At 35.5% G+C, this 140,267-nt stretch overlaps 17 protein-coding genes, 4 long non-coding RNA genes, 1 other non-coding gene and 4 pseudogenes across 32 annotated transcripts in view; 11 read left to right on the forward strand and 15 right to left on the reverse strand.

Annotated features, from left to right (window-relative positions):
- The window catches only part of LOC104719097 (DNA (cytosine-5)-methyltransferase 4-like), a 5,970-nt gene extending 415 nt beyond the window's left edge, over positions 1–5,555 (reverse strand). Inside the window, exons 1-11 of the mRNA XM_087468378.1 lie at positions 5,436–5,555; positions 3,926–5,292; positions 2,405–3,839; positions 2,127–2,291; positions 1,830–2,028; positions 1,622–1,733; positions 1,377–1,518; positions 1,080–1,277; positions 689–967; positions 437–601; positions 130–348 (exon numbers count right to left, since the gene is read on the reverse strand). Of these exons, the coding sequence (XP_087324504.1) occupies positions 130–348; positions 437–601; positions 689–967; positions 1,080–1,277; positions 1,377–1,518; positions 1,622–1,733; positions 1,830–2,028; positions 2,127–2,291; positions 2,405–3,839; positions 3,926–5,283 (4,272 nt within the window). The 5' untranslated portion in view covers positions 5,284–5,292; positions 5,436–5,555. The remainder of the gene's footprint in view (positions 1–129; positions 349–436; positions 602–688; positions 968–1,079; positions 1,278–1,376; positions 1,519–1,621; positions 1,734–1,829; positions 2,029–2,126; positions 2,292–2,404; positions 3,840–3,925; positions 5,293–5,435) is intronic.
- A 5,259-nt stretch (positions 5,556–10,814) lies between these two features.
- LOC104720429 (PLASMODESMATA CALLOSE-BINDING PROTEIN 1-like) lies at positions 10,815–12,643 on the forward strand. 2 transcript variants are annotated; one of them, XM_087470302.1, is made up of 3 exons: positions 10,815–11,164; positions 11,376–11,409; positions 11,780–12,225. In XM_087470302.1, the coding sequence occupies exons 1-3, from the start codon at positions 10,867–10,869 to the stop codon at positions 11,802–11,804; spliced, it is 357 nt and encodes a 118-aa protein (XP_087326428.1). In that variant the 5' UTR covers positions 10,815–10,866; the 3' UTR covers positions 11,805–12,225. The 2 variants fall into 2 exon arrangements, with proteins under 2 accessions (XP_087326428.1, XP_010436634.2); XM_010438332.3 differs by lacking the exon at positions 11,780–12,225 and adding an exon at positions 12,234–12,643 and having other exon boundaries at positions 10,817–11,164.
- A 3,070-nt stretch (positions 12,644–15,713) lies between these two features.
- LOC104719099 (protein PAM71-homolog, chloroplastic) lies at positions 15,714–18,402 on the forward strand. Its single transcript, XM_010436942.2, has 9 exons — positions 15,714–16,094; positions 16,250–16,406; positions 16,883–17,066; positions 17,171–17,218; positions 17,323–17,419; positions 17,521–17,750; positions 17,844–17,894; positions 17,980–18,084; positions 18,169–18,402. Exons 1-9 carry the CDS (start codon positions 15,956–15,958, stop codon positions 18,232–18,234), a joined length of 1,077 nt encoding a protein of 358 aa, XP_010435244.1. The 5' UTR covers positions 15,714–15,955; the 3' UTR covers positions 18,235–18,402.
- On the reverse strand, positions 18,350–19,167 carry LOC104719098 (dirigent protein 18). The gene has a single exon (XM_010436941.3). The coding sequence runs from the start codon at positions 19,165–19,167 to the stop codon at positions 18,433–18,435; it is 735 nt and encodes a 244-aa protein (XP_010435243.1). The 3' UTR covers positions 18,350–18,432.
- Positions 19,168–21,790: 2,623 nt separating this feature from the next.
- LOC104719100 (berberine bridge enzyme-like 8) lies at positions 21,791–23,967 on the reverse strand. The gene is made up of 2 exons (XM_010436943.3): positions 23,293–23,967; positions 21,791–22,977 (listed from the first exon to the last, which is right to left on the reverse strand). Exons 1-2 carry the CDS (start codon positions 23,915–23,917, stop codon positions 22,019–22,021), a joined length of 1,584 nt encoding a protein of 527 aa, XP_010435245.1. The 5' UTR covers positions 23,918–23,967; the 3' UTR covers positions 21,791–22,018.
- A 3,715-nt stretch (positions 23,968–27,682) lies between these two features.
- On the reverse strand, positions 27,683–28,975 carry LOC147936161 (uncharacterized). Its single transcript, XR_015568071.1, has 2 exons — positions 28,587–28,975; positions 27,683–27,979 (listed from the first exon to the last, which is right to left on the reverse strand). It is a non-coding gene; the product is annotated as an uncharacterized LOC147936161 (long non-coding RNA).
- Positions 28,976–28,979: 4 nt separating this feature from the next.
- Positions 28,980–38,259, forward strand: LOC104720430 (uncharacterized). The gene is made up of 5 exons (XM_087468613.1): positions 28,980–28,988; positions 29,083–29,286; positions 29,360–29,478; positions 29,733–29,812; positions 37,859–38,259. The coding sequence occupies exons 1-4, from the start codon at positions 28,980–28,982 to the stop codon at positions 29,740–29,742; spliced, it is 342 nt and encodes a 113-aa protein (XP_087324739.1). The 3' UTR covers positions 29,743–29,812; positions 37,859–38,259.
- A 140-nt stretch (positions 38,260–38,399) lies between these two features.
- Positions 38,400–39,787, reverse strand: LOC104719101 (putative transcription factor At1g44810 pseudogene; annotated as a pseudogene). The gene has a single exon (XR_015568019.1). The product of XR_015568019.1 is annotated as a putative transcription factor At1g44810 pseudogene (transcript).
- Positions 39,788–39,998: 211 nt separating this feature from the next.
- LOC104719102 (uncharacterized) lies at positions 39,999–41,855 on the forward strand. Its single transcript, XM_010436945.3, has 4 exons — positions 39,999–40,228; positions 40,346–41,142; positions 41,269–41,469; positions 41,544–41,855. Exons 2-4 carry the CDS (start codon positions 41,095–41,097, stop codon positions 41,622–41,624), a joined length of 330 nt encoding a protein of 109 aa, XP_010435247.2. The 5' UTR covers positions 39,999–40,228; positions 40,346–41,094; the 3' UTR covers positions 41,625–41,855.
- A 1,177-nt stretch (positions 41,856–43,032) lies between these two features.
- LOC104719103 (uncharacterized) lies at positions 43,033–50,041 on the forward strand. Of its 5 annotated transcripts, none has more exons than XM_010436947.3 (18): positions 43,033–44,183; positions 44,284–44,342; positions 44,433–44,514; positions 44,615–44,682; positions 45,077–45,146; positions 45,261–45,342; positions 45,726–45,790; positions 46,055–47,143; positions 47,272–47,334; positions 47,411–47,457; positions 47,588–47,633; positions 47,709–47,788; positions 48,064–48,177; positions 48,273–48,354; positions 48,436–48,549; positions 48,893–48,973; positions 49,427–49,552; positions 49,710–50,041. In XM_010436947.3, exons 1-18 carry the CDS (start codon positions 43,896–43,898, stop codon positions 49,788–49,790), a joined length of 2,637 nt encoding a protein of 878 aa, XP_010435249.1. In that variant the 5' UTR covers positions 43,033–43,895; the 3' UTR covers positions 49,791–50,041. The 5 variants fall into 5 exon arrangements, with proteins under 5 accessions (XP_010435249.1, XP_087324349.1, XP_087324347.1 ...); XM_087468223.1 differs by having other exon boundaries at positions 43,466–44,183; positions 45,268–45,342; XM_087468222.1 differs by having other exon boundaries at positions 43,790–44,183; positions 44,615–44,656.
- A 335-nt stretch (positions 50,042–50,376) lies between these two features.
- LOC104719104 (uncharacterized) lies at positions 50,377–51,414 on the reverse strand. Its single transcript, XM_087468225.1, has 2 exons — positions 50,891–51,414; positions 50,377–50,819 (listed from the first exon to the last, which is right to left on the reverse strand). The coding sequence occupies exons 1-2, from the start codon at positions 51,252–51,254 to the stop codon at positions 50,548–50,550; spliced, it is 636 nt and encodes a 211-aa protein (XP_087324351.1). The 5' UTR covers positions 51,255–51,414; the 3' UTR covers positions 50,377–50,547.
- Positions 50,583–51,558, forward strand: LOC109127042 (uncharacterized). The gene is made up of 2 exons (XR_015568020.1): positions 50,583–50,660; positions 51,354–51,558. It is a non-coding gene; the product is annotated as an uncharacterized LOC109127042 (long non-coding RNA).
- Positions 51,559–52,452: 894 nt separating this feature from the next.
- On the reverse strand, positions 52,453–54,620 carry LOC104719105 (uncharacterized). The gene is made up of 2 exons (XM_010436950.3): positions 53,587–54,620; positions 52,453–52,759 (listed from the first exon to the last, which is right to left on the reverse strand). The coding sequence occupies exons 1-2, from the start codon at positions 54,385–54,387 to the stop codon at positions 52,634–52,636; spliced, it is 927 nt and encodes a 308-aa protein (XP_010435252.2). The 5' UTR covers positions 54,388–54,620; the 3' UTR covers positions 52,453–52,633.
- Positions 54,621–58,928: 4,308 nt separating this feature from the next.
- On the reverse strand, positions 58,929–60,270 carry LOC147936162 (uncharacterized). The gene is made up of 2 exons (XM_087468614.1): positions 59,994–60,270; positions 58,929–59,743 (listed from the first exon to the last, which is right to left on the reverse strand). Exons 1-2 carry the CDS (start codon positions 60,268–60,270, stop codon positions 58,929–58,931), a joined length of 1,092 nt encoding a protein of 363 aa, XP_087324740.1.
- Positions 60,271–60,335: 65 nt separating this feature from the next.
- Positions 60,336–61,133, reverse strand: LOC147936163 (uncharacterized). The gene has a single exon (XM_087468615.1). The coding sequence runs from the start codon at positions 61,131–61,133 to the stop codon at positions 60,336–60,338; it is 798 nt and encodes a 265-aa protein (XP_087324741.1).
- Positions 61,134–73,655: 12,522 nt separating this feature from the next.
- Positions 73,656–74,095, reverse strand: LOC109126924 (small acidic protein 1). Its single transcript, XM_019230869.2, has one exon. The coding sequence runs from the start codon at positions 74,018–74,020 to the stop codon at positions 73,832–73,834; it is 189 nt and encodes a 62-aa protein (XP_019086414.1). The 5' UTR covers positions 74,021–74,095; the 3' UTR covers positions 73,656–73,831.
- A 3,494-nt stretch (positions 74,096–77,589) lies between these two features.
- LOC147936164 (uncharacterized) lies at positions 77,590–79,148 on the reverse strand (annotated as a pseudogene). The gene is made up of 2 exons (XR_015568022.1): positions 78,512–79,148; positions 77,590–78,425 (listed from the first exon to the last, which is right to left on the reverse strand). The product of XR_015568022.1 is annotated as an uncharacterized LOC147936164 (transcript).
- On the reverse strand, positions 79,071–80,868 carry LOC147936165 (uncharacterized; annotated as a pseudogene).
- A 1,647-nt stretch (positions 80,869–82,515) lies between these two features.
- On the reverse strand, positions 82,516–90,144 carry LOC104719106 (uncharacterized). 3 transcript variants are annotated; one of them, XR_015568024.1, is made up of 3 exons: positions 89,466–90,011; positions 89,166–89,274; positions 82,516–82,970 (listed from the first exon to the last, which is right to left on the reverse strand). It is a non-coding gene; the product is annotated as an uncharacterized LOC104719106 (long non-coding RNA). The 3 variants fall into 3 exon arrangements; XR_756512.3 differs by lacking the exon at positions 82,516–82,970 and adding an exon at positions 87,033–88,379 and having other exon boundaries at positions 89,466–90,144; XR_015568023.1 differs by lacking the exon at positions 82,516–82,970 and having other exon boundaries at positions 88,959–89,274; positions 89,466–90,144.
- A 1,696-nt stretch (positions 90,145–91,840) lies between these two features.
- Positions 91,841–93,808, reverse strand: LOC104719107 (ammonium transporter 1 member 1 pseudogene; annotated as a pseudogene). The gene has a single exon (XR_015568021.1). The product of XR_015568021.1 is annotated as an ammonium transporter 1 member 1 pseudogene (transcript).
- Positions 93,809–95,032: 1,224 nt separating this feature from the next.
- Positions 95,033–95,864, forward strand: LOC147936166 (uncharacterized). Its single transcript, XR_015569330.1, has 2 exons — positions 95,033–95,153; positions 95,398–95,864. It is a non-coding gene; the product is annotated as an uncharacterized LOC147936166 (long non-coding RNA).
- Positions 95,865–109,153: 13,289 nt separating this feature from the next.
- Positions 109,154–109,260, forward strand: LOC147936167 (small nucleolar RNA R71). Its single transcript, XR_015569746.1, has one exon. It is a non-coding gene; the product is annotated as a small nucleolar RNA R71 (small nucleolar RNA).
- Positions 109,261–121,603: 12,343 nt separating this feature from the next.
- Positions 121,604–123,542, forward strand: LOC147936168 (uncharacterized). The gene is made up of 3 exons (XM_087470523.1): positions 121,604–121,803; positions 122,534–122,697; positions 122,806–123,542. The coding sequence occupies exons 1-3, from the start codon at positions 121,650–121,652 to the stop codon at positions 123,322–123,324; spliced, it is 837 nt and encodes a 278-aa protein (XP_087326649.1). The 5' UTR covers positions 121,604–121,649; the 3' UTR covers positions 123,325–123,542.
- A 1,613-nt stretch (positions 123,543–125,155) lies between these two features.
- LOC109126857 (uncharacterized) lies at positions 125,156–126,404 on the forward strand. The gene is made up of 4 exons (XM_019230743.2): positions 125,156–125,303; positions 125,732–125,856; positions 125,946–126,103; positions 126,164–126,404. The coding sequence occupies exons 1-4, from the start codon at positions 125,156–125,158 to the stop codon at positions 126,327–126,329; spliced, it is 597 nt and encodes a 198-aa protein (XP_019086288.1). The 3' UTR covers positions 126,330–126,404.
- A 4,194-nt stretch (positions 126,405–130,598) lies between these two features.
- On the reverse strand, positions 130,599–132,087 carry LOC104719108 (uncharacterized). The gene is made up of 3 exons (XM_010436953.2): positions 131,840–132,087; positions 131,403–131,532; positions 130,599–131,324 (listed from the first exon to the last, which is right to left on the reverse strand). Exons 1-3 carry the CDS (start codon positions 131,988–131,990, stop codon positions 130,799–130,801), a joined length of 807 nt encoding a protein of 268 aa, XP_010435255.1. The 5' UTR covers positions 131,991–132,087; the 3' UTR covers positions 130,599–130,798.
- Positions 132,088–136,128: 4,041 nt separating this feature from the next.
- Positions 136,129–139,126, forward strand: LOC104719110 (uncharacterized). Its single transcript, XM_010436954.3, has 2 exons — positions 136,129–138,544; positions 138,755–139,126. The coding sequence occupies exons 1-2, from the start codon at positions 136,306–136,308 to the stop codon at positions 138,880–138,882; spliced, it is 2,367 nt and encodes a 788-aa protein (XP_010435256.2). The 5' UTR covers positions 136,129–136,305; the 3' UTR covers positions 138,883–139,126.
- Positions 139,127–140,267: the final 1,141 nt, after the last annotated feature.

Raw genomic sequence — 140,267 nt, forward strand, 5'->3', positions numbered from 1 at the left:
TATAAAACCACACATTCGCTTAAAAGTTATATCCATACACTAACATTACTTAGTTCCCATAACCAAAAATATCTACATTATTACTAATGCTAGAAGACCAAGTAGAAAGAATATAAGAGTTTTTATTACCTGAGATCGAGCGCATTCACGGACAGTGATGATTCTGTCCTGGTCAGGATGGAAGCACATTCCCACAAAACCCATGGGCTGAGGATCGGTGATGGAAGTGGGTAAGTTGCCTTCCCAGGTCAATCTACCATAGAGTCCCTTAAAACCGTTGTGTTCATCAGCTTTGTTTGATATACCATAAGGAATCAATTTTTTCACGACCCCATTTGATAACCTCACCTGTAATATTATATAAAAGATGCATTTATAGTGATTTCAGATTTAATAAGAATTTGTGTAGCCGGATGTATAAGAGAGTACGACTTACGTTTTCGTCGGGCAGATCACGCCAATCAGCACCTGGCCTCTTAGGGATTTTCTTACATCGAATGAGGTTTAGCTTGTTCATCCCTTTACATATATGATCAGTAAGATCAACCATGTTTCCTCTCATCTTCTTTTGGAACCATGAGACTGAATCAACACCATTATACTACAAGGCACAAAAACCATAACTTCATGTTATTATATTAAAGGTATTTAAGATACTTTCTTGTGGCGTGGTGATATTAAATCATACCGTTCTATAGATCTCGGATTCTCCGTTTTCTACTTTGGGAAGATCTCCAATCGCGTCCCTCACCGTGATTGAGCGGAAAGGTGCGCCAGATTTAGTAGTCTCCGTAGCAGCATAATATAAACCTCGAGACAATGGGATCTTAAAACCGGGATTATTAAAGACATGCATTGGCTCAGGCCATTCTGGAAGAACTTCGTTAGGTCCAGCTGCCCAAATGAAAGCTCTTTTACGAGGTTGGGATATTCCATATGCACCAGCCTCCAAGATCCCAAATCTTACCTACATGTTTCAACAGACTTGTAATATTAAAACCAAAACAGAAATCACGTACATGTGGAACACAAAGACCAAAGCACAAAAATAATTGCACTAGGAGATAAATATTAATTACCTGGTAACCCATTTCAAGAAGAGAAGCCAGGGTAAGCTTAAATATAGTTCCTTTGTTGAATGTCACAAAGGTCTTCACATTTTCAAGAAGAAAATATTTTGGCCGGAAATAATCAACGTATGACAAGAATGCTAAGATCATTTCACGCTGGACTTTACTCCATGTACTGCCGCTGAACCTGTTCATACGAGAAAATCCCTGCCAAATTTTCCAGATTAAGAAGCTTTTCACTTATTATATATTATCAGAAAAAAATATATATATTGAAAAGCTACACCAACAGTTTAAAAGATATACTTGGCATGGAGGGCCTCCATTGATGAAATCGACTTGACCAGGAACCGGAAGAGTACTCTTCTGGTTTTCAATAAGTTTTTTAATCTCCATTCCCTCCTCAGAGATGCAATCATCTAGATCTCCACATTTTTCCATTATAGCCCTGTAGTTAATAATCTCAAACGACTTATCCTCTCAACACAAGAAAAACCCTATATGGAAGTGTATATAAAGTGTATTTTCTTTTTTAGTTCGCTACTATATACCGAAGTATGACATTGCAGTTTTCAACAAAAACCAATGCATTGGGATGATTTTCCTTAAAAGCTTTCCCAGCTGGCTCTTCATACTCGATCGCCCACTTTGTCTCAGATACACCTTGTGTACATAAACCATGCATATAAATATACAAGTTGAGTTGTTCAAGCATTTTGAATGAAAAAAATGTATGTAAGGAGAATATAAATTACATACCAGCCTTTTCTAGTCCATGAGACATGCCACCACATCCTGCAAAAATATCTAGTGTAGCTAGACGCATCTTTTTAGGTACCACATCAGGCTTCACAAACATCTCAGAGTCAGTTTCACTCTCCACTCCCTTTTGTTTCTTTTCTCGTTGGAGATTTTTGTCTTTAATAGTAGAGAAATTCAGCTTCATATTGGAAGGCAACTATTACATGACGATTAAAAGAAACAACACTTCAGCTTTATTGTCGGAACCAACAATAATCATGATCTTTAAAAACTATGTATAGAATTAATATTTACCTGCTTGAGACTACCAGTAGAGGAGTCATAGAAAAGTTCACAGAAGAAAATATGGTCTGATATATACAGTTCATGGCATAGGGGCATATCATATATCTTCCTTACTTCACATTTTCCATTTATAGCCTCACGGGGGAGAACATATATGTCTTGGCTATAATAAAGCTAAAAAAATTGCCAAAAAAAAAAATATTATAAGATAAACTTGTAAACATTACCAAATATGTTACGTAAGAAATAGTTTTATATTTGGTTAATACGTAAGAAATAATTGTTACCTCTTGGATGTCTGATTTATATGCATTCTCTACAGAAATGTCCTCAGGCCTATAAAACCTCCTCAGTTTAACTTGAAAGGAAGGCGTACTACCTTTTTGGGACTCGTTTAAGACAAGAATCTCGAGTAATTGGCCGACTATAAAAGCCTTTAACCCAATATTTCGTCCACACTTGAAATTTTTCCTTCTTTCCCCCTTCATCGATCCATCTTTCGTTATGTATTCGGGGATAACATAAACAAAATCGTCTAGAGAGTACTCGATCCCATTGGAGAGAAATCCTGACTTTGAAACATCGAGTTTGGTTTTGGACCTTTCCTCTTCATCCTCCTTTATCTTACATGAACTGCAGAAACCAAGACCCATATCATTTCTTGGAAGACTAAAGAATCCTCCTCTCTCAGGTGAGTACAAGCTTTTACAGTAGTATTCAGTTGGCAAATCTTTAGCTTTTCTTTCTTCTTCTCTTGCCTGGTCAAGCTTATCCGCAGCCATGTCCTCTTTCCTATACTGATGCCCCCATGGTCTTGATCGAATCTCGAAACAGATTGTTCTTTTTATATCCTTGAGCTGAACAGTAAGGCATTCATTAGTCAAGAACAATTCCCTCTCGTTAGCAGCTGACTCTAAAACAGTCTCGGATCCTCTTTGTAAAAGTTTCCCATGGAGAAATTTGCAGTGATCTTTCCTCTCGAACATGTACTCCACTAAACAGATCGCTGAATTTTCATCTTGATCATCAACTTCCAAGATGACAGCACCACCAATTGCCACCTGTACACCTCCAACAAAGGCTTGTCCATAGAGAGGCTCACCAGCACAAGTTTCTCCAAGGATCTCACCTTCCCATCTTATCTCCATTTCCCCAACAATACCTCTAATTTTCTTAGGAGGATTATACATTCGAACCTCAACAGCTTCTGGTACAGAGTCATCGTCTATAACCTCTGGAGAATAAATGGAGTAAAACTCGCCCCAAATTCTACTGATAAGCCGAGTTGTTGTCACTGGCATGGCTTTCATCTTGGATGCCACATGTGCCATCTTTGCCCTTGGTTTCAGATTCTCTCTTTTTCGCAAAATTTTCTTCTTCTTGACGTGCCATCTTGTGTGGTGGCTATCCTGCATTTTCCTTGTAAGAACAAGAACAAACGAACACCTTTGGATATCGTTTTTAGAATATTGTGTTAAAAACTGCAACAGAATTTGTCCATGGACAACCACATATCTCTCAACATCCAAGAGATCAGAAGAAATATAAGCTTTATTGTTCTCCTCTAACCCACAAAGTCGTTTTAAGACATCTGCATATGAAAGCTTAGAAGGTCTTGTTTGATTCCTGACCAAACTCAAAATGCATAGTCCAACCCTTGCTTTTTTCAGAACAGGTTCAAAGCAAGGAGCATACTGATTTGACGGTTTCCCAAGTTTATAACTGCATATATTCAAATGATACATCAGCAAGTAATTATAAGTAACATGGAAAGCGAAAACATGTAATGAACTATATAGTAATCTTACCAGGCCGTATCTGTTCGTAATGACATGGAGACCATATGTGCCCCAAACTCAATATGCCATTCCTTTACATGGCTAAGGAGAATTTGCAACCGATTAGGATCATGTGACTGCGTAGAGCTCTCTGAATCATTGGAACCAAACCCTATTATATTATCTTCTTCATCCACCACACCCGACCCAAACATGGTGCCGTTAATATCAGCACAAGGCTGCATGGGAAGAAGCTCTAGTGGTATAAATTGTGAATTAGAGTTATAAAGAGCCCAATTGTGAAGTATTTTGCAAGGTAGGTCACGTGTGTCAACCTTATAGCCAAGGTCGTCACGTTGAACCTCATCTACTTCTTCTTTGGTGCTCTTTTCCTCATTGATCTTAATGTAAAAACTATTTGAAACAGAATTTGACCTGGGCTTACGTCTCCGCCGCTGCATTAATTTCCTATACTTTTCATCTTGTAGTAGTTTAGCATACTTAACGTCAACGTCGTCCTCGCCGTCAGCACTATCCACCAGTTGATCAGATGCCATGCCCTTTGTCTCATCAATCCTCATAGCAACATCAGACAAACCCTTTTGATGTATACTACTTTCACATCTCAGAGAAACAAGAACATGATTCTCGGCAAAGCTTGTTTCATGTTTTTGGGCTGTCTCATCCAAACCAACGAGTTGGTTATATATGAATTCTCCTTGGTATCTAACAAAATCTTGGATGGCTGCACTGTTAGAAAAGATCTCGCGTCCGTTCATTGACCTAACAACCGCCGCAAGTAGCTCATCAAGGCTTGTATCCGGATTCTTGGAAAAGTTCTTAAACACAGCCACACAAGCAAAAGCTTTCTCAAAGAAATAATCATACATCTTCTTGTAGTTGGTAGCAGGTTTAAGGCAATCGTAGTCTGCTAAATCGGTTGAAATCCATATCACCGGGGAACCATCTTCATAACCAGATATAGTCCAGTTCTCTACTCGGCCAAAAGATCGACACTTCACACCCCTCTCTTTATCGTTGTCCTCGTCTAAAGGTAAGATAACACCTTCAATATAAATGTCATCAAGCTCCAACATCTCCACAGGCTGAGGAACTCCATTTGAATCATGTAAAATGAATTCAGTTAACCTCCGGTTTGGACGAGGTTGATCACCATTGCTCTCTAAAGAAGTAGTTAACTTTATCGCCATGATCTCTTTCTCCACAATCTGATGTTTCTTTGCTTTAACAGTTGCAGATTTCTGAGAGATACCGATCCATTTCTCCTTGAAATCTGTACATGCTGCTGCTTGCTTTGACCTCTTTGTCGTAGAGACATCATTCCATTCAACAATTCTCTTCTTTTGTTTCCCAGCTTTTTTCTCCATTTCCAAAATCTAAGATTGAAACAAGATTAACCACATAAGTCATATCGTTAGCATGCAATTTAAATAAAAATTTTGCATGAATCTATGTGTTATCAAAATCCCTCTAAATGAATGATGACAACAACAAAAAACAAAAAAGTTTGCTACATCACCTTGATTTTAAACGATAACAACTTTCGAAAATGTTCAGTTGAAATCCTTCGAATCTAGCTTGATATGGACAAGAAATTTAGAAGAATGACACATGAAAATTTATTTTAAGTGAGAGTAGTAAAACAAGATGGAGGAGCCAATAATTATATGGTGATAAGTGTTTTTTTAAAAAAATAGGACAAAAAAAGTCCTGAGATTTCTTTACATTTAGGGATGACAAAAATAAAAATCTTGTGATACATTGATGAGCTGTGATTTAGATTTTTCTTTTTTATATTAATTGAAATTGAGCTTTTGGGGAATACCCATAAAATCCTATATTTCAATTAATTAATTAAAAAATCTACATTTAGAGAATATCAAATATAAATTCAATGTTTCAACTAACTACATTTCTTCACATTTTAATTTTTCTGTTGTTAGTGTTCTGTTTTTATTGGTCAAATGATACATATAATCTGTGTATTAAATCAATATATTATGTGTATTTTTAACAATAAATTTTGTTTTGTTTACTTCAAGATATTTGACTGGCATATATTTTAAAAACCAGACAAGTCAGATATTATGTTTTAAAAATTAGCCATTTGGTTTATACATTTGACTATAAAATAGAAATAGGAAAAGAAAGATTTTGTTTGAACATTGGAAGAAAATATTTGACTGATTATATAGAAGATTTATTACCCTTTTTAAAAATGAGATACACCCACCATAAACATACATTGGATAATTTTGTAACGAAAAAAAAAACTATTTTATTCACTTAAAATATTTTTTTACCCTAAAAAATAAAATTTTCTCTATTTTTTTTTAAAAAAATCGATATTTTAGGGCTGGCATGAATGGTGTTATACATAGTACAATGAGATTTCAAAAATCTTATGAGTTTGTACTTTAGCTTTTGGGCAATTTCCCACACAAGTCTCATAATTTTATTAATTAATGGAAAATCGCACTATATGGCACTTAAGATTTGAAAATTAGTTATCTCTTTTCATCACTACTAAATGAGTACCCGCGCACTGTGCGGGTTATCTTTTGGCGATATGAACAGTTATATTTTCACTGTCATTAACATATCGTGCATTGAGTAGTAAAAAATGAAAGCATAAACCATGGTTATCAATATCATATCATATGACTGAAAATTTGGAGGAGGCACCACACATGATTGAATTTTCTTATTCTCTGGCACGGTAGCAGTAAGAAAAAAAACTATAATAAATTTGGCCAATTTCCAAGTCTCATAATTTATTCTACCTCTTAAGAATCAAACACAAAATGACAAGTTTCTTCTTATTCTATAGTAAGATTACATTTAACAACACACATACCGGTCCTAGATACATAAAACAGAAATTTAGAAACAACGCCAATTAAAGACAAAATCCTTAAGGTTCGCCATAGTGAGAATGAACTTGCAATCTTGAGTACAATTGAGCAGATAGAGTCATAGAAAAAAAGTTTGCAGAGAAGGAACAACACAACAATGTAAACTTAAGAGAGAATTTTCATTTTTCATGTTTGTTATCGAATGAGAATGTATATAATCACTTACAACCTATAATTAGAAGAACTAATTAAACATATTTCTCTATATATTCACGACTCCTGCCATATAAGAATTTTTTAGCCAAGTCTCATTGGTGATTTCTTGAAAAGAGTTCTCTCTGAATATGCTTGTCCGCTTGATCGTCAAGTTCTCCTTTCTCTCTAGTTGACCTTCATCTTCCACATCTTCGTTCACTACAAAAAAAAATAGCAGGATGTGAGAGAGATTATAAAGGAGCAGATACTAAAGCAAGGAAAGACGAAAAGGGTCAAAGTGTGAGTTACTATGAAAATCAAGCAAAAAAGACAAAAGAGGATCAGTCAATCAACATAAAGAAGGATGGACCTGTGCCACTCTCTCCATTGCTGATGTGGCAGAAGGATGGAGAGAGTTGGCCAACTTTCATAATATAGATTTGGTTCCTATTGTATTAAACATTATGAAAAATATAATATACCCCTATCTATAAAACTAATGGCATGCAAAAGAAAGTTACTGCATATGTTATAAGTAGTACTTGTCAGAATGCACTCTCCTTGTTAATTTTGTTTGTATCAAGATAGTAATATACTTGGGAATTACCACTAGATGACCACAAACGACTCGAAAATTAAGTCAATAAAAAGGAAACTATTTGATGAGTACTGTATATATATGTGAAAAAGACTCAAATGAGGTGGAAGAAAAGAAGTAGCAACAGCGAGAAGAGGTGAGTAGATGATAGGAGAAGACAATTACAAAGGTGCTTATGATGATGATATTCCCAACAGTGGTGATGATTGGGAGGAATTGAGGTGACACTGATAGTGCTGATTTTATAGGCGGTGGTCAAAATTGAGATGGTGTCATGAAAGAATTTATGACGGTTAAAAGGTTTCATAGTGATTACATTAAAATTTGTTTCTATTGATGGATCGAACAGATCGAGCGGCAAAGTTTCGAATGACAGCGGAAATGTGCAATGAAAAATTTTCCATGGGTTTGGATGAGGTTAATCAATCGATCATGAGAGGGAAATGGGTATTATCAAATTTTTCTACGTTTGATTCCAATATGTATGGGTAACAATTTAATTAGCAATGTATACAAATATGTTAACATGTCTTAAACGTAACAATTATATTATCATGATAAATGAATATGCTAATATATATATATATATATATATATATATATATATTAACGGTAAAGGCTATTTCTAATGGGAGGGAGGGGATTACAACTTAACACTTTATTTGACATTGGTGCTCTACATGGTTTGTGACGTCGAGGTGCTAAGTATTAGGGTTGCAGTGAGGAGCTCATAGAGAAGGAAAAGAGGATTGAAATTGTCGGACCTAGGATAATGAACTCATTGATAGATGAAATTAAGCTGTTGGGAGACTTTTTAGAGATGAAACGGAAGTGTTATGTAGTAATTCTTGATGTTCCAATTAGAAGAGTTGGTACACACATAGGGTGTCAAACATGTCATGCTACAATCTTTTTGGAAGGAGAAGCCACATGGTTGGCTTTGAAAACCCTTTATGTTGCCGTACAATATGCCTCTATATATCTTCAAACTGCTTACAGGATCATCAGTATTTACTACTAAGTTGGAGCCTAGGATTGCTTAAATGCAAAAGTTTTGTATCTCTAAGCAGAAACATAAATTACGTACTGAGCTAAAGAAGTAGGTACGTAGATAGTTGATAAAGAAGTTTTCTAGTCGAGCAGCTCGCCATTGGCCATTGGGAATATACCAATGTTATTCATAAAAGAGGAATTTTAGCATCAAGCTATATATGTATTAAAATATTGCGGGCTAAACAAAGTGACCATCAGAACAAACACTCATTATTATAAATTCATGCATGACCAGTGATTATCAAATATATATATGGTGGCGTTGAGGTACCGCAAGATTACCATATATAGTGGAAAAAGACATGCAGAAGACAAACTCCCGAACACGTTATAGGCACTTTGATTTTGTGGACATGCTTTGGATCTAATGAAAGCCTCAACTCTATTCATGAAGTTCAAATGATGTCTTTGAAGAGTATTTATTAAATACTGTTTAGATAATCTTGTGAAGTACTCTTAGATGATAACTTAACCTATTCTCGAAGCCAAGAAATATCATGAAGAGAAAGTGCATTTTTTGGCAAATCTATATCGGTTTCTGGTCTCTTGCAGGATCGAAGAAAATAGTAGAACAATGATCACTGATTTCTTGCTCTATCTAGCAAGTTATTACCATAAAATATAAAATATAAATTTGTAACAGGATTTACAAATTTGGCTAAAACCACTTAACACAATTAATAGCAAAAAAATGATAGTTCGTTTAACTATGTACGTAGACAAGTGTGAAAAAGGTTACAAGATACTGAAGAAGCGGTTAACACAGACTGTTGTATATATAATAACAATAAGCTGAGTTTTCTAATCTTTCCAAAATTCATGATAACCATGGATAGGATCCTCTGGCACTATAAACAACTAGCCAAAATTAAATTTTTTTAAAATATATGTATTTTAAATTAAAATTTAAAATTACAGAATATACCTAAATGCAATGTTTTTAAACCCAGATCGGACCGGCCAATCGGACCGGTCCAACCGCGACCCGGTAAATATTCCTGTCCGGGTTACCTCTAAAAACCGGATAACTAAAAACCCGCAAAAACCCTGAAAAATCCGCTAAAAACCCGTGAATCGGTGGTTGAACCGGCGGGTCAGACCAACGGGTCAGTATCAAATTAAAATATTTTATTGTTATCACACTTCAAACTCACACCAAATTAAATTTAAATGTTGTTATTTATAGAAAATCACTTAGTTATTTTATCTAATCATTTAAAACTTTAATTTTAATTTTTTAGTATTTCATTATGTATGTTTTGTTCATATATTTATAGAAAAGTAGATATTATATTTATAAAATGTAAACAACCCAATAAACTAATTGACCCGTGGTTCAACCGGTCCGACCGGTTGATCCAGTGACCCGAAAGATTTCCGGTTCACCTTCCGGTCCGGTTTTAAAAACATTGCCTAAATGTTATTATTAGCAATGTTTTTAAACCTAGACCGGACCGGCCGGTCGGACCGGTCCAACCGCGACCCGGTGAACATTCCGGTCCGGGTTACCTCTAAAAACCGGATAACTAAAAACCCGCAAAAACCCGGAAAACCCCGCTAAAAACCCGTGAACCAATGGTTGAACCGGCGGGTCGGACCAACGGTCAGTATCAAATTAAAATATTTTATTTTTATCGCACTTCAAACTCAAACCAAATTAAATTTAAATGTTGTTATTTATAGAAAAAATCACTTAGTTATTTTATCTAATCATTTAAAACTTTAATTTTAATTGTTTAGTATTTCATTATGTATGTTTTGTTCATATATTTTATAGAAAAGTAGATATTATATTTATAAAATGTAAACAAACTAATAAACTAATTGATCCGTGGTTCAACCTGTCCGACCGATTGACCCAATGACCGAAAGATTTCCGGTTCACCTTCCGGTCCGGTTTTAAAAACATTGATTATTACATTTGTTATCAACGGATATGAATTTGGAAACTCTGCGTTCAATTCCACATATGGCATGCATTTATTCTAATTTTTCAATTGATAGGTTATTTCGATTACAATTATCCTAATAACTTTTATTTAAGCTTTATTTTAAAAAATCAACACGGGCTCAATATCAACATAAGAAAAAAAAAAAAAAAAAAAAAGACAGAAACACAAAAAGAATGTAAATTAAAAAGAAAAGAGAAAAAAAAAGAAAGCAAAAGCAAAAGAGAGTGAGTGGTAAGGCTCCACACTCAAACTCTTCACTCTCACTCCTTTCTTTTCATTCTCTCTTACCACTTCCCAATGGCTCTCTATCTCCAAACTCTCTCCTTCCTCCTCCTCCTTCTCTTACGTTCATCCGCTGCCATGTGGTGCGTTGCTCGGTTCGATGTTACAAGCCAGGCGCTTCAGGCGGCTTTAGACTATGCATGCGCTGCTGGAGCTGACTGCGCTCCAATCCAACCCAATGGTCTCTGTTTCCTCCCAAACACCGTTCAGGCTCACGCATCTTACGCTTTCAACAGCTACTTTCAGCGTGCAGCCATGGCTCCTGGCTCATGCAACTTCGCTGGCACATCCACAATCGCCAAAACCGATCCTAGTATGTATTTCACAAAGAATTAGCTTAGTAAAAGTGACATTATAGTTTATGGTATTTCACGTTCGACAGTTTTTTTTTTTTTTTTGAATTTTTGCATTATTCATGTTGCATACATTTTCAGGTTTGGTTTAGTAACAATAAAAAATTTGTGTATATGATTTTCTTTTGTGGGTTTTAACTCGCTCTGACTTGGTTTACTATTGTGGTGTAGGTTATGGATCATGCGTGTATCCAAATTCTGTGCGGTACGTAATTTTAATGCGATGTGTTTATTTTGCATATTACATACTCGTAAGCAATAATAGTTTTAAATTTTTTCCTCTAATACACATGATTTTCAACCGATTTGGATATATTTCACTAAAATTTTCGCTGATAATTTTATCGTCTTCTGTTTTTTTTTTAAAAGGTAACTCCACCTCACGATTTTTTCATTCATTTGACTGAGATCGTGATGCTATTCATGCGTCGTACGTACTAATTTGCATGACTTTTTTATGCATATCCCATTCCATGTTTCTTGACCGTTGAACTTTATGAGTAGATCAATTAACGGTAGAGATCCCTGTTTGCTTTATCTTTAGTTATATATTCTGTTTATGTTCGTTTGGTCAGAATGGTACAAGTTTCTAATAACTAAGGGAAGAGAAAAAAAAAAGGGGAAAAGAAAAAGAAAAAAAGCGTGTTGCAGTGTTTCTACTTTAGAGATTTCGTGAAGAACAAGTTTATACAAGTTGAAGTTGTTGCATTTACTTATTTTTAAAAGATTCTCAATTCTCAGGAAAATAAATAGTATGTTTTTAATCCTTTTTCCCAAAACATTACTTTATAGATTTATTCCAAATGTTGTATATCGTTTTTGTTAAAAAAAAAAACAAAAGAGTTTTCTATCGTAAGTAAAAGATTATTACCTTCGTTATTATAATTAAGCTATAAACACTATCAGTACTCATATCATCATTTTATAATTTGGACAGTGAATAGTAATGCATTAGTTTATTAATTAACTGAACAAGACAATTGTATTCTAAACTATTTCGGTGAAACTTTTTTGGTTTGGTCATGGCAGTAACGCTGGAGGGTCAGCTTCGACTACCCCGATGGGAGGAACACCTAAAACAACCACCGGAAATAGTCCAATGACGACACTGAGGCCACCGTCTGGCACCACGACATCACCGTTTGGAATAGGTGGCGGTGGACTTAATCCAGAGGGAACCACTACGACTAACACCGATGAATCTGGAGCTTATGTAATAATAAACAAGAGTATTTTCTCTATAGCTTTATTGGTTGCCTTACTTTTGTGGTTTATATAGGTGTTAGATTCTTGTTATAGATTACATTGTACGGCTACAACATTTTTGTTAAATGGGTTAATTAATCGGGAAGGTTTTGTTAGTGAATTGTGTCATCAGAGTCTCCATCTCTGTAATACTAGATATAAAAGAAATAGTAAAAAAGAAAGCAGATTGCAAATTTTTGGTTTTCTTTGTTTGTGACACATATTATAGCACTTTTGGGTTTCATTTGCAAGACAAAAAAAATTGTCATTTTGAGGAGAAATGAGTTATGCCACTTTTTAAATAACTCAAATTGGTGATGAGGGATTTGCTAAAATATATTTAGCATGAATTATAGTTATTAGCCAATATAATTCACCAAAACATATATATATATAATCATGTGTTTCTACGGCTTGTTATGCCCTTTTTGTGGCCTGATGTAGTTCTTCACCGTCTCTCAGAGCATCTCCAATAGTTTGCTCTATTTTTTTCTCTATAATAGAGAAAAATATAACAATCTATTTTAGAGGTAAATTTGTTCAAATCCACCTCTATTCACACCTCTAAAATAGAGATTACTATATTTTCCTCTATTTATAGAGGAAAAAAATAGAGTTTCTCTATTTATAAAGGAAAAAATAGCAATCTCTATTTTAGAGGTGAGAATAGAAATAGATTGGAGTAAAAAATATAATTTCTCTATTATAGAGTAAAAAATAGATATAAGGCAATTGTTTACCACTTTTACCACTTTACCACCTTTATGTGGGTAAAAGTGGTTGGTTACGTCTCCTTGTTTGAAAGAAGCCGTTTTGGGATAATATATATTAAAGCTTGTCAAAATTGTTCTTAAATATAGGGAACCTAGTTGATACTCTATATTACATGGGGACTGCTGTTTCAAAAGTATGGAAACCTTTATGTTACGAGGTTTGTTCTTTCTTAAATTTTGGTTACATTACCAATAAATAAATATTTAATTTTTCAATAAAATTCATACTTTCACCTACAGTATATGATGTAAATTTCTCATAAAAGTAGATAATGATTTTCACTTTTCATATAAATTTAATTTTCATCAATCAGGACAATATTGTACTTATCGACAAATTTTAGTTTACGAACGAAAATATCAGTGTCCAACTTGGAAAAATAAAATAGCAGCCTTATATTTTATTTTCATGAGTAGAAGTAATTAAAAAGTGTATATTGATCTAAAAAAAAGTTTATCTAAAAAAAGTTGATCTCTAAGCATAATTTACATTATTGATATTTAATTTAATAAAACCACAATGGTTTTTATAAAAAATGTATAGCTTTTTGTAATCAACAAATATGTTTTTGGATCTCATCTTTTTTTGCATTCTAATATCAAATTCTGAATTCAAAGTTTCACCACTAAACTATGGCTAGTCTCTACCAATCGGAACAATAATATAATATGACTATACACTAAATTAGAGAGAAAATTCATAATAAACACTTAATACCTTTACAAGATAACAATATGCATATTATCTTTAAAATTTTAATTTTTGTGGCTGCATCTAAAATGTATGTCTTAGGAGTTTCCATCATTCCATGAAATTATATTTATGAAGTAGTCAAATGTCACACAAAGCTTTAAAAAACAATTATGACTATTCAGGTAGGTAATATATGCTCTAATTAATATTATAAGTAAAATTTATAGAGCAACCGTCATTACTAAACATAAAAAGTATGTACACAAATTTTATCATGATCATCCATATAAGAAAAATTAATTACTTAAGACAGAATAGTACATTGGTTCATATATAAATTTCAACTTATTTAACGAATATCTTTATTTAATTTTTTATTATTATCGTTAAATTTTATCAAAGGTTGATCATCTCTGGTTTAGCTAGTTCTTTATTGACATGAATAATATTTTTCTAAAGTGATTTTTTATTTTATGATTTTTATCTATTTTAATGATTAGGAAGGTGATTATGTATACATCCTAATTCTAGTTTAGACTCCAAATACTCTCATACGTTGTTCTAAAATGGTATCAGAGCTCAAACAAAACAATATCAAAACTAATAATATCAGCATTTTCAATTATCTTCATGAGAAAATGTCATTATTATTAGCAACAAATGATTAATTATATACTCCTTGAAAAAATTAAAAGAAAAAAGGATTTATAAAAGAATGTTCAAAGTCGTCAATTTTTACAACTTTATCTTTTATCTCTGAAAAGTTAAATTAATCATATGAAATCAAAAGTAATACGCGATATAATCTGTCTTTTTTACCATCAAGTTTGTAGCATATTAATAGATAATATATCAAATTGAATCGCTTATGACAAGTAGTCTGAATCTATATTTAGAATTTTAAAAATATAATGTATGTGACTATAAAAACATTTAGAAAATACGTTTAAGACTTATATTATGTATAATTTTTTATATACAAACTTATATAGTTTGCAATATTTACACATATCTAAAGATTATATTAATGGTAACTTTTAAGATTGTGAAATTAACTTGTATTGATTTGATATAAAAAAAATAAGTTGAAAAAAAAAATTCAAAGGTATTTTTGCACAAAATCCTTATATTTAAGTTCTTTAGAATCTGTAGACGATAAACGTATCGCAATTCAATTTCTATAAATAAAACGGTAAAGAATAAGGGGGAGGTATTGGTTTAGGAGTTAGAAAGAATTTTAATGACTTTATGTTCTTGCTGATTGTTAGAATCATAGAAAATTGAAAGTTAAAAATGAAGGATTCTAAGAGATTGTTTAGGAAGTTTTTTAAAATCTTGATGATTTGTTTTTTCTAATCTTGTAAAATCTTTCTATTTGATGAAAGAGTTTTCATGACTTTTGTTATGAAGGAAATGATATAAAATCCTAAACCAATAACATAAAATTTGAATTCATTAACAATCCAAGATTATTTTGTTTTACTTGAATAACATAAAACTTTTAATGACTTTATAAAACTCTTAATCCAATAACACTAGATTTATCAAGATTTTAGATAACTTTTTACAAATCCACAACCAATAACACTAAATTTTTAAAGAGTTTTTAAAAGTCTTGATTGAATAACAACATATTTTACCTAACTTTTAAAGTCATTAAAATTCTTTCTAAATCCTAAACCAATACCTCCCCTAAGTAAGCAATTCAACTAACTATTCAAGTACATACTGTTTTTATCGAGAAGATTTCTCACTTTCTCAACTTCTATAAATAAAAACGGTGTCGTATAACTATCCGCTAACAACACACGTGGCACATCTAGAGTCAACCCCCAACCGCACAGACAAAGAACTCAAATTCCAATCCTATCTGACTATCTCCATCACCAAAAACCATTCTTCTCTGCTTCGCTTTTCCGAGTTAAAATTCGGACAAAAGTCTCAATCTTTCATTCTGGGTTTCTTGTTTTTCAACAAATTTAGCTTAAGAAATGATTCACTAAACTCCTCTGCTTCCTTGGATTCAGAGTAAAAAGATCATGAAGGTCACAAGCTTGAGCAAGAATGCTAACTCCGCAGCAGCTATAGCTGTATCTTCAATAAGCAAACTCCCATTCCTCTCTGTGTCTGAATCTTTGCCTTGTCCGAAGCTTTCAACTACACCCACGTTTCTTCCTTGTAAGTTACTCCTCTGATGAATTTGAAAGCCCATGCCAAGTTTCGATTTTTTTATTCCATAGATTCACTAGAGAAACTTATGATTCTTTGTATTCATATGTAGAGATTAGCTTAGTTAAAAGATTCCTTATTACTTGTACTAACTAGTGTTGTAGTGAGATGTAGACGGAGACCAAAGTTGGATTTACTCTGGGAAAAATTTAGAGTTGGTGCATCAAATGCTGGTGTTGGATCCGGGAGCTATAATGGTGGTGAGGAGGATGGATCTCAAAGTAGTTCTCTTGATCAATCTCCTGCCAGTTCATCAGAAAGGTAACTAGCTCATATTTTTTTCAGTTATGAGTATAGATGAAATTGTGTTCCAAGTGTGAAAAGTATCGAGATGGATCCGTATTGGTGTGGTCTTGGATATATAAGTTTGTCAACATTTTTTGGTATTGTGCGTTTAGAACTTTAGTTTATCATCTCTTTTAACTCTTGTTTGCTGCATCAGCAAGAAACGTTTAAGGGACATAAGAGACTAGGAGCTGAATATAGATCAAGTGCTTATATGTATCTTTTAGGATTTTCTTGGAGTGAAAGCATACTAGGTTGGGAATATTGTGGTATTGGTGTTTATATGTGTCTGTAAGAAAGCAACCTCAGTCTTAGTAGAAGAATTGCCTCTAGTCTCTGTGAATTGTGTGATACTAAGTTTAATTGTGTAATAGGGTTAATTGCAGTTTATGTGGTTCTACTTCTGTATTGGATTGCATATGTGATCTTTGTACCTTCATTGTATCGTGCAGCTTAAAACCTCAGGGGCCATTCCCTTACTCTTTGTCAATAGCACTTGTACTACTAAGTTGCGGTTTGGTATTTTCTCTTATCACTTTTGTGAAAGGAGGACCATCCTCAGTTCTTGCAGCAGTAGCAAAGTCAGGCTTCACAGCAGCCTTCTCACTGATATTTGTTTCCGAGATTGGAGACAAGGTAATCTATCTCTCTGTGTGTCTGCTATTTTGAGTCACTTTGCCTTTAGATTACTTTTATTTAAAATGAATGTTAACTCAAATATGTCGTTTTTGGTTGGCCAGACATTTTTTATTGCGGCTTTGTTGGCCATGCAGTATGAGAAAACACTGGTACGTTTTCTACTGATATATATCTCTCTCACTCTCTTTGATCCTTTTGTTCTAATTTATTCGGTGTGAATGCTGATGTTATTGACCTTGAATTTCTTGACAAGGTGCTTTTAGGTTCAATGGGAGCTTTATCTTTGATGACTGTCTTATCGGTTGTTATTGGGAAGATATTTAAATCCGTGCCCGCTCAGTTTCAGACAAGTAAGTTACCTAAGGCTTCTTAATCTTGTTGTCACTTTACTCATACAAACAAACCATTTGTGTGATAAATATATGATGAGATGCTTCTGTCCTTTCAACAGCACTACCTATAGGAGAATATGCTGCAATTGCGCTTCTCATGTTCTTTGGATTGAAATCTATTAAGGATGCATGGGATCTTCCACCAGCGGAAGTCAAGAATGGTGAGGAAACCGGTATTGAACTTGGTGAATATTCTGAAGCTGAGGAACTCGTTAAAGAGAAGGCGTCCAAGAAGCTCACAAACCCACTTGAGATCCTGTGGAAATCATTTAGCCTCGTGTTCTTCGCTGTAAGAAAGAAGAACTCGTTTGCATTTTGTCAAGAACCTTTAATTGAAGCATCTACATTATGATAATAATTGGTGATTGCTTGATCTAATCAGGAATGGGGAGATCGGTCAATGCTTGCAACTGTTGCGCTCGGTGCTGCACAGGTTTGATTTGTACACATCCCACAAACACCACGTTTAGTTCACTAAACCCTAAACCTATCTTCTCTGTTTTAATTATGTGTTACAGTCTCCATGGGGAGTTGCGAGCGGAGCTATTGCTGGACACTTAGTGGCAACATTGCTTGCAATCATAGGTGGCGCGTTCCTTGCCAACTACATCTCTGAGAAACTGGTACGAGCAATTTCTTACACAAGTCTACTCACAGAAACCAAATTACTCACAAACTGATGAAATATTGGTGGCCTTTTGATGCAGGTGGGCTATGTGGGTGGAGCTCTCTTCTTAGTCTTTGCTGCAGCCACATTCTTTGGAGTGTTCTGAGCTGTGTTTGTTCTGGCGATTCACAAGCCTTGCAATATTGATATTCTTACATCTTTTGTCGGAATCAAAGCTGGAGAGCAATGGACCAGACCCTTGTAACAATAGTTGTTTGGAATAAGCACAAGAAGGAAACATTCTTAATTTACGAATGGCATCAAACATTTCACATACATTCATTCACAAGTTTTAAAACAATTCTCAGTATTTAAGATGGACAATGATCCTCAACAGCATCTCTGCTCCATCAACAAAGTGTTGCCCTGCAGGAATCAACGGCCTAACCTCTGCGAACCCGCAAGCGTTCTTAAACCTTCCAGTTCCTCCAGTCACAGACAGATGTGACATGGTGCTTCCAATCCTATAAATTCCATAGAAGTTGAGATTATCATTGTACTCTCCACCTTCAAGCATAACTGTGAAAGCCATCATCTGTGTGCTTCCATCGGCTGAGCTGGCAACATAAACCCCTTGAGCCTTACCAAGTGGCTGTGACTCCAAGTCAGGACCAGATGTGATTATGTCGTCAATCACCGTGATCGTTCCGAACCCAAGACTCAAACCATCAGGACCCAACTGTGTCTGAATCCCGTTCAGATTCTGACCAGAAAACGCTGTTCCAGACAAACCGGTACCTAACGGAATACCGTTAATACCGTTAACCGTGGGCAAAGCGCCGTTCGCATTAGGTATGGCTACACTGTTTTCTGGCGGAACGAAACCGATAGGCTTAGCAAACGGTACTTGACCGTTGTAGATGTTTCCAAGCAAACCAGTAATGGGTCTTGCTGTAGGACTGCTTCCGCCAAGTATATCGTGCATGTACAATTCGAAAATCGGGTCTTCTGGCGCAGGATTGAGTGCAGTTGTTGCAGTAAAGAGAGCAACTATGAGAAAGATTGATGTTGAAAGTGAGAATGGAGATTGTTTGGTCATTTTGGAGGATATTTGTTTTGAATGATTCTTGGTTTTGTTTTTCAGGAAATATTTGAATGATTTGAGATTTGATCAATTGGTCTATAAATACGGAGGAAAGTGATTAGTGAAGTTGTTGCTTTTTCTAGGATTGTGAAGTTGTTCAAATGGGGAGGTTATTATGGCCGTGTGTTCATTTTTTTTATAGGACTTAATCCGATTTGCGTGGTTTAGGTTGTGAGTTGTGACATAAATGGTTGACTTCCTATGGCCAAGAAAAGTCATCTCTCTTGTTTCTTTAGAGTACATTACTAATTTAAAACCAAGAATGCAAGCTTTTATATTTCTGCAACATTTTCAGCTATCTTCCATTATTGTGATTGTTAGAGAGTAAGATCAAAAAGATTTCATAGAATGTGATTTGCAGCAATTTTATCATTGTAGAAATATTTATTGTATGTGTGTATCGATTGCCTGAAACTAATCATAGTACGAGTATGGTAAATAATTTTGAAATAGAAGAAGATGCGAATTGATGAAATGATAAAATGATACATTTAAACTTTAAATCAACATAAACATATATAATGGTGTTCTTAAATTATTTTTGTATATTTTAATAATTTAAACGGGGTTCTTAAATTATTTTTATATACTCAATGTATTTGGAAATTTTAATATTTAGACCATTACTATATCAAACTAAAATTATTTTTTAACTTTCTTCACTGTTTTACATAGAATGCATCATTTAAGCCAAAAGTTTTGAACATTCTCAATTTTGAAAAAGTGTCATAGGTAGTAATCATAAGAAGAAATGTGGTTTCGCTCTGTTCCATGTGTCATTGTTACGGTGACAAGCGTACGCAGCAGCAAAGAGATTTTTTAGTCCTACATATTTAAAGACAATAACTTTATCAATGACGAATGAGCACAAATTAAAACAAGATCGGTCATGAAGCATTTTCAGCAGTAAATGCAATTTAAAGAACATGTTGAAAAAATGAGTTACAAATTACAAAATTTAATACATTGAAATGCATATCACACATTGTAATCTTCAATAAGAATTATTTCTTTCATATTGGTCCGATTCCTGGACCGGTCCAATTACTAAGTTCTTCTTCGTCTACTTCACGGTCTTCCGTTGGCTGATTCACTAGTATCAGTTGGGACTTGGGACTATCACCAGCTCCACGTAGAGCAGCTACTAAATCTAGTAGATATATATAACCTACAAAATGTTAAAAATAATTTCATATAATATTATATTGAAAAACAAGACATCTTTTAATCTAAAATCTATATTCAATGTATATATTTTAAACGTTCAATACAAATACTCAATCTTATTGCTGTAAAAATAAGTGTATAACATTGCATACTATATTACAAATAATAACCACACTTTATATTTTAACATCTAAGCAATTTTTATTAATATGAATCAGAGTATACATGATCATGAATGAAATTACAAATACAACCAATGATTTGTGTAACGAAAATATTATAAAGCAAATTACGCATTGCGAAATACTTTATCATCTTTGTCATTTTCGTCAATCTGGTGTGATTTTCTTGCTTGATAATCATCTTCTTTTGTGTGATTGAAATACCGGTAACGCATTCGAAAATCATAGACAGCGATCCATCTTTTACATCGCAATACCTTCGGATTGATCGAAACTCTCATACAAAAAGAGATGTCAATGGTCTTGGTTGTAATTAAAACCCATTGTTGAGGATATGGTATAAGCCATCTTCTGATTTTCCTCCATAATAATTGCTTATTATCACTTCATCTTCATCTCCGAATTGCCTCTTTCTCCATGATAGTTTCCATGGACTGTTTCTTCGATTCAGGTTTGCTTGTCTCCTTGATCTGCATAACGCGGTTGCAATATGTCTTGAATTTGTCGATTCTTTTACTAACATGTAGTTAAACATGTTATGTTTCTTCTTCATTGGCCATCTTACATGAGTGTGATATGTATGCGCGTTGTGGGCATTATTTGTTTGAAACTCCACACACCTTGACTCCACACCACATATAGAAGAAACTCATTGCTCCAAAGACGTTGTTGAAGATCTTCACGACAAATACTTCTGCTGTGATTCCGGGATCCCATGTGCGTCGAGGGTCGCAGATATGCATGATAACACCATCGACAATTCTTGCCGCTTCGGGATTACCCGGAAAAACACCGTGAATGAAGTACATCATCATCACACGGACAATTACGCCTCTATGGAGAGGAAAGAGAACCTTGACAGTGAGAAACGAAGTAGCGGCCATTGTTATGGATATCAGGAATTGAGGCATACTCAACCACAGATTTTTGAACAAAGACATCATCATAACCAGATCGCCATGTTCTACACTGCCAGACAAACCCATCACCAAACACTCATCTCTTATGCTACTATTCAAAACCATCTCGGCTGCGAAGAGGGAGCACACAAGAGCAGTTGGTGATAATCTTTCAAGCAATCAGAACTCCGACTGAGATTTATTAAGAATACTTTAAACTACAGATGAAAAAACTGGAAAAGAAAGTATGGCCGACACCGGCCGAAGAAAACTAAGGGAAGTTGTTTTTGTTCAGAATCGCCTTCTTCGTCGTCGCTTGGGGAGAGTCAGTTACGGACAGATAACCACACTTTATATTTAACAACAAAATAGTACATAAATTTGAATACCCGTTTCTACATTATAACATATTTTTCCATATAAAAAAACTTAACAATACTTGAGAAAAAAATCCTCGTTATGTAACAGGAATATCATCTAGTACGAGTTCTAAATTGTAATATCAAACTTTATCTAATAGACTTACAACATATATATATTATGGTAACAAATTATATATTATGGTAACACAGGAATACTCTGTTCATTCCTAAAGAAATTACCACTATCAACTCGAGTCTTAATCTTCACCAACCTCTCAAAATTACCTCCGAAATAATTCGTACCGTAACGTTTACCTTCAACATAGCTCATTATTTTCCCACTGTGTGAATTAATCCCCAAATCAAGATCACGATAATTAGGAAACGTCTGTCTCGGATTCTTGGATACAAACAGTGTCATGAATTGGTACAACTCCCTCGTCAAATCCATGTACCGGTTGGTTAGTCTACCTTCATTCCAATCCGAACCGTACTGAATTTTCCAGAGGTTCCCGGCTCTATGTGGAAACGGAGTCGCCGTCGAAGGAATCTTGTCCATCACGCCACCGTATGGAGTGAAAGTCATAGTTGGGATTTCGAGCTCGATCATTTTTCTCCAAATTGATTCTAAACCGGTTCTTGAAATCGGTTCACGTACGTAATCTGATTTCCTCTTGAGGTAGGTCACGGTTTGGTCCCTCTGGAGTAGAAGTTTCTCAGAAGAACCCACTTGCATATCTGCCCAAAATAGCACCGATTGGATCCAGCTTGTTTCGGTACAGTCAGACCGGATTAGACCTAATTCTGGGAATCTCCGGTTTAATATCGACAGGAGCGTTGTTGTGTCTCCAAGAAACATAGCTTTGAACGTTGCCCTGATGGTCTTTCGTGTGGAAACGGGGCCGTTTACGAATACGACTTCGATGATTGTTCTTAGAAAAAGCTCGTCCGGTAGCTCCGGTGCAACATGCTGCCACCGGTGAACGATCTCGGTTGCGTTTTGCTCTAACGTCCGGGAAATACTAAAAACGGTGACATTTTCAGGGACTTCGACTAGGCTTATCTTGTAGGCTAAAACTACGCCATAGCTACCTCCTCCTCCGTTTATTGCCCAGAAGTGATCTTCTCCCATTAATTTTCTATCCAAAAAATTTCCTGAAATTTTCAAAACATACAGCGGAATGATAAATAAATTACTATATATCTAAATATTCAGGTATATAAAAGTAATAACAATATAGCTATATCTAGAGTAATCTGATATATCAAAAACTCATTACATGAAGCATATAAGTTGTTTAATTTCAAATGTTTTGTATGAATATATTTGTATACTGACTTTAAATTTTCGATCTGATATCAAGTAATTAATGAAATTATTTGCCGGAAAAAACTAAACTAAAATGATACTAATTATAAATTTTATGAGCATATAAAATAATGAAACTAGATTATTATAATTGATTATACCATTGACATCGACCATTCTTGCATCGATGGTATTATCAACTGTGAGACCGTGTTTTCTCATCATATTACTATAACCTCCACCGCTAATATGGCCACCGACACCAACCGTGGGACAAATCCCAGCGGGATAAGCTAGAGTGTTGCTCTTCTCCCATATATGGTAATAAACCTCTCCGAGGACGGCACCGGTTTGGACCCACGCGGTTTTACTCGCCACGTCGACGTCAACTGAACGGAGATTGAACATGTCGAGGACGAAGAACGGTTCGCCAGAGTACGTAACGTACGACAAGCCGTCATAGTCGTGACCGCCGCTTCTGATTTTCATCTGAAGGCTGTGGCGTTGACCGCAAGTAACCGCGGCTTGGACGTGAGATTCATGTGTTGCGGCGATTATGAGGAATGGTTTTGGAGTGTCGGAGGTGTTGAAGCGGAGGTTACGTATGTTGGCTTCTAATACGGAGGAGTAGGAGCGATTTCCGGCGAAGAACACGGCGGGAGAGATGGGATGTGTAGGGTCGGAGTTTGAGGTTAGGCATTGTGTGAAAGTCTCAGATGATTTTGATTCCCGTACGCAGACGACGAAAAATGAAAAAAGAACCAATAAAATACTTGGATATTTCATTTTTAGGGATTGAACGTTGAAGTAAAGAAATTAAATATTTGTGTTTATGAATGTCGTCGAGGATTTTATGTTATATATATACTTACAGGAATTTTTTTTCTTCTAATATAGTTAAAATGTTATTATCCTACTATATTAATCGAGAAATACAAATATGAAACTAACTTTAAAGTATGTAAAAAATTACATTCACTTGTCATTAGAAAAGTTTAATTAATTAATTAATTTTTATTAATTATTAATAAACAAAAAAAATTGTAGAAAAACAAATTAAATTAGATCTATAAAATTAAATAAAATTTATTCGAATCTAAACTAATTGGTACTTGAAAAAAATATATTATTAAAAATATAATTTAATAAAATCTACAACTACAAATTTTATCAACATTTTTTACCAGAACAAGTTAAATTTTTTTTATCAAAAATCTAATCAAAAAATCTATATTAATTCCGTTTAATAGCTTATATTTTAAAAATTAATAAATAATATAATAATAAAATAAATTATTACAATTTTTTATGAAACACCTAAAAACATATTTAATATGTTACGTACTCTTGCAAAAGATATGGTAGAAGTGAAAGTGGATCGAAACACGTAAACTTAAAATCATGATTTGTTAAATTGAGACTGATCGTAGGACTCTTTCATTAAAATCATGAGAGCTGTGTTAGAACAATGAGAGATTTATAGCATCGAGACTATTTGTTTTAATATATTTTGAAAACTATGTATACGGCAAATAGAAAAACTTTTTTTTTTTCTTCTTTGCATGAAATCAATCATACGATAGGATGACATAATTTTGAAATCGAAGACGGATAATTAATGAGAGAATAAGAAGATATGTTTGAACCCTAAACCAAATTTGATGATTTAATAAAAGGATAAGATATATTATGAAACAAAAAATCTTCTTTAAAATATCCTATATTATAAAACGGAACGAGGATAATCTTTTTTCATCTAAAACAAAGTTTTAACTGTATCAAGACATTATATTATGTAATTTTTAATATATGTCCTAAAAATATACAAATATACATATTAAAATAGATTTTATTTTGTAAAAAAAGATAGAATAAAGCTTTTAAATATTTCTGTAACATAGCTGTTAAGCGGCCTCCATGGCTAGCTCATCAATACGTATTGCGATCACACTATTTCAAGTTAATATAATATCTTTTTTCAACGAAAAAACAAAAATCTCTAACATTCCATCACTGCAGCAATTTTATCATTGTAAATAAGATTTATTGCATGTGTATCAGTGTATCGTTGCATGAAATCAGTCATACGACACTAAGAAAATGGCAAATAATTTTGAATTAGAAAAATGCGCCAATTAATAAAAGGATAAAACGATACATTTGAACCCTAAAGCAAAGTGATATTAAAAGTATTTTAAATTAATGTAATTTTATATTTCTTAATTTTAATATTTTAAAATTGTGTGCTTACATATTTTTACATGCACTTACTGTATGTAAATAATTTAATATTTAAAACATATTATATCAAATACTAATAATATTTTAAAACTTTCATCACATACATTATCACCACCTATATCACGCCTAACAATTTAATAAAAGAGTATTATAAAAATAAAATAATTTAAGAAAATGATTAAAATTCAATTTAATATATTTGTTCTCAAAGACAAAAAGGAAAAAAAATCCCCAGTGAAATAAAAACTTAAAATTTTGAAAATAAAATAAAATAATAATTTGATTAATTAATAAATGAGAAATACCCTAAAATACCATCAAATTAGTTTTCCATCCTAATATACCACACATTCCTTATTTTTCTATTAATACCATTAGTTACTAATTAGAAAGACAATTCTATCCTTGTAGCATAAACACATTGAAGGAAGCTTTTAGGTTTATCGATCATTTCATCTGCGTCGTTGGAGAACGACATTGTTTTCGGCGAGATCTGGCAGCTCCGTCTAGCTACGACGTTGTCCCCGTCTTCCTCCAGCATCGTCATCTCCGTCTTCCTTTGACAGTGTCATTCTCTACCATCGTCTTCATCTATCTTCCTCTGACATCATGATTGCTTTGTTAATTGAATCGATTCAATCTCAATTCTAATCGTATCTCAACAGAAATGTTATTTGCTTTTTATAATTTTTTTTTATTCTCTCTCTTGAAGCTAGTGAATCATTGGGTTTGAAATTGGGAGATTATGAAACCATAACTCCTCAATCAGAGAGGAATTAGGCGTTTTTTCATGATTCGATGGGTATTGGATTCACAAAGGTTGGTGTATTCATATCAATTTAGGTGAATCAAATTGTTTGATCCGATTTGAGATTACCTATTTAATCGTATTTGTCTTGATTTTTATGTGTCTATGTGGAGCTACAGAGACAAATTTACTCATAAGAAACATTATAAGCATCTCTTTTGCCAAAAAATGGAAGCTTGTTCTTGTTGGACTTGTATTTTATGTTCTACCTCATCCTCCAATTTATGACTTTTAATGTTGTTTTAAGTTCATTCTAGCTCTGAAATTTCATGATTTGTGCTTTATATTTAGCAGCTTGACATGGATGTTGTAATTTACAGAATTGTAGGTGGATCTGGTGGAGAAGTGCACATGATGGGAAGAAGCTAAGCATTACATCCAATGATGAGAAGAATGATTGATGTTGATGGTACCTTTAAGAATCTAAGCATTACGAGATTTCTTGCATAAGTCTCTTGCCATAAGAGCAAAATTCAAGGGAACGTTGTTGGTAGATACAACAGACGAAGATGATCACTTATATACTCGATAATCATAAGTTCTCAGGTTCAAAAAACAAAGTTAGGAAGACTTTCCTAAATATCAAGAACGTCTTCCTAAACATTATGTAATCCTTCATAATTTGAAGTTTTTAATCTCATAATCTATATTTTGCCTTAATGTATCATATTGCTCCATTTTAATCAGTGGTAATGATTTGATTTTATGTTCTTCTAAACATTATAATGTCCTTCCTAAATTTGTGCTCAAAGTTGTTTGTGATATTGTGGAAGCTGATATAACTCAGCTGGTTATTCAGTTTCAAGATAAACTTGGTACTTTTGGTGCACATGGAATTGTTTAAGCTTTATAAAGTCATCCTGAATTTCAAGATAACTCATGATGTTAACCAAGGTCATCCTGAATTTCATGATAATTGCTTAAGTTTTATATTAAAGTTGTCAACCAATACCAATAATAGGCTTTGACTTAGTGGTTACTTTCACACTCATAATTGAAATGATGTCATGAGTCTTTTCGGTGCGTGTAATCCTACTCATTTTTTAGGATGACCATCCTGAATTTCATAAAACATTTCCTAAATACTGTTAAGTCTTTCCCGAATTCAGGATACTAACCGAATAATAGACTTTGTCTTACTGGTCACTCTCACACTCATAAATGAATTGATGTCACGGGTTCGAGTCTTCTGGGTGCGTGTAATCCTACACCAATTTTTTTAAATCCTTCATAAATACTATTCAATCTCTCCCGAACTCAGAATACATTTTTATATATATATTTAGACCAATATTCAAATTATATGCTTTGGCTTACTCGTTATTCTCAAACTCTTAAATGAAATGATGGCACGGGTTTGAGTCTTTTAGGTGTGTGTAATCCTACCCCTTTTGTTTTTTTTAAAGATGACCATCCTGAATTTCACAACACCCTTCCTAAATATTATTAAGTCTTTCCCGAATCTGTAGAAAACTACCAAATTATTTCACAAAACACACCTCTTTCCAAGTATTTTCAACATTTAAATCTTAATGTGAAAACATATACCATATGATATTCCAATAACTCATTGTAACTGATTAAATCTACCATCTTAAAACAAAGAATCAACCTCTAACAGGTCCTACAAAGAAATTCTTCATCCTCTCATACTCTGCAACCAAGAGGATGTTTTGCGCTACTTTGATCCACTCTTAATTTGGAAATTGGTTTATCTTCATATATGATCTAGGTTCCTCTCCTATATTGAAATGAAGCTCAGGGGGTCTTAAATATGTAGGGAAAGAATCACCCATAACCTATAATAAAAAAAAAAAACATAGATCATGTCAAGAAATTCATCCTAAATTATATAGACCCTTTCCTGAATTTTCAAATTTAGTAGAAATCCATAGCAAACAATCAAATTTACAAAAACATTGAACTTTTCAACAAACAAGAAGCAACAAAACGAAGCTTAATGTATTAAAAAACACTAAACTGAAACATTGAACCAAGTCAGCAAACAAAGCTTAATGTATAAAAAGACACTAAACTTAAAACTCAAAGAAAACTCAAAATAATGGAGCTGAATCAAAACTCGAAACAATGAGCAATGAGATCTTATGGAGCTGAATCAACCTAATCATGCATCTAATGGAGCTTAATCAAATGGAGATGTATCAATCTAATCGTTCATCTAATCTAAATTTATGAACAATATACTGTACAATATAGTGAAATCAATGAATCAATTAAATATACTCAAATTGAAATTGAAACAATGAATCAATCAATAATTGATTTCTAAGAAAATCAAATGGGGATCAACGAGGTGGATGAATGGAGAATTGGAACGGATGGTGGCTACCAAACCGTCAAACAAAACATCAACATGCACCGAGAACAAATGGATACGAAGCTTACTTATAAATTAACATCGATGACCACTGCCAAAGCTTTGTGTGGGGAAGATTGATCAAGGAAGAAGAAGAACCACAAATACAGACTGCAACGACAAGATACAACGGCAACAACGACAGCGAGGTGTATCAGATCTGTTGGTGAAGAGAAAGGATGGTGGTGGCCAGGGCGATGCGAGTTGAAGCAAGGAGAACACGAAACGGCGAGACAAAGCAAGACAACATTACCCCGGCCAGGCGATGAGATTCCGGCGAGATAGACCGGCGAGGCGACGAGAATCCGGTAACCACCGTATCAGATTCTTCATGTGAGGGGAGGCAAGGAGAAGCGAAATATTGAGGGTTTTGAAAAATATGAGGGATGTTTTTGTCAAATAGTTAATGGGAAATGTTAGAAATGGAAATTGTTGGGTATCTTGTTGCAATCTAGAGAGAGTAATTAAGATAAGATAAGAGTAAAAAATATGGTTGTCCACAGACGTTGTGACATCTGTAACTAGGGTTTAGACAACATTTCTTCTCTATACACATATATAAACGAAACGTATCTATGGAGACATATCATAACGCCGTTGGAGGAGCGTCAAGCAGCCGCCCAAAGAGAGCAACGACTTCTCTCCATTGATGAAGATGAAGCAGAATCTGGAGGCAGGAATGGTGAAGGAGATGTGTGGCACGACAAGCTCACGAATCCGATCTTTCAGGTACATTATTCTTCATACTTTACTACTTCTCTTTACGATGGTTTGGTTGATTCGAAATTATTGTGGTATGAAGGACATCAAAGGGGTTGGAGGAGCGTCACGCAGCCGCCCAAACAACAGACATCGGCTTCTCTGCGAAGGCATGAAGGAGATGGTGGTGGGACGACATGCTCACGAAACCTTATCTTTCAGGTATATTATTCTCTCTTCTTTACCCCTTTTCTTCACGATGGGATGATTGATTAAAAATTCTCAAAACTGTTGTAATATGTGGTTGGTTTTGTGGGGTAAACGATGAAGATATATCATTTACTAGCATGTGTACGAGAGGAAGGTACTCAATATGGTTAGACTAACGATCGATGAAATTTGTATACAATCGTTGATTTTATACTTCTTATATATATGTATTTTTCTTAATATAAGTGTTGTTCATTTCTTTGTAGACATATGTGATCAAAGTAAACAGAAACTGAGATTAGTCGGCCAAACGTGTCAGAAGTGATGCGTTGTGTCAACGGTACTGGTACGTCTTCCTTTTTTGTTTTTTTTTTTTTTTTTTCTTGTTGATATTAAACTTTTAGGATAACTTTGATGAGATACAAATTCATGTCTTTCAAATGTTAGTTTTATTACTAACATGATTCATAAAATCTCAATTTTATAACGATTTCTCTACGCATCTCTAATGGAAGACAAGTGAGAGGACCCAAAAAAATCAGTTCCTAAAATTTTATGAGCTTTCATGAAGGTTTAGATAGTGTTGTATATATACTTCCTTTTAATTACTTTTAGAACCCCTGAGTTATTAAGAAGACACTATGACCTTCATTAGTAATTGTTGACAGATGTTTTAAGATTTTTTTAATACTAATGTGCAAAAGTGTTTATAAAGTGTTTATAAGAAGACACTATGAACATTTTCATTTAGTGTTTCTAAATGGGTGTAACTGTGTAAGTGTGCAAAAGTGTTTCTAAATGTCTACTTAGACCATTTCAAATGTATTCTTCTATTTCTATCTCTATTTTTAGAAGAACCCTATAATAAAAATGATTTTATTCCTTGTATTTCTCTATAATAGAGAACTTAATTTTTTATTCTATATATAGAGGAATTCTATTTTTTTTCTCTATATAAAGGAATTCTATTTTTTCCCTCTATGTATAGAATAAAAAATTGCAATTTATATTTTAGAGAAATACATTAAAGTAAAATCACCTCTATTATAGAGTTGCTCTAAAAGTAGAGATAAAAATAGGTGAATACATTGAAAATACTCTTAGAGACACTTTTGCACACTTAAATAGTATTAATTTATTATGACAAAAGCCTTAAGGCAGTCGTCAACCGTAATCAATGGAAATGGTCTAACAAAGTATGATTAGGCTTCATTTTTCCTTTCCGATAATCAATTGCTTAATCCAACATTTAAGAAGAAAAAAAGAACTAACATTCCATCCAATATTGCATTAAAATTAAGTATAGAACTAACATTCCATCCAATATTGCATTAAAATTAAGTATAGAACTTAAACAGAAGAAGATTGAATGTTTGATTTATTCAAGCAAGCTGTTTGTTTTGCAATAAGATACGCACTGGATGAACCCATCAACATCAACTTAATTGATCCTACAAGGCATGTTATGATGTCGATGGTTGTTTCATTGCGTGCTGTATGGGAAAACGAGCAACTTGCTTTTATAAAATAATCATATAATTTTCTTTCAAATTCTACATTTTAATACAATCTTAGAGATGGGTATTTAGTTTCCGTTTCTTTTTTCTTCATGATATTGGAGGAATCAATTGATAATCATAATGGAAGACAAAATAGTACACATATTGCATTGTTCGTAAGTTCCTGGTGAAGGTACCAAAACGTAGGCTTCTGAAGTAATCAGCTTAAGGTATTAGCAGTTGATTTTGTAAAAACAAATTAGATCTATGTTTCCTTTACATGCATCTCCAGTGGGTTTTTCTGTTTTGTTGTATATGACTTTTTCCTGAAACATATATTAGGTAAATTACTAACTTATGTGAAGGTTATGTAGCTTATGTTACTATATAAACTGGAGATTATAAATGTGCATTAATGGAGGCTTAGTTTTTCAATACAATGGTAATAAATTAATACAAGAGTAACATTGTTGTTGTCCATAGACGTTGTGAAAATTAGGGCTTAGACCATTTCTTCACTATACACATATATAACGCCATTGGAGGAGTGTCAAGCAGCCGCCCAAGGGCGAGAATCAGGGCCCATCCGTAGATAAATGATGCCTAAAGCATAGACAAAAACTGTTGCCCACTGATTTTTTTTTTCTATATACATAAGATTATCTAGGTATAATATGAAATATATTAAACATATTATAAGAATTTTAAGTGTTTGAAACAAAAAAAGAATACTAAAAAAAATCCAAAACCTCTGACAATGTGAGGCCCATTAAGGAAGGTGGGCTCATGGGCTGGGATTGGACATGGGTCCACTAAGAGTTGGCGGTCGGGGCGTAATAAGTGGTATTAGAGCCGAATTTAGACGAGCGTGAAGTCGAGTGGGCTCACACCGTCGGGGGTGACGGTCTTGGTGCGCAACGAGGACGTTACGATCTGTTAGTGGGGGTGAATTATGACACCTCGGTTTTAGGTACTTGTAGAAAGATTTAAAAGAATTGATTTGGCCACCTATATCACCAAAGTGCACTTATCTTTTCGGTCAAGGGTCATGAGAGAATTCCAGAATTAAGGTGGGAGTGAGATGGGCGTTTCATAGTTAAATATGTTATTCATTGTTAGTGGGGAGTTTCTTTGACTGGGTTTGACGAGTGATTGCTCCCGAAAGGGTTAGGTTTTATGGTTAGTAGTGAATCAAGTTACTATGACAAATGTGGAACGTCATCGTCGTCAACTAGAAGACACGAGTGTATGTTAGTTATGTAAAAGTGGGGAGGAGATGATCCCTCATGTATTGCGTGATTGTCCATCTTTTACAGGTATTTGGAATCGCATTGTGCCGACTAGGAGGTGAAACAACCCGACCCGTTTTCTTTTTTTTTTAAATAAATATAATATATAATTAAGCACTCCATAATATTTAATTAAACCATCAAACCACAACCATCATTAAACCAATAACAACCAATATGCACAGCGGAAACATACCAACAACAGCAACATTCCTAACCATTCTAACCAACGACCTAGCATGCTACTAAACCAGATTCCAACATTAATAAACATAACCAATACCAACACACAACGAGACCCTAGATTATCCTCCTCCTCATCGCCTTGATTCCACGAACAAACCTTGCCATCACCTGCACCACAAACACAAATTGAGATGCATGAGTATTGTCATAACACTCAGTGAGGTCATCCTCCCATCTACTGGGCTATACACACAAGCAACTGAGATTCTATTGTTAAGCTAAACAAATAAACAAATAAACACACCTTAAAACCCTTAAGAAGCCGCTTCTCCACTTATATGCTCAGTTTAGATAACTAAACCAAACCAACCAAACCAAAATCGCGAATTAAAAATAAACCCGACGAACCCAGAAATAGTGGTGTCGATCGACACACCCCTGGTGTCGGTCGACACCCACTCCGAAAATACAATAACCGGTTCGTGGATGTTACAATTCTCCCCCACTAACAAGGATTTGTCCTCGAATCTCGCAGCACCGTCCATACATCAAGGACCTCCATGCCACCGTCAACACGGCCCGCATGTCCCCTGACCGGACTAAACATCGTCAGCCAAGGTTTCTCGTGCGACTGTCGCAACAGCCCGCACACCTCCAATTGAACCCCGAGGTCTCCCTCTAGCTAATATACTCACATCCAAGACGTTATTTGCCCACAACTTAGTGCTTCCCCTGTCCGTGGTCGCAACCAACGAATCATGCCGGCTCACAATCAGGCCAACCGCCCTAAGCTACGGCATCCAGGAAGTCACTCACACACACTCCCCCCGCTCTTGGGTCGCAACCCTCGAGACATACCGGCTCACTACCAGGCCACCGCCTACAGCTACGGTATCCAGGGAGTCGCTCACACCCACTCCCCTCGCTCTTGGGTTGCAACCCTCGAGACATACCGGCTCACTACCGAGCCAAGGCTCATAGCTACGGTATCCAGGGAGTCTCAAAAATCCCGCTCTTGGGTTGTCACCCTAAAGCGCGCTCTCAGATCGTCATCTGAAGCAACATACCACTCCCACTCTCTCGCCACGAAGTCCATTGAGCTATCGGTATCACATGAGTTGGGCCTCACGGCCTTGAGAAAACAAGTCTGATGCCATCGAGTATCTCCCGACTAGATCTACCTCAACACTTTCCACATAAATTTCCCTTTTTAGAAACTTACTAACTCTGGAAACCTCCTTTTTGTGGAAACTTCCTATTTTTGGAAAATTCCCGAAAATAGAAACCCGAGCTATTTCTCTTTTTCCCAGGACAACAACAGTCAAACATAAAGAAAAATACTCATCTTATTAATCTAAAAAAATGTCATAATTGTTACAACCTCAACGAAAATACATAAGAAAAATAAGATACTACAATCCAAGCCATCAACCTGCATCCCGAGCACCACCTCATTTTAGTACTTAATCGCACAACCAACCACCCCTAAGTGACCAAGTATCAAGAGAGATGGGCTGGAATACTTCGTACCCGCTCCAGCCACAGACTACCGCATGGACCTCAAGTCGTCCTCTAGCCCAGCTGCAACCTCAACTAGCTTCACTCTCGTAGCATAACTCATCACTCTGCACCGAGTCCTCAGATCATCCCGCAAAGCCAACAAGAACCTCCGCACCTGAGCCGATTCTGGCTCCAAAGCCCGGCCTGCATACCCCACAAATCGACTGAACTCTGCATCTAGCTCCCGCACTGTACGGTCCCCCTGAGTCAACCCCAAGATTCGTGCCTCCATGCGATCAAGAGCCTCCTGCGGAAATTACTTGGAGTTAAACTCCCTCACAAAATACACCCAAGTCATATCCTGCTGCACCCTCCGTGCTATCACCGACCTCCACCACACACGTGCATCACCTGATGAGTACTGCACTCCCAAATCCACCCTAAACTGGTCGGGACACCAAAGCGACCGAAAAAGATCCTCCATCCGGTCCCTCCACTCATCCGCTACACTCGGGTCTGTACCTCCCGAGCAAGACTCCGCTCCCACTCGCTGCAGCTGCACCATCATCTGCACGCGTCCATTACCTCGGCCCTCGACTGCACACCTGCCTACAAACCCGCCACAGGCTGCACCACTGGGACTTGCCCACCTACCATTGGCGGCACCCCTGGAACCTGCCCACCAACCACTGGCGGCACTGCCGGAACCTGCCCACCAACCACTGGCGGCACTGCTACTGGAAGCCGCGGCAAAACCTGAGTTAGCAGGCCCATCAGGACATTCTCCCTGCCTGGAGCACCCTCCGCTGCAACTCCCACACCCGGGGCAACACTGTGACCGACACCAGGCCTATCCGCCCTGCCGATACCCAAACCAGCTTGGTCTCCAGACACACTAGGATGAACCTGTGACTCTGCTACCTCCTCATTGGCCATGCTCTGGGTCACACTTACACTGGCCTCGGGAACCTGACCTCGTCTCCGACCTCGACCACGTCCACGACCACGACCACGCCTGCGACCAACAGCATCCTCACCTCTAACCATCTGTATCACCAAGAACATAATGCTAAACAACAAATAACTCTAATAACACAAGAACACAACTCACCGTGGGATCACAAAGCAGGCTCGAAGAGGATGATACTAGGACTCCATACCACAAACAAATAGACTTGCTACTCCTAATCAATTCCATCACACAAAATCAAGCAGCAACCAACATAGAGATCAATTCAACCAATTAAATCCCTAGCCGCTCTACCTCTCCACTTAACCATCCTAGAACGTATACGCTTTGATACCAAAATGAAACAACTCGACCCGTTTTTTTTTAAAATAAATATAATATATAATTAAGCACCCCATAATACTTAATTAAACCACTAAACCACAACCATTATTAAACCAATAACAACCAATATGCACAACGGAAACATACCAACAACAGGAACATTCCTAACCATTCTAACCAACGACCTAGCATGCTACTAAACCAGATTCCAAAATTAATAAACATAACCAAGACCAACACAAAACGAGACTCTAGATCATCCTCCTCTTCATCGCCTTGATTCCACGAACAAACCTTGCCTTCACCTGCACCACAAACACAAATTGAGATGCATGAGTATTGTCATAAACACTCAGTGAGGCCATCCTCCCATCTACTGGGCTATACACACAAGCAACTGAGATTCCATTGTTAAGCTAAACAAATAAACATAATCAACACAACAAACAAGGCAAAACTCATCATCGGTTAATATCGGTGTCGATCGACGCTAGCACAACATGGTGTCGACCGACACCACACTGGTGTTGATCGACACTGCTTTTGCAGACGCGAACTGCACGAACCCGAACATCGATCCTCCGTTTCAAAACATCTCGAGACCGTCCCAAACTCACCCAAATGCCTCAGGAACCTATGGGAAACACGAAAACAACAAACCCAAGCAAGCAAACACCACAAATAGACAAAGAACAACCAAACAAAAGAGATCTCAGGCTTAGATCAGCCATGGTCAAGCACTCACCTCTTTTGCAGGAAGATTTGATTGAGAAACGCTGGAAACAACACCTTAGGAAGCTTCTCCTTCGTTCCCAAAAACAGCTCTCCCTTCTACAGCTATAGATCTCACCAAAAACCACCAAGAACAAGTCAAAATCTCAAACACCACAAGTTCTATCCTTTCTCTTTTTTTTTTTCATTTGCAAACGGCGACAAAACACACCCTAAAACCCTTAATTCGCCGCTTCTCCACCTATATACTCGGTTTAGATAACTAAACCAAACCAACCAAACCAAAATTGCGAATTAAAAACAAACCCGATGAACCCAGAAATAGTGGTGTCGATCGACACACCCCTAGTGTTGATCGACACCCACTCCGAAAATACAATAAACGGTTCGCGGATGTTATAGGAGGAAAAAAGCTTTCTTCACCAACTTGATTCTTGAGTGGCTTTACGGTAACTTGGCTGGGAAGGATGAAGTGGCGGGGATTGAGTGGTCAACTATGTTTGCTATGGGAATTTGGTGGGCATGGAAGTAATGATGCGGGTATGTGTTGGAGCGGTTGGAAAGTGTAGGGACCGATTAAATTTTGTGAAGGATTCAGCTGCGGAAGTGAGTCAGGCTCACAAGCTGGCCAAAACTATGAGGGTATCCGTTGGTAGGGTTGACATAATGATATCTTGGAAGCCGTCAGGGGTGTGTTGGATGAGGCTGAATACCTATGGTGCATCAAGGGGGAACTCGGAGCTAGCTACAGCTGAAGGAGTCTTACGGGAGACAACTAACAGTTGGTGCGGTGGTTTTGTGGTAAACATCGGGGTTTGTTCCGCACCGTTGATGGAGTTATGGGGGTGTATTAAGGGTTGTACATTGCATGGGGAAAGAAGATTGCTCGGATGGAGTTGGAGGTAGATTCGGAGTTGGTAGTGGGGTTTTTAACGATAGGGATTGATGATGCTCACCTCTTGTCGTTTCTGGTATGTTTGTGCCATGACTTTTTATCTAGGCACTGGATAGTTCGTATCTCGCATGTGTATAGGGAGGTTAACCTTCTTGCGGATGATTTAGCTAGTTATGCTTTTATGTTACCTTTAAGTTTTTCCTTTTTAGAATCTTGTCCATTGTAGAGGATGATGACCGAGAAACTGCATTTCTAAGGCATATCCGTTGTTAAGTACGTTTTTCTTTTTCTTTTAATAAATTGTCGGGAGACCCCTTTACCAAATGAAAAAAGAAAGAAGTTAAAGATAATTACTCTTCTGCTTAAAACATGTTTTATGATTTGTCTTCTAAGATGAAAGGTAAGCTTAAACTGCTACTATTTTTTCTTCTTTAATTTGTTATCACATGATTTTTATGTCTAACAGTAGATATGGTGTAACAATATATGGAATAATAACGATTTTTTTTTTTGTAAATTGTATAAATCATTGGGATATTCTTTTTAAGAGAATTTTTTGAGATATTTTTAATCGTATTTATATAGCCCACAGATTGACCAATTAATTTATAACTTTTTTTGTAACCAAACTATATTTAATCTATAACCTATTTACCTATAAATATTATATAGTCTACAAAAAAAATATTGTGTACTTCCGTAATATTATATATGGATGCTTCTTTTTATCTTCTGCTAAATTAATTATCATATTAGATGTACAAGCCCATATTTTGCTTATCTTTATTAGCATATAGTTTTCATCATTATAACTTGTAAAACCTAATTTTTTTTTTTTTTTGGTAAAAGTAAAACCTAAATTTGATATTTAAATAATTTTGTTAGCAATAAATTATATAAAACTAATAAGTATGCCCTTTAAGATTTCTTCCAAATTGGATGTCATAGGCCAATGCTTCTTCTGTTTTTTTTTTTCTCACTGTGGCACGGGCAACAGAGCACTACGGAACTTTAGCTCAGTATCATACTATCACTAGAACGAGAGAACTTGAGTCAACAAAGATTATACACAACACAGCTAGACTGCAACGTCCCTGATGAGCGTGCCAAAACGTAGGCTTCTGAAGTAATGAGTTTACAAAAGAAGGCATTGGTAAGTTGATTTTGTAATTTTTTAACATCTCTGTTTCTTTTTACTTCTCTAGTGCTTTTGTTTCTGTTTAAATGTACTTGTATAAAATATATATATATATATATATATATATATATATATTTTCCCTAAAAAAACAGTAGGTAAATAACGTCTTTGAACGTTATGTGACTTATATGATTATATATAAACTGGAAGATTGTAAATGAGAATTAGTAAAATGTCAAAAAAAAAAGAGAATTAGTGGATACGAAGTTTTTGGATCCGGTGGTCATAAAATGTTCCTGCTAATATAATTGTTTAATTTAGGTTAGAGAGATTGAGATTTGGTTGTTATGAGTCTTTAGATTGAGTTTTTGTAGAAGCATATAGCAGTGAAAACTAGAAAAAGGCAAAAGCAAAGCATACATATATAGTCTTCGCTCATTACAAACGAGTTAAAATGCAAAGCTTACATATATAGTCTTTGCTCGTCGACCAAAAGACTAATTAGATAACTAATTTGTCTTCTTCTTCTTCTTCTTCTTCTTAATTTAATCATCACATAAGAATCCAAAAGACTTAAAAAAACAGAAACGTAGATAGATAACAAAAAGAGGCATTGCATCATCATCTCCATTAAAACCTGCGATTAAAACCGCTAAAACCTATACACATCCAACTTGCTTCTTCTTTATATGCCTCGAGTCATCACATAGGCCACCTCCTTCAAAGTGTCACTCTTCAACCTCAACAACTCATATTCCTTGGCCTCCACCAACTTCAACTTCTCTTCAATCCTTTTCTTAGTCTCCAACGACACCTTACTCCACTTCTCTTTCACAGAAAACTCATCCACACCAAGACCCGCAATGGTCCGAACCAGAAAAGACTTCTCAAACAAACTCAAAGACTCAGAATCTCCTCCAAGAATCACCTCTTCTCCAACATTGTCACCACCAAATTTCTTCAATTTCCCATCAGAACCCCAAATATACTTAGCTAACTCCAAACACTTCTTATCATGAGACGATTCTAAACCACTTTTCTTCTTCTGTTTAGCAAAATACTTCTTTTTCAAAGATCTAATCTTATCACCGAATTGGATTTTGCTAACATCAAAGCTAATGTTGTTCTTGGCCATATCAAAGAAACCATTCATATCATCATAAGGACTTGTACCTTTCTCAGCTTTGAAATCAATCATCCCTTGTAACAGGGAGGTCTCATCATCTTCACTCCATAGTCTCTGGAAAAGCTTTTTCTCATCGTCTCCTGAAACTTTCTTGGCTTTTTTGACATGCATGTCCTTCGAGGTCGTCTCTGCTTCACTCCCTCGCTTCTTCCCTGGTTTCGCCGCAGTAGATTCGTTTTTCTTGGGCTTGGTGGTGACGACGACGGCGATGGTCTTCTCAGGTGATGGTTCAGATTCGGACTCAGAATCCTCAGACTCGGTACTTGAAGCATTGGCTGGGGGAGTTTTAAGGGTTTTAGGGGTGGCGAGATCTTTGGGATCGTCTTCTTCTTCAGAGGAGGAGGAGGAGGACGAGGAATTAGAGGTCTGTTCTACATCTTCTTCGCCAGATAAGGTCTCGACTTCTTCGTCGCCGCTTGAAGAAGAAGCGGTTGGTGGATCTTCCAAAGGGTTGAGAACCTTCTTCGCCATCGGAGAGTGTGCTGAAGCGTTTACTGATGAGAGAGGCTAAAGAGCTTTAGGGTTTTCTTTTTTTTGTTTTGTGGGCGGACAAGTCGATAAAAGAAATGGTTAAATATAGAAAATATAAAACCAAGTTCTTTATTTTCTTTTGGACCTACAAGGGCCGGCTCTAGCCCATAAACCCACTAAACAGAACAGAACTAGAAGTTGAACTCTTCCATGTGATGTGAGAACGCTGACAAGTGGACAACGTACGGGACTTTGCCGAAACATTTGTCGAAAAGGTTCGTGTATTTCGAACAAAGCGAGTTTAGTAATATAAAGACCAAAGTGGAATTGTTAAAAAAAAATGAGGTTTAAAACTAAGTAACCTAGAGCAAACACTAGCCTTTTATGTCCTCGAACCAAAGCTGGTGAATATCTTGAAACCGGCCGGAGTCGATTCTGGAATGAACCAGGCCAAAAACCATGCTTGCAACCCCTGTATATAATAAAGTATTTGGGGAGCCATATACTTGAGAAAAAAACCTCAACGCCGGGTTGGCTCATAAATGTGGAATCAAATTATCAAAATATTAAAGGTTTGGTCAATACCTCTTACAAAGTATCTATTTTAAATTTATTTTTTAGTAGGTTCATAAAAAAAGTTCTCAGCTTGTTGTACATTCTCATGTAAATAGGACGGGTCTTGTTTGCAGTTTAAGGTTTAACAAAAAGCATATCAAGCTAATCCGATTTTGGATTGTCTTGATGATAAACTCATAAACCTAGTAAGTTGATGGACCGCGCAATGAGCATTGTGGTACATGCGGTCATCCAGCTCTTTCCTCTGGTGATTTGGAAAGGTATGTAAATGAAAATGTATCACATCCAATACTTTAGGACTGGTATAGTCGAATCGATTCGGTCATCATCTATTAAATAAATAAGTTTTGGCCAATATGTAATGCCATAAACAAATTCTATGCTTAAACTGTAAACAAAGTAATTAAACTTTTAATTTATATGCAAAAAAAATGAGCTTCTTACTTTCTTAGTATAAGTGTAGTGATGAACCATCAAGTTCAATGGGATAACTAGAAATCCTTGGGGTTGTTTTTTTCATTTTTCATTTTATCCAATTTTGATTTCTATTTTGGGGATAGAAGAAGTTTCATTTTGTAGTATTTTTCTTTGTCTAAAAGAAAAAGTAAAAGAAGAGAAAGAGTCGAAAGGGATATATTACAAAACACAAATGGCCACCCACAATTTTCTCAACATCGACACAAATCAATCCACAATATTAAAATGTCTTATTCACTAATCACTCAAAATTCAAGAAATCCAACACCAAATAAACACTATAAATACACTTCCGTATCAAACCAATTCAATCAATCAAAGCTGAAAGAACTTAATCACTCTCACAAACTTCAAATCCTCATCATCCCTTTTTGAATCATTAATCATGTCTCAACAACAATTCAACGCTGGACAGACCAGAGGCCAAGCTCAAGTCCGTTTCCTGAACTCAATCTTTCCATGCACTATAGTTATCATATTCAAACGTATTATCCAACAATATGTTACCAAATGTTTAAGTATGTTAAATGTTTATATATGGTTTTGATGGATATTTTAGGAGAAAGCTGAGCAATGGACCGAGTCTGCGAAGCAAACCGCGCAGTCCGCACGTGACAAGACTGCTGATTTGACAAATCAAGCAGGTGACAAGGCTGCAGATTTGACACAATCAGCTCGTGACAAGTCAGCTGATGGATCTTATTCCGCTAAACAGTCCGCCCAACATAACCAGGAACAAGCTGCTGGTTTATTTGGACAGGTATATTTCTATATAATTGTTGAATCTAAAATATAAAATTTGCTAAAACTGAACCCTTGAATGTATATATGTAGACCGGTGAATCAGTGAAGAACATGGCTCAAGGTGCTCTTGACGGTGTGAAGAACAGCCTTGGCATGAACGAGAAGAAATGAGACTATGAATAATACTCATGCTTCTCAACGATTTAATAAAATAATATTTATGAATAATTTCTTGTTTTTGGAAATTTTGGGTTTTTCTCCAAATTAATGTTTGTAATAAGATTATTTATTTTGAAAGATTTTGTGATCATGTGTGATCTGAAATCTGAGATGTAATAAGATGTTGTAACATCATAGCCTTCAATTTTCTATTTTATAAAGGAATGAACCAAATTAGCAACACTCTTATTATATTAACCACATTAATATAATCTTAAGTGCGAGTCCGAGCCATGAACAATTACTTATTTATTTACAAATCAATGAATTAGTAAGCAATTCTGAATCTTGCTGGTATGATTACTTATAATACTAATGAATTAGTAAATAATTGGTGAACCTAGAGAATGCTTCAAATTCAACGAACCTATATGATAGTGATCTTACTGAAAATTAATTATATGAATGGTCAACAAAAGTTAAAAAAAAAAAGAAAAAAAAAAAAAAGAGAGAGTTTAACAGCCGTTGAAGTAGTGATGATATCATGTAGATGTAGTACATAAAGTTTGTGTTTCAATGCAGTACACAAATGCACCAATCTTTTAGTACATACCTAGTTTGGATTATTTTATTAAAAGCATACTAACAATTTTTTTTTCTTTTACTTTTGTATTACAATGCCACGAAAACTGAAGACAAATTTTGAATCAACTACAGTTTTTTTTTTTTTTTTTTTTTTTGACAATACTATAGAATTTAAAAATACTCAAAAAGAATCTGGAACCTCAAAGTATACGACGTAGTACGATTCATTAATCGTACACAGTAGTACAAAGGAAGGCATTGTACTGCTTTCAATCCAAATACACGACAGTGTCTTTCTTATAAATGATGTTTTGTGTTTTTTCTCGGTGGTGATAGAAAAGAGCAAGATTGATAGTTTTCTTTTCCCTTGGTTTGAATGAACATCATTGAGTGCAGCATTGATATAATTTACTTCTATTGTTCCATTTCTTGAATGGATTATGGAAACCTATATCAACGTTGCGTTCAATTATGTTTTTTCTAATTTCAGGAGCACTTACAAAAAGAAAAAAATCAAATAAAACTTTCTGAAAGTTGTTACGACTCCAAACTTAAATTTCTAATATTTTTCGACTCTTACAACAGACTTTCACCATACAAAATAATAAAGAAAAACACCCAAAAAAAAAAAGTTTGAATGTACAAAGGTTAGTCTCATTAACGGAATTGTGATCATTTTTGTTAAAAATAGTGACGTCGTTTTACTAAAAAAAGAAAAGAGGAAATGTCACTATTTTAAACGGAAATCGAACATTTCTATTGACGAAACTAACGTTGAGCATTTGGACTTTTAATTGAGTATGTTATATTCTAAGTTATTTTGTATGTTGAAGGTGTATTGTAGAAATCGAAAACATCACAGCCTTAGATTGATGAGATTTATAACTAACTACCCTTAAGATTTTTTTTTTATTTTTATTTTTATTTTTAATTTTCTTTCTAAAGATTTGCATTAGAGAAACAGAAAAATGCAATCGTGTGTGCTCGTTTGCTCCTAAACGAAGTCTTAGCTGAGGATTATGCCGCTATATGCAATAAAAGTCACTCAAGGTCCATAGTTTACACATGCATGGGAATGCATTTACATTAAACTTAAAATTTGATTCTTTTAGAATTCGTGTATCTGGATGTTCTATGCATGGATAGTATCTGCGTATGCTTATAGATAACCGTTTTGATTTCTTTAATGTGTGTGCTATATATACCAAACAGAGTAGGCCCAACCCCGGGATCTTTATATATGAAACTTTTGTAGTAGACTAGTAGTCAATGTTACATTTTGTAAATTTTCTTTAGTTAGTAATGTCTTTATTTTGGAGGTGGTGATCAATTATCGTCGGAGAAGTTGTCTGATCTCTCTTTTTTTGCCGAGGTTTGAGGGTTGGCATCATATAGGGTTTGCTCTTGGCAACGACCATGAGGATTCGAGCTCTTTGGAACTGAAGCAATCACGCAAATGTCCTAACTTTACAATTTGAAATCAGTATTTATTTTTCGAACCACTATTGGTTATTATCGGCATCGCCTTATTATTATATTTATTTTTTCTCAATTACATTCTTAATTATTAAATTTCACTAATCTAATCAATTGTAAAAAGAAACCGTTAATGGGAATCAATATCGTACAACAAGACAAATCCGCTCCAAAGAAATCTCCAGAAAGAAAGCAAATCCTCAAGCAACTTCTTTCGTAGCGATGATGACTTCTCTCCAATTACACTGTTCCGTTCACTTCCTCCTTCCTAAACACCGTCTTCGCTACTCTCCTCCTACCTTCACTCCCCGCACCTGCCACTTACCCGGAAAATTCAGTTTCCGTGAAAGTTTCAGAGTTAGAGATAAAGTCAATTCGTTCCGTTGCTTCGCTCAATCGGAGACGAAGAAGGAAGTGAGTTTAGCTGAGAAAGAGGAACGGCCTTCGTTCGATATCAATCTCGCCGTTATCCTCGCTGGTTTTGCCTTCGAAGCCTACGCTTCACCTCCGGTAAAACTTCAATTCCCGGCGAAACTTTGCTCATCCTACTCTGAGGATGATTTAATCTGATTATGATTTTTTTTGTTTTTTTTTGGTTTGATTCTCTTAGGAAAAAATAGGGAAACGAGAGGTTAATGCGGCTGGTTGTAATACTCTTTACCTTTCTGAGTATGTGAAGCTCTCTTTTGGTTATGAGATTTTGTTTCTTTTAAGAGTTTTTTAGATATTGTAAGAGCTGGAATTATACTTGTTTCACAGGTCATTTGTAAGGGAGGTGTATGATGGACAATTGTTTATAAAACTTAAAAGAGGATTTGATTTTCCTGCCTTGGATCCATGGGTGTGTGTTTTTACTTTTTTTGAAGCAATGATCTTACTACCATGTTTTAATGTACTTGTTATCTTTACCAAAGTTGTTCTTATTGGTTTTTTGCTTTCAGGGAACGAGTGATCCTTATGTGGTTATGGACTTGGATGGTCAGGTTGCTAAAAGCAAAACCAAATGGGGGCAAGCCTCTTTTCGCTTTACTGAATTTTTGTTGGGAGGATCGCACTTTTTTTAGCTAGATTTATGAACTTACTTAACTAGATACATTACACAATCTGGCCTTATCAATGATCATAGTGGAAGTGTTCAGATGCAGTCTTATTCAGTCCGAGTTTCTAGTTAGATAGGTTATACAAATTTAGCTTGCTTCTTAAACTCATCATCTCATGATTCCTTCAAAACTTAAATTTTACTTTTAAACTTGTACCAGTGTCATAGCCCTCAGCTTAGCTTAGATTTTTTTGTCTAAAAGTTGGGAGCCTTTGAAATTATATGTTTTATTGGCTTTTAAATATCAGATCCTCAGTTACTGGTATAAATTGATTTGGTGATTAACAGTGTACTTTATTGGCAGGACTAAAGAGCCAAAATGGAACCAAGACTTTGTTTTCAATATTAAGCTGCCTCCTGCAAAAAAGATACAGGTAAAATAGTGTTTAACGTATTGTGTTCTGGTCAACTCTGAAAGTAACTGTACAAATACCTTATATTATATAGAACATTGCTTGACTTCCTAAATATTTTTTAATGAGCTTCAGATTGCAGCTTGGGATGCAAACCTTGTTACCCCGCATAAACGGATGGGGAATTCTGAAATCAACCTGGAAGACATTTGTGATGGTGAGAATTAGTTCACCCATTAAATTTTGACATTTACTCAATTTATCAGTTTGAGTTAAACATAGGAAAAAAAGTCTGTGTTGTTGTTGGAGTTTTCTAAATCAGCAAGTTCTTCGTGACCCTGTTGGATTATGACACGATGTAGTACTTTAGACTTGATCAAACTGAAAACTTATACACTAACACAAAAGAAGGTTTTCCTATAAATGCTTCTTGTTTCCTAGGCAATGAGAATCTGGAAATATGTTCTGACTAGAGCAATCAACTGTGGAAATGTGGATTAGTTAACGCAAGTTGTGATACATCTGATGAGTCTACTGAATGCCTAACTTACGGATTTTGTTTTTAATTTCTTATTTCTTATTTGGTTTTTTGCTTCCAAGGGAACTTGCACGAGGTCCTAGTAGAACTAGATGGAATTGGTGGTGGTGGGAAAGTTCAACTGGAGGTCAGTTTATGCTGTCAAAGCTTTTTTTCTCCGAGAATGTTTGCTTATTTGTGTAGCTGATAAGTTTATCCTCTATTATTATCTTGCTGACAGAAGAGTCAACTTAAGTTCCAAAAGTACAATATACTCCTTTTACATCATCCAAATAAGCTCAAGTTATCATGCAGCCTGATGCTCCATTAATTCACATGCTTGTATATGCTAAACCCAAAAAATTAGTCTCTCTGATGGTTTGGTCTTTTCTTAACCGATTTTAAATTTCAGATTAAGTACAAGGGATTTGAGGAAATTGAAGAAGAAAAGAAGTGGTGGCGGTTCCCGTTTGTTTCAGAGATCCTTCAAAGAAACGAAATTAAGTCAGTTCTGAAAAACTTTGTTGACTCTGAAGCAGTCGAATCAGTTTTGAAGAATCTTGTTGACTCTGAAGCTGTGCCAGCACGTCAGTTTGTAGAGTATGCTTTTGGACAATTAAAGTCACTCAGTGATGCCCCACCTAAGAATATTGAATTTCCAAACAGTACTACGGAGGACTCTAAAGGTGAAGAAAACTCTAATGATCATTATCCCTCGGTAGATATGCTTTCTGATGGGGCTAGTTCAGAGGTTTCATCTGATCAACACCGTAGTACTGATCTGAGTAATTCAGGAAAGCTTAGCAAAGACAAAGATAGTAATGGTGATGGCCATAAGAATGAACTGGACGGTGACAGTGAAAATGGCAGCTTTCAGTCAGAAGGTAATTTCTGGGACAACATCCCTGACATAGTTGGTCAAAATATCGTCCAGAAAATTGGTCTTCCTTCACCTGAGAAATTGAAGTGGAACGGAATGGAAATACTGGATAAATTTGGTCTTCAATCACAGAAAACTGCAGAAGCAGGTTACATCGAATCAGGGCTTGCCACTGCTAATATTCGAGAAGGTGATGATGAAAAGGAAGATGGTCAGCTTGCTAGTAACGCGTCCAAGGCTTCTCTTGCAGACATGAAGAATGCGACACAAGAATTGCTTAAGCAGGCCGATAATGTCTTTGGTGCATTAATGGTTTTAAAAGCAGTAGTGCCTCAATTAAGTAAGGACAATCTTGGTAAAGAGAAGGTCATTGAAAAAGATGGTGCTACTAGTGTAACAGACGATGTCTCTGGTTCCTCCAAGACTGAAAAACTCTCTGGTCTAGTGAATGTTGTCGGAGCGGATGAAAAGAACGCTGAGGAAATGAAAACACTTTTTTCTAGCGCAGAAAGTGCCATGGAGGCATGGGCAATGCTTGCAACTGCCATGGGGCATCCAAGCTTTATCAAATCTGAGTTTGAAAAGCTATGTTTTCTAGAAAACGACATCACTGACACGCAGGTGAAAACTCTTTTGTCTTCGACGTACTGATTCTAGTTGTTTGGAAACAAGTGATTTCAAGGATGAAGTGTATCCTTTCCTGAAAATACAAGTTCATGTTAATAGACATACTAATTTGCAAGCTGCAGGTGGCAATTTGGCGTGATGCAAGGAGGAAAAGAGTAGTTATCGCTTTTAGAGGAACTGAACAGGTAGGCTTTTATCTTTATCTTCTTAATATCTGAGTTTTCTCTTTCAGTTCTTACAGTCAATATTTCATGTTGTCAGACAAAGTGGAAAGATTTGCAGACTGATCTGATGCTAGCTCCTGCTGGGTTAGTATTGCCTATTTATTCAGCTTCTCTACATTGATTCAGAAACTACTTAAAGTCTACATTTTTGAAGTTTTGCTTAGTTATAAACTTATAATTCATCTCTCCTGGACATCTTTTGAATATGTTGCAGTTTGAACCCTGAAAGAATTGGTGGAGACTTCAAGCAAGAAGTACAAGTATGTTTTAAACTCATGGCATTGATCAAGTATAGTTTATTGAGTTATTTTCTAATGCTGCTTTGGATTTTTTAGGTTCATAGTGGATTTCTGAGTGCATACGATTCAGTACAGATAAGGATAATATCGCTGCTCAAAATGGCAATTGGCTACATGTAGGTGCTTCTTATGTTTCACTTTACTTTCCTGTTTTTGGAGAGTTTTTTCTTACTTACCTGTTATTCCAATGGTTGCATCCTCTTTTTGCTGTGAAAAAAAAATATTTGTCATTGTTGAAAATGCCACAGTCTGTCTTCTTGGAATATTGGTTCTTGATAAAGTTTAATTAATTTTCTCAGGACAATAAATATTGTGTTTCGCTTTTACGTTAACAAGGTCTGCTAAAATTTGGACATAATTTCTAATGCATATGCTCTCTCCCCTTTGGCAGAGACGATGTTGCTGAGCATGAAGATAAATGGCATGTTTATGTGACTGGACATAGCTTGGGTGGTGCATTAGCTACACTCTTGGCTCTTGAACTTGCGTCAAGCCAGTTAGCTAAGTAAGTGGTTCGGGAACTCCTGTACTCCTACGTATCACCATGAAAGACATCAGGTTGATGGGCATTTATCAACTTTATTTGTGTATGCATGCTAGACGTGGAGCAATCACTATTACCATGTACAATTTTGGATCTCCAAGAGTAGGCAACAAAAAATTTGCTGAAATTTATAACCAGGTTATGCTTCTTCTAACTTGAGATGGCACAGCTTCATAATATCTTCTTGATAAATATGTTTTCCATTCTGCACTTTCACAGAAAGTAAAAGACAGCTGGAGAGTTGTAAACCATAGAGACATAATTCCCACAGTCCCTCGCTTAATGGGCTATTGTCATGTTGCTCATCCTATTTTTCTCACTGCTGGAGACGTGGTATGCTTACCCTTTGATCGAACATTTTTAATCTATGCCGAGCATTACTTTCAATTTGTCGTGGAGGTGATTGAAATGATCTATGCTCCTCGTCGTGTTTCCTTGCCTGTTGTCGCTGGAAACATTTTTCAGCTTATGGGCTTCGATTTAGCAACTGTCATTTATTTGATTCTGTCTGGCTTATTATCTTGTGTAACCTGAAAAAACAATATTATTATGTAATAGTGTTTCTAGGAATGGATGTGACAGCTTTTTATGTGTTACTCTGCATTACGAGCTCTTTCAGTTATGCGTTATGCTTTTTCGGTGTTAGTTGATTAGACTGGGTGATATAATGTTGCAGGAGAATACTGAGTTCCAAAAAGATGGGTATCATGCTGAGGTTATTGGAGAAGCGACACCTGATATTCTTGTTAGTAGATTTGTAAGTCCTCAAGCACCTAACTTTCTCTGGTTTCTTCACCTATTTCTTTTGATCATCATTTAAGTTTTAATTTTCCTGCTTCTATTTCACATATATTCTGCATATGTTTGTTATTAGGTTATTTTCCATAGCTAATACTTTAATTTATACCAAGGATTAAAAAAAGCTATCTACTTCCTAGGACCTTAGTTATAGGTTCATATAATAGCTATTCTATTTGATGGCTTCATATACATGTGCGGCACAGACATTTATTCATAGTCGAACTCAAATTTTTTTACCAGTTGTATGGTCTGTTTCATTCTATAAATCTCTTTTAGAAGTTAGAATTTTCTACCTATGGGTATTATTCAGAAAACGTAGATAGGCTTGCTAGAATTCTAGTGAGTAATATTACTTAACAAGAAAATAAGTGACATCCTTACATGAGGTTATATGGATGTTATCTTTCAGATGAAAGGTGAGAAGGAACTTGTTGAGAAGATACTTCAAACTGAAATCAAAATATTCAACGCACTTCGTGATGGGAGTGCCCTTATGCAGCACATGGAAGATTTCTATTACATCACACTGTTAGAGGTATGTTATTAGTGCCCATTTAAGCAATTGGTGAGAAGTGATAAGTAAGTACTCAGAAAATACATACCGACTTAAAATTATGGAATATTAATCTCTCACAGGGTAGTAACACTGAAATTAGCTTATTGGAATCAATTTTTGTTGGCAATCTTTTCAGAGTGTGAAATTATATTACAAGAAAGTTGAAGATCTGGACGTTGTTGAAAATGCTACTACTCAATCAGTGAGAGAGGGCTAGACCATGAGAGCATGTAATGGCTCACTCCAGCTCTATAGGATTCACACTGTATACCATTTACACCAGACAAGAATCAACTGGGTCGCATTATTATATTCTCACTGGACCACGAAGGAAAGGAATATTGTGTACCAAAATGTAATTATATTGTAGTGACCTGTGGTTCAGTCCTGTAAAGTTAAACATAGACGAAAGGGGACAAGAAAGCTTGGTAGTTATCAAAATATTTGAAAGTGTTAAGATGTCAAAAATATCCTTTGATTTTTACTCTTTTCTCAGGGTCCAGAACTGCTCCTTGAACTAAATTATAGTAGCATCTGGAATTTGAATATGATACTTTTCAGTGCATGCTCAGGGAAACAATGCAGGGAATGTTATTTGTGGCTTATAGGGCTACCTCGGCTCTCGACTGGCTTAGTTTCAGCACGATCTGCATTTGTGAGCTTTTCTAAACAGCAGTTGCTGGAGAAGTAAGTTATCTCAATCCTTAAGCTTTCTCGATTGTTTTGGAACTTTACAAGTTTTATTCAATTCTTAGTTGCATGTACTAAGTTTATACATCATCTAGAGTAACCTAGAACTGAGATTGGGAAAAACCAATTCATCAATCATTTAATTTTATGGATGAGGTGAAGTATATACAACTTCCTAAAGTGTCATGAGACACAAAAAAGTAATGGCTTACTATATCTTGAAGCTTCTTGAGTCTACTTAGACAGCAATCCCTATGGGAAAGTAATTTGATATGTCAAAGCTGTTATTTACACCCAATGAATTTTGTTTTGAATACAGGCAGGTTTCTGGTAGCAGATGACGGTGCCTTCTTGTTCTTCCCGCTGCTACCACCGAGGATACGCAGACTCTGTCTCAGTAAGTCAACCTCTCTTTCCTTCCCAATTCGTTGTTTCTCCATCAAAGCTATTCTCCCCTTGAGTGTCTCAATGGTTTCTCCCCTGACTTTAACTTCCTTCCTGAGTTCTTGAACTGTCTTTGCAACTTCTTCTTGAGGTTTCTGTCTCAGCGCCTCTCCTACGAAAAGAAACAAAAACTCATTTACTTTTCTCAAAAACCAAAACCAAAGTTGTTGTGAAAAGTTTTACCATATGTTGTCTGGATGAGATCATCAAGCTCATTCTTGATAGCGAAATAGAGCTGTTTCCACCTCTCCACAGCCTCTTCCCTCACGGCTCTCTCTACACACATCTGTTCCACGACCCATTCCCACTCGTGTTGTTTCGCTTTTGCTTCTTCTTTCTCTTCCATCTTCTGCCTCAGCCTCTTCACTTCCTCTCTCAGTCTCTTCCTCTCTTTCCTCCACTCTTTCTCTGCCGTCTTCAGAGCCACAATCACTCTCTCTTTCTCATCAAGCTCTTTTCTTGTTGGTCTCCATATCTGTTCATTCGATTTCACCTTGATCCGTCTCCTAGAACTGTGTCTCTCCTGCTTGCTTGTAGCACCACCCATGTATTCTGAAATCTAAAATATTTCAAGGCTCTTCCTCTCTCTATCTCTGTGGAATTTTTGTTGTTTTCTAATGTCTTTTGTATGTAAATTTATCTGCAGAGAGGACTCATTTTTTCATTCAATGAAGCGAAATGATTATTTAGTTGGTGAAGAAAGCTCCACATTGCGGCATTGCAGACAGGTTATTTATATAATAGTGGCCAAAAGCGTCTTCACTTATCCTACAGTAAAAATTGCGAATGTCTTATAGCAAAAACTAATACTAACACTTAGACTTCATGGTAATCATTCTTCTTTGTCCTGAGTTGATTCTTTTTTTCATGTGGAAACTGAGATAAAAAGACAAAACAAGTTATGGGCAGTCCTCAGGACACAGTACTGAATAGGAAACAAGAGAAAAAAGGAATTGAAGTGGTGTTACAAAAGCATTGTTTCTTCTTCAATCTCCAATTAATGGTGTGGGCTTTGATTGTTTGTCACATGCCATCATAAACATGGACCCACACCTATTTACTTCATTTTTTTGTTCTTTCCAATATTTATTACCCTCTACACTTAGTTTCTAGGGTTAGGTTTTCTTTTAATTTCTGGTTTAATTACTCCATTTCTGGTTTAGTTTCTCTCAATATTTGATCTACGGATACAAGTTTTTTAGTGGATGAGTAGGTGAATAAGTTCTGTAAGACAATGGCTAGGTATATATTGATGCTAGAATTTTGTTTGCTTTCTTTCCTTTTGTTATCCGTTAGAATTCATGAGTAGGGTTTAGCTTTGGATCCTTACAGTATTTGTGATTAAGTATGATATAAATGAGTATACATTATCTCTGGAGGTAAAATGGTCAACGAATAATAGAGTGATAGAAGACAAAGAAACAAGAAGAAGAGACGTACGTCTAATCAGTAATCACAATTGACACCGTAGACTTTCGATAGCTATAATAAAGTGAAGAAGGATAGACTCCTATATCTATAGGTTCATTGCCCTCTTCACGTGAACTTCCCTGTTAATTTGGGTTTATTGTCTCAATCCTTTTCATAACTTAAGTGTCGTACTTTCTCAATGAATCATCAAATTTCCGATATTGGCTTTTGTCTTTGTCCAATCTCGTTACAACACTGCCAACTAAGATCAACCCACATGGCTAATCAAGGTCGGATTCTGACCGCAACCTTCCAAACCTGCATTATGATATGTATTTCACCAAGCAAGCAACAATATATACACACACACATAGTGCAAACTTACACGCATACTCTGTATGTTTTGGTAACATTTTGAGACTGTCGACTCGTATTTTAATACAATCATATGATACATGCACCCAACCACATTAATCATGCATCTCACTTATATTATGCCCTCGATTCACTTATCTTTCACCTTAAACTCATCATGGACCACTGGTTCATACCAACCGAAGATGGGAGTGCTGGCCGGATTATTGGCACACGTTTCACTACTGAGATTGCTTCGTTCCACCGAGCAGCATGATTCGCCACCTTCTGAAGAAGTAATTCATTCAAAAGACAGATAAAACAAGAATCAGATGGTGTAAATGTGTTCTGAAATACTCACAAACTTTTGAAAGATGACTAGAAGTCAAGCAAAAAAATGAATTTTAGTAGGAAATTATATATATGATCCGCCAAGTTATTTGCAACCGTAAGTAGGACTCAGACCGGTTAAACTAAAGTGTCAGGTTCCAATACTACTTTTGTCCTTCTGGATAATATTTAATACCAAACAAGAAAATGTTACAAAGATGAATCAGAAAGCAGATAACCAAAGTCAAAGTCAGAACTAGTCTAAAGACCTATCAACCTATCAACCTATCATTTGCCCATAACAAAAGAACATGTCAAACTAAAATGCAAATATATATGATGTTCAATCATTAAAGCAGATAAAACCACATAGAAGAAGCACAACGAGATGGAAATCACTAACGCCTATCTCTCACCAACTACAGTTTTGCTTCTCCATACCTCGAGCATACATGAAGAACTGAACTGGTGCTATTTCAAAGAACCAAACATGGGTCGCTAGCTGCATCTAAACAACTTAGCAAAGAGAAAACTCGCAATAACCAACACAAAACTAGTCCCAGGACAAACAGTTTAACTTAACCAACAACCACACAAAACAGAGATTCTGATCTTCTAAATTTCTACTTCAAATCAACAATGACACTACCAAACATGGAACTAAACAGTTAAAGTTGAACTATGAAATCTCATCTCACTCCAAAAGATCGAACAATGACCACAGGGGATCAAGAATTGTCATACTCAAAAGAACACTGAACAATCAAGTGGACTGAACTAGTTACCTTATCATCCAACAGAACCTTAAGCTGCAGGGTACGGCTCTTCTTCTTCATATTGTACAACCTACGCCCTAACATAACAAAACCCACAAATGCTGCGGCCATGGAGAAAGACCAGATAGGATTAACTTTAAAAACACAATACTTCAACACTTCTATTGGAATTTTCCACCACACAAACCCCTTCTCTTCTCCTCCTCCACCACCACCACCAAATTTAACAGATGGATCATCAATAGAAACAGAGTTCCCTTCTCCTTCCACCGGATCATTTCCACTAACTAGATCACCTGACAGTAAAGATTCATCCTTTCCCACACCAGAGCTCATCAAATCCATGTCTTGAACTATACTTTGACTATATTCAACAATACCCACTTCGCTTCTCTCTAAACCCATCTCATCATCAACTAACCGCTGATCCTCGAGCCGATCACTACTCGAGTCAGACCATAACTCACTAAAATGCTTCGGACCATAAGGAGCATCGTAGGATGGTTCAATCCAGCCAGGACTACCCGATTGAACAGACCCTTCTTCATCTTCCCCTTCCACACAACGAGACACACCACTCTTGTTCTCAAGAGAGAAGTAATCAAACCTAATCATACCTTGAGTGGAGACTCCAATCTCCTCCAAGGACTTCGAATTATCATCCTCAGTGGTAGATCTCAAGCTCGGTATTACCTCCCAGTCTTGAATCTCTCCTTCCATGTCAAAGTTAGGGTTTTTTTTTTTTTTTGGGGATCCAATTGAAGAAACCAAAAAGGCGAACAGAACAGATACGTTTCTGTACAGAAACATTTTGGTCGTGGTGATGACGTGGCGTGATGTAATTGGTTAGAGGATGAAGTCAAATGAGTTTTTCGTTGACGTGTGGGTTTATGATATCTATTTGGATTGAGAGTGTATGTTGTTACCGTGGGGTGCGAAGTGGAGGATCTCTAACCGTTTTTTTTTGGCTTATGAGATATGCTCAACTTGAAGATGGAGGGAGAGGAAGCAAACACGTCAAACTGTTGCATATTGTGAACTGTGAAGAGACATCTTGATTGATTTTTTTACATAGTCAACCAAATCCAAAAAGATGATTAGATGAATATTTTCTTACCATTTCACTTTTTTAATTGTCTCTTTTAAATTAATTAATCAAGTGATGGATTCATTTTTTAAAAATAGCCTAAAAGTACATTTCACAAATTTTCTCATGAGTTTAGATTTTTTATTTTATATTTAGGATATAATTTTGAGAGGTAAAATTTAATAATTTTTAAAGTTTTGGTTTAAATTTGAAGTACGATGAGATGAACGAAGAGTATTTATAATGTTTTTGTTTTAAGTTAGAGAATTTTGTGAGAGTTATAGTAAAACAAAATATTGGGGAGAAAGTTTAATATATCATCTAAATCTCAGAATTTCTGAATTATTAAGAAGATTTTTGAATGTATTCATGAAATATGTTAGTGATTTAAAGAAATATGATATTGTTAGCATTTAATTTAAAATATATAATTATGTGTGTGTGACGTTTTTTGACAACCCTATATAGATATCAAATATTTGTTTAAGATATTGTTATTAATATTAGCACTAAATCTTTATCTTTATTTGGTAACAAATCACGACGAGAATTGATTATATCTCTTTGTTTGCAGAGAAATCATACCAGACAAAGATAAAGGTATCCATAATCAAATTTCTTTTGGAGGAGATATAGGAAGATCCAAATCAAGAATTATGGGTTATTTACTTATTTTACACATAAATTTTGACCCGATCTAAAAATAGCTTAGATGATAATTTGATATGTAATTAACTTTAATGAGTTTTTATTTTTGCTTATAAAATGTATTTCAAAAAATATTAATATAAACCCTACAAAAAATTACAATGTTAATATAGATATTAGTAAAATATTTTCTCAATTTTCTATTCTTTTACTCTATCATAAGTCTTTATTTTATTTTATTTTTGATTAAAAGCAATTTTAAAATTTAAGTGTACTATTTTTTAGGGATTTAGGAGAAGATGAATTCTATTTTTTTTTTTTTGGTAAGGGACAGGGAGACAAAGTCTCCCCAAATTTATCCAAACTAAAAAGAAACTACATAAAAGTTTGTCGAAGAAATGTACGACCCATATCATCCTCTCGTAAAATTGAAGCTAACTCAATAGGAACAACATCAAAAAATGAAGGCTTAAAGGAAGGAGAAAACCATGGTTAACCAAACTGTCAGCGAGACGATTTGCTTCACGGTAAACGTGTGAAACGCGGACTGACCAGTCCTTAGCAAAGAAGCCATGGCACATACGTACCAGGGAGACAGAGGATGAGAATCACCAATCCCTATGTTCAAGAAACCCACCACCAGCTCTGAATCCACCTCAAGCTCAAGATGACTCACACCTTTGTCCCAAGCAGTACACAAACTGTAATACACACCCCAAAGCTCTGCAAGCAGGGCCGAACAACGCCCAATAGTCAAGGCCAAACCCCCACACCATCGGCCATCAGAATCTTGCAACACCCCTCATGCAGTAGCCAACCTTGGATTGCCATGAGAAGCACCATCCATGTTCATCTTCATCCAACCCACATCCGGTATCTTCCAACTAATCCTTCTATCTACCCGCGGTGTCCTAGTTATTGACACCTCCTTCGCAGCATTCGCCATTGTAACTTCTACAACTAAGTCTTTAAGAAAACAAAGTCGATCCCGACATTTCCCATTCACACCAAACACATTCCCACATCTCCATTTCCAACCCCATCAAACTGAGACAGTGAACAACGTGGACCATGTTACACCATCTGAACCTGCAGAATCATCTGACAAATTTCCAAAAATCCATTCCAGCAGAGAAGCTCCAAAGAACCTATGATACTTGTGTGCTGGCACCAACCGCTCCCAAATACAAGCCATCGCTGGACAGTCACGTAACTCATGTAGAATAGTCTCAAAATCACCTTTACAAACTTGGCAAACTGCAGAATCACACAAATGTCTTATTGCACGCTCCACATTTGTCATGATTGCTTGGTGACTAACCAACCAAAAAAATACTTTAATTCTTTTTGGCACTTTCACACGCCATAAATTTTATAGAACGTTGCCATATTCCACTTTGGAGACCCATCTCTAGTAACCAGTAGATACGCGGAACTGATTGAGAACTACTCGTCCAACGACTCTCGCCATGAAATCCTGTCAGTCGCCCCTGTAATAATATGCACAACAAAGGTTTTCAACTCCAATCATTTCTCCAGGGGAAGATAGGAAGATATCCTATTAAAGTCCCATCCTAAATTGTCCCTCCACAAATCACTGACACTCCACTACAAAGCTTCAGGAGGCAGATCCCCCATTACCGATTCCACCAAAGGTGAATTTGATAGCCACCTATCACACCAAAATTTAATGAGGCTCCCATCACCAAGGACCCAACTCTGACCTTTTAAAATCACATCTCGAAAGCCAACTCCAATACTCCACCATGTTGAAGACCAATGATATTTCACGGTGAGCCAATTATAGCCCTCGGCTTTGTCAACTTTGTACTTACTTCTGAGCAAACGAGCTCACAAACTCTCTTTGTCTCGAAGCAGTCTCCAATCAACTTTGGCAACTAGTGCCTTATTCATATCTTTTGCAGCTCGAATACCAAGAACACCTTCTATTTGGGCAAACACACCCTATCCCAAGATATCAAATTTTGTTTTCTGGATCCTGTTGTACTGCCCCATAAGAATGTTAGAGACACTTTGTCTATGCAAGCTAAAGTAGCTTGAGGAAGCATGATTGTGCTCATGGAATGGACAGGAATAGAGGACAACACCACCCTCGTAAGTGTCAAGCGACCAGCCAGACTAAGAGTGTGACTTTTCCAACCCGACAACCGTGATGACATTCGTTCCAGAATTTCTCGGAACGTTTCCTTATTCATTCGCTTCTGTAACACCGGCATCCCCAAATACTTACCAAGGTCCGTTGTAGATTTAATTCCACTCTCATCACTAATACGCTTTCCCAAGTTACGAGACACGTTCTTAGAAAACAAATATCTTAGATTTCTCTTAGCTGACCTTTTGTCTAGAGAACACACAAAATCGTTCCAATACTCTCCGGAGGACCCTAATTTCAGCAACCGAGGCCTCCACAAATAAGATCAAGTCATCAGCAAAGCAAATATGTGAAAGTTGAGCCCCCCACGAGAGATACTAATTGGCTTCCATTCTTTATCTGCCACTGCTCTATCAATCAAATGGCACAACCTCTCCATGCATAGAACAAACAAAAAGGGAGACAAAGGATCACTTTGTCTAAGCCCTCTGATCCTGGGTATTGATATCATCAGAGATCGCAGTGCTGGTACTCTGTGGCTGTCTCAAGAAAGCTATTTAAGCAAGATTCTCAAGAGGCTTGAAAGCTTCCGTTCTCTCACCATTCCACAGCAAATTCATCGAGGGACCCGAGACACACTTCATGATCCTGCTAACCCAATCCTCAAACAGTCCTACCACCCTCAATGTATCCTCCAAAAAATCTCATATGATCCTATCATAGGCTTTTTCGAGATCCAGCTTTAGAATCATCCACCCTTTACGACCCTTTTTTCTCTTCATCGAATGCACAACTTCCTGAACAACAACAATGTTATCAATACTCACTCTCTCGGGTATAAAATTGTCCTGCGCAGGTCCAACCAGCTTAGTCATAACCCGTTTCAGACGCTCTACCATACATTTGGTAATTATCTTGAACAACACGTTACACAAACTGATTGGTCGGAACTGTGTGATATTCTCCGGCTTAGACACTTTAGCATCATTAGTCTCCGGCGGTAAATACACTGTAGCAAAGAATTCCAGGGAAAACTTCACCACAGACTCCCAAACTACATCCCAATTATGCTTATAGAACACAGGTTGGTAACCATCCGGTCCAGGAGCCTTGAAGCTCCCCATACCACGAAGTGCTTGCTCAGTCTCGGAGGCAACAAAAGGTTTTTTTAAAGCAGTATTATCTGCAACCGAGAGTGACGCAAAGCCCACATTTGGTAGCTTCTCCACCACCGCATCCACATCTTGCAAGGAGTATAAACGATGATAATAGGCAACTGCCAATCTTTCCAACTCCGGAGCATTAATAATCCAGCTACCTTCATCATTCTTTAACATGTCAATACGGTTTCTCCGCCTCCGAACAACCGTAGATGTATGAAAAAAAAAAAGTATTTCGGTCGCTACAGGTAATCCATTTCTCCCTGGACTTTTGGAACCAGAGCATCTCCTCCAGTTCCAACACCACGTCAATGTCTCTCAATAAGACCTCTTCCCTGACCAATTACTCATCTGTTGGGACTAACTCAAGTAAGGTTTTAACATGATCCAACTCCTGGATTAAAGACTTTTTGCGTTTCTGAACTTCACCGAACACCTCTCTGTTCCACTTACACAAAGTTGACTGAAGTTGCTTCAAAGCCTCCGGTGTACTCAGGTCCCTCCTCCAGGATGTCAACAAAAGATCTTTAAAACCATCATGCTTCATCCATGCCGCCTCAAACCTGAAAGGTCTACGGCGAGGATCCATAACTATCTCGGGGGACAGTTGCACATATAGGAGAGCATGATCAGAGGACATAAACAGAAGATGGGTCACATTGGCATCTTGCCATTTAAGTCGAGCCTGGGGGCAGCATAGAACCATATCAAGACGCTTCGCAATCGTTGTACTAACAGAACGCCCTCTTCTCCAAGTAAATTGCTTACCCCGGAAGCCCATATCAATCAGAGATGACTCATTTATCCAATCCCCAAACGATATTGAGTCCAAAGATAAGCCTCCGCTACCTCCAGATCGTTCGTCAAGCCGAACAATCGTGTTAAAGTCCCCTCCCACAACCAAAGGACCAACCACATCGCGGATCACCTCACTTAGCCTATTCCACAAACCACTCCGTCTAGTAACCGTAGGAGCCGCGTATACCACAATAAGGTTTAAAACCTCACCATCCTTAATCAAACATGGATATATGAACTGATCAGATGATTCCACAACTTCTTTCTCACCAATCCCATCTCTCCACAATGACCACAACCCGCCGCTTTGACCAGCAGCGTCAACACGGAACGAAGATTCGAACCCAGACCTCGACAAATCTGCATCGCGCGATCCCCTCCAGCGTGTGTCTCAAAGACTGCAAGAATAATTTTCTTCCATTTCTTCAACATTTATCGGATTGACCTCCGAAAATTGGGTTTGTTTGCCCCCAAAAATTCCATAGAATTAAATTCATTATAAGACTGCGAAAGAGTATCGGAACCACCGAGGAACACCATTATTGGCCTCCCTCCGCCAGACATACCATCTCCCCATTCTGCTCCGGTAGCTCCCTCTAGATCTCCAGACGCGGTGCCATCGGTAACACACGAGAATCAGGCGACACTTCTCCACCGCCATCCGTCGCTAATGACAACACTTCCCCGTCAGCCACTGGACTCCCGTTAGTAATCGTGGAAGAGTTTTCCGACCAACCCCAGCCATCTGATTCTACTCTGAGTCTCTTACCCGACGAGGACATTACCAAATCCCCTCTAACTGGACCAAAAACAAGCCCCCGTATGGGCCTAGGAACTTTGACTGTTTTGGGCCTAGATACACAATTCTCCTGGACCTTTTGGCCCATATTCTTTTGCTCACGGAGCCCCTCCTTCGAACCCCTTCGAGATAAAGCTGTTTCTTTATTAACTACTATTTCCTTATAACTACCGCGTCCTTATCGTGTGCACTACGCATCCTGATAGGAGCATCATATTGCGGATCCCGATTTTCCTTATTAGGCGTTTCTTCTTGTGAATCACGGGATGTCAAATCTTGCTCTAACCTTCCAAAACTGTTAGCTAGCAGAATATTCCCGGAGCCCCGACTACGTTGACCCGACCCACCAGCTGCAAACACCATCAGATTCTTTTGTGACAGCGGTCTCGTATTCTTGGATGTTACCAAAGTAAAATCCTCCTCGACCTGAGGTACTGGAGGTAGATTCCTCTCCACTGGTCTCACATTAGGATTAGTAATCGCCCTTTTCTCATGATGTAACCTTGGACAAGAATGAACTAAATGGCCATAAAATCCACAATTCGAACATATGTTCGTTAAACCCTCATAGGAGACGAAGTAACGTTCTCCATTAATCATCACTGTACCCTTAAGCGGTTTCCGCAGATTGACTTCCACACAAACCCAAGCAAACCTAGCCCTCTCAAAGTTTAACGTCGTTAAGTTTATTCTAATCGGTATCCCAAGACCCTCGGCGATACTCATCAGAATCGATTTGTGGTAGAAATTATTCGGAAGGTTAGCCAATCTCACCCACACCGGCGTCGTGACAATCTCATCACGTAGCGGATCAAACTCTAAACACCACCTCTGCACCAGAAGATAACTATCAAAAACCTTCCATGGACCACCAGTTAAGGCCGCCATATACTCCGGCTCCGCTGCAAATCGAACCACAAAGAACTGACGAGGAAGATCCATAACTGTCATCTCCCCCACCGGTTTCCACAGTTCCTTCAACCTCCGACTCAAAACTGAGACAGAAATATTCCGACCTAGCACCTTAACAATCAGACACTGCCTCCATAAACCATTCATAGCCGCCAACACTTCTTCCCCGATCGTTAAAGGTTAACGACACTCGTTCCTTAACAAATGCATCGTCCATCACCGCATCCGGCGTCAATGTCCCCCCACCAGTAGTACCCTTCACTTTGTTCACCCATGACATAGGCTGATCAGGCGGATCTCCCGGAGGCCGATCTCTCTCACCAGCGTCTGCCATGGTAGCATCCTTCGCAGCCGTCGTATTAACCCTAGACTCGCCTTCTCCCGTCAATACCGTACAATAGTTCACGTGGCACAAGAAGGAAGATGATGAAAGCGCGTGAGATCAGCCCACACTATTAAAAGAAAACACTCAAACAGTAAGATGAATTCTATTATTATAATGTAGGTTAATTTAACCTTGTATGATTTTATAAGAAAGTGATAGTATGCCACAATATAATTCTTCCCTACGTCCTTGTTATCTTCAAGGTAATTTGTTTTACTATTTAGAAAGATTTGTTAGTTGATAATCAAACCGCTTAAATGTTGTGTCTGATAATTCAAATTAATATTTTACTTGAGAAAACTATTTAAAAGAATTCTTTTTGATTTTTTCCCAATAAAATTTTAGTAAATAAGATATATGTTGATATTTTATACTAGTATACGTATTACAACATATAAAATATGTGTAAAGTTTGCTTTTTCTTGAATGGAGAAAGTTGACATCTTTGTGTTAATCTTAATCTTTGTTTTTGTTACAGAACATTATGTCACGGAAAAAGCATTTCATCTACATAAATTACTATTTATTATGAAACTACTATATAATAGTGCATGAGACAAGAGAAACAAAGTAGAATAAAAGATAAGAGATGAATGTGAATAATGGAGTTTATTATTTGTGTTCTTTTTACTTTCCTAACGTACACCACTATTATTCACTAACACTTCTTCCTATTTATAGTGAAGTAAACAAAACATGAGTTACCTATTCATTAGTTTTGGTAATGACAAATGTTACACTTAAAGGATTATGTAATACTACATGGACAAGTGTAACGCCATGTGTTTGTAATGGAATAATTACACATGTGTTTCACAATCTATTTTAACATTTCTAAAGTACAAATTTGTGCCATTTTTTTTTTTTTTTTTATTGGGGTTGGGTTTTTTTAAAAATTAAAACTGATTGTAAAATATATGTGATTTTCTTTTTTGCAAATCTCATTCTCTTTATCACACAAATATTCTATTGGACTTGCTAACTTATTTACCTCCTTAAATTATAGCAACAAATTAAAGATACATTCATATTAGGCAAGATTTAATTAAGATATAAAACTCGAAAATGTAATATGTCCCCATTAACTACCTTTTATGGGATAAATCTTAATAACAAATTAATTGATAATAAATGCTAACAATTCTCACAATAAATTCGAATTAAACTCTAAATTTTCTGTGACTAATTTACATACCGTGGAAAAAATTAACATAATTTGAGTTAAATACAATGGCATATTCCTTATCTTCATGTATTATTCTGTCCTATTAATTCGTAATTGTATGATTAGCAAAGATATTTTCCTTGCTCACCAATCTCTTTTGCGATTTGATATCACAACTACTATTATCATCACCATTAAACTCTATAAATACTAAGGTTATATTTTAACGAAAATGCACAATCTCAAACGAGCATTTAGCTTAGAAACAAACCAACCCTTAATATTCCAATGGCTGCTTTATATTTGTTTATTGGTTGTTGATTTGTATTTTACATAAGTCCACGTCTTAATTGTTTTTGTAGATAAGTCATTGTTTCAGATTTTTAGCAACTATACTAAATAATTTTTTCTTTTCTTTCTAGATGGCCAAATCGTTAACATTGGGGAGTGGACTTGCTTAAAGAGAACAACAATCCAACTAATAAATCGATATTTATTTAAGAGTTGAAAAGTGAGTTTTCTAGAGTACTTTTATTTTTATATAGCATGCCTTAATTTCTGGTTTAAATTAAATTATATGACAATTAAGCAGTTGCCTTTTGCTGAGACACTTTCCTTTTGTCCCAAACTGACATGTCAAAGAGACAAAGATGATGTCTTGACAACTTCGGAGTCTAAAATTTAAGAGAGGCGAAACAAACAACACAGTTAAATGTTGAAAAGTAATCACCAAACTTCATTTGGCAAAATACAATCCCACAGCGTTGGCAAAATGTATTAATAAACCAAACTGAAGTCACCTTCATTCGATCACCTTGTTTTAAGGGAAGTGAAAGTCAAAACTCAAAACAAACCCCTCTTAAATAAACTGGACCACAAGGGTGATAAAACTATTCCAAGTCATATATAGGAGCAGTCGAAGAAAATATAGGTAGTTCCACAGACAAAATATTCTTTCATGTCATGTAAGTATGCTGTACCTAAGATTAGATAGATACATATTAGCTTCCATGAAAGACAAAAGGAACTTACCAACAAACTAAGAATGTAATGAAGGAATCACAACAAACTATTAAGGAGTTGCAGCCGGGTCTAGTTCTAGACAACCTTCGCCTCTGTTTGTTGGTAAGTTCTAATTGCTAAGTATTCGTTCTTGAGATTACATGTTCTTGGCCTTTAATCGCATAAGAAAGTCTCAGATAATGAAAAGAGGAAGATGATGTTATATAGCATGCCTTGCTGTTGTTCAAAAAAAAAAGAGGATGATAATGAGAAGAATCAAGGTTGATGATGGAGAATTATATTTTATTTTCCAGTTCAAGATAACAAAATTGGGTTTTTCCCTGTTTTTTACGATGTAAGTTAAAAAAAAATCAAATCAATAATGCAAATATAAAGCACATTAATGCCAAATATGACTCTCTTTTTTTGTTACTTCCTAACATTTTCTTTGGTACAATAAAGAAGGACGTACACAGAAATGAAAATAAAAATAAGCAGTATAAGAGATTTTCTTTATTTAGCATTACTACCAGTCTACCACATTGAACAGACTAACTAAAATAGTACGATTTTGTCTTCTGAAAAATTTATGAACATAACTTTGATGTTCAATTTATGTCACAAACAAAGCTATGCTATTTTTAATATGGGATAGTAAATTAATAGGGCTAATATGTATTTTATCAAAACTAATAGTGACAATTCCTTTTAAAGTTTATTCTTATTTTTTTTTGTGTTCGTAAACAAGTAAAACAAAAATCACTAAAAAATCATTAATATGGGGTACAAAATTCTAAATAAATAAATAAATATATATATATATATATATGTTAGATTCATTAAATTCTGTTATTTATTATAGTTCAATATATCTAAATATTTATAAAAACAATAAAACTATGTAGCAACACAACTTAAATTCTGAATTTTAGAAAATGAATGAAGATACACGTTAAATTATAAAGTCAGCACTATAACAAATAAGTTAGATATATATAGCACTATAAATTGTGGACCTCATCTCCTATAGTAATAACTATATATGTATAGTTAGTTTTATCAAACTGAGATTGTGCAAATATATTTAGTATGTCTTAGCAAACTAAACAAAAAAACTAAACTTTTGCAACAAACTAAATTTGATAATGTAAAAAAAAAACAAATGGCCCGTGGTGTACCACGGGGTAAATCCTAGTACTATTTCGATTTTTTTTTATAATTGAAAAATAAAATTTAAGTAAGCAAAACACTGTTTACCAACAAGGATTTCTAGCTATAATCAACATAATTGCTATTTATTGTTGATTGAACCATAACTTTTTCTATAAAAATGTTTAGTACTATTAAATACATAATTTTAACGACTATTTTTTCGATTTTATAATTTTTCATTTGTGATCAACTCAAAATTTTAGACTTGTTCGTAAACTAAAATGTTTACCCTTACAAAACATTAATGAAATGTAATCATACAGATAGTTAGCGAACGTATAATAATTATATATAAATATCAATAAAAAATTGCCATTATTTTCGTTGCATCTAAATATTTGTGATAAGAATTATTATAATGTAATGTCTATAATAAAGTGGATAAATATGTCTTGTATGGCAAGCGATATTAATTTGAATATTTTGGTAAGTACTATGTGCTTTGAATTTTCTTTATCACAATTATTCATGCAAAAAATAATTAGTTTTACATTTACTCCCCACATCCATGAATATAAATAATTTTTGAAGAACACAATACATTAGTAAATATACAATTTTTGTACAATCTTATTTCATGATCAGTCAAGTAAGAATAAAATAATTTTGGATTTGCCATTCTATAATTTTGTCATTTTGTCACCCAAATCATTTGGATTTTTACTTTGCTTAATGGCTTTCCAAATATGCCAGTTTTAACCATTTAAAAAACTATACATTTCTACCTCGTTGCTCTTTGCTTGAAGAACTGGTTCTTGATGATCAGCGTTGGAAAACACGGTGTGGTTCTGTGTCTTCTTCATCTCTAAAGAGACTATACATCCGATTCTTTAATATCTCCATCATCTCTCTTGATGTTCCCAATCTTATCTACTTGGAACTTTCGTGTATATTTGGGAGCAAGTATACTTAAAAATCATTTAGATTTTTAATTTACTAATGTATATTTACTAATGTATTGTTTATTTTAGGATATTTTAAAATGGTAAAATAGAGGTTCGGGATCATTCTCCTCAGTGTTAGGTTGATGGATCTTCGAAGGCTTGTGATCTTTTTGTGGGTTTGGACTGGTGGTTTTGCAACAGTGGGGATACTACGCTGCTACTAGGAGCACGGAGTCAGCGACAAAGTCCTTCCCCCTACACTCGGAGTTTCAGGCTTTGATTTGGGCGATGGAATCCCTTCTGGCAGCAGGTGTTGATTGTCATATTTTCGAGACAGATTGTGCAAATTAGTGGCGATGATGCAATATCCCGATGAATGGCCTGCTTTCTCTAACATGTTGGACGAGTTCAGCTTATTTTGATCATCCTTTCCGTCTTTCATGCTTTCACGGATCCCGCGGTCATCAAATGTACGGACAGACTGCCTTGTTCGTTCTTCGAGATCTTTATCTTCTGAAATTTATTTTGTAAATTCTTTCCTTCCGGTTTGGGCAACCAACCTTGGGGTTATCTTCTAGATTAATGTTTGGTTGACAAAAAAATAAAAACTGGCAAAAAATTTAAACTAATATGGTAAAATTAACAAGTAGAAGAAAAAAAGACAAAAGAATATTGTCTACCACATTTACGAAGCATGGTGTGTTTTTATTGTCGTAGAAAGTTTGGTCAGAGAGTTTGAAATATTTATTGTTTAGCAAAAGTAATTAGAGGTTTAGTTAGTTATATTGGAGGTTTAGTGTATTTGTTTAGGCTTTAGCTTTAGAATATCGGTTAACCGTTTGGTTAATTATAGTGAATCAAATCGAACTGAATCACTAACCAAATGTAATTATAACTTTTGCTGATTGGTTATTTCTTAATAACGGAGACCGATTATTGGTTACTTGCTGATTTGGCAAATTTTTGGTTCGGAAAATTGGTTTGGTTTTTTCTCACAAGACTAACCGTTTGGTTTAATAGTACGTAGGGATAATTTGGGAGTTATCGGCGATCGTACACTTATCAACTTTGTAGACAGTGTAAGGGTGTTTTTCACAGTAACGGTCTAATCATGGCCTCAAAATTTAATGAGTGCTTTAAAACGAATGTTTTAGCTTTAATCGTTCTTGAATATGCCATACATCCATGTATTATATCTTTGTTTTTCTTGTTTTAAAAAATTAGGGAAACTAACTTTTTTAGCTTGAGTTTTAATTTTTTGGTTGTTCCCCCTTCAAAGTTGTAAGTTCGTTGGTGGGTTTTTTTTTGCGTGACTGTTGTAATAACTGACTAATAGTATTTTGCTTTACGTAAATTTGCTTCAAAATAGAGTAGGAATGTAGTTATGTTTTCTTTGTTTCTTGTTTGTTTTACATCAGAAGATATAATTCCGGACATAATACGCTTTTTTAACTTGGTATTGAGTTCTTGTTTGTGTTTTCAGCTTTGCCGGTTGTTTATTGAATAATTATACTATCTTTATTACTTTTGTTGTTGGTTTTTTAAAAAAGGTAGTTAGTGAATTGTATATTATGTAATATATATATATATATATATTACTAATTTTATTTGGGATTAATTTTTAAATTTAAGTAATTTGGTTTAAATTTATCCCTAAACTGTTATGCTTGACTCTTGAGGATTGACATTATCTTTCGTCCAATTAATATATGTTGGTTTTAGTTATTGGGGTTTATAATAGTTTTCGACTATATATTAATGAGTTTTAAGTCATATTGTACAAACTGATTTCGAGTATGATGTAAAATAAGATATATTGCTTGCTTGCAGGGGAAGTTTATATAAACACCCATTTATTTTCGAAAGAGCTATAAGGACTTGATGGAAGAAGTATTAATTTTATTGGTGTAAGTTATTTTGCATTCATATGATGCGTTGATTGTTCTGTGGTAGGTTCTTTGTAATTATTATATATTATAAAACGATTTAAGGACATCGTGAAATTAAGCTAATGAAAATAGGAGATGCTTCTGCCATGGTTGAAAATCAAATGAACTCAAAAGTTGTGGCAAATATAAAAACATTCAGGAGAATCTTCGGATGGGGAGCGGTTGTTGAAATTCTGTCCTGATCCTGCTATTGAAATGATTGACCCATATGCAGCTAAATTGTTTTTGATATAGATATCTGATCTGGATAGTTGGTCGTTTGGGGATGTACAGAATGAATCCTGTATAGTAGTGGATAAGTATGTTTTCCTAAAAGGGGAAAAATGTCTCATTTAAAACATTCAAAAACACACATAAATAAAATTTTAAAAGAGACCCTTTAGCTTACCTTAGCATGGTCAGGTGTTATATGAATCCTAGGTTGTATATAGATTGTTCCACGGTCATGAACTTGCTTCCCATTGCACAAAAGATCATATTGTTATACGGCTAATCTTAGTAACAAAAAATATACATAAAAATGTGACTATAGAAAGATCAAAGAATGCAGGACGTTTGAACTGTCGGTTAAACCAACAGTTGCTGCATCTGCTAGTACAAGTTTCCAATATGAGATAGAAAAACAATTAAACCACCTTGACTTGCAACGATTTTCCAGCAAAAAAAAAGATTAAAATAAAATATGATCCTAAATATAATCGAACAATTCTAAAGCTAGCAATCTACGATACTATACAGAAATTATTGACGTCCTAGCCAAACAAAGATAGTCGTTCTTATCTTACTAAAAGAAACTAATGACAAAAATGAAACAAACAGGTCCACACCTCCATTACAGCATGACAATCCGTTACAACGTCAAAGACTTGTAGATCAATTGGTGGCAACTTGTCATGTGGGAAGGTTGTTAAAAGGTGGAGACCAGGGTTCGAAGAACGTCTCTCGCACTAATAACCTACTGGTGGATTGAAATATCTATAGTGATAAGTTAGGATCGATGCCCTGCAGGGCCAGCTTGGGTCCATTGGAACGGCTAGCAGTGAGGCTAGTGGGGTCCGCGGACGGTCCGTTGGGGCAGCTAGCAGTGAGGTTAGTGGGGTCCGCGGGACGGGTTGTTACACAAATAAAATTATAAAAAGCATGAAATCAGAGGAGATGACATTACGGACAATAGCAAGAGATTGGTTTATATAACAGAAGGACTTACGACAATTTAAGGAAGAAGTAGTGGACTGTCCATTAAATCAGAGAAGATGGAAGAACATAATTAGCAGTTACGAACGAAACCGTAGCAATTGTGATGGAAGACATGGAAGGATAAGTGAAAGTATAGAGGATTGGAAGACTTGAATTCACATCAAATGGTGAAACGGCATGGATTGTGAGTTAAGGAGAAGAGCAACCGGTGGAGATGGAGCGTTGCGCGGAGGAGAGGCATTAATAGGTTTAATCCATAGGATAGAAAAAATAAAAAATTGTGGGCCTGAATTATCTGTGCAAAACTTTGGGCTAAGTACAATCTGAAAAACCCAAATTATTAAAGAAGACATGCTGACGTGGCTGCACAAGAACAGAGGAAAAGGTAACTTTATATATATAGATATATATTTACTTGCTAATATACATAACAAGACACATACATTTATATATTTATATACTATAGTATATACACACATATATATATATATATATAATAATAATCTTATATACTTGTGTTATTATTTATAACATGTTATTAGCACGATGTCTTTACCGCTAGAGCTTTTACGAGTTGTAGGCGTTACCTCATTTACAATCAAATCTATAGCCAAATCATATCCGGATAGATCGTTAGATATATGGTAGGTTCTGCCTCCTTCACGATCAAATAAAAGCTATATCTTTTCCGGATAGATAGATCGTTATATATGGTAGGTTTTGCCTCTTTTATGATCATACATAAAGCTATATAATTTTTGGATGGATCGTTTTATATGGTAGGCTTTGCCTCCTTCCAGATCTAACAAAAAGACTATGTATTTTCTAGAAAGATCGTTAAAAATGGCAGGCTATGCCTCCTATATCATCAAATATAAAGGCTACGTCATTTCTGGATTGATCATTATACATATATAGGTTATGCCTAATATATGATCAAATAAAAGGCTCGCTTTGCCTCATTCTAATGAAAATGAGGCCTCCTAAATCCTTACATCGGAAGCTATGATTTCTATTTTATTTTCTAAATTTTTCCATCTATTTATTTTATTCGTTAAAGAATAAATATATTTTTATATGAGATTTAAAGACCAAAAATATATATTTTTATGAGAATATATTATTCACATGTCAATATATATTAGACAGTACAAAAATAATTGGAAAGTCTAGATGAGTTAGTCTCTCGACTTCCAAAGACATCAGATTCAGAATTATCGATGTTTATAATTCTTTGAAGTCTCAAAGAAACTTATGGAGTTTCAAAGACATTTTGTCTTAATAAAATTTTTATGTTGAGACCATAAATAAATATGGTATCGCAAGATCGACCATAACGGAGATACGCATGTATATGATTATATCAAAGACTTTGGTCGTCGCATATTCAAGTCATGCCAAAATAACTACACTTCATATGTCATATCGAGAATCCATAATGGCTCAGATGATGCTCAAACGTCAACCAATAGTTACCTGCCTAAGACTGGAGCGTCGTAACATGTTGGCGAAGAACTTTGAACTGAGGGTTCAATCAGCATCAACTAGTTAATGCTTGTTGAGACCCATTAGCTAGAAGCAAGCGAAGTAGTCACCAAAGCCAACAACATTGTTGTATATATCGCCCAAATTCAAAGGAAGCTACACCAAGATCGACAAAAGGAGACATATTCCTCTCTTACACTCAATAATTCAAGAAGAATAAAGAAGTTGATAGCCAGTCCATTAACTCAAGTAACAATGTAGCAGAGTTACTTACAAAGGGAGAGAATATGATGATTCGCGTGGCTGCACTATTTTTTCCTTATCATGGTTTTTTTTCCACTGGGTTTTTCCATGACAAGGTTTTTAACGAGGCAGCAAATAGCACGCAAAAGATCGACCTTGACGGAGAATGTCAATGGTGAAGGGAGAGGTTGCATTACTATTCGTTGGAAACTATAAAACTTGTTTACAAAGGTGTTTCCTACTTCAAAATTCAGAAAATATATTTATAGTATTGGAATGCGTTATCAACAAGACCGTTGAAATCATTTTGATGAGGAATTTACGTCATTGTATTCTTTTTTTCTTATTCATGGTTTTTATTCCAAAGGATTTTCTATGGCATGATTTTTAATGAGGCAATGCTTAACACATCACTAATGATGGATACTCAAAGGAGAGTGTTATGAAAGCAGTGTGATTATCCATCACTACATCTATCTTCCATTCAATGATACTTGTTCCTTACATGGAATATTGCAATACATGTTTTTGTGATGAAACACTTAATCCCGACTTGTCAACAACAATCATATACGTCTCATTAACAAATGTATGAGTCTATCATGTTTTATTGTTTTGCTCTCTCCCTCCACTCTCGTTCTCTTTTTCTCTTCTCTATACATATATATATATATATATATTTACTTGCTAATATACATAACAATACACATAATATATATTTATATACTATAGTATATACACATATATATATATATAATAGTCTTATATACTTGTGTTATTATTTATAACAGTATATAGTTTGTTTGTTAGTTTTTGGTCCAAATATGGTTAGTTGGTAAATATCGTATATCATATGAACGTAACATAAAGCAAAAGAAATTTTTTTCCCAATCCTTGAAAAAAAAAATAGTAATTATCTCCTTAATATCAAATATATTAGATGAAAACAGTATTAGTCAACTAAAATTTCTCTATTAAATCTCTACCATAAATTTTGTTTGTTCGCACAAAAATAAAGTAAAATCCAAATATAAGAAAAAATAAAAATAAGACTCATGGAATGGAGAAATATATGTGACCATATTTGTGCTAGATTTGGAAAAACTGCCCAGGGAATTGAAAAGGAAAACCCCTCTAAATACTAATAACCTCTTACGTGTGTTCTGGTTTTGAAGATATTGGACCATGGAATGAAGAATCAAGCAAGCTACTAGGGATCGGTGGGTGGTTTCCAAGTTGAAGGTTAAAGGACAACTCATTACTAGAATTTCTTAAACCACCGCAATGAAATTTGTATTATGTGTCCCTTAGATTATGTGTTTAAAATTGTGGTCAAAAGCACATGCTTGGTGTCCTTTATTTATAGCAAGATTAGGTCCATGAATTTTGCATGAACGACATTATAATATTTACTTAAGATCCAATTTGAAAACAATGTCTTATATAAAATCCAACACAAATTATTTAAATATAATAACATTGGATTTTATCCAATATTTAGTTTTCATTACACGAACAGCAAAAGAGAAAATAAATTATTCAATAACATGTAAAGTTTAAGGAACATTTAAAGAGGATTGAACTTATAAAAGCAAATCTACTCGGCAAGAATGTTGCTGAACTTATAAAAGCAAATCTACTCACAAGAATATTGCTGATCTGAATCTTAAGCTTAAGATATTACCAAGAATTAGATTCTTGGACTTGTAGTGATGATATCAAGCTGACAGAGGCTTTCTGACAAATGTTAACTCTTTCCAAAATTGAGGCTACAATTTTTAGTCAATCATCCTATAACTGGAAAGACTACTCATGAAAGTAGTCCCTGACAAAGGGAAACAAAGTTGGTAAGCCTACTCATGAAAGTACGTCTAGGAATGCATTTGTTGATCACCAAAGTAATTATGGGGGTGCATTATCGAGTGGGGCATTTGTTTGTCTCTACTCTCTAGATTAGTCCTTAGGTGAGTTTATATAAGTTAAACGCAATACATTTGGATTCCCAAGAAGTAATTGAGGAGAGCCACTGTAAATAATTTTTGTTTATAACTATTTTTGTAGTAATTTTTGTTTGGATTCTTGTAAGAAAATCTTGTTTATAATATGATGCACTAGCTAAGAAGATATACAAAATTGAGTTGTTCCGATATCTATCTACATCTTACTAACACATGTACTGCCAAAAAAAAAAAAACATATATGCCAACAAACATACATAAGACCACAAGGTTAGCAAGAAAGACTGCTAAAGAATGAAATTTGTGTCATCTACACTGCTCAAGAATGCTAACGACTGCTAGAATCTCTTGAAGCTTGGCTACGTAACAGACATAAATGACTACAAAATTTAGTAAGAGAGACTTGGCACTTGCATCTGCATGATTGGCTACGATAGCTCAAAAATCAATCACACGATTCCTATCAACACAAAAAACCGTAACCGGTATGTACAAATACAATAACAACACGATGCCCCCCAACAGAGCCAAAAGACAAGATCTTTACTTGGCCAGAGGAATTATATACTCCCATCTTGCATTGCCACATCAACAAAATGCAACACATGATTCAGTGACAGGCAGCAGGATAGTGAAACTACAAAATCACTAGTGGAGTTTCTTTTCCAAATCTCAAATTCGGATATGGGCAGTAAGATGTACAAATGACACCTCTCAGGCATCTGACGAAGGAGAATCTAATCATCAACCCCCGTTTCCAACATTTGCGCCTCTAGTACCACTAGCTGTTGTAGTAACAGCTTACTTGAGGATATTCATCAATCAATCATCTAAGAACTACTCTGGACTCAGAAGGCTCTCTAGACCCGGCTAACTAGTAAAAATCACATGATCAAACACAACGCAACACATGTCTCAGAAACCCGAAAATAGGTGAAATCATAAGCAATCACCATCTTAAAGCCAATAATCAACAAAATCACATCCACTGGAAAAAAAATTCACCAAAAACATCTTCTTCAACTCCAGAACAAGGCCACACACACAAAAAAAAAAAAAAAAAAAAAAAACAGCTTCTAAATTTGTGCAAAAATAAAATAAAAATAACAATCAGAAAAAGCACAATATAACATCCAAACCACACTCCTAAATCATGAGCTTAGGTTATTCAAATTACTACATCGGTTCAAGCAGAAATTACATAAAGATTACGGAAAAAAACACTGAAATCGTAGAGAAGAAATAAACCGGATTATTTCAGTTGATATCGGTGTCATCGAAATCATCGTCGAATTTGTTGAAGAAATCGGCGTCGGTGAGCTTGCTCTCTGAGATAAGTCCTCCTTCGTTGAGGATCTCCATAGCTTCGAGGTCATCAACGTCCATGGCCATCGAGGAGCCTGCATCATCCATCTCCGACAACATATCCAGCTGCATCGGCCTCATTTCTCTTCGTCTTCTTCTTCTTCTTCGGGAAAGATCTAAAAAGCTTACAGTGTGACTCTGTTGAAGTTGTTTTTCTACTTGTCGAGGTTTTATTCTTTAGGCCCAATTTATTTGGCCCATTTACTTCAAGGCCTGTGTTTGTCTGGGCTCTGGAGGTGGGCGATGATGGAACATGTTAACAATTTTAATCGTTTATTTAGTGGCACTGAATTTGGTAACTTAGCTGACTTGTTTGTTGAGTAGAAGAAAGTGGCTGAATATGTATGTGTATAAGTTTTTTCGTAAAAGTAAAAAAAATCTGTACTAATATTTTTTGAAGTATATTTGACAATCTACCCTTTTAATTGTACTTAATTACAGAAGGTTCTTGTAAAATAAATATTTTCAAATTTTATTCTATTTATATGAATCTCTCTACCCAATTCAAACAGAAATATATGATTCTTTTTTTTTTTTGATTTTATATTTAAATTATTATATAATACATTTACTTAAATAAAATTTGTGATTTTTTTTTTGCATATGATGTGATTCAATTTTTTTTTTAAATAGGCATATATTGCTCAATCAATAAATAAAAATGTATATACAATATTCCATATCGCTTGAAAAAAATCGGACAATGGTTAAAAGGCATACTATATAATAAACCAAAATGATTTCAAATAAGAGTGAGCAGAGAGCTTGATTTATCAGACATTCAAATTTATAAATTTTTATTTGGTTTATTCCGGTTACTTTTTTAATTAGTTTAAACTTTTAGAAAATTAAAATATCATTAACTTAGTGTTACACGGGTAAAACATCATTTTATCATTTTGTCAATACTCTCAAATTTAGAGTAATAAATATATCAAATTAAATTAATATTATATAAAAATCAAATTGTTTGCGGCATACCGCGGATTAATTCATAAATTAACAATCAAAGTAAAATTATATAATCTTAAACATTAAACAAAACAAACAAAATTAACAATAAAATCAAATTAAAATTTAAAATTTTTATTTATAAATAACATGTCTTGCAGTACACCGCGGTTAAACTCTAGTTTAAAGTCATTCTTTTAACTACCAAAATCTCAGTAAGTTAGGTTAAAGTTAAATTCAGGATTGAATGATTGTGTCTCGTACAACTAATTCTTGCTAGTATAAAACATCTAATTTCAGATTTTATCTTGTATCCGACATGTTTCAGCACATATTGAAATAATTAAATTAATTAAACTATCTAAATAAAGACCGATGGATGTGTGATTGTATCTTTATATCTTGTTAATCACGAGATAAATCTATATGTTTAAGTTTTAAGACAAGGGAATGAGTTAATTTGTATATGGTAGTGTTAGCAGTGGTGGATCTAGAAATAATTTTTACCATGGTTATTAGACAATTAAAATATTAAATAATAAGTTTTCTAAAACTATAAATCTATAATCTTTACATTATGAAAAAAAACAATGGTAATATATATGCTACAGCCATAGGAGGAGTTTTTTAATTACTTTAGGTCAAACTGAAAATCAGTTTCCACCTTTTAGCCACCAGCTAAATTTTGGACAAACATATCTTTAAACCAAATTATATGCAGTTGGATTTGTTATATATATGTAGTTAGTGTAACCAATTTTTAGTCGGTTTAGTTAGCTACAGATATGTATAACTAAAAGGTGCAATATCACATTCTCTCACCATATACTCATAATTACAAATATACCCACCGTTGACCATAGTTATAGAGGTGTCAAACCAACCGTTGAACATAGTTATAGAAGTGTAAAAAATATAAGCTATGCATGTTGCAGTTTAGTGTACGTACATAACGTTTTTTTGTTTAATGTATGTTGTAGTTTGGTGTACGTACATAACGTTCTTGAGATTAGTGTACGTACATAACGTTCGTGAGATTAGTGTACATACAAAACGTTCTTTTGCTTAGTGTACGTCCATAAATCCGTTTTAATGAAGGACATTATTGTAATTTTGTAGTCATCTTCAACATATCTTCTTCTGCAACTCTAACTAATATTGTCGTTGTTGTTCACCGGAAATTTTCTCATGTTCTTCTTCTCATCAGAGTTCTACACACCCATATACATTAGAAATTTCCTCATCTTCTTCTCACCGGAGTTCTATACACCAAAACTCACCAAAAGTTTCCTCCACTTCTACTTCTCGCTGGAATTATACACACCCAAACTCATTGAATCTTCTAACACATCCAAACACACCGGAATTGTACACTTCCAACTCGCCGGAATTTTACACACCCAAACTCGTCGAATTAAGTAGCCTAAATATTAATCTTACCCAAGTTGCCTAATTTTTACTTGGGGAGATGGTGAACTTCATGTTCTTCTCTCTCTCTTTCTAGTTTTCTTAAGGATTAATTACATCCAATATTTAATTATTTTGTTGTATATAAACTAAACAATTGAAATTGTTTTTGCTAACTAAACTAAAAACTGGTTATCTGCTTATAAGGGCATTTTTGTCAGTTTTTGGTTAGTGACTATTTCATGAAAAGTCCATATGACTTTGTCATTTGGTGAAAGAAAATGTTTTTTTGGAGTGATATGTGAAAATTTTTCAAAAAACAAATGGGTGCAGTTTGGATCTTTAGCTTTTGTTAATGGGGTCAAACGAGTGAGTTCAACCACAAAAATCTAACAAATGTATACTAAAATAGACTAAATTAACGTTTCTTTTCTATTGGGGTCATTTTACGGGAAAAAGCCTAAAAATTCGCCATCTTTTTTTTTTGCAATCTAATACCTAAAAATACTTTGGTTATTTAATTTTGGTCTAAAAGTGTTCATTTATTTAAACTTTGGTTGAAACTTACCCGAAACTGAACTGTCGCTTATGGCGTTGACAGAAATGCTAACTATAGTTAACTCTTTAACCCCACGTAGTTAATTAGAGTAATCGAATGATACTGTTGTCCTTCTCACATTTCCCCCAAATCGATTTGGGATAAGTATTTTTGCATTCTAGAACCCTAAATCTAATTTTACTCTCTTGTTCTTTTCTTCTAAATCGAAAGGATGCTTAGCCAAAGTTCGGAGTCTGATGCAAATTCAAGACGGAGCTGGGGTCCTCTTTATAATTTTGGTAGAGCGAGAACTATTGTAAAGTCATGGACAAATGAGAATTCGGGTAGAAGATTCTTCAGATGTATTGTTCATGGTTTTTTCAATTGGGCAAATGAAGATAAGCCAAATGGTTGGCAGAATGTGAGCTTACTGGAGGTGAGAGATGAGATCAAGGTACTAAAAGAATCTTTAAGGATCATGAATGAAAAAATTGTGAGTGGTTCCATCTCTACCTCCACTGACCTAGTAAAGAAGCACGAGGAAGAGAAGAAGAACCAAGAGGAGGAGAAGAAGAAGCTTGAAAATGAAGTTATAAGAGCTAATGAGAGTGAAAAATTGCTTGGAGAGGTTTATCGTGATGTCTTGGAGAGGTTTCATTGTTGGCATTGCAATGATTCTTGTAATGGGAATGAAGTAGATTTGAAGTTGGTTAGTTAGTTGTTGTTCATGTTTGTATGTTTGTGAAATGTACTCTTGTTCTAATTATCCAAAATTCATTCATCCGAAAGAGCTAACTAGTTTGAAATAACAAGGATCCCATCCAAAAAAAAATTTGGATCCTACCAAAACAAAGCCATCATCCTACATAGCCATCATGCTACATAGAAATCATCCTACAAAGTCATTAAGCACACAAAAGACACTACTCCTACTTGTTTTCTGGTTGTTAAACATCAAAGACCTTGTCAATCCAAGAAGACATAAAAAACACTGGCGGTTTAGGAGCTTCATCAGATCATCTACCACGACCCTTGCCACGGTCATGAACCACTTAAATTAGTTGTTGGAGCACTTGAATGTTGCGGATTGTGGGACTGACTTTGGGCAACATGTGGTGGTGTGGATTGGCTTTAAGCAGCCTTCCACCTCTTTGGTGCATTTTGGATACTCCATGGATCATCATTATCTTATAACAACTCCGGTTAGTTATTGCTATGATCTAACTGAGATCATATTAGAAACATAAAATCAGATTTCTTACCAAACACTTCCTTGGTCGTCCTCTTTTGTGTCGAGGGGCTGAGTGTACAGTTTGGTTTTTGCAGGTTCCCTTGTTGTGGGTATTTTGCTTACAATTGCTACAAGTCACAGTTTTTCCTTCTCTTGTAAGTTTGGTTGGATTAGTGGATTATTCACCTGCCTCTTTTATCCTATCAAACTTCTTTGGGCGTCGTCTCTTTTTCCTCTTATCAGGTACTTCAATCGATTATTTGCCTCTTCTTCTCCACAGTCTTCCCCCATTAACCGGTTATATGTTCTCCTTGTAAGTGGTTTGTCAAACACTGGTTCGTAATTAACCTTCCACATCACTACACAAAATAACATCTTATAAATCGATAATCTATAAAAGAGTTAATGATCACATAATAGCAAAATTAAGTTGAGTAATACTTACTCTTCTAGATCACGGTTGTGTTCCGTTATGACATATATTGCATGTGGACAAGGTATGCCTGTGAGCTTCCACTGGTTGCAAGCACACTCTCTATGAAGGAGATTGACAGAGTAGCTACCACTACCGTCTAAGATCTCAAAACTGTTCTCAACACTCTTTAGTACTGAACAAAACTTGGAAGACTTGCGATTGGCTTCAAGTATAACCATTATTTTTGGGGGTACTTAGTCTTACATTTACCTATCTTTGCACACAGCTTCAAGATACTCTTCATGTTTATTCTCCTAACTTCCTCAAGCATATTATTCATTGGTAACTTCCTAGCTTCTTTATTTGTTTGGTTGAAACTCTCACATAGGTTGTTGTAAACATCCTCGCATCTGGAATGATAATTGAAGAAGGCTCTGCGCCATGTACGTGGTTTTGTTTTGAGCAAGTCCACATATGTAGGTGGTTCATATGATTTCAAAGCATCCATGATGTACATGTAATCCCCTTCAATTGCACTCTATGGAATAGCCCAGAAGTAAATTTCATGATAGTAATCACCATAGACCTTCTTCTAATTGACATAAATGTGTCGAGCACAGTGCCTATGTTCTGCATTTGGTAGTAAATCTACAATAACATCAATTAATCCCTTATGCTTATCTCACTCAATAGTCAAACGATCACCTATACGGCTATACCTAAATCCAAATCCTTCTTCAAATTTTCAACAAACCAAGACCATGACTCATTTTCCTCTACTCTCACTATTGCCCAAGCAATAGGATAAATCCTGTTATCTGCATCCCTACCAACAGCTGCTAGAATCTTACTTTTCAATTCTCGTTTAGAAACGCCCCATCAAGTCCAATAATAGGACGACAACAAATTTTCCATGTTCTTCTTAACTTCTCAAAACATACATAGAATTTGTTAAACTATTGCTTACCATTAGCTTGAGAAATGGTAACAATATCTGTATGAGTCTCCATACTAGACCTCTGAAACTCACTCTCATAATCATAAATCTTTGCAAACTGTTCCTATTTGTGTTTCGATTACCAAATCAAACGCTACTCTTCTTGCTTTTTGTCATATCCACTTAGACACATATATTGTGTACCTCATCATAATCTCATTCTTAATGTCAACTCATCTCAGATTTGGCATTCTGCTTGCTTCATTTCTGAATAATTTTTCAATCACTCCTTGTTTCAACATCATAGCTTTCCCACTGACAGCATGGTTTTGAGCATCAACATATGTTTTCACTACCCATTTCTCCAGCCACTTCTCCACAGAGCAATATATTTTCCATTTCCATTTATCATGCCTACATATAGCTGCTAGCTGTGTTTGACCCCATTTACAATGCTTCACATCATAGTTCATCTTCAGTACATATCTCAAGAGCTGGTCCTTGAACTCTTCTCCATTATGAAACATTTGCTTCATCCACAAGTAAGGTGGCTTATCCTTGGAGTAGTTAGCTCTTGATATAGCTCTTTCTTGGCAATCAAAAGCATCCAATTCTTCGTCTATGTCCATAACAGGCTCAGGACGCTCAACATCTTCGCATTGCCTATCAAATTCTTTATTTTCTTCATCTTCACGTGCAACAGCTTCTTCAGCCTGATGTGTAACTTCTTCCTTAGCTTGGTGAGTATCCTAACCAACAACTTCTTCTTCAGTTTAGTGAGGTCCCTCACCACCAACTTCAAGATCTCTATTAATTTCCTCGAAAAAGCTTTAAACCGATCATCTCCCTTGTTGGCTACTTCTTCTAGTGGATCATCTCCCCCAACTTCTACTCATTTTTCCTCAGCATCTTCTATTGGATCATCTCCCTCCTCTTCTACTGCATCATCTCCCTCTTCGACAACAAACTCCTTAACAGGCTGAGATAGAGGAAACAATGCAGGTTCAAACACACCTTGCTGAATGTAGATATCAACTTCACCACCAATCATAGCTTCACTACACAATTTCCTAATCTCACTATCCTTGTCTTCTTCCATAACTTTTGCCAAAGCTATGTCCTCATGTGAAAGCTTGTATCATACTTGTTCGACTACACCATATACTCCTTTCTTTGTGGAGAAATCATCGAATATTGACCATATCATCAAATATAGATCCATCAACATATCTTTCGACTTTGTTCCTCTAATGTATGCAAACGTCTCATCCTTGAACGACACTTCTCCTTCGAGTGTATATTGAGCTTCAATACTAGAAAGCGTTTCACATTGATAAAGTAAGTGATTAGCCATGTAATGGAGTAAAAAAGCTTATTGATTTCCCCAACCCAGAAATATATATCCATCCCCAACCAGAAATATATATCCATCCCCAACCCAGAAAAATCATGAACCCTAAAAGATGAAATTGAATCAACAAAAAATTAAGTGAGTAGGCATGTAATTAAGTTAAAAATCTTATCGATTTCCATAGAAATTTGAATTTCATCCCCAATCCTAAAAGCAGAAATTGAATCGACAGTTACATACCTCCTCCGCGAGAAAACAAAGCCAACAACGACAGCACAACTAATACCCGATCCGAAAGTAATCAAACACCCCAAATCATTGATACTCTCAATTTAGAAGAAGAGAAGAAGAGAGTAAAATAAGATTTAGGGTTCTAGAATGCAAAAACCCGATCCCAAACCGATTTGGGGGAAATGTGAGAAGGGTAACAATGTCATTTGATTACTCTAATTAACCACATGGGGTTAAAAGTTAACTATAGTTAGTGTTTCTTTCAACACCATAAGCAGCAGTTATGTCTTGGGTAAGATTCAACCAACGTTTAGATAAACAAACACCTTTTAGAACAAAATTAAATAATCGAAGTATTTTTAATCCAATTTTAAAAGTTCAGGTATTAAACGGCAAAAAAAAATGGCAAATTTTTAGGTTTTCCCATCATTTTACTTTTTTTTTGTTAGCTTTACATCAGTGTATGCTTGCATTTCAAAAGAGTGAAAGACGGGTTGGTCAACATGACGTTCAGAAGCTCTTAGTCGATTTACCCGTATACCAAACCGATAAAACCCAAAGTCAAGCAAGCAATGAACTATGATTAAGTTGAATTCTTCATGTGCCTTTTTGGAGAATCTTCGAATCCACAAAGCCATTTGCTCCTCCACTGCTCTTTAGCAAAAAAAGTGTGGAAGAAGACTCCATTATGGCCACAAAAATGATCCAAATATCCTTGCATGTTTGTAATCCTCACGCCATCTGCTATGCTTACCACTAATTGGGACGTAGAGATCGTTCCCAGTTTCAGTAGATTATTTGAATACTATAGAGATATCTCAAAACAATAAAATCTTCAACTAATATAGGGAACCCGATACTCATGCAAAACAAGGTCTTATTTATAGGGGGTTATTGTCAATTTAGGCTTTTCTTTGCTAAAATATTTGAAATAAGGAAATTTTGACCATGCTTATGGATTTAGGCATTTTTATCATTGTGAATTGTCGAATTTAACCCTTCAAAATGAGTCTATGTAGTTTTTTCTCTTTCCTCTCCCAAACAAAACACAAAACATCTCCACCACCACCATTTCAGATGTCGGATGAAACCAATGAATTGAATTATTTGTGTTATAAACAAAGAAAACTAATTTCCCAAGGGTTCCAATTATAAACACTAATCTTATCAAAACTTACAACTTGTTTTCAAATCTAAACTAAATTTAAAACTATATGTTTAATATTAAAAAAAAATTAAAAAATCACAGCAAGAATCCAAGCGAGGCAACTAAAGCGTTTAACGGCGATGATGTGACCATCAGGCTGCACTCACCGTCGTTGTCACTAGGAAAACAGTCATGATCAGTCATCATCAGATCTCATTTACAGTGTCGTTTTGTTCGTCTCGTCTCCTCATCGCCACTAGATCTCATCATCTTTGTGAGAACTGAAGCTGAGTTCTCCTTCCGAAGTGTTTTTCGAGTGGAGGAGCCTAACACCGTTGTAGTTCCAAACTGAATCTAGAGACAAAGTATTGTAAAACGAAAATGTGTATTATTGCTCTCAAGAAAGTTTTTCCATCCCCTTTACAATCTCCCCACTCCTCTACTTATATCGTTCTATTACAATTAAATGCGGAATCAATTCACTCTGTAAATCTCGCGTTTCATTTAAGCCAATTAATGTTGGAAATCTTTGACCGCTCCCCTAACTTCGAAGTGATGTGAGAGACTGTTTTGTTCCGCTTCTCTTCGCTTGCTGGGCTTGGCGGACTGCTTCTGGTTTTGGCCTAGGCCCATTCCACCGGTCTGTCTTGGGCCTCGACCCATAACCCGAAGTGGTTAATCGTGGTACCAACAATCTTCACCACCCTCGTTCACCGGATTTCATCATCATCGACAAATCTCATCATCATCACCACCATCTGGTTTATTGGATCTCCGAGGAAGAAGATCAAAGCATATTCGTCGTCGTTGGATGTTGAAGTGTCTTCAATGGAAGGTGAAAAAGCAAACAGTCATAAAAAAAAAAAAAAAAATTAAAATAATTGTAATTGCCTTGCAGCCTTAGAGGGTTAGTGATGTAATTTAACAAAGACAAGAAATACCTATATCTAGAAACACAAATAGAAATATCTAAATAGACAATACCAATAGAAAAAAATACTTATCTTGTAAATAACTCTTATTTATAGTTTATATACTAAACTCAATTTATATGAATTAAGTGACGTTTTGGACAAAGAAAAAAAAACATACTCCCTCTGTTTTTTATTACTTGTCGTTTAAGGTTATTTCACACAAATTAAAAAAACTATTAAATTTTTTATTTTATTTTTTAATATTTTTTTTTTATTTTTTTTTAATATATTTTCTAAACTTTTTAATTACTAGTCCATTGAAACAATTGGATAAAAGTGAAATTTTTACCAAACATTTGCATTAGAAATCTAAAACGATAACTATTATAAAACAGAAATTTAACTCTAGAACGATAAGTAACGATAAGTAATGAAAAACGGAAAGAGTAATAAATAAGAGGAGCACACAATATCTAATTAATCTTGATTAAGAAATGTGTATATAATGCTTACAAAGAAAAGAATCATGTTTTCACAGTGTCTCCCTAAGTATGTAGTCTTCTCATAATTAATTTTATAAATTATTAAGTTCATGGGTAGGTAAGGTTGCTTCAAAGTAAATGACTGTCTTGGTTATTTTTTGGAATCATTAATGTGTGTGGGATCTCATCCTGTTGTATATCATATGAGGACATTTATTATTTACCGAAGTGTATATAGTCTCCCACTTTTTTCAGTTGAACTCTGTACATGAAGCAAAACAAAACAAAAAAAAAACAAAAAACAAAAAACAAAAAAAAAAATCAATGAACAAGTTTTTTGTTAGTGTGAATGTCATAGTTGAATTGTTTTCACATTAATCATTGGAACATAACATTGCAAGCTTTTTCTAAGCAAGATACATTGAATTTATATTGATTCGAAAAAAAGAATAAGTCAAATCGACAAAGAAAAATCGATTTCGTGAAAGTCTTACGGTTTTGTTTCTAGTTGTACGGTAACGTATAGCATTAGCCACTAATATTGACTATGTATTTTTATTTTATTTTATTATATAATCATTGTTTTGCCTAATTTTTTTTCCTGCTCCAAATCTGAAACAACAATATAGGAATCATGAAGATATTATAACAGTTGGAGTGAGTCTCTCTGAATATTATGTTTTTGGTGTTATGTTCTTTAGACTAAGAGAATTTGATCATGAGGAACATTGTTGCATCTAGATGCGTTAGGTATTGTTGTTGCTAAATGAAGAGATACAAAGGTCCAAAGACTTGCACTTTAGGGCATGCCCATTGGTGATACTCATATTAGTGTCTTAAACTTTTAATAAGATTAAAAAAAATATTAATCTAAGTTTAGATTCTTAATCCAATGTTTTTATTTTATCTCCTCCCATTAGTCATCTTTAAACATGGGTGTCTTAAAAACTTTTTATTAAAATTGTGTTTTAAATGTTGGTATTTTATTATATAAACATTAGTTCTCAAAGTTAGTAACTCACCAGATCCTGACACGTGTTAATTTTAACGATTAGAGATTAAAGTCAAAAAGTCACCAGATCGTAACACGTGTCAATTTTAACGATTAAATATCAAATGTAGTAATTCATCAGATCGTGACACGTGTCAATTTTAACAATCAGAAATCTTTCATGCAAAGCATAAGATAATTATAATTTTATTATGTTTTTTAAAAACAACTAAGATAAATATACTTTGTGTTATCCATATCAAAGTTCACTGTTACAAAGATTCTCAACCACTACATGGTAAAATAAATATACTATATGTCATCCATATTTGGTCGTATAATTATAGTATATTGTCTTTGTTTGCACAAAAAAAAACATGTCTCTATGATTAGTTAATTTCGGACACTGAGTACTCCAACAAGATTTGTGAAGGCACATGCAAAGAAAACGAAGCATGAAGAACCGATTGGCAGTTTTAGAAAAAAAACTTAAATTGAAGTCTAAACTAATCTTTTTGTTATATTAAAAATTTTATATATTATGTTTTTAAATTAGCCATTAACATGATCATGACACATGTCAAGTACACTGATGAGATGTTGACACGTGTCAAAAAATTATTATTTTTCGAAATAGCTAATTAAAAAAATAACGTTAAATCTAAATAAAATAAAATAACATTAATAAGACAGCTAATTAAGAAAATATCATTATATCTGTCTAACATAACATGTTTATATTGAAAGCTTTGATCTTTGATTTTTTTCTTTGATATAATTTTGCCTATCTATTGCGTGGATCTTTGATTAGTGGGGGTTTTTCAATGGAAGCTATCAGATGCAATAAAATGAAATCGAAGTATATAATGACCGCTAATTCAATCGAGGATGGAGACACTGATGGAGGTTCCAAAAGTGATTCTACAGTTAGTAGCATTATAAGTTTGGAAGATAAGTCGGTGGTTGATGTTTCTGGTCAAAATTTAGAGTTGTCTTTTCTGAATTATGTTGATGGTTCCGGTGAAACAAGAGCTGTTTGATCGAGTAATTGAGAAGCGGTTTCAAATTTGGGAAGTTGGAACGGTATACCATTTTAAAATTGGTTTCAAACCAGATTTAAAATGTTTTGTACAATTCGATACTTCTGAAGAGTAAATAGGTCGTTGATCATTAACACGATTATGACATATGTCATTCTTTGGATTGTATAAAAAGTTTCTATTTTGTATATCTAAACTATCTAAGACTTATATATACCATCCTGATTAGAATTTTCAAATTATATTATATTATATTATATTAACTTTCTTTCAATTTCTCAATTTTATTGGGTTAGTCATATAATCATTGTAATCGAGTAAATAATTTTCACCAGTTGTTCATCCAAAATATCTTTAGAGTTAAAAAAACTTCATTGTTAAAGAAATTATGTCACAAAACAATTTAAGTAATTATAAGAACTATAAGTATGCCAAAATGAAAGTAAATCAACATAAAATTTGTTTAATTTGTTTAGAAAACATTTTATAGGTGGTGATAAAGAGCATACTTTAACAATAAAACAATTTTGGGTGTAAGAACATATTTTTAATGGTAAAACATAGGGTAAAATTATATGTGGTTACTTATTAGATGTTGTTTTGATGAATTTGTTGCATGTAAAATATTTTGTGAATAAGTTGTGAAACGTTTTTGAAATTTGACAATACTAATATTTGTAATGATGAGTATTTGACAAAAGTTTTAGTGGGATATAATTTAGCTTTAGATTACTGTAATAATTGTTATAATAAATAAAATATATATAAATATAAATAAATATACGAAGGTAAATACAAATACTCTATAACTTAAATTATTTATATATTTAATTTAGTAAATAAAATTTCTTTATATATTTTCAAAAAGTTGTTTAAGGTTTAGGATTTATTTTGTTAAATAGTTTTTAAACCCGCACAATATACGGGCTCTTATCTAGTAAATAATAAATATATATACAGTAGTTCTGTTGTATTATTAAAGGCGGAAACAATTAGATGAAGCTAATCTCTTAGCATGATGTTTTCTCTCTTTATCCATCAGCATGATATGCATGCACGTCTTACTATCCCATGTAATGTTCCTCTGATTTTAACCTTCCTCAAATCATTCTTTTGCATATCATAATAGAGAATGTAATAAGGGAAAGACATCGGTTGGGGAGCTAAGATTGGTATAAATAAAATAGAGCTGGTTTTTCACCATACTCTATAAACTCCACAGACTCGCCACATTCAGATACCTCATGACTCATGAGGGATGCGACCTTATGATAACGGTTGCTAAAATATCGGGAACGTATAAGAGAAGACATAGCTTTGAGACGCACTTGAACCTCATCAGTGATTTAGCAGGCAATTAATCTAGTAATGTTATAAATGTTGATATATAATGTATTACATTAGTTATAGTTATAGTATAAGACATTTAATTAAAAAACAAATATATTACATTATTAAAACTTTAAAACATATATTACATTATTAAAACTTAAAAAAAATATATATTACATTATTAAAACTTTAAAACAAATATATTACATTATTAAAACTTTAAAACATATATAAAAGCATTATCAATAACTTAATTAACATCGGTTTAATCTTGAGTTGTGTCAAAATTTTGCCAAATATGTTCAACCAAATCAGCTTTCAACTATCGACGTATCACTGTATCACGAACTTGATTCCAATTGTTCATCACATTGTTCAAATCAGTAATCCTTTCGGTAGAATATGCTAAATCGACATGTGAAGTCCCGCTTCTTTCTCCTCGATAGAATTCTGCTACATTGTACAGACTGTAGCCATCTCGTTCATCTTCTACAATCATATTGTGCAATATGATACATGCTCTCATTATCTTTACTATTTTTGCCTTATCCAAAAAAGTGTGGGATTTTTAACAATTGCAAATCGAGCTTGCAAGACCCCGAAAGCACGTTCAATATCTTTTCGGCAAGCTTCTTGACATTGAGCAAATAATGATGCTTTCGGGTCTTGTGGAAGTGAAATTGATTGGATGAATGTTGCCCATCTCGGATATATACCATCAGTGAGGTAGTAAGTCTGTTTGTAATGTCGACCATTGACAAAGTAATCTACTCTCGGAGCTCGACCTTCTATTATGTCATCAAAAACTGGTGAACGGTCAAGAACATTGATATCATTTAAAGTACCTGGAGGTCCACAAAATGCATGCCAAATCCAGAGATCTTGGGAAGCCATAGCCTCTAAAACGATTGTAGGTTTTCAAGATCCACAAGAATACTGTCTTTTCCAAGCTGTTGGGCAATTCTTCCATTCCCAATGCATAATCAATGCTTCCTATCATCCCGGAAAATCCGCGTGTCTCTCCTTGATTGAGTAATCGTTGGAGATCCTCTGACGTAGGTTTTCTGAGGTACGTATCCTGAAACAAATATATAATTCCCTCCACAAAATTTTCCAAGCATAGCATTGCGGTACTACCTGCGAGGCGGAGGTATTTATCCACCGCATCAGCTGCACAGCCATATGCCAAAATACGAATGGATGTTGTACACTTTTATAATGCAGACAGACCCAACCTTCCCGTAGCATATCTTCTTTGTTGGAAATATGGTACTTCATTGGATAGTGCATCAACAATACGTATGAACAATGACTTGTTCATTCGAAAACGACGACGGAAACTAGCGTGAGAGTAACTAGAATTTTCGATGAAATAATCATTCCAAAAAAGAGTGTGCCCTTCCTCGCGTCCTTTTTCAATATAAGCTCTTGGCGGCCTTGAGCTAGTTGCCTCTTGATCATTGCCATAATCATCTAGGCAATTTTGAAATAGAATATCAAAATGTTCATCAAAAACTTCATGAAACTCATCATCTAAATCTGGAGATGACATCTCCGTAGAAATATTTAATTGGTATGAGAAGATATTTGATGAAAAAGAAATAGTATAGCTATTTAAGATAGAATTGTGGGGAGAGTTTATATGAAAATTAAAGGACAAATAAGAGTGAATATGAGAGTTTATACAAAAAAGAGCTGCCGATTCTCTTCACTATATATAGAGGACCGATTCAACAACAAGTGGGGGAGAAGAAAACAAATTAGCAAAACAGAAGAAAAGTACATTCACCAACAAGTGGGAGAGAAGGAAACAAATTAGCCAAGCAACAAGCTATCAATGTCAAGAACCAAACAAGACTTAAAACAAGACTTACAACATAACCAAAACAAGAGGCAAATCAAGACTGTGTTTGACAATAACCAAAACAAGACTTAGAATGTAACCTAAACAAGAGGCAATAAAAGACTTACAACATAACCAAATCAAGACTTACAACGTAACCGCAATATTATCAGGCCAACAACTACAAGCAAAACGTGAACAAAACACAATTTAAGACTTTATGTTCTTGTTTATAGTTTTGACTATTTAATTCCCAAATTCTGTTCTACCAAGCAATATGTTTCAATCCAGAACTGAATAAACAGCTATAATGTTTAAGAATCGTAAGAAGAGAATCAAAGCTGAAGCTGAAGTAGACACCTCAATCTAAACTAGACACAAAGCTAAAGTATATACAAGTCTGAGGAATAACAAACCTTGGACTACAATACCCATGACAATGGCTTCAGTCCCAGTGCGTTGAAACTTGAGATCCTAGCCTCCTATTCTCCCACTGCAAGTGATTTTACATATCTCGCTGACCATCTAAAAACAAAACCGATAAACACCTTAGAAAACGCAAAAATTCTATTGAAACAAACAGATTCACTCAAAACCATTCAAACATCTCAGGAAACCATTCAAACATGCATCCTCTTGAAACAAACATATTCACTCAAAACCCAGATTTATGCGGACTTGTAGGAAGCAAAAATTATTCAGAAATTAAATCTTACCTAACATAGAAGAAGTAAGCGGAATCGGAGAAGAAGAAGACGGAGAGATCCAATTTTATCTGCAATCCGATGAGAACTGCGATTGGGTTATATCTACTCGATTATGAAAAATCGATTCAAGCTTTCGTCGTTCCGTTTGCTTCCAAAGAGAGACAGATAACCGATCGAAGAAAAGAGGAAAAAAAAAACAAAAACAAAACAAACACAACTAAACGTTTGACACGTAGTGGGTCTCCAAGTATCTTAAATGTTCTGCGCAGAAACATGTATCTCTGAAACTAAACGATTAAAACATTTTTTTTTTATTGTTAAAAAATTGAAAGACATCCAACCAATATCACTGATGGGAATGCTCTTACAGCCTCAAAAACTTGGAAAAATCTCTTCTCTCTAGCTAACTGGTATGAAACACCTAAATTAACCCTAACTGTATCGTGTCTGTACGGAGTTGCCATTTATGATACGGACAACGAGATCACGGTCTCCAAGTAAATTGTGATCTCTTTATACGAATCTTTATCTTTTTTTATTGATATAGTACGTAATAAGTGAATCATGTGGTGTGGCAGCAAGGTACGTATCTCCAAAAGTTGTTTGTTCGGTTACCTAAATAATGTTGAAATGAAAAAAAAAAAAAAAAAAAAAAAACATTGCATGAGTAGTGAGTAGTGACAATAATAAGATTCCTGATCGGTTGTTCAAAAGTTTATAAAACGCCAAGTTCTATTGCAACTTGCCAGGATAAAAAAAAAAGTCCAATAGAATGTGATGTAAGACATAGAATTATTTCTTGAAATGATTAATAATTTGTGGTGGACATGTAAGGGGAAAGAGGGGAAAGAGGGGAAAGAGGGTCGTTGAGGCTCACACATACATCAGCCTTTGTCATCTTCGATTATTCTTCGAATATAATAGTTATAAATTCTGAAATAAAAATAATCTTATCACAAATTGCCAGCTAAGAGGAAGTTGATTTTATTTATTTTTGGGCAAAATAAGTAGTTTTTTATTATTTTGTTTTCTTTTTATTCAATACGAATCGAGCCAACTATTACTAAAAAGTAAGATTCAAAATTTAGAAACCAAATTAACCAAATGGAAATCAAAAATAAAATTTTATTGAAAAATATCCAATTTCAAAACAGTCAAAGAAACTTTTCAAATGTTGAAATGTATGTACCTAATAATAATGTGAAATCACCATGAAATTTGTCATCTGGTCAACTTTTTCCATTTGTGTCCATCAAAGTGCTGGGCCATCTATCAGTTCCTTAAAACTTGTAAAAAGGGTTTATAATATCAAAAACAAAATACACAAAAAAAAAAAAATGAGTGGCTTCTCTTCACCTTTTCATCATTTTAGAGCAAAAGACAAAATAGTGAAATATCTTCTTTCCAACTTGTAGGAGATCCGGCCTCATCTCATGCTTACATCTTTTTGTAATGACCTAACTACCCTTATCATTTCCACTTATGTACAGGGTTACCATTTAATGGTATCGACAACATGATCACGAGTTCCGACCTCCGAGTAATTTGTGTGGATCTCAACTCCGAATCTTTTAGTTGCGGTAACAAGAAGTACGTACAATACGAACCTCCAAATTCGCTGAGTTTAAATATAAAATAAAATAAAACATTATTTTATGTGGTGCTCAAATGATATTTGAGATTCGTGAACCGGTTGTTCAAAGTTGCAACTTGCAAGCATAAGTTATACGTACTTCGGCTGCAACTTGCAAGCATAAGTCCAATACAAGTTATTTATAGAAATTAACAATTAATTATCTGCCGTCAGAGATTAGTTGAGGGCCTTCAGACTAAATAAGCTAATAAGCCATTGTTCAACTTAGTTTTGTCAATTTGTTAATGTTTCTAGAAAGTGATATTTGTATTGACTTTGATTGGTAACGTGAGTTACCATTTAAATAAGTTGAGTTATGGACTTAACTCATAGATTATTCAAAAATGTTATCAATAAACAATAAAGCCACAATTTTTAAAGTTAAGACGTGTAAGTTGAGTTATCTATTTTTTTAATAAAAAAACAAAAATTCAGTTATATAATACAAAAATTTATTCTTTTGTTTTTATTTAATTCATATATGTAAAAAAAAATTTTTTTACTATTTAATAATTTTTTTCACCCGTCAGTAATTTTGTTTTGTGTGATCTATTACATCAAAATGCTTCAGAGCCATTATACCTAATGAGTCAATGCAAGGTTGGTTTTTAAATTTAGACTTTTCGTTATTCAAAGCAATAAGCAAGAGCTGATATCAAAAGTCCAAACTTATAAAGTCAGCTGTTTTACTTAGTCCATGCTTCAAATTCCTACTTCTATACTTCATAATGCAGCAAATAATGATCATAAATTTTGAAAAAACGTTATCAGAACTTAAAGAGACCACAAGTGACCACATAAATCATCACAACCACGAAAACTGTACATCTAAAACATTACTGCAATGCAAAAAACAATATCCAAAACAATATTTAAGTTTTTTTAAACACCGTTAATAATACTCTAGAAAATAACAATAATAATCCAAGATCAAACCGGAGTAGGAGTAGTATTAGCACCAGAAGGGGAAGGAGATCGTGGCTCAACTCTCCTAAGTTGAATGGCTTTGTGAGACTCATCATCATCAAAGTACATATAAGCAAAACCACCATGCCTGGTCATATCCATACCGGCCATCTCATCCTCCGACGATATCCGCAACAGTTTCATTTTCTTGAGAATGAAGAAGAGTGTCCCCATGGTCGCACTCACCCAACCCGTGATCACAAGTATTTGAATCAGCTGAGCTGCAAGTAGCTTTCCTCCACCGCCCATGAACAAACCGTGTGGCCTTCCAGGTTTGTTGCCGTAAATCTGGTTCAAGTACTTTTCTTGAGCGAAAAGAGCTGTGAATATTAGCCCCCACGCGCCACAACCTCCGTGTAACTGAGCTGCCTCTAGCGGGTCGTCGTACTTGAGCTTCTCCGCGAGCTTGTTGCATCCGAGGAGGACAAGGGCCGCCACGAACCCACAGATGATCGCTGCCCACGGCTCTACGACGGAACAACCACCGGTTATTGCTGCAAACCCTCCAAGGAGGCCGTTGCATACGTCAGTGACGTTCCAATGACCCGAGAGTAGACGTTTTCCGAAGAGGGTTGTAAGAGCTGCGGTGCAGCCGGCTAAGGTGGTCGTGACGGCCGTCCTTCCGACAGCGCTCCACTGGCCGTTATACGTCCCTGTTTCGTATGTGACGAGGATCTTGTTGAAGGAACCAGGGTTGAATCCGTACCATCCGAACCAGAGGAGGAATGTTCCAAGGACAACAAGTGACGCCGAGTGGCCACGAAGGGCTATGGCACGTCCACCGTTGTCGAACCGGCCGAGTCGTGGACCTTCTATAAAAGCACCCCAGAGTCCAGCGATACCTCCGACCATATGAACAACGCCAGAGCCAGCGAAATCGATTGCTCCGGTGCGGAAAAGCAAATCTCCATCGGTACGGAACGGGCTAGCCCATCCGTCAACTGACCAGAACCAGTGAGAGACGACTGGGTAAACAAACCCGGTTAAGAAAGATGAATAGATTAGGTAAGCCACGAACTGAGTCCGTTCAGCGATCGAGCCACTTGTGATACCAGCAGCCGCTATGGCAAAGGCCCATTGGTAGAGGAAATTGGAGTAATCAGCAGAGGCCGTGGGGATGTCTTTAAGACCAAAGAAGTGTTTGCCGATGAATCCATTGGAAGGAGATCCAAAGGCAAAGGCGTAACCAAACAGATAGTAAAAGAGACCACCGGCTGCAGCATCAAGAACGTTGGTAAGCATGATGTTCATAGTATTCTTGGCTCTCACGGAACCAGCACAGAGCATAGCGAAACCAAGCTGCATAGAGAAGACAAGGTAGGCTGAGAAGAGGAGGTATGTGTTGTCTATGGCAAAAGCGGCGTCGATGAATTTTTTGTTCACGTCGCCTAGCTGGCTGCAGATGTAAGTGGCCGCCTCCGTGGCATTAGGACCTAACAGGACGGCAAGATCGGTCGCCGAGCAAGTTATAGCTCCCGACATGTTGTGAGATCAGAGAGAAGAAGATGAAACAGATAGGCTGTGAATAGAAGTGGTTTTAATCCTCTGTTTATATAAAAGGAGGAAGCTAAAGAGGTCTAGGGTTGACTTTTCAATTTACAGCCTGACGAAATTTTTTATTTGTAACGCAAATTGCCAAAGTCTATAAGTTTTGTTTGCTAGTAGTACATGTGAATCGAAAATAATGAAGGAAAAAAAAAGAATACATATAGGGGTGTAAAATACTAAAATGTATCATCTAATAAATCGGTGTAGATAAGATCTGTGTGTTCGGAAAAATTATTCTATCACATCCAAATAATTAAATAAAAAGAAATTACACTAGATATTGTATATCTATATATATATATGTGTTATTCTTCGGATTTTATTATACATGGAGAGTGAAATTTCTTATCATTTTTTTTCTTGTTTTTTTATGTCAACATCATTTTTTTTCTTGGTCAAGCGAAATTTATTACTATCTCTTATTAACATAAAAAAAAGTGTCAATTTGACCAGTATTATTTGGGTTTTAAAAGTCTTCGCTTTAAGTAATAAAAGTATATGTCATTAAAATGGGTATTCCTATTGTGAGTTACGAACTGATTTTTTTTTTTTTTTTTTTAAAGTATACAGAATTCATACGATATTAATTGCTAATTCTGGGATATACCAATCTGGTTGTTGCTGTTGGTACAATATATTTACTTTACCATTTTGTGATATACCAATCCGTTGACAAAAAAAAAACTAATTGTTTTCCAAATAAAATATATATTTTATTTATTAAATAGAAAGTTTTCATTCAGGTAAGGTATTTATCCTAAAACATGTTTGGAATCTTTAAAGTATCAACAATTGATTCAGAGGTCGGGAGTATAAATTAGGGCAATTTTCATAAATACTATTAATTTAATAGATTTTTATTTTAAAAATACCATAATTTAGTTTTTTTTCCAAAAATACCACTAAAATGTATTTTTTTCCAAAAATACCACATAATTGAACTAAAGTTCTAATACTAAAAACTAATTCTTAAATTCTAAATACTAAATACTAAACTCTATCCCTAAAAACTATACCCTAAAACTAAATGTGTCAATCCAAACCAAATAAAAAAAAATTCTACATCCTTAAAAATCAATTTTTTGTGTTTTTGATAATTTTGGAAAAAAATCTTTTATGGTATTTTTGAAAAAAATAAATAAAATGTGGTATTTTGGGGGAAAAATACTTTTTTTAGTGGTATTTAAAGGAATTTCTATATAAATTACGGTTTGGAAGAAATCATATATATGTTCTAGTTTTCGATTTGAAAAGATTTACGACTTAAAGATCCTTGAACATATATATGATTTCTTTCCAACCGTAATTTAATATATATATATATATATTTATATATATAGATCAGTAGATTCATATATAATTAGATACAATATGTTTTTCAATATAGTAAGTTTATATATGCTGTTGTTGTGTCTAGACTTCATAAATTAGTTACGTCTCCAGCATACAAAAAGCTTCTCTCTCTTAACTCTTTCCGATCATTCAGAGAGACAAAGCTTTGTATTTTTTGTTTGTCCGATTAATATTGGAGATCTTCCGACTGTATATCGGTTAGTTTTTTTGTTTTAGGTCTTCCGGCTTTCTCCGAATCTAGTTCCGACGTTTTGTCAGTTTAGTTTGTTTAAAGCCTTTTGCTTGTTCTTCAATTCAGTGCTTTCATATCGAGGAAGTATTGAAATCAGAAAGTTTTTTGACTGATCTTTGTTGTGCTGTACTTGAATCTTCGTCCAATTGATGGTAATATCCCCACTCATCCATAGATGATTTATATTGAGTGAAGGTTCTCTTTGGCAGTGTTGATTCAAGTTGTTGCGGTTGAGAGAAGTGGAGTATGAAGATTTGGAGTCCTTGTCGTGTTAGATAGTTCTCTGAAAAATACTTCAGTTTCGATCGATCGAGATTAAATTCCAGTGAACAAAGTTTAATTTCAGTCAATAACTTCCAGAAACTTTTAGGAAAAGGTGATCAGTACAAATTGAAGGCTAGCTACAATAGAAAATTTGTGCAGAAACTTGAAGAATCGGCCGGCGGTGAGTGAGTCGGTGGCGATGTCGTGTGTGGAACACATATCTGCTCAGAACTTGCCACGTTGCTATACACATATCCTTTACTTTTCAATGCTTATCTTCATATGTATTGTAATTTATGGCTTGTTGGGCCTAAATTTGTACTTTTGTGTTTGCCCGTGTTGGGCTTTTTAATATAAAAAGTTGACAAAAAAAAAATATATGCTATAATTCTACTACAAGAAAACAATTATTTTGCGATGTACGAATATATAGTGAATTCCTCGCAAATCGATAAAAGTGAGAGATTTGTGAGGAGGAAACTTTTTTCGCAAATTGCTTCTCGCAAATCGGTCAACGTTTCAAATCGCTCGTAATTTTTGCAAGGAAAAAAATTATCTCGCAAACTAATTGCAAATTGCGAGAAACTAAATAAATAGTATTTTCCTTAAAAGAAAAACTAGATTGACCCAAATTAACAGGTTAATTACTAAAGTAACTCATAAAATACGAGGGTTAGATGAATTATTTTTTTTTACCTAAAATACCCTTTTTTGTTTTGTTAGGAAAAAAAAATAAAGTCAAATTTACCCTCCCAGAATTTTTTTAAGAAAATCAAAATATTTTCAAAAGTCTGCCGCACTAGTTGTGAGAGATTTATTTGTGTATGACAGATTTATTTTTGCACAACCGATTTATTTTTGTATGACAGATTTTTTATGAGAGACTTATTTTGGATGACAAATTTTTTAATTATAGTTATGAAAAATTTATAATTGATGACAAATTTATTTTTTACGACAAACTTATTTATAAAGACACCATAGACTTTCACAATATATGACAGATTTGATATAATATCTGGCAGATTTATTTTTCACAGTTATTTCAGATTTATTTTATTGATTAAAAATCTGTCGTAACATGACAATTTTTTTTACAGAGAAATAATTACTAGGTTGACCTCTAGCGATAACAGATTTTTTTTAAAGTTACAACAAATTTTTTAATTTAACCAAAAATTTGTCGTTTGATAACAGATTTATATAGTTTTTTAAAAATTGATAAAATGACCTATGTCAACACCATACGTTATGGCAGATTTGTTTACGTTATGACAGTTTTTTGTTTGCTTCAAAAAATCTGGTGTTTGATAACATTAGATGTAAAATGTAAATACAGTAACAACAGATTTGTTTTAAGTTATATTTTTTTTCAGTCATATTGTTTTTAATTATATTTTTTATAAATCATATTATGAATCATATTTTTAAACTCATATATTAAAAGCATATTTTATACATTTAATTTTCCTAAATCATTTTAAAAATTTTAGCATCATATATTAAGATCATATTTTTATATATTATATTATATTTTCATAAATCTTATTTTAATATTTTTATATACATTATTTTTTAGTTATAATTTCATATATTATATTTTTTATAAAACTTTTATAAACTACATAATTTTAAACCTCATATTTTTAAATCATATCTTTTTAATAATATTATTTTAATACATTTTCTATTTTAAAATATATTATATTTTTTAAATTATATTAAAAATAAACATCATATTCTTTAATCATTTTATATTTTCCATTAACCATGTTTTTAAATCAAAATATTAAATTTTATAATTTTTCGTTTTTCGTTTTTCAAAAAAAAAGATTAAAAAAAAAAGTTTTTGGGTTTTTGTCTTTTGACGTAAAAATTGTGTCATTCTAGTTATTGAATAAAATGAAGTGTTAATCTAGCAATTAATTGCTAAATTTATGTCAAACTGGTATATTTTCACTTTTGGTTATAGTAAATTCCTTCGTAATTTTGTGACGCTTTTGCCACTATCTTTTATATATCATTTGGATGGGATTCTAAGTTGTTAATTTACAAAAAAAATTGGAAAAAATCCATAAAATTAATAAAATTTAAACTATTTAACCAAAAACATTTCCCCATATAAACTATAATTTGTACACATGTTTAACTATCTTTAAATACCGAGTATATTATATTATAGAAATATATATATATACAAATTTTTGAATCTGTGGAATAGATTTGAATATTTTTCTTTCAAATCTGATTAGACTAAAAATTTAGAAAAAGCTGATTCATACACGTTATTTTGCTCTTTCATACTAATATTCTCTCTATATATATACTATTAGAAAGTGACTTTGAACCGATTATAAAACATAGACAAATCTACTATAAAAAATGTTAAAATAGTAGTGAAATAAAGTTGATTCTAACATGTCTAGAGTTAGTAAGCAAATATTGACCAGGGAATCTGCATCTTCGGGTTTGGACTTTTCCACCTGTGAAAAAGATTCCCACTGTCCACTGGTATATTCTTTTCAATAAAACTTTTGAGTTTTATAGTTCACACGAAGACTTATGGGCCTTTTGCCTTTAGCTTAAAAAGCTTGAAAAGCATCTACACACTTCATATTTTTCCTTTGTATCAATATTATCATTTGAATTTCCAAATACATTTCTAGAATAAATAAATTAATATTGGGAAGAAATGAAAACCATGTGTGATTTATATAGGTTGGTGGTGGTTAAGAAATTAACGTTTGGGTCGGGTTAACTGAAAGTTCATAGAGCTATGAAAGTGACAGAAAGCTGTGAAGAGTCTCAGAGGTCTGATATGCTGACGTGGCGTGAAGTGACGATGTGGAGAAAAATTGTGGGACGCGATGACAAGATGTGTGAGAAGGAAGAAAGAAGAGATCAAAATATACTCGAAGATATTGAGAGTATATTTGATTAGAAGAGACAAGGAATGATATGTTCTTAGGGATATAGAATATTTCCTTTTTGTTAGGATACACAAAGATTTAGGTTAGAAATCGTTTGTGTAGGTATAAGTAGACGAGGGCTAGCCGCAAAGAGATCTAGCACTCGTGGGATAAAAGTTGTGAGATTTGTAAACCTTCAAGCAATCACAAAAAGCTTAGAAGGTGAGTGTGTTTAACTCTTTTAGATCTACACATGGTTTGTGTTAGATAGATACGAGAGTGAGCTTAGTTTTAAGTCTTGTAAGAAACGAAAGTTTATATAAGATTGAATAAAAGTGTTTGCTTGGCGCGTTCCAAGTGTTTTTTCGTGTGTGTTGGTCTCTATACCTTAACAATTGGTATCAGAGCGGACACCTGATAAAAAGTTATGATATCTTTTTCAACAGGTGAGATCTTGCAACAAGGTTACGGAGAAATCACTGGAGTTTGTTGCGGTACAAGGACCATTGAAACTAGATCCAGAATGCTTTGGCTATTGGAAAGTTTCAATCAAGCAGGCCATCTCGAGCATAAACATGGAAGCTTGGTTTGCAGTGGAGGATGGATGGTCACATCAACTGAGAAGAATGAAAATGGTGAACTGGTGCCTAAGCATATGAAGAAGTGGACAATAGAAGAAAAGGCGGAATCCAAGCATAACTCGCAGGCGCTGTCAATCATCTTCAAATCTCTGCCAAGGGACATCTTCAATCAAGTTCAAGGATGTGTGTCAGCCAAGGAGGCTTGGGACATTTTGGTCGTCACGTTTGAAGGCACATGCAAGGTTAGGCGTACAAGGCTGGACAATCTTGCATCAGACTTCGAAAACTTGCAAATGACTGAAACCGAGTCAGTGGCGGATTATAGCAATCGGTTGAGTGGTATTGCACAAGAAGCTGTCATTTAAGGAAAACGATACACGGACAAGAAGCTGGTGAAGAAATTTCTCAGGAATTTGCCTAACAAGTTTCAACCTCACAGGTCTGCTATAGATGTGTCCTTAAATTCTGATGAGCTCAAGTAAAATCAAGTCGTTGGGATGATGCAGGCGTTTGAAATGCAACTAAAGAAGAAAGAGAAGATGAATGAGAAGTCATTTGCTCTCAAAGCTATAGAAGAACAAAAGCTTGCCGAATCTGAGGAGATTGCAGATGAAGAAAAAGTGGGTCTGTTAGTTAAGAAGTACTTCCGTAAGATGGAGAGAGGTCATCGGAAGGGAACAACATCACTCATAAATGCTGATTCGGATAAGGAGTTTAGGAAAAGTGACAAGCATGAGCGTCAGTGTGCTGAATGTGAAGGATATGGGCATTACAAGGCTGAATGTCCTAATAACAAGCGTAAGAGCTCTCTGCAGTGCTATGGGTGTAAGGGTTACGGTCATACCAAGACTGATTGTCCTTCGCGTGGAAACAAGCAGAAATCCTACATTACTTGGAGTGAAAGTGATTCAGATGCAGAAGACAGCAAAGGTGAGATTCTGAACAATTTTGTGGCTCTACTAGGAGTCATTGAGGAAGATGAAGAGGACGAGACTCTGGTGGTAAAAGAAGACACAGACAAGAAGGTCGATTATGACTCAGATGAAGAAGAGGAGGACTTTTCAATGGAAGATGAGATAGAGCTTCTTAGCAAGACAATGTTGCAAAAGACTCAAGACAACAGCAATGCTTTCTAAAGAGCTAAGTGAAGAAAAGGCTAAGTCTCTGCGCCTTGAAAAGCAATTGGAGGAACATATGAAGAACATCAGGATGCTGAGTAAGGGAACTAAAGATCTGGATACCTTACTCAGTATTGGACGTTCAAGCACTGTAAAGTGGGGTATGGGTTATCAATGAACCAACTCTGAAAGGTCTACTCAATTCATCAGAGGGCAGAACATTGAGCCGCAACTAAAAGAAAAGGTTCTGACAATAGAGAATCCGAAACACAGGAGGATGAGTGTGCAAAATGTGGTGCCGGGAAGACAGCCATATGTTTCACACAGTTATAAGGCTCAATGCTACAAATTTCAGAACCGTGTTTCAAACCTTGGTGCATTATGGCACGTTCTATCCAGCTGTAAGAAGAGATGGTCAAGGGTATGTCAGGAAATATGATCTCTATTTTCATGTGGCGTACACAGCCTATATAATAGAGGTTAATCAGGCTAAATGGTACTTAGATAGCGGGTGCTTTAGATATATGACAGGTGCTCTTGATAATCTGTCCCATATAGAAGATGTTGCTGGAGGGAGAGTCACGTTTGGAGATGGAGGAAAGTGCATAATCCGAGGAATAGGTGCAACTGGTGGTGAATCTCAACCACATTTGAAGGATGTATTCTTGGTCGATGGTTTGCAGGCAAATTTGATCAGTGTCAATCAGCTGTGTGATGAAGGTTTGGATGTTACTTTTACCAAGAAGGATTGCAAAGCCGTTGATCAGCAAGGGTCTGTAAAGCTCAGAGGAAAGAGATCTGGTAATAACTGCTATATGTCGAAATCGGAAATGCAATGCTTCAACGCAACTGCTGAGTTGAACACCGAGTTGTGGCATCAGAAACTTGGACATTTGAATGTTCGCACAATGCTGAAGCTGGCAAATCAAGAGGTTGTACGTGGACTTCCTAAGCTGAAAATTGATCCACACTTTATATGTGATCCGTGCAACAAGGGAAAGCATATCAAAACCTCTCATGGGACTCTATCAGACATTCTCACAAGTCATCCTCTTCAGTTGGTTCACATGGATCTGATGGGTCCTATTCAAGTCCAAAGTATATCTGGTCGACGATTCATCTTTGTGATGGTTGATGACTTCACTCGCTACACCTGGGTAATATTTCTTCATGATAAATCTGATACACTTGAATGATTTCACATACTTGCCTTGTAGATCAAGGGTGAAAGGTGTTCGATCGAAACTATTCAGAGCGATCATGGTGGTGAATTTCAGAATGACAAGTTTGATCAATTTTGTGGTCAGCAAGGCATTACTCATCAGTACTCTGCACCAAGAACACCAGAACAGAATGGAGTTGTTGAACGCAAGAACAAGACGCTGCAGCAGATGGCGCGGGCTATGCTACATGGAAATCAGGTTCCTCATCGGTTCTGGGATGAAGTTGTGAACACCGCCTGTTGTATCATAAACCGTGTGTATGTCCGACCAGGGACAAATAGACTCCCTCTGAGCTATGGAAAGGGAAGTCTCCTACAGTGCATTACTTTCATGTGATTGGCTGCCTCTACTATATTTTGAATGATAAGGATCAGTTGTGTAAATTTGACTCCAAGAGCAATGAAGGCATCTTTTTGGGCTATTCTGGACATAACACTGCCTTCCGTGTTTACAACAAACGCATGCGATTTGTTCAAGAGACTGTCAATGTCGTGTTTGATGACACTTCATTTCAACGAGTAGCTATGGTGCTTGTTATTTCTGACAAGGATCTGGTAAATGATGATGAGAAGTCTGCGCTGGAATCTGCAAGCCATGTTGTATCTGATAGGCCTATGCCATCTCCGGATACGTTACCTGTATCTTTTCAGGTTCATCGAAATCACTCTCTACTGATGTAATCGGTGCGATTCAGGGGGGTAGAGTTACCAGAGGAAAGCAGATTGATTTTGCTCAACTGGCTGGAAAGAAACAAACGTCTTTTGTTCCTGAGTCTGTCTCTTAGGACTCTGATGTGGTTCAATTTGCATGCGTTTTTCAACTATTGAGCCAAAGAATCATAAGGAGGCGCTTCGTGATGAGTTCTGGGTTGCTGATGCGTGGTTTCTTTCACTTCAAAATCTTTTACCTTGAAAAGACCACACAACGGCTGCAAGTGCACAACTAATCGGTAGTAGTATTTAAGGATCGATCCCACAGAGAGAGAGTTGTTATTTAGAGAATCCGTCGGAAGAGATGTAAGGCTAGAACTCAATAAAATGGGGGTTTAGGTTGTCACTGTCGTAAGTAAGCAATAAACGTAATTAAAAAGCAAGTAAAATAAATAAAACAAGCGTTGGGCATCAAGGGGAATCACAGGGGTTTGATGATCTATCTATTGATAGTAGGTTTTTCACCCAGGGTATCAATTCCCTATGCAGTTGTAGTACAAAGCGTTATCAATCCAAATGGTTGTTTATGCTAGCAGGAAGGATGCAATCAGAACAATGCAAGTTAAGCCAAGCAATTATGGGTCTACACGATGTGGTACACGATGTCGTACACGAGGATGTGGTCGAGTTCGTCCTCAGGTAGATCCTCATGCTCTTGGATCCTCCTCGATCGTGTTGGGGTTCAAACTTTTTCTTCCAGCTCGATGGCTCCTTCGAGTACATGCTCGGGTTTGTCCTTGTTTTTTCCCATTTGAGGCTCTTAAGCACCTGTTTTCATCCAAAATATGCAAATGCAAAAATGCAACACCCTAAATGGCCTAAAAGTGAATTCCTACAGTTAATGACCTAAAAATGCTAAGTTAAGGATATGAACAATGCAAAATATGGACAAAAAAGGATGCTAAAAACATGTAAATTAGAGAGTTATCAGACCCCCAAACTTAAATCTTGGTAGTCCTCTAGCAAGGAAGTAGGAGGGTGCGGTTTGAAAATGGGGACTCATAACCTTTATATGCTAAGCGAATGATTCAAGCTATTGTCCTTGAAGATAGTTTAATGGTGATAAGATCAATCAACATACTTACAAATATTTTTCTATGCTTATTACCATGCATCGATCTAGTTCAACCTCCATCTAAAAGTAAAGAACATCTCTTTCACATTCAATTAAGTGTTTGGCGAATTCTTGCAAATGGAAGGTGAATCAAGCTTAATCGGTTTCAAGGGTAAGGCTTTTTAGTAAGGTGGTTTCAAACAAATTCTTTGGGTGGTTTTCTCTCAAAAGAAGGAATGCTAGACAATTGTGAAAACTATCTAAGATTGATCTAAGATTGAGAACAATTTGGGCATACAAAGCTCAAATCTTGATAATCTACCATTTTCTCATTCACTTTCTTTCTCTTTTTTTTTTTTTTTATCAAACCCCTAGAATTATACTACCCACATCCTTGATTTTAACTCTTCTTATTTTTTTTACTCCCTAAGGTTTAAACTTTAAACTTCTAGCTCTCTTCTCTCTCTCCCTTTTTTTTCTTTTCTTCCTTTGCTAAATTCCTAATATGTATAAATGTTTTTTTTTTCTAGGAGACTATAGCAAACACCTTTTCTCTTATTATATTGTTTTTTACTTAGAGACTTAGAGCTAATTGATTCTAACCTTAGGGACTTCTCTTTTTTTTTTATATATATATTCCTCAACCCAACCTCAAATAAACATACTAACCACCTATCTTTCAAAACCGAATCTATTAGCTAGTTCAAATTCTAACTTAGCTAAATCAAGAGGCAGTTCTTTGTCCTTCTCAATACTCTCAAGGTTTCACAACCTATAACACAATGAAAAAGGCCTCACTCAACAATTCACAACAAAGTTTGAAAGAAAGGTTTGGGTTCATGGGTAGGACAAATAAATCGGGTTAAACGAAAAAGATTGGTAAAATGGAGTGCTAACCCGAATTTAGAGTTACCATGAGCAAGTATTCAAGTTCCATAAGCAAGACAATTAAAGTTCAAATTAAATCCAATAATATAGAGATGTTCCAAAGTTCAAACAAGTGGAAGAAGCATTCAAAAGACACAAGGTTCTAAGCAAAGATTTTTCATTTTTTTCCAAAGATTGATCTAGCAACAATGAACTGTGATTAAGGGCTATAGCTTCAATCCTAAGGTTTGATTTTAAACAAGGTAATTTTAATCATTATCCCCTAATATGCATATGCAACAATCCTATATGAAGCAAACTAGACTCAATCCTAATATGTAAATGCAACTACATGAACCTTTTTTTTTTTTGAGTTTTTCGATGCACATAGATGCAGACTCAAATGAATAAAACTAGCATGCAAAAATTTGAAATAAGAAAATTAAGAAAATAAAATATAATGTTAAAAAAAATTCTAGGATTCTCCCCCAAACTTAAATTACACAGTCTCTGTGTAAATAAAAGTTGGAAAGAGAATCCAAAAATCACACAAAATGAAAGAAACTAAATGCAATGTTATTTACAAAACTCGGATGAATTGGGTACCTCATGGGTTGGTGAAGAAGGAGGTTGCAGCAGCCTCCATACTCACCAACGTGTAGTCAGGGTCGTCTCCGGCTTCAGCAGGTGCCGGTGTTTGCTCGTCAGAGAGCTCGGTGATATGCACGGAAGACTTACTCGGACTAGCATCCGAGGGGTTGATCGAGGGGGGTACCGCGTAGCTCATCGGGTAGGACATCAAGTAGTATGATGGGTATAGCGGAAGAGGTCCAAAATGATCACCCGTATAGCCACTCGCAGGGTGCATCGTATAAGGTATCGTGTATGGCATCTGGTAAGGCGGAGGGAAAAATCCTGAGTGATCACCCGATTGTGTGCTCGATGGGTGCATAGTGTATCCCATCGGGTTAGACGTCAGATAGGCGTCTGAATGGCTTTTCCGCGATGCTTTTGGTCGGGTGACATCTCCCTCTGCTTGGGGTTCGTATGATGATGCTCGGTAGGGCTCTGGAGGTGGCAGTCCTCGAGTTCCTCCTAGCGGTCCGCTCCTCCCCATCCAAGTTGGTGCGTATGCCGAGTTAGAAGCTGAGGCACAACTTGCCTTGTCTTGCAGCTCCTTGATCTGACCTCCCTTAGTCTTCCCCGAACCGGTCAGATCCTTCACCTTTCTCACCAAATACTTGTTCATCCTCTTTAGCCATCCGATTCTCTTGTAGGCTTCCCTCACCCCAACAGGTTACTTTTGAGAGCACAGATACACTTCAAAATCGAAATCTTCCGAGCTATCTCCCTGTATTTTACCGATTTCCTCTCTCTTCTCATCTTCGGACTCCTTCTCCGGGTTGTACAACTCCTCCAAAGGCGGTGCAAAGTCGATGTTGTCTCCTAGACAAACCTTGGTGCATATTACATTGGGTAGGATCATTTGGGTGGCTCCAGCGGTTGGGTGGACGAACTTGAAGAGCGTCATGTCGTTAGGCCTCTCATAGGCCAAAAATCTCGCCAGCACGAGGTAGTCTACGTCCAGCCATCTTGGATTGTGTACCACTCCTCTCAAGGGCACATCGCATGCCACCAAGATCGGTGTGACCAATCCTCCAATGGAGATCTCTCTGCCTCCCTCTCTTCTCTTAACGGCCCATGACTTGAGGTAGATGAACTGATCGAGCAACACAAACACCATGCTAGTATCCGCAACATCTCCAACTAGCGGTGTACCAACCCTAGCATTGTCTAAAACTCCACACAATGCAACATCTAGCAGCTGAAGCTCGTGGTCATTCACATTCCCAGTCTCTTTTCTAGCAAAAAGAGTGCATGCGAGGGACTTATGAAATTACCTCAAGAAAGGGCTCCTTATTTGAGCGGATTTGGAGCTTGTGGAATTGTAGGGGAGCTTGTCTCCTATTGTCAGCCATAGGGACCTCATTTCCTCCTTGGTAACCTCCATTCCTTCTCCATTACCAGATTTGAAACCATACAGCTTCTCCATCTCCTTGAAAGTGAGCCGGTACTCCTTGTTTCTCACGGAGAAGGTGATGAACCCGATCCCCCCCTCGGGTAGCAGAGTCGAGTGGTCCTCAAAGTAGTGCAACTTCAAAGTGGAGAGAAAGTGGACCGTATCCTCCTCATAGGATTCAAGGTGGGATCACATCATTTGGCCCAGGTGGCACATGTCAAACAAGAACTCAACATCTCTAGCGATCCCCAACTGCTTCATGGTCTCACGATGAGGGTATCAAGTAGCAACGAAGCTCATCTTCCGAAAGACTTTGAAGAGTCTTGCCGGAGTCTCCACCTCCTTTTGCTTCAGCCTCCGCGAGGCTTGGCGTGTTCTCTCTCTCGGTTCTCCTCCTCTTCTTGTTGATCCTCTTCCTCAACTTCTCTCTCAGCTACCTTCTCAGCCTTCTCTGAAGTCGGTCTCTTCCCTCTTGCAACCGCAGCTCTGCTCCTTGATCGAGAGGTTTGGATCTCCCCTTGCTCTTCTCCACCAGCATCATAATCGACCTCCATGGGGTCGGTAAGGGTTCTTTCGGTCGTAGATAGGTCCCTACGCCGAGGAGATCGGCGAACAGCACTCGCCATTGGACTCGGTGAGCGAACTTGGTGGTGTACTTGATCGGTTGCTTGAGCACCGAATCGGGTGACGGATCGGATTCAACATCGGGTTGTGGAAGCAAAACGTGTAGCCTGCAGTTGGGAATGCGGAACGTTTGCTCTCCCTTGGGACTCTCGAGGTTCAGCGGTATCAACTCCGGTTGTAGCAGCGGCGGAGGTTGATCTTCTCCCCTTCCTTTGGTAGGTTTTCGCGTTTGACTCCATGTTTGAATCCTTGAGAAGAAAAAGCTAAGCCTCGAGGTTAATAGGGTTAGTTCCCAAAGAAATCGAATGAGACTTAAGATCGAGAGAGAAGACCTATCAGTGATAATGAGGGAGAAGGGTTTCGAAACCCTTAAATAGCTAGGGTTGGTGGTTGGGCTTCGCCGAGAGTGGGCATGCTTGTGGAATTCAGACTCCACTCTCCACCCGAGCAGGGACACGATCAGGCGCGTCGAGTACGGTATCGGGTTGGCCCTCGGGTTCCTCAATTTCCCTTTCTAACTTTTCCATTTTTTTTTTAAATTTGCAAAAAGAGAAAAATAAATAAAACAAATAAACTAGTATTAAAAGATACATTTGCGACTTCCTCCCAAGTGAGCTTGTTTAAAGTCACTAAGCTTGACTCTTCATGCTCCTTAAGCATGGGTTCTTTTAGGGAGAGGTTCTGGAATTCTCTCCACTAGAGCAGGCTGGTTCAACTGATTCTCCAGGTTTTGTCCAGGTTCCAAGGCAAATGCGGTGTTGACTTCCTCAAGATGTTTGAATTTTCTCTGCTTTGTCTTAGTGGAAAAAGGTTGACCATCAATGGTTGGCCTCTTAATCCCCTTCTTCACATCAAACACCATCTTGACGTGCTCCCCATCCTCTATTCTGATCTTGCCTTGCTTTACCTCGATCACAACACCTACTATTGCCAAGAATGGTCTTCCTAGGATCAGCGGATCATCTGGTTCCTTATCCATATCAAGGATCATGAAATCAGTAGGAACTTCCACCCTTCCAATCCTGAGTGGCAAGTTTTCTAGGATCCCAATAGGATGTCTGACTGTTCTATCAGCTAGAACCAAATACAGATTACTTGGTTTAAAACTGGTGAATCCCATCTTGTTGGCAACTGACAGTGGCATAATGCTAACTGAAGCTCCAAGGTCGCACAAGCAATTCTTGAAAATTCGGAGTCCTATCGAGTATGGCAAAGTAAAGGAGCCAGGATCCTCTAAGTTTTCCTCGATTCGCAGCTCAGGATCTAAGCACACTCCACTCCTGAGAATTTCAAACCCAATCTCCTTGACAGCCTCCTTAACCTCATTCTCCAGCCGAGCTGCCTCCTTGGCGGATTCCTCTCAAAGTTTGTGTGGTGGCAGAAGCTTAGGAGGTGGAGTTCTACGCTTGGCCATACGCTCTACAAGCGCCTCCAGTTGGATGTCAAGTGCAGCATTGAACCTTTCCTCTAGTTCCCCTTCTGCTGCTACAGGTGGTTGAGGCTGACCTCTCGTTTCAACATCTACTCTATGAATCATCCGATCACCCTCATCGGGTAGGACATCGGGTTCTGCTTCGGGTGGTTCTTCGATTTGTGATCCCCCAACCAGTGCTCGATCATCAACTCGATCAGTCTCCTCGGGTGAAGGCTCGGGTTCATACTCAGATATGTAGTACTTGGCCTCATTTATCATTGAGTGATCCCTATCCTCTCCATCTTGAACATCACTGTCCTCAGTGAGGTAATCCTCATAGTCATCATCAAGGAAGATGGCTTGGGCAGTGGCGTAATCCTTAGGGTTTTGAACTGCTTTTCCTGGGAGTTGGTTGATCTTTGGAGCCGGTTGGTTGTTGTGGTGGCCTTCTAGGTATCTAACCTTAGTATTGAGCGATTCGTACTTTGCGTTCAAATCATTGTATCCTGATTCGATCTTCTTGCTCATCTCTGCGAACCGTTTTGCGATGTCCATAGATGCTGAAGCCTGATTCTGAATCATTTGCTGAAGTAGGCCGCGTAACTCAGCTTCTTATAATTGGTTTTGCGGACCTTGAGGTTGTTGGAATCCAGTTGGTTGGTTGTAGTTGCCAGAGTACTGTTGCTTAGGTACATAGCCTTGATTGTACTGGACGAAAGGCTTCTATTGTACCTGTTTCCCTTGAACCGCATATGAGTAAGTTTGGTCCTGAGGATTGGCAACATTTGGGTTCCGATATGACAGATTTGGATTGGACTTGTAGTTGTTGTACCTTTGTTGTAACCTCCCTGATTTTTGATGTAGTGAACATCCTCTATCAGTACAGTCTCCCCATCTTGTTGTAAAAACTGCTCTTCCGCTAATATTGCATGAACATGCTGCTGCTGGTCGAGGTGCTTGTCGAGCTTGTCATTGAGGGCTTTCATGTCCCTCTTGTACTTGGCATCTTCATCTCCCTTAGATCGCACAGAGCGATCATATTCCTCATTGTAATTTCCATCAGATTGAGCCAATTTCTCCACTAGGTCCCAACCTTCATCAACATCCTTGCGGTGTCCAGCAACATCCGTATCTTGGGGACCACTCCTTTGTAAAGTGTACTCAGCAATAAAGCATTGCTGAAACCGTGATGAGGACATCTGGTAGTGAATCCCTTGAAACGTTCCCAAGCTTCACTGAACGTTTCATTGTTCTTCTGAACAAAGTTGGAAATGTCATTTCACAGCCTTGCGGTTCTGGAGTTGGAGAAGAATTTGGTCAGGAATGCCTTCTTGCACGCTTCCCAAGTGGTGATGGATTCCTTGGGCAGTGATTTCTCCCAGATGTGTGCTTTATCTCCCAAAGAGAATGGGAAAAGCCTGAGTTTGAATTCGTCCTCACTAACTCCATTTATCTTTGTGAGGCTACAAAGCCTATCAAATTCATCTAGATGATCCAATGGGTCCTCCATTGGCAATCCATGAAACTTATTACTCTGTATCATCTGGATGAGGCTACTCTTGATATCAAAATTGTTGTTTTGGACAGCAGGTGGCACAATGCCATTCCTTTGAGTGTGAGTAGATGGAGCATCTCCTGCTCCTATTTTGGTCCTTGCTTGAGGAGCTGGTGGACCATTTTGATTATTCATTGTCTCCTCAATGATTGCTGGATGCGGCTGAACTTGTTGTTGTCTGAGTAGCCTTGGTCTGTCGATGTTATCAATGAAAGGACTCAGGTTTTGGCTACCTTTGGATCGTGTTTGCATGCACATGAAAGTAACCGAGTGTGTACACAAGGGTCTACACGTTCCAAGCGATCAAGTGACGGGTCGGGTGGGTGCTCGGGTTGTACCTGAGATTGAAAACAAACAAGAACGAAAGCAAACAAGTCAGACCCCGAACCAATATAAACAAAAGAACTTGATCTAGCAAGTGCTAAAATCCTAAACGTAGCAAAATAAAATCAACCAAATGGCAACGGCGCCAAATTGATAGTAGGTTTTTCACCCAGGGTATCAATTCCCTATGCAGTTGTAGTATAAAAGGTTATTAATCCAAATGGTTGTTTATGCTAGCAGGAAGGATGCAATCAGAACAATGCAAGTCAAGCCAAGCAATTATGGGTTTGATCTAACAATCCTAAAATAATAAAAGAAAAGAGTACAAACAAAGAACCACATGACCTAAGCACTCGATGCAAGCATTCGAGTACTGGATCGGGTGGGGGTGATCGAGTAAGCAAATGAAATATGAACAACTCGAGGGGTTACTCGATGCAGGTTATCATGTACCTGATCGGGTAAGAGATCGAGTGATGAATGAAAATGCAAGCAATTAAAATACGAAAGCTTCTAAGGATGGGATAATCGAATCCTAAGTGTTCCTAACCAGTACAGATGCCTTACATGCCTCAAGCAAATATTTCCTAGACAATGAATCTCTAAAATCTTGTTAAAACACTCTCGTGATAGAAACAATCAACCTTGATCACTCCCCTACCCAACTCTCGTTGGAGAAACATGACCAAACATGCATTAAGATCCGATTCATTATTGTCAGTAAACCCCTTACTCATCTAATCTCTTAGGCTAAGTGAGTAAACCTCTAGCATTGGTTGATTCAAGCATCTCATCTACACCTCTCGGTGGTAAAACACCTTAGATCTAATCTCACCCTCTCGGTTTGTTGACAGCATTAAGAACACCAATCTAGAACAAAATGTATTAAACATATTCAATCAACTAAGACATCCTAACCGATCAAGAACAAAAAATCATCTATTCCATCCCTAGAAACTTTACTTCACTACTCGAAAATCATAGCAAGAAACATAACAACAAATATGAAAGAAAATTGCATTATATTAAACGATAAAGTAGAGGGATAAGAGTACAAGAAAGAAATCTAAAGAAATGATTAAAAAGTTATGAAATAAAATCCAAAACAAAAGGGAAAAGTGTTTGAGTCGCTCAGTTCTCTCACAGAAGCTCTCGCTCTCTGGTTTGAGGGTCTGCGGCGTGCTCGTTTGCGAGGAAGGAGAGGAGGGGTTTATATATGGAAACCCCTTTGAACTAGCTTCCCAGACCTGCCCGATGGTCCACTGGATGGGGTACACGAGGATGAAGTCGGGTTACTCCTCAGATAGATCTTCGGGTTGTTCTTCCGGCTCTTGGATCCTCCTCGATCGTGTTGGGATTCAGACTTGTTCTTCCAGCTCGATGGCTCTTTCAGGTACATGCTCGGGTTTGTCCTTGTTTTTCCCCATTCTAGGCTCTTAAGCACCTGTTTTCATCCAAAATATGCAAATGCAAAAATGCAACACCCTAAATGGCCTAAAAGTGAATTTCTACAATTAATGACCTAAAAATGCTAGGTTAAGGATATGAACAATGTAAAATATGGACAAAAAAAAATGCTAAAAACATGTAAACTAGGGAGTTATCATATCCCCAAACTTAAATCTCTCTAGTCCTCTAGCAAGAAAGTAGGAGGGTGCGGTTTGAAAACGGGGACTCGTAACCTTTATATGCTAAGTGAAGGATTCAAGCTATAGTCCTTGAAGATAGTTTAATGGTGCTACGATCAATCAACATACTTACAAATATTTTTCTATGCTTTTTACCATGCATCGATCTAGTTCAACCTCCATCTAAAAGTAAAGAACATCTCTTTCACATTCAATTAAGTGTTTGGCGAACTCTTGCAAATGGAAGGTGAATCAAGCTCAATCGGTTTCAAGGGTAAGACTTTTTAGTAAGGTGATTTCAAACAAATTATTTGGGTGGTTTTCTCTCAAAAGAAGGAATGTTAGACAGTTGTGAAAACTATCTAAGATTGAGAACAATTTGGTTATACAAAGCTTAACTCTTGATAATTTACCATTTTCTCATTCACTTTCTTTCTCTTTTTTTTTATCAAACCCCTAGAATTATACTACCCACATCCTTGATTTTAACTATTCTTTTTTTTTTTACTCCCTAAAGTTTAAACTTTAAACTTCTAGCTCTCTCTCTTTTTATTTTTTTTTTCTTTCTTTGCTAAACTCCTAATATGTATATATATATATATATATATATATATATTTCTTTCTAGGAGACTATAGCAAACACTTTTTCTCTTATTATTATTATTTTTTTACTTAGAGACTGAGAGCTAATTGTGGGGGAGCTGTTATTTTTTGCTCTCTCTGTAGATTTATTTTTCAGACTTATTTTCTGGTTCTGATTTTAAGACTTGTTTTGGTTTTGTTTTTAATACGTGTTCTGGATTTTCAGCTAATTTAATTTGGCTTAACATTTGCCTGTTGATCGTTTAATCGCTTGTTGCTTGTGTGCGATGTGATGCACCGTTGGTACAATTGTGTCTGTTTTATTTTTGGGCTGTTGCTGGCTGCGTCTTGTTTTTGTCAGGTTAAATGCAATGGATGCTTGTTTGACAAGTTCAGTTAAAAAGGGGGAGATCGAAAGTGCAGTAGAGCTCTGAAGGTGACATGAAGCTGTGAAGAGTCTCAGAGATATGATATGCTGACGTGGCGTGAAGTGATGATGTAAAGAAAGATTGTGGGATGCGGTGACAAGATGCGTAAGAAGGAAGGAAAAAGAGATCAAGATATACTCGAAGATATTGAGAATATATTTGATATAAATAAGATTGAATAAAAGTGTTTGCTTGACGCGTTCCAAATGTTTTTTCGTGTGTGTTGTTCTCTATACCTTAACATTAACCTTTGTTCAATTCACTCGAGTAGAGTTGGACATAAACATATATTTCGTATTTGTCCCGTATCCGTTATTTACCCCTTACTTGTTTTGAACAATCATTTTATCGTAAAGAGGTTAATTTTATCTTTTTGGGTATTAAATGTTGTATTAAATATATTTGTATTTTTGTTCTAACAAAAAAATTTCACTTTAAACATCTAAATGAAAAAATAAATTATATATATTTCTAGGTTTTTGTTTTTTTAATTAACATATAATAACTTATTTGTATTTATTGTATGTTTTGATTTTTTAGACTTGTGGTTGTTAGAAAAAAAAAAAAAGACTTCTGGTGATATGAAATTATACTTTTTTATGAGTAAGAGTCATAAAAAAAATTTCTCCATAATTTTGATTCTATGTGACTAACTCTGGACTCTCTTCCATCCTCAGTTGCCTTTTGGGTTCCACTTCCACCTAGTTCACCAATCAATCGAGTCATTGATTCGTCTTCTCATGGTTTGTTATTACCTAATTCATCATCTATTGCAAATCGACGTTAAATCATTGCAAATCGACGTTAAATCATTGCTCACAAGAAATCTGATTCTTGTTACCTAACCTTGCTTCGAACACATAAATTTTTTTTGGTATCTTTACGGCTGATGAACACATAAATTATTTTTGGTATCTTTACGGCTGATGAAGCTGAGGAGGAAAACTATGGATCAAGTGGGATGGGGGAGGGGAGGAGATTGTGCATGTTCATCTTCATGCTATGATCATGCACATATACGTTAGTTGCATTTTTAAACATAAAAAATATGGAAAGAAAATATTACCTATAACATTATAATGAAGCATATACATATAAGGATAGAAAAAAATCATGCTTCAAGCAAACCCTATAAAATCTTAGTAAAACATTCACATCTGATGCATACTGCCAGAAAAGGTATTGTTTGCAACCATTAATGAACGCAAACCAACTAACACTTGGTGGAGTATGCACAAACTTCCAAACTTGTTCTCAAAAAAGAAGACTAATGATGTGAAGCAGGCTAATATATAACAAAACTAGATCAAATACAATGAGAACAAGGTTATCTTTCGATATCATCTCCCAGAAAATCTTACCGGTAGTGAGATAGTCAAAGAAATTACTTACAAGTACAATTTAAGAATAAATTATAAGAAAAGTCAGTGAGTAGTTTATGAAAAGCAATTGATAAAGCCCAAGCCAATTCCCCTATTCGTATGATATTGTCTGCTTTGGACCCATGGGGCAAAGCCCGCACGGATTTCTTATTGGGTTCCTTCCCAAAAGGCCTCATACTAATTGGAGTTGGTTTTGGCTTATATATTAGAAACTTATTTTCTAATCTTCAGATGTGGGACATTGTTTGTATCCCAACAAACCTCCCCTCAAACTATGTACCACGATACTTTGGCCTCCCTTCAGCGAAACCCAGCATTTGGATACATGGAGATAGATTCCAGCTATCTATTAGGAACCTCGTCACTACGTGGCCTCCCTGAAGAAGATTTTCAAAATATGATCTAAAAGTAGATTTGAGGTGTAACAAGTGAAGCCAGTTTAGAAGTTCTAAGCGAGACATATTAGATGTCAACGGTGGTCACCATTGCCCTTAAATTGAGGAGTAGAGTTGAACTAACGATTATGGACTTAAGTAAAGTATTGTTGGAATTAGATAATTATATTGCGATATAAAGTTCAAAAGGAGGGTTAGGAGAAGAGTCATGGTTTTTAAAGTAGTCTATATTGAGTAATTTAGGTTTGCTGATGGAAATGATAGAGGACAAAGAAATCAAAGTTCAAAAGGAGGGTTAGGAGAAGAGTCATGGTTTTTAAAGTAGTCTATATTGAGTAATTTAGGTTTGCTGATGGAAATGATAGAGGACAAAGAAATCAAGGTTGTTTCTTTATATAGATAGTAAGATAGGTGTTAAATGCAATAGAAAAGGAGTTGAATGAAAATATTCATCCCTTAAATAGATTTATGTAAGGATCCGATTTACTACGGAAGTATTTTTTAACCTAAAAATCCAGTCATCAGATTTCTGACCATCATACATACATACGTAGATTCATCTCCTTTTAGAGGACTCCATCTTCTGTCTTGAAGAATCATTCTTACCCTCATGTTTCACAAGCTTGTGGGAATACTACATCAATTTAATGGGTATGGCAAGGATCAGTGGTGATAATGAACTTTCTCCATGATTTTTCTAAACTAGAATCATGAAGCTTTTCTCTGACTAACTTTTACTGGTGTGAATGGACTCACTTCCATCGCCAAAGTTGCCTCTCATCTTCTGTTTCCACGATAACCTGATTTCCCCAATTAAACAAGTCGTTGATTCGTCTTCTTATCGGCTGACTCATCATTCATCACTACAAGAAAACAACTTGATAGCGACTACACTTTTAGTCGCCTGGTAGTCGTAAAAATAGGAGTTACGACTATGTAACTACTATTTTAAATAGTCGTAAATCGAGAGTTGTTAATTGTTATAATTGTAAAAAATAGTCGTCTTTTACTGATTAATGTACGAAAATATACAAGTAGTCATAGTGTAGTCATAATGTAGTCGTAAACTATAGTGACTATTTTGCGGCTATAATGTGATTAAGAAACCTGAACAAATGGTGTTCTTATTGTAGTCAGGAGATAGTCGTATAATGTTGGTGACTTGTTGGCGAAAAACAGCTGAATAATACCGTATCTATATGTATTAGTCACTATATAGTCACTTAAGTTAGTGACTTTATAGTTACTATTGTTACGACTATTTGGCGGCTAATGTTTTCAGAAATTGAATATAACATGCCCTAATTCCTCTTCGTTTCATTCCTGTCGACCAAACCAAAAGGAATGATTCGAATTTGGAAACTTAAAGCATCACATAATATTGAAATAAAGAAATACATTGTACTTGCTCAAGTTACCAAAATTACAAAAAGTACAACACAATCTTAAAGTGCCATTGAGTTCATAAAAAAAGAGTTAATTAAGACATAGAGAAACCTATGAAGCAAACATTAATGGAGTTGAAATTGGATATTTTTGGTGAAGAGGGTATGTGGTTGTCTCTTTAGCTGAATGGATTGCCATGAAATTCTAGTACCCTGGATCACATTCCCGCAGAAACTTCTCCTCCAAGGAGAAGTGGTCAATCTTGTCCTTATGTTCATCAATGACTTCGGATTGCTCACCAATTTCTGCATCACTCCTCAACGTATGAACAGCCTGCTCTTCTATCATGTGTTGAGCTTCCTTCAACTGTTCTTGCAAAGCCACAAAGGTAGAAAAGTCACCTTCTTGCTTCTGCTTGCCATTGAAAAGCCAGTTATGGAGGCTTCCAACTCCATAAGGTTTTCCTCTTGAATCTTTCTAAGTGGACTGTAAAGTAAGAGAAACCTAGAGATTAGAGCATGACAAATTAAACTCCAAGACTATAAATGTGTATTGTTAGAATAAAACGTAACATGAAGAGAGGTATATTCTTCTGTTGTGAGCTCGCCTGGCCGTGAATAACCATCTGACACAATAGAAGGATCTTCCTAGAGCTGAGACACCCTCTCTTGAAAATTCTTCTCATATGTTTCTACAATCTTCTATGCCTTCCTATTAATATATGTACCAACAGGCTTTGTATGTGCCTTGATGAAAACATCACCAATACGGACTTTTCTTCCCAATTCATCTTCCTGCAATGTTAGAAAACAAAAAGGACTAATTAAAAAAAATAACAGCTACATCAAAATTAAAAGTGGCAAAGGTGTAACAACAAAATTGACTCACCATTTTGGCTTGGATTTGTCGATACGACTTTGGCCATGAAAGGTGGACATGAGGACCGAGGTTTTTACGGTCAGACATACGGGGATCAGAATTGGTTTTACTCGTTTGTTGTGCTTCTTCAGTGTCCCAGTAATCTGTCACTGTTTTTCAGACAGTATTTCCAATCCATTTAGGTTTCCATCTACTAGTTCTCACGGTGCTAACCATGTCTTTGAGCCTATTTTGACAGATGACCTCGAAATAAGCTTGAACTGTCCCAATTATCAAAAGATTCCAGGTATGGGTTTTCTACAAAAAAAAAGGAACTAATGTGAGTGAAAATAAGAAGACAACTAGAGCTATATATGAAGGCTATAGGACATAAAACTTTACCGCAAACTCAAGGAAGTATCTCTATTTTTTCTTCCAAGGCACATGTCCAGCTGTAGTAGGGAGTTTTGAATTTGTATATAAGAACTTTAGTAGTCTTTCGAAAAAATATAAATCATTTGTCACGATCAAACCTCCATACACATGAAACAATAATACAAGTAAATAGGTGGCAATAGTCGTAGACACTTAAAAACCAAACCAATGAGACTAATATAACAATCCATTACAATAGTCGAAGACACTTCAAAATAAACAAGGATATAATACCAAAACCAATGAGTCCTAAACACTAATTCCAGTTTTGAAGAAGTATGAGATCATACCATTGGGTGTTTGGTAGGGGCGTAGAAGAGAACAGTGGTGTACTTATCCTTGTTTGGCACCACAAATAGTGCATTTAGAGCCCGCAACATGTTCTCCTGGAGTTTGTCTTGGAAGTTTTTGCCTTGAGACGATGGATGCGAAGGATTACTATGAGTATGAGAGAGTTGAATTGGAGAAGCTGGTAATCAGGAAGAGTGGCATGAGTCTGTGGATTGTAGTAGACTTTTTTTGAAGGAGTCGGTGTAGTTGAGGTTGAGGTGGGTGAGTAAAAAAGTTCTGAAATAGTTGTTGAGGTGGAGGATAGTTATAGATCTGGGCTGTTGTTGACTGTCGTTGCTAAACGGGGACTTGTACTTCAGGTGTCTGCAGCGGAGGAGGAACTTGGAACGCCGGGGTGAAGTTGTACTGAATGGGTAGAGTGTTAGGCCGTAGATTTGGTGTTGACCCTCCACTCTCTAAGAAACGATTAGGACCAACTTTCCTTTTTCTTCCTCGATTAGGAACTAAGAGATCAAAGAGAGACTGATCAACCGTGAGATAGAAGATCTAAATACTGAGTTTAGATAGACCGAGAGATGAGAGTTTCAAAGAATTGAGAGGAAGAAGATGAGTTACGACTTTAGGGTTTCGAAGAATAGAGAGGAAGAAGATGAGTGGGTTTAGGAGATTAGGCCTTAATCTTCTAACTAATTGGATTTGGTCCTATTTTTAGCCCAACTTTTTAAATTCTAATTGCAAATATTTAATTTTTTTGGTAAAAATTCTAATTGCAAATATTACTCATAATTATTCATAAAAATATTGAAACAAACTTAACATATTTTAACATAAAAACAAAAAAAAAAATTTAATTAATAATAATACATAATATATTTTTTTAACAAATAATAATACATAGTATATCAAACATAATTAAACATACTACGCATATGGTTCTTCGTGTTCTTGTTATCATCATCAGAAGACGATAAATTACACTGAAATTCATGTTCTGGATCTGCATCTCCGACATTGTAATCAAGGTTTGTTGGATTAGCTTTTTCTACCAAATAGTCGACTATGAGATCTTCAATTCTAGTCATCAATACATCATCATTTTTTCCTGTTTGCAACATAGTCGGTTATTTATTTTCATATTCTCCTGAAATGTTTCCCTTCGTATTTATTTTAGAACATTGAACCACTTCTACTTTGGTTTCTTTGTGTATAGATACATAATATAGCAAATTTGATCCGCATGAGATGATGTTTGCAAAATCACAATTTAGTATGGATAGTTAACTAACGTAACACATAAATTTCATTCGGTGTCTTTGCGGCTGGGGTTGAGTAGATATTTAGATCTTTGAACTAACGTAGGAGAGAGTGAAAATAAAGAATGAGAGATAGACGATATCAAAAGTAGAGAGGAGATAAAAATGATATATTGTTCGTTGATTAATTTCATTAAGAAAACACTAAAATGGGATATTTGTTTAAATACTCAGGTTCACACAAGATACTCATATACATATAATGATAATTTGGTACATAAGTGAGTCGAACCTCTAGTTTAACTAATGTTTTCTAGATAATTCATTTTATAGCCTCTTCTCAAATATCTTTACAATCATCATGGATGATTTTTCAAAAAATAATTATCAAAATTTTGCAAATGATAAAATATGTAGAATAATTACATGATGATTTGTAGGATCAGTAAAAAAGTATTCAAACTTTTAAGATATAGAAAACCGGCCATCTAATAAGGATAAATACACGAAATTAGAAAAGATGTGGGGCCTACTAAAAGATTGCACTCGGACGTTACACGGCTAATGGTATCGCGTGATTATTGAACTCGTTAGGGAGGAGTTATTAGTTTAATCCCAAAATTGCATTTTACTGAGTAAGTGTCAATTTGAAGAATGTAGGGTTAATACGTACAAATGTTCACTTTTCTTTCTTGAACATTTGTTACGGAATTTGGCCGCAATAGACCATAGTCGTAGAAATCAAAAGCCTTTCAAACCACTTTTTTGTTGTTTTTAGTATATTTTATAATTTTGCTCTAGTTTTATATTTTAAATAAAACCACGTCTATTAAAATTTATTCAATTATAAACAAGACTCCATAAAAAAAAATAATAAAAAAATATGAAGTTAATCTAAAACTTGTTTTGAAAGTTGAAAATACTCTCTATTATAAAAGAACAAATAAAAATCTCTAAAACATCCTATATTATAAATGGAGAAACCATTAAAGTGGCAAAATATCACAATATTATCAAAAATCTGATTTCATCTTTACTGTGATGTAACTAACCCATCAATTTGCATGGAACAACATTGTATTTGGATTCTTAAGTTCTATATAATTCTACTTAGTCGAAAAAGTAATACCACATAATTATAAATCTTTATGTTAATATTATTCTCGGTTTTGTGTAATTGAATAGATTCAAGAATATGTACGATCGACAGTCCTCAGTCCCTGCTAATCTGTCAAACTCCTAACACACGTCAATCAAGGTCAGTCCAGTGACGATGAAGTATTGTGTACGTTTGATTCGTATATATATTACGTGATTCATTTTTTTATTGATTCGTATAGTGGGCGATGAAAGTGATTTATTGATCGATCGATTTGCAAATTACTTGCTGTTGGATCAATAAGCATGCATATTAGTATATTGAAGTAGTAAAGGTTAGAATGGTATAAATTTTCTGTTACATTCTATTGTTAAGATCGTATGGAAATTGATAAGCATGTTAAGAGTGTTAAATTTGTGTATGGTTGTAAAGGGATTTATAAATTCCATGAAAAATGAAAATGATTCGTACACATATGGAGTTCATTCGTATGAAGTATGAGGGAAGTTATAATGCAATTCATATAGCGGCGCTACACTCGATTATAGATTTTACGAACGATTCTACGATATACTCTCAAAACATACTTTTTGCTAAGAGATAAGGCATATTTGGTGGAAGCTTTGGTGTTTAGCAAATTGGATCGGACTCGATCTGATTGGATGCTTTCGGAGAGAATGGGACACTTTATTTGTAGAGAAGAGTATCTTGATCCGCAAGACATAGAGGGATTCTGCTAAAGATTCGAAAATATTCGGCCTTGTTCCAGAAAGAGAAAGATTCAAAAATAGCACGATATATTATACAAAATTTTGAATATCCACTCTAAGTTTACTCTATATTATATAAAAGTTATTCTATCTTATATAAAATTTACATTGGACATCTGTTACTTGCTTAGTTTTCTAAGTCCCAAGTTTTAATTAATTTTTGTTAACAATAATTCCAAAATTTAGTGGTTCGTAGCTTCTACCTAGGTTTCGTATTTGATAAAAAGAAAATTAATTGAGTTTATACTTGGAGAAAATAATTGATTAATGTAAAATACATATTCAAAACGTTTTGACTTTGTGTTCTGATTATTGACTTGGTTACACGACCAAGTGTTGAACATTACTTCAACATAATATTATTAAGACATTAAATAAAAACGCGGCTCTCTTATAGCTCTCTTGGATCCAAAATTGATGAATTCGGTTACTACTTTATTGGCATTGGGGATTGCTTTGTATTGTAATGTTTCAAACTTTGGTCTTTGCTCCTTTTTTGTATTTGCAATGGTTTTCTATTTTGAATGGATGAAGGCAAAGGTTTTGACAAAAAAAAGAAGTCAATTTCTACAGTTTTATATTTCTTTAATTATTATAAATCTATTCATCAAAATTATCTACAGAAAGTATACATGCACAAATGAAGAAAAAAATAACCTGTATTTCCAGTTTCCTCTTTTATATATTTCTATCTTTCTTTTGTTATCAATTAATTTTAATAGAAAGAAATCTCAGAAATAAGAGTCATCTATAAAGGGGTCAAGGGGATGTAATATGCACTCCCATTAGAGGGAAATATATTTCTAAGATATATTTTCCATTTTTCCTAGAAAATTATATTACATTAGAAATATAATTTTTTTATATTATTTGTTAGGTATAATATTTTTATTATTTGTTATTTATTTTTACTTTTCTAAATAAGTTAGATATTCATTATGAATAATCGGTGCAAAATACATAAAATATTCTTTATTTATTGATATTTTTTACATATTAATTAAAAATAATTAACGAACAATAGTCGTTATACTTGTTCGGTATTTAGTACAAAGTTACAAAAAATGTCATATTGTTTGGTAGTTTATGTAAAAACTTAAAAATATTGGGAAAAACATGAAGATTGTGAATTTTATTGGAGAGTCAAAGCAGAAATTTTTTAATTACTATCTTTCTAGAAATAAAATCAATATTTTTAATGTTATTTGCCCTTCTATATAAATTAGGCTCTTCCTCTTTGTTCCCTTCAGTCATTTTGAGATTGGGTTTTACATAAGATTAGACAATAGCTATGAGTTTAAGGAGTGGTGTTGAGGAAACCAAACGAGTCGTTGAACCAGTTGACGTTGACGTTGAGGAGTGTGGGGTTTGTCTCGAGCCATTGCCAAACAATGATGATGAACGAACTCTTGTTAAGCTTCGATGTCGCCACCAGTTTCATCTCGGTACGTATTTTGTTATCTTTTGTTTGCCAAAGAGCACCCAATTTTTTTTTGCATAGGATTAATCTCGTTTCAAGAAAAATAATCCATATTCGAATCCATTTTCATTTTATTTGTTTCTGTTTATTTAGATACATATTAGACTACATATAACACTACTCCTCTTCGGTTTTTGTGTGTGAAGACCACCAAAAATTAATTTTCAATGGAACTTCGTGTTTCAAAAATAAATCCATTTTCATCAGATCTGTTACTGCTGATTTCATTTTAATACATATATTTCGATTTGTTTGCAGATTCTTAATATTTGTTTTGTTTTCTATGGTTTTGTTGTGAATATATTCTTGAAGGAATTATTGTATGCAGACTCTTAGTTCCACGACTTGTATATTTGTTTTTCTGTCTCTCCCCACCTTGTTTGATGCATTTATTAACTCATACCTAGCATTACAATACTGGTTATTCTGATTATACAACACTAGATCTCTGAGACATCCTTGGTTGTCTATATATTTATTACGACCAAAATTGATGTCTATGTATTTATGTCGGCCAAAATTGTCCCAACATATATATGAGATTATTTAGCAAATTAGTATGATATATTGTTGCCTGAGAAAATTCATTAGGAACTTTTAAAATTATAACCCATCACTGCTAATAGTTTTGGTTTTTCTTATATAAGCTATGTTGTAACATGAATCAATTTATTCCTTGACATCTTTTCCTACAGATTGCATCGGCTCAGCGTTCAATTTTAAGAAGAGCATGGAATGTCCAAACTGTAGGCAGATTGAGAAAGGTCAATGGATGTTGCCAAAACCTGAAGAGCCTTCATTCCCCCAATTCACTTTGGATATTGTGCATGATGAAACTGGAGTTGATATACCTGACTCGGTAACAGATCTATACCTTAATTTTACCAAAAGTGTCTCGTATTATATTAGGTTTGGAATTTCATATTATTCAGTGATCAGTACTTAACATATTCATTTGTTCGTTCAGCCAACCATGATGAGGTCTGACAGTGTGTCGTCTTCTGTCGAGAGTTATATCGATAGAATCTTCTCCTACACTCCACCTATTAGCGTTGCATATGATCCGAACCCTGAACACCCTCCATTTGCTCCAAACCCTGTGTATCCTTCACTTGCTCCGAGCCAGCTGTACCCTCCATTAGCTCCGAGCCAGGTGTACCCTCCATATGCTCCTAGCCCTGTGTACCCTCCTCCATATGCTCCGAATCCTATGCACCGTCCCTATGCTCCGGACCAATCAGTCCGTCACAGTGGCAATGCGAGGCTTGACATATGGAGGCATGACCCTTCCTCGGACACGAGGATGCAGCGTCAGATAGAGCAACACTTATTCCTTATTGCTAATAGCGAAAATCGCTTACAAGCAATGATGTATGAGAATTATGGCACCGGAGGAACTGGGGGAGGCGGTGAAAGCAGCGGTGGGGGAGGCGATGAAAGCAGCGATGGTGATGCGGCAGGAGGGACAGAAATGACGGAAGAGTAGCAACTGAAAATGATGGTGACAAAAGCAAGAAGTTGTGGCTCGAACATAATATGGTTTATGTGATCTATCATTTAAGACTTTCCTTCATTTAGTTTTTGTTTTGTTGCTTTTTCTTCCTCAAACTATCAAATTTCATGGTTTTTGTTTGTTTTGTTCTTGTTACATTTGGTTTTTGTTATGGACAACTTGGCATTGAATTTCTTGGTGCATCATAACAATATTTATGGCTTTTTATTTTATTTTATGCATAATATTAGACTAACCCAAATGTTTGTAAAGTTAAAAGAAAAAAAATTATTGTTTTAATAAAACGTTGGCAACCAAATACAAAACACAGTAAACGATTTTCAATGCGAATTTACCGATCTAGCAATAAAGACCATATCTTATATCATTCAAATTAACAAAAAAAATGAATAGAAAAAATAGATTTTGTTTCCCTTCAAACATAACGCAAAGAAATTATCGTAGAATATTTTAAAATACATTGATGTAAAAAATACGTTAATCGAAAGTATTAATTATGAAGGGGAAAAAAGTTTTTTTAAAAAAAATAGACAGAAAGATTTCAATTAATATTAAATAGAAATAAAATGAAATATGTGGATTCCATAATATTGATAAATAATATAGAAACAAATTTTAAAAGGAACTAAATCTCTTTTCATTATTTAATTTGTAGTTTGAATATTGACTCAAAATTAAAGTCTTAATAAATACTAAGTAATAAAAATTTATGACTAAGACTTATTAATTTTACTAATCCGCATAATTTTAATTTTATCTACCTGTGGATGTGAAAAATTTGACACATATTTTTTTTTTTGTCAACCACATATTAGTTAGAAGGAAACTCCAAGATCAGCAGCCCAAACTGGAAGAAAACAGTTCTCAAAGGAAGGTTCTATGATTAAAATTCTAAATGACCGAGCGAGGAAATCTAAACACACATTCTTTTATTCAAAGGTTGAGTAATATATCACCGTTTTTTTAATCACAATATATGCAGAAAATATGATAATCATATGTTAATTAATATGTATTGTATGATAATTTTAAAATTAGATCAAATTTAAGATGAGAATCATCAAATTTAACAAATATTCCTAATATAATTTAAAACAAATCATATGGTATAAATTGATATCTTAGTTTTTCAAATTTTGATCGGCTAACAATTATTATAAAAAAAAATAATCTAGCATAAATTAGAGATAGAAAGTGAATTTTTTTTGGAAACTAATAATTTTGAAAAATATTTTATTAGTGGAATATTTAATTTAAAATTTTACCCTTTAACAATGACATTTGATGTCATTTTTTTAATCAAAAAAGTGTAAAACTATGGATACTCCTTCCTTAGAGTAGCACAACTGTCCAGATTTTTTTTTAACATTGATTTGTTTTAGTTATTTTAAGATATAATTACCTAACAATAGTAGTTCTATATATATAGTTGGGCCGAACTATTTTAAATATAGGCGCGAACTATCTTAAAAATCTGTTATGTATTGATATTTTTCCATATATGTTAGAAATTTGTTATAAATATAATTGGCGCATAATTTAAGATTGGGATCTAATTTACTATAAAATATTAAAATGATCATATTATTTTGGTAGTTTATGTAAAACTGTAGAAAGAACATAAGGATATTGTTAAGTTTGTAGGAGAGTCAAAGCAGAAGTCTTAACTATTTTACTAAAGAATATATATGAGAAGAAATTGCATCAACCAATATTTTCCCATCTATATAAATTAGACTCTTCCTCTCTGTTCCCTTCAGAGATTTTGGGATTAGGTTTGTTTACATAACGTTTAACTATAGCTATGAGTTTAGAGAGTGATGATAAGGAAACCAAACGAGTTGTTGAACCAGTTGACGTTGACGATTGTGTGGTTTTTCTAGAGCTATTGGCAAACCATGATGATGAACGAGGTCTTGTTAAGCTTCGTTGTCGCCATCTCTTTCATTTGGGTGAACATTTTGTTCATTTTTTAAAAAATAGGATTAATTAATCTCGTTTCAAGAAAAATAAATCCATTTTCAAATCTATTTTTCATCTTAATTTGTTCCCATTTGCTCACATGAGCTGACCATTTTGTTGTCAAAAAAAAAAAAAATATATACATTTCTAGATTTGTTCCTAGATTCTTGCTATTTGCTTTTTTTTTTTTAATCGTTTAGTTGTGAATCCATTAACTCATATCTATTTACATTATAATATTAGTTTTAAAGATTATAAAATAGTCTTTGATAAATCCTTGATTATCTATAATATTTGTTGGCTATTTTTTTTTTCTTATGAATTTTTAAAATTGTAAATCATCCGCCAATAGTTTTGGATTTTCTTATAAGCTATTGGTTACATCTATCAATTTCTTGCTTGACATGTTTCCCTACAGATTGTATAGGGTCATATTTTAATTTTAAGACTAGCATGGAATTTCCATGCTGTAGACAAATAGAGAAAGGTCAATGGTTGTTGCCAAAACCTATTGAGGCTTCATTTCCATCATTTCCGGTCTCGGTAACAGATATATACCTTAATTTTATTAGGTTTGGAATTGACATTATTTAATGAGCACTTAACACATTGACGATTCATTTTTGGTTCAGCCAACCATGGTGTGGAGTGACGATGTGGTTTCTTCTGTTGAAAGTCATATCGCTACCAATCCACCTATGCATCGTCCATATGTTCCTATTCATCCTCCATTTGCTCCTATCCAGTCTCCATATGCTTCGAACGAAATCCCTCTCAACGACAACATGATGTTTAGGGATGAATCTTTCTTGGAGACGAGGATGTAGAAGAACACTTACCCACCATGAAGGTCCATGAGTGCTGCTATTGTATGTCGCTTACACGCAATGAAGTATGAGTATTATGGCATCACTGGAAGAACTGGTATTGGCGGTGAAAGCAGTGGTGGTAATGTGGTGGCCGAGGAAGTTGCAGCAGGGGAAGCGGCTGGAGGGGCAGAAATGATGGAAGAGTAGTAAGGGGAAATGATAGTGACAAAAGCAGAATGTTGTGGCTTCTTTTTATCTTCTTTTCATATAGACTTTGCTTCATTTAGTTTTTCTTTTTTCATGTCGCCTTTTGTTTATCAAACTATTAAATGTCATGGTCGTTTTTCTTGCTTCATTTTTTCTTTTTCTTTTTTAACAAACAAACCTCATATATTACATTATGGAAGATGATTTTTTCGAGAGAGAACCAATTAGGTACCGACAAACATAAATGGGAAAAACAGAAATCTCGTGTTCTTGCACATTTTGGAAGTTTATTGGCGTGGATATTATCATTTCGGGAAATAAATCTAATACTAAAATTAGCAAATCTGTCTCTGAAATGAATGAAGTCCTTCAATTCAAATGAAAAGGTCGACCAATCTTTGATATTAGACGTCATCGTGAGGAGGTCTGAGAAATCTGTAGCAACTAGAGTTATATCCAAGACCAAAGCCAATAAACACTTCATAGCCCAAACAAGGGTGTTTAACTCTGCATGTAAGGGAGATAGGCTTCTACGCGATCCTTTCAGCCCCATATGCAAGATTCTATTACTGATAGACGCAATCCAACCATTTTCGCTCCTATCCACCTATGTAGGGCAAGACCCATCGATAAAGCATACAATGGATTCTTGTGGGATTGGGGTCGAAAGTATTCCAGCTTCTACTAACGCTAGTAGTATGTCTCTAATGTTTAATTTTCTCCAAAATTCTTCTTCTTGGGTGGCTTTCTCTAAGGTATCTTGAGGAGGCTCGAAAATATTTTCAAAAACTTTTTTGAACATTCTCTTCCAAATATACCACTCACCCGGAACATTCTCAAATTTTTATCTAGTGCGCCAATATCCATACTACGCCATATAGATAATCGAGATTACTTTATAGTATATAAGAAAGAGCTTCATTTTTTTATTTTATTTTTGTTTTGGAGAAGTTGGCAGTGGATTTCTTTTGTGCAGTCACTAACTTTTATGGCCTGTTTTACTTTTTGTACATAATTAGACTAACATAAGTCGATATATAGTTACGTGTAAATAACAATAAACCACTAATAACAAAATACAAAAACATACAAAAAGTGTTTCGATAGAAATTTACGTATAAACAAAAACCATGCTTTACATCGATCATATATTTATTATACAAAAACTGAATAATACAAAATAAAATAGGGTTTCTTTTCAAACGCAATACAAAAAATATATCATCGTATATAATATTTTAAGATACATTGATCGCATCGTATATAAGAATTTACTTGATATTAAATAAATAAAAAACAAGTCATAAGAATTTCCAGAAATTGACAAATAAATGTAGAAACAACTTTAAAAAGGAAAAAAAATTGTTTAGAGATAAGCAATATTTAATTGAATATTGACTCAAATTAAAGTCTTAATAAAAAATCACTAGTAAATTTTTTTACAAAATGCGGTTGCAAGGAAAATATTATAAGCTGATAGATGATTCCGTTACAGAGCTGGAACAGTTGCATGAAATAGAAAGAATTGAAGAATATCATGCTTGCTTTGCGTTGATTAGTGACAAAGTGAAATTATCTGAAGATCACTTAGTTGAAATATAGATGGTCGGGCTGAGAAGTGATACTCATATGAATGTTAGAATGTTTCAACCTAAGTCTATTTAACAATGCTTATTGGTGGGAAGATTATATGAGAAAGCTCAAGCTTATGGAAAAGAGTTCAATATAAAGTGATTTTATCATCCAAACCAGAGCCTTCTCATAAAACAGTTCTTACTACTATGGAGGAACCTAAGGATACTACAGTTAAGCCTCACAAATCAGATTGTGGAGAATTGGAAGAAGCATAGGTGGAAAAGGTTGAATTAGAGGAAACCTAAGTTATAGCTTATACTTCTGCTAATGCGATTTCAGGAATCTCTGAATACCAATCGATGAGGGTGAAGGGTTCTTATGAAAAGCAAGTTTTGTATATACTCATTGACTCGTGTTCTACACACAACCTTATGGATCCCAACGCAGCTGAGAAGTTGAACTGTGTTTTAAAACCTGAAAGTATGGCTCGAGTTTCAGTAAGTGATGGGAGAATGTTGGGGGTTGATGCTATAACAGATAAGTTTCAATGAGAATTTAGAGGAACACCATTTCAGGCTGATCTTATGTTAATTCCCTTGGGTGGGTGTGATATAGTGTTAGGCGTTCAGTGGTTGGAGACATTGGGGCCAATAGCTTATGATATTGAGAAGTTAGTGATGCAGTTTCGTATTGGACAGAAAAAGGTTCTTCTTCAGGGTATTCGGAAAGGTTTTGTCAGAGACGTGAAGGTCATCAATCTTCATAAACTAACGGAAAGTCAAGTTCAACCTTCCTTGATAGGTGTTTATGAAGTTCATTTGGAGAAAGTGATGTTATTGTGCTCTTTGGCGGCAAGTTATGCCACAAAAGCAAATTCCAAGGAGGAATTAAGACCAAATGTGTCTCATCGTCGGAGTGAAATGTTTCCCTTTATATTGTAAGGAACGGTTTCCACAATTGCAAGCTATGCGTGTATGGGAACCAGATGGGTTACAATGGGGCTGGCCAAGGCAATGTTACAATCATAATGAAATGTTTGAGCTGTCTAAGTTAATCGACTTTGTGCTAAAAGAAAATATAGGATCTAAGTCAATCATAATGTGTGATCAGATAGTCTCATATGTATTCGGGTTTTGATCAAAAGTTAGGGGTTGAGTTAGATCTGTCTTGTTGGAACTATAAGAAGCGAATAAATCCAGATTATATCCGCTTGAAGGGAATGTGTGAAGTGATTTTTCAGTGGGAAACTAGTAAGTGTGGTCAGAACCAAAGCAATGTGATTAACCAGGTGAGGCAAGCAAGTGAGAAGATACTCTCATAAATTTTTCCAGGGAATAAAGTAAATGAAAAATGGGCTAACGCAATGTATGAAGATTGCACACATATATGCTTGTTTGGTAGCTACAGTTGTTTTTCCACTTTGGAGAAAGAGGAAATTGAGCAAAGATAGGAGGTTTAAATATAAAACCGGCGCAATGCCTAACTAATTAATAAGTCATATAGGCTCTTTGTTTAGATACTTCAAAAAAAAAAGAGCTTTCGAGATTTGGTAAAAGAAAAGATATGGTTTATGTGGAAGGGGCTACATGTGAGTTACCTGAGGCATATATTGGTGGTTAAATATAAACAATGCCCACAAGCTTTCTGTTTGGAAACTTCAAAAACAGAGATTCAGATATGGTAAAAGAACTGGAAAAGAAATTTCCATGAACCTTGAGGTCAAGGTTCTCTAAGAAGGGAAGATTTGTTATAGGAAAATAAGAAGTAGGTGAGATGATGAACAATGATTGGCTGAGAGGTGAATGATGCGTTGGCATAAGTTCATTGGTTGAAGAAAGAAGAGAGCAAGAGCAAATTGTTGTTAAAGCAAATTATAAAGAAGCTCGAAGAACATTTGCAGGGATAACCCATTAAATTATTGTTAGTTGTTATCTTCTTCTTCTTAGTTCTTAAATTTGAGACTATGGTAGTGTACTCATTTTGCGGGAGTTGTTTATTCTATCTATACTCAAGCTTGTGAGATTTGGATTCTCGTTTCATGAACAACGATTCAATTTTTGTTTGATTTTTAAGTATTCAATTGAGTTGCAGTTTTACTATAACAAAAGAAATTGTACAGAGTTGGGATGGATGGTGCAGTCCCCTAAATAGAGGCCAGCTTTCTCCAATCTACTAGATGAGTTTGGTTTGCTTTGTGTTTACCTTCCCTTATTCTCGATATCTTAAGTTCTCGTTCTTGTAACATTTTGTAACTTTTAAACAGATTGTTTAGCTGTACTAGATTGTAATTATCTGATTTTTAAATTTGTAAACTCTTTCTCACCAAATTGGGTAACCAAAATTTAAATATACATAGGACCGCTCCTTATATATATACGAACCACTGAGCAAACTAAATCGGAGAATGTCAATTTCTATTATAGAAATAAGAGGAGAATCGTTCTTCTTTAAGTTTAGGAATCATCTCTTCCACTCTTCACATTCCCCTCCTTGTAGGAGTTATGATTCCCCTTCGCTCCCTCTTTTGTCTATTTAAAGAAAAAAAAAAAAGACAAAACAAAGAAAAACAAATTGCGTATTCAAGTGTTATTATTGTGTTCTTGTTTTAAAGATTTTGTTAATTAAGATCAAAGCTAATACTAGATACACAATTTATTATGGAACTGAGAAGAAAAATAAAAAAACATCAACATGAAAGAAGAAGAGACACCGCAAAACAAATAAAGGCGGAGTTCGAGAACCGGATGAATACTTACAGTAGTCCTTTTACATTTCACACGCACACACTTCATCACAAGATACCTAATAGGCTCGTAGCGTTATAAACTAGTTATCAAACCAAAATCTTAAGACAGAAAAAAAAGAAAAAAAGAAATTCCATAAGTCGATCATAGTTAACAAAATGGAATCACCAAGTTATGGAAATAGGGCTTCCTTGGGCCACAAGCAGCAGTTGCAGCTACAGCACTCAAGTTTCCACCATGTCCATCCACACCATCCATGTTCCAAAACCCGTCCCATATCGCATTGTCTTCGTTCATAGTATTAGCGTCAGGTATGTTTACTGGAGCAAATCTCCCTTGCAAGTACTGCTCTTCTAACGAATTAGGGTTATTATAGCGAAAGGGTTTTGAAGCATAGAACACATTGCTGCCGCCATCGCTGCTGCTACTACTATTGTTGTCTTCGAGTAAAGCGATGATCTTTTTCATATCGAGTTGGTCGAACTGAAACAACTGTTGTTCTTGTTGCAACTCTAATTCTCTCTGTTGCTTGAATTGTTGCCTTTTAAGGAGACGACTCTTTGTTTTCTCCTCATTGTTAGTCGCTGGCTTTGCTTTTTTCTTGAAATGGGTTCTCCAATAGTTCTTGATCTCATTGTCTGTTCTTCCCGGTAAACTACGTGCAATTGTTGACCACCTATACAAAACCCTAATACTTAAGATACAATAAAAGAAGACTGAATTTGTTTGTGTTGGCTTTAGGTCTAAATATTACCTGTTTCCCCACTTAGCGTGCAGATCAAGTATTATACTTTCTTCATGAGGAGTGATCTGTCCTCTCTTGAGGTCTGGTCTAAGGTAATTCACCCACCTTAGTCTGCAGCTTTTACCATTCCTCTTCAATCCTAATGATCAAAACATCAATAATGAATCAATCAATCATTGCCTTAATGACGTTCAATTTGGCTGCGTATATTTAATCTTTGCGTTTTACTTTTACATGTAAAGACAATATAATAAAAAATAAACATTTTAGGCACTAAAATACCTTTTCCTTAAAAATATATACTCAAAGTGTAAATATAAGTATAAGATATTTTGTTTGCCTTTGCGTTTGGCGCTTATTTAAAAATTATCAAAAAAAAAAAAACATTTGTTTAAGAATATTGAAAATTATCAAAAATATTAATAACCCATAGACTAATATAAAACCTGCGAGTCTGGCAACAGAGTTCCAACGACCTTCACCGTGAACACGAACGTATTCGATCAAGAGACGGTCTTCTTCGGCGGTCCATGGACCTTTTCTCCAAACTTCTTCCACCATTCCCCATCCTCCTCCCTTCAATCCCCACCAACTCATTCTTATCTCCTGACTTTGATTTGAGAAAAATAGATTTGTTTTCACTATTATAGAGATCTGCCAATCTGCTCTGCACTTTGGCTTGTTGTGGAAGCTCTGTGCTGCTCTGCTTCGATGTCTTATGTTCTTATATATGCACTCACTAAAGCCTTCTTGGGTCCACCACTCTTTTCCCTCACTATCTTTTGTTGTTTTTATTTATGTTAATTAAGAAATGTTGATGAGGGAGGTCAAAAGAAAATGAATTCGTTTTTTTATTAAAGTTTTATTCTTATATTATTAAAACCAATGTTAATATGATTTTTAGCATATCAAATCAAAAGAAACCAACTTTCAAGGATAAAAAACCTATGACATAAAAATTTAAGGGCATACAGTCTATGTAGGTAAAAGAGACCACGAGATCATATACATCAGGTTATAAAATTTCATTATTTAATCAATATATACGACAAAAGAATAAATCTGATAAACTCATAAGTTCAATTTTGTTTTTTAGCATATCTTTTTCTAAAATGTATAATTCCTTATACAAATTTTTTTGATTCTCTTGTAAAATTTATAACAAATGATACTGTAGAAAACAAATGTGTTGTGCCATATGAATATAAAGTTAAAAGGAAAAAGGAAAAAGGAAAAAGGAAAAAGGAAAAAGGCTCTCATTGGTTTCTAAAATGGGTATTATAGGGGTTAAAGAACTAATGTTAAGGCATTGGGTAACAATTTCTAAAGCATCAAATCATATACTCTTTTTATGCAAAAGTGATATTCGCACAAAGTTGAACTTCAATATGTGACACGTACACTATCTATGGGGTTTTAGAAGGCCTATCTCATATGCAAGCCCCCTTACTTATAAAGGTTAAAACATTATTAAAAACTAATAACAATGGATGGTGGTGGAGTAATACATAACTAGACCACTCATATATGTCCAAGTGTTAAAGAAATTTAGACATGCGATCTCACACTGAAGTCTTTTCTATATAGTTTATGTTGATTGGATTCCACGTCAGGACTTGTGGCAATAAATTATGTAATTACTTGAAACAGTCTAAAGCCTTTTAACGTCACCACAAGACAGGTGGCTTGTATTATGCCCATTGCCAGTAGATATTTGTTTGATTGTAGCACTATTATTATCCTTAACTAGACGAGTATAGCACGGGTTAAGTTAAGATTATTTAATATACTTTTCCTACGTGTCTTAAATACTGTTACCAAAAGTTTGATGATGCCATAAACATTGTTACTACTCAAAGATATGGGATCTTTCACTTTACACACAAAAAAAAACATTAAAAATTTGGAGTACGTACGTGTATTTGATGACAAAAAAATCAGAGAAATAAGACATAATTAACATTGTTGGAGAGAGTTTTTAAAAGTTGTGAAACAAATAAATAACAATGGTCGTGATTAGGTAAGATTAGGCATAACAAGTGATGCTTCCTTACTTTATTTGTAGTGCGAAACCCAAACATCTTGAACTGCAAAACTTTGACCCGAAGATCCTTAATTAGAGCTGAACTGTAACTTTCATGCCCGGTATGAAACCAATATAAATTTTCACTTTTATTATGATCACTTCTTTACTATTTTTATAAACTCTATTGATTGCATTGTTTTGCATAAACCATACGTGTGGTTGGCTGGAACATATCCGTAGCCTTTTCTTGTAGGTTGACTTGACTCCATTTGCTAGTTTCTCCGTTTAGAATTGCCGAAACAAGATTTAGTTCGATAACTAATAACGACAAGAAACTTTTCTGCCAACATGGTATCGAAAGGACTCATTTTTTTTTAAAAAATAAATAATTAAATAATAAATAATAATAAACTACAACTAGTAGTCCCATACCCAGTAACCACCACCACAACCAACAGCGGAAATATCAAATACTAATAAATATCCAATAAATAATAACTAATAATCAAATATAACAATAATCCGATAACCAATCATCAGAAAACATGAAACTAGCAACCTAGCAATGTTTCTAATGACCCAGCTCTAGCAACATAGCAATGCCAGACAACATCCAATCGAGTCCCTAGAACATCCTTCTTTTCATTGCCTTGATTCTACGATCACAATTTGTCCTTACAAAAACACAAATTGCAATGCATGAGTATTTTATAAACACTCAGTAAGGCAATACTCCCATCTACTGGGCTATACACACAAGCAATAGAGATACTCTAACCATCAAACATCAATCAACAAACAAACCAGACTCTGGATCGACCGACACCAACAGGGAACAACATCGACCGACACTAGGTATGCATCGGTCGACACAAGGTTCACTGCATCGACCGATGCTTCCACTTGCATCGACCAACGCATGCTCGACATCACGCAGAAACCCTAATCACATTAACCGACGCCTCCACATGGCATCGACCGATGCTCATAGGTCAATCCATGCCGTCCTCACACTAGCATCGACCGACGCACATAGTGCATCGACCGATACACATGCCGAGCATCGTTTTCTCCGAAGCTTCTCGCTGGATCTTCGTTCTTGCAACCACAAGACTCGATCCCAAGCCACAAGAAAGCTTTCTAACGCCCCAAATAACATTCGAACAAGCCTAGTAACACATAAACAAACAGATCAGAGGAATCTCCAGCTTAGATAAGCCATGGTCATGCACTTACCTTTGCCACAGAAGAAATCTGACCCAAACACAGGAAAAAAACGCTCCTATGAAGCTCCTACAATAATCTCGACTACAGATCTCTACAGAAACAGCTCCCAACTCCAAGAAATCATCAAGAACACTCAAGAACACCAAGAACTCTTCTCTCTCTCTTTCGTTTCTCTCAAAAGCGGCCAAAGTTGACTAATGAAACAAAAAAACGATTTAAGGGTTTTCCTTTTCCCTTTTCCCAAAACGCAGCGTTTAACTTAAGTCAAAACGCAGAAGCTGGACCTGCATCGACCGATGCTCCTCCAGCATCGACCAATGCACATCTCCAAACCGAGATTTCGGTTCGCGGATGTTACAAGTATCAAAACTTCAAGTTTGGACAAATTTTATACATAATTTACTAAGCGTTACTGTTTGGCCAAATTTACATTTCATAGAGTGGATTTTTTACATCTCTATATACTTATTTAAACAATGTTATTAAAGATTAACCCTATAAAAGTATATATAGGAAACCAAGAATATTATGTGAGTATATATAGACACCATTGTGGAGCACATACTCCGATTAATTATACAATATTACCTTCATGGTAGTTCAAAAGAAAAACTAGTTATAAATATTTGATTACTTTTTCATCATTGTAATTTTTTGTGGTTACAAGTTATTTGGAGAAACTTTGAGCTCGTTGACTAAAATTCTAGGCTTAATACGTGCGCAAGTGAAGAAATAAGATTGTGGTAATAAACCTTGTGATCTTTTATAAAATTGCCTATAGTTTTCAGTTTAAATAATGTATGAAACAACAGAAAAATCGACTATTTGATACGAGAAATGTAATGCACGTATCCGTTTTGGCCTAACATAGATGTTAAATGATACAAACAAAGGTAAATATTTCGATGTAGCCATTTGCATTCACTGATTCACATTAAGCTAATGGTTTATCAGTCTATATATATATATATATATATATATGTATATATATCTTTTCTAAGTGGAGAAATATTATATTCAGAAAATATAGACCTAACTTAGATCGCTATTACTGAATATGTTCCACACATTTCGTTTTCAGAACCTTTTTTCATCACTTCTTTTGTTATGCATGTATATCTCTGGTGAGCCGTAAGCAAAATTCAAAAAGAGACATAATTAGTAGTATTATAACATTAGTTAATTTGTTACTTCTTTCCTTCTTTAAAAATCTCTTTAAGATAATGATTATCATTAAGAATATTGCAAGCTAAGTTGGTCAAGTTAAACGCATTATCATAAAAAAATTGTTCTAGTAAATCCATCATAGATACGGATAACGTTGTTTAAAGAAAAGAAGAAGTTTTATGTGACTATTTCTGTGTTGTGTGTACGTGTACCATTCAATCAGGATATGAGACTATTGGTTCTTGTTTCTCTAGAAACTAGAAAAAAATAATCTAGGCACATTATATTACCCTATCATATGGAAGTGAAACGAACACATGAACAACCAAATAAAATAATTTAAAACAATATAAGTTTTTTCATTTCTTTTCCCGAATGCGAAATTATTGGTCAATAAAAACTAGAGTTAAAAACTTGGATCGAGTCTCTCTCTCTTAAGTTCTTGTTTATCACAATATGGCGATTTCGAAGGCGATTGTTTTCAAGTTTTGAATGATTGATCCCGACGGGTTTGGGGGGCGAGGAGAGGATCTCCTTCGATCTCTGCTGGTTAATGATGATTGGATTCAGATCGGAAGTCTGATTCTTTTTGGGCAAAGTTTGATTCTGCTGGTTGCAGATCTTGGGATTGTGGGGGACTTTAATGGGTTCTCTGATCTTTATGATTCGGCCGGGTGGAGTTTGTATATTCTTATAAGGGGGATTGGAAATGTCGAGATGGTGGTCTTGATGATGGTATCTGATGGAGATTCGTGGATGGTTCCAACGCTTACAATCAGGGGTTTGGATGTTCTGCTTTCAAGTCTCAATATCTGTATTTGGAGGGGATTCATTTCTCTGGATTTGGGCAGGTTTTGTTATTCTTTGCTAGTATCGGATTTCAATAAGGGAAATATTGTCTTCTGTGGTGTTAATCTCGGGATTTCGACGGATTTGGAGTGGGAGGGAATCCGGATTGTCGACTCCTATGGGTTTGTGTATTGGTCTCTGTGGTTTACTATATGGGATTCATATCTGATTTGGTTGGGGATTCTGTTTGAGATCTCTTTATCCTGGTTTGGAAGGTGGATATCTTTGATTTTTCCTTATGATAATTTCCAGGCTTTTTCGATGGTTTTGATGGTACGATTGGGGATAATCTGGATAGTAATGGGAGAATATATGATTCGATACGGTCTGCTCTTGGGAGAAGGGGTTAGTGTTGAGGTATATAAACGAAGGCTTGCGGTTTGTTTATGCATCATCTCTCTCTGGTTTTGTTATTCGCTCCTTCTTGCTTTTCTTTTCATCTTCAGTTTTTTCTGGGTTTTTCTTGCGGGTGGCTATATTTCTTTTCTGCGAATCATGGCTCAATTGGTTTTCAGCAAGAAGAATGCAACACTGGTTCGTACTGAAACTGTGTCCATCTCCAGTTTGGTTTTGGCTCAGAGAATTCAGCAGTTCTCGATGACCCTTATTGGTAGGCTCATGAATCCGGTGTGTCAGAATATGGAGTCCTTGATAGCTAATTTTCCAAAAATTTGGAAGTTAGAAGAGAGGGTGGTTGGTGCCGATTTAGGTCAGGGGGTTTTTCAGTTTAATTTTGAGGATGAGGAAGATATTTTGTCAGTTTTGCAAAATGGTCCATACCACTTTGATGGTTGGATGGTCTCACTGGTTCGATGGGAGCCAGTCATCTCTTCCTCCTACCCTTCAGCTATCAACTTCTGGGTTAAAGTGTTAGGGATTCCAATGCATTTGTGGGAGGTGGCTACTTTTGAGGCTGTTGGTAAGAAGCTTGGGAGGATTCAAGAGGTTGATGAGGAAACGGGTAGTCTATGTGTGTCAGTTAATGGGTTCAATCCGCTGATCTTCAAGATGGTGGTGCCTTTTGCAACTGGGGACGAGATTGTGGTCTCACTAGAGTATGAGAAATTAAATGGGGTTTGTGAGCATTGTTCCCGGATCACCCATGATTCCAAGGTCTGTCCAGAGGTTCTTAAGGGGACTACTGTCCAAGGTGCGGATTTGCAGAGGGATAGTCGAGGTAGTCAAAGGCAATTTCCAGCTGTGAAGCAAGAACAGCATCTTAATGCTGGGGGTTGGGAAAAGCCTAGAAAGCATGCTAAGAGGGCCCTGGATTTTCAGTCTGCGGATTCTAGCGAATTTGGATATTTTCCCCAGCAACGTTTTGGAGGTCAGAGTTCTAACGGTAATGGTTCTCACCGACCTCGTCAACAAGAGCATCTACAGGGTCACGCTTGGGGTCAGAAGAGGAGTTTCGGTGAGGTCACTGGTCGAGAGGAAGGTTCTCATCGCGGTACACATTCAGGGAATGGAGAGGGGTCGGGTAAGGTCCCCGGTTATGTTCTTAACCGAAAGAGTGCTGGTACGGCTTGGCCTAAACCTCTTTTTAAGGTCAAACAGGCGGCTGTTGTGGAGCATAGTTCGATGCGAATTGATAATATTGTGGGAGACCCCAGCTCTAGTGATCCACCAGCGGACAAGGAGGCTGAGGGGAGTGTTGTTAAGGGAGATGCGGGGGCTGATCTGGCTATGGATTTTGAGGTTGACAATGATGACTTGCTTGAGGATGGTGAATTTGATGATATGGGTAAGTCTGATCTTAACGGTGTCCAGGAGGGGGTTGTTTCTCCAACTCAGGGTGTGGGGGGTCATACGGATCAAGGGTCTGAGGTTCAAGTGGATCAGGTTACTGATTCCCAGGGTGATTATGACTGTATTCCGAAAGGTACACCCTCTTCTCATGTATCGGTTGAGTTAGATGTGGGGATTGTTAATAATGCTATGGCAGCATTTACTTTAGATGCGACAGGTGGGCATAAAAAGAAGAATTTTAATTCTTATGTTAGGAAGAGTGCTAGCGGTTCTAGGATGCCTTCTTTGGCTTTAGCTTCTCCAGGGAAACGTTTACTTGCTAAGGCTTTGTCTAAACTTGCAGGTGAAGGGAATAAACAGAAGCTGATGGGGAAACTGGGTAATAATACAGTGGGCACTAAACCTTCGGATGGGGGGCGTCAAGGAAAGAAAGGGATGGGGGCTCTCCCGAAACCGCCGGCTAGAACGTGAAGATTCTGAGTTGGAACTGTCAGGGCATAGGGGTGGATCTGACAGAAGGATATTTGGGAGATTTGTGGAAGCAGCATCGGCCAGACATCTTATTTTTATCAGAAACTAAAAAGTGTTTTTCTTATTTACAAAAATTTCAAAAAAAGTTTGGTTATAATAATTTGTACACTGTTGATCCCCATGGTTCTAGTGGAGGGTTAGCTTTATTTTTCATGGATGAAATAAAACTTTCTATTTTATATGATAGTAATCGAATTATTGATGTTAAAGCTTCATTTGGTCAACAATTGGTTTATTTGTCTTTTGATTATGGGGATCCAATTCGGCAGAATCGTGCAAAGGTATGGGAGAAGTTAATGGATATTGGTTCTTTCCGGATAGATCCTTGGTTTTTGATTGGAGATTTCAATGAACTTGTTGGGAATCATGAGAAAAGGGGTGGGGCCTTACGGCCTGCTTCCTCTTTTGTGCCCTTTCAAACAATGATTCGGCACTGTGGTATGCTTGAATTCCCGTGTTATGGAGAGCAATTATCCTGGCGAGGTAATCGCTGTAATAACCAGGTGGTTCGGTGTCGCTTAGATCGTGCTCTAGGTAATGAAGATTGGCATAGTTTTTTCCCAAATTCGAGGGTGGATTATTTGGAGATGGTCGGATCTGATCATTGTCCCATTCTGGCTACTTGTCTGAAAACAGCCTCTCGCCGGTATAGGCAGTTTCGTTTTGATAAACGTTGGTTGGGGAAGGACGGACTTTTAGGTGCGGTAGAGTCCGGATGGGCGCGCACAAACAATTTTCGGGTACCGGCTTTTGTGGATAAAATTAGGAACTGTCGAAATTCGATTTCGTGGTGGCGGAAAAATAACGTGACTTCTGGCCCGTCCCTTATCTCTTCACTGAAGGCTGCCTTACAGGAGGCCAAGATGGATGACTTGATTTCTCAGGATGAGATTCGAGACATTGAGAGAAAATTAAAAGAGGCTTATCGGGATGAGGAGTTGTATTGGCAACAGAAGAGCCGGAAATTCTGGTTACGGGTGGGAGATAAAAATACAAAATATTTTCATGCTTCGACTAAGCAAAGGAGGGTCCGGAATAGGATTGTTGGGTTATTTGGCCCGGATAACGTTTGGGATGAGTCACCTTTGGGAATGGAGAATATAGCTTCCAAATATTTTGAGGATTTGTTTAAACGGTCTGATGTAACTGGTATATCAGAAATACTACAGGAGATTTCACCTATTATTACAGATCATATGAATCGAAGTCTAATAAGGGAAATTACGGAGGCGGAGGTTCGGAAAGCTTTATTTGCTATGCATCCAGAGAAATCTTCAGGCCCTGACGGTATGACAGCTTTATTCTTTCAACGGTTCTGGCCTTCA

The sequence above is a fragment of the Camelina sativa genome, chromosome 10, assembly GCF_030686135.1.
Source record: "Camelina sativa cultivar CO46 ecotype springtype chromosome 10, ASM3068613v1".
Taxonomy (NCBI): domain Eukaryota; kingdom Viridiplantae; phylum Streptophyta; class Magnoliopsida; order Brassicales; family Brassicaceae; genus Camelina; species Camelina sativa.

Coding starts and splice junctions, on each gene's coding strand:
- LOC104720429 (XM_010438332.3), top strand. CDS start 10,867: ATGGCTCTCTATCTCCAAACTCTCTCCTTCCTCCTCCTCCTTCTCTTA. Junction 11,165..11,375: donor AATCGCCAAAACCGATCCTA/GTATGTATTTCA, acceptor ATTGTGGTGTAG/GTTATGGATCATGCGTGTAT. Junction 11,410..12,233: donor GTGTATCCAAATTCTGTGCG/GTACGTAATTTT, acceptor TGGTCATGGCAG/TAACGCTGGAGGGTCAGCTT.
- LOC104719099 (XM_010436942.2), top strand. CDS start 15,956: ATGAAGGTCACAAGCTTGAGCAAGAATGCTAACTCCGCAGCAGCTATA. Junction 17,219..17,322: donor TGCAGTATGAGAAAACACTG/GTACGTTTTCTA, acceptor TTTCTTGACAAG/GTGCTTTTAGGTTCAATGGG. Junction 17,420..17,520: donor GCCCGCTCAGTTTCAGACAA/GTAAGTTACCTA, acceptor TCCTTTCAACAG/CACTACCTATAGGAGAATAT.
- LOC104719098 (XM_010436941.3), bottom strand. CDS start 19,167: ATGACCAAACAATCTCCATTCTCACTTTCAACATCAATCTTTCTCATA.
- LOC104719100 (XM_010436943.3), bottom strand. CDS start 23,917: ATGAAATATCCAAGTATTTTATTGGTTCTTTTTTCATTTTTCGTCGTC. Junction 22,978..23,292: donor AAGAATGGTCGATGTCAATG/GTATAATCAATT, acceptor TGAAAATTTCAG/GAAATTTTTTGGATAGAAAA.
- LOC104720430 (XM_087468613.1), top strand. Junction 29,287..29,359: donor TCACGAATCCGATCTTTCAG/GTACATTATTCT, acceptor TGTGGTATGAAG/GACATCAAAGGGGTTGGAGG.
- LOC104719102 (XM_010436945.3), top strand. CDS start 41,095: ATGTCTCAACAACAATTCAACGCTGGACAGACCAGAGGCCAAGCTCAA. Junction 41,143..41,268: donor AGACCAGAGGCCAAGCTCAA/GTCCGTTTCCTG, acceptor TGGATATTTTAG/GAGAAAGCTGAGCAATGGAC. Junction 41,470..41,543: donor CTGCTGGTTTATTTGGACAG/GTATATTTCTAT, acceptor GTATATATGTAG/ACCGGTGAATCAGTGAAGAA.
- LOC104719103 (XM_010436947.3), top strand. CDS start 43,896: ATGATGACTTCTCTCCAATTACACTGTTCCGTTCACTTCCTCCTTCCT. Junction 47,144..47,271: donor ACGACATCACTGACACGCAG/GTGAAAACTCTT, acceptor TGCAAGCTGCAG/GTGGCAATTTGGCGTGATGC. Junction 48,355..48,435: donor TTGCTGAAATTTATAACCAG/GTTATGCTTCTT, acceptor GCACTTTCACAG/AAAGTAAAAGACAGCTGGAG.
- LOC104719104 (XM_087468225.1), bottom strand. CDS start 51,254: ATGGGTGGTGCTACAAGCAAGCAGGAGAGACACAGTTCTAGGAGACGG. Junction 50,820..50,890: donor TCTCATCCAGACAACATATG/GTAAAACTTTTC, acceptor TTCTTTTCGTAG/GAGAGGCGCTGAGACAGAAA.
- LOC104719105 (XM_010436950.3), bottom strand. CDS start 54,387: ATGTTTCTGTACAGAAACGTATCTGTTCTGTTCGCCTTTTTGGTTTCT. Junction 52,760..53,586: donor AGGTTCTGTTGGATGATAAG/GTAACTAGTTCA, acceptor TTACTTCTTCAG/AAGGTGGCGAATCATGCTGC.
- LOC147936162 (XM_087468614.1), bottom strand. CDS start 60,270: ATGGGCCAAAAGGTCCAGGAGAATTGTGTATCTAGGCCCAAAACAGTC. Junction 59,744..59,993: donor TGTGTTACCGATGGCACCGC/GTCTGGAGATCT, acceptor CGCGCGATGCAG/ATTTGTCGAGGTCTGGGTTC.
- LOC147936163 (XM_087468615.1), bottom strand. CDS start 61,133: ATGACAGTTATGGATCTTCCTCGTCAGTTCTTTGTGGTTCGATTTGCA.
- LOC109126924 (XM_019230869.2), bottom strand. CDS start 74,020: ATGAGGCCGATGCAGCTGGATATGTTGTCGGAGATGGATGATGCAGGC.
- LOC147936168 (XM_087470523.1), top strand. CDS start 121,650: ATGAGTTTAAGGAGTGGTGTTGAGGAAACCAAACGAGTCGTTGAACCA. Junction 121,804..122,533: donor TCGCCACCAGTTTCATCTCG/GTACGTATTTTG, acceptor CTTTTCCTACAG/ATTGCATCGGCTCAGCGTTC. Junction 122,698..122,805: donor GAGTTGATATACCTGACTCG/GTAACAGATCTA, acceptor TTGTTCGTTCAG/CCAACCATGATGAGGTCTGA.
- LOC109126857 (XM_019230743.2), top strand. CDS start 125,156: ATGAGTTTAGAGAGTGATGATAAGGAAACCAAACGAGTTGTTGAACCA. Junction 125,304..125,731: donor TCGCCATCTCTTTCATTTGG/GTGAACATTTTG, acceptor GTTTCCCTACAG/ATTGTATAGGGTCATATTTT. Junction 125,857..125,945: donor TTCCATCATTTCCGGTCTCG/GTAACAGATATA, acceptor TTTTTGGTTCAG/CCAACCATGGTGTGGAGTGA.
- LOC104719108 (XM_010436953.2), bottom strand. CDS start 131,990: ATGAGTTGGTGGGGATTGAAGGGAGGAGGATGGGGAATGGTGGAAGAA. Junction 131,533..131,839: donor CTCTGTTGCCAGACTCGCAG/GTTTTATATTAG, acceptor TTTGATCATTAG/GATTGAAGAGGAATGGTAAA. Junction 131,325..131,402: donor CACGCTAAGTGGGGAAACAG/GTAATATTTAGA, acceptor GGTTTTGTATAG/GTGGTCAACAATTGCACGTA.
- LOC104719110 (XM_010436954.3), top strand. CDS start 136,306: ATGATTGATCCCGACGGGTTTGGGGGGCGAGGAGAGGATCTCCTTCGA. Junction 138,545..138,754: donor TTATGACTGTATTCCGAAAG/GTACACCCTCTT, acceptor CTAAACTTGCAG/GTGAAGGGAATAAACAGAAG.